Raw genomic sequence first — 121,896 nt, forward strand, 5'->3', positions numbered from 1 at the left:
ACACAATTTTACTCCAAGCAGAGCCTCCCGCAGACCAGCAGTCCACATTGAGCTACCAAATAGCCAATCAAAACCCTTATTTTGCATCCTCAAGGAAATTTTTTATGCTTATGTGGCTCATAAGTAAAAAAGGTTGGGATTCCCTGATGCAGCATCTTCTTCCAAATGTTTTGCAGTAGGCACAATGAGCAAACTGGTGCCAGGAGCTTACTATATACAGTATTTACATATATATATAGATAGATGATAGATAGATAGATAGATAGATAGATAGATAGATAGATAGATAGATAAAATCAAAATACAGATGCACACCAGGTATTTTTACTGAGAAAAAACATAACTTTTAATCAGCATCATTAAAAAGCTTTCTCAAGATGGGGACCAAAACGTTGCCCTGTTTTTTAATGATTCTGATTAAAAGTTATGTTTTTTCTTAGTAAAAATACCTGGTGTGCATCTGTATTTTGATTTTGTGTACTACTGGCTTGGATATAGCACCCAGGTTTAGTGATTAGTTTGTTTTTTGTTTGGTGTGCTTGAACCTTCAGACTAAATATATATGAGTGCGTAGGTGCAAGTGCTGTGTATGTAGTTTTTTAATGGATGCAGTCCTGCTCCCAACATGACTGCTTGGACTGTTAAAAATGGAATTATGTCCCCCCATTGAAAAACATGCATATGAGAAGTTCCGTGAGGAGTTCCGTGACCTCTATAAAAGCACTTGGCCTATAGCAGAGGTGACTTCTAATATACTCATATTTTATAGAGAGAACATTATTTCATCTCATGGAAAGAGAGAGAGAGAGAGAGAGGTGAATTTAACTAAGGAAACAGATTATACGACTACATGAAGTGCACAGAGCCGACAGAGATGGTGGACTCTGTTGCTGAAGATACCTTTTCATTGACAGCAGGGTGCAAGGGCCTAAGGAAGGTCTTCCAATATGCTCATGTTTTATAATGGATATGAGGAGACACCTCGGAGCTCTGTGACCTCTATAAAAGCACTTGGCCTACATTATAGGTGACTTCTAATATGCTCATATTTTATAGAGAGAACATTATTTCATCTCGTGGAAAGAGAGAGAGGTGAATTTACCTAAGGAAACAGATCATACGACTACATGAAGTGCACAGAGCCGACAGAGGTGGTGGACTCTGTTGCTGAAGATACCTTCTCATTGACAGCAGGGTGCAAGGGCCCTTGGAAGGTCTCGTCAGTGAGTGCACCTGTCAGCAGAATTTAGAGTTCCTTCTCAAGCGAGAGGCATTTACAGTGAAGCCGAGTGTGATTACATAACCACATCTATAAAAAGTGGGTTAATGAATACAGAGCTGCATGTATAAACAAAGGCTGAAATGAAGCAATTGTTCCCATTCCCTAGAAATGTTTTTGAATTAAAGATGTTATGGTGACATACAAAATGTTAAGGATAGAGTATGAACAGACACTAGAGATGGTAATAAATATTCAGACATTTTCACTTCCGGGCATGGTTAGACCAACTATAACATCTTGCAGTGCTGTGCAGAGATCCAGGGCAGCCATTCATATGGGTATTAAGGGTGCATCTAAAATGTATAGATTAAGGGTCTCAGAGTTGTCCATATGTGTACCAATACAGAGTCATACATGTATGTTTCAGACCTGGCTTCAAATTGTTTGTGCTCAGTGTTGGGGTAAACAGGGCTCTGGGGAGGCAGCAATCTGGCCTACACTTGATCTATATATTATTTTAAAAAGTGGAGATGGCCCTGCCAACTAAGTAGAATGGGAGCCCAGATTTTAAAAAAATGGTCAGCCATGGTCAACTGTATGTGGCTACTTCTTACAATCATCTTCAGTTGTCATGAATGGTTATCAGGGTACCATGAACTAATATTAATTCTTACACATTGACCAATTTCTTTCCTTCATGGATGATCATTTAATTCCTCTATTAATTGCAGAATAAAACACTAATATGTGTACCATTATATTACATAAGATGCCGGAAAAAGAACCAGGTTTTGCCAGATTAAAATTCTCCCCACTCAGCAGACTACGTGAAAGGTTTTCCATATGTTCATATGGTACAATTATGTATTGTATAACAATAGGTTCTAAGCTCTCTTAGCCATGGAACCACAGGTACTGAGAACTGGTGCAGTTTGATTCAGGGTTGCAATACCAACACTTCAAGGCCGATAGAGAAGACTGGCACTTAAAACACATTGCTTCCTGTCTATCTAGCGTCTTCAACAGCAGCAAATATCAGACCAATGCTTTAGACAAAATCCTAGTCCCTTTCGGATCTTTCCAAGTAAGATAGGGAGGAATATTTAATGACAACTTCAGACAAGAAGTCTCCTGTTTCCATGGGTTCTCACCACTGTTGGGTCTTCTGGAGAACAGTAGTGATGAGTGGGTTGACCCGAAACCCATGGACCAACTGGTTGGGTGGGGTCAGGTCAAGAGGATGAGCTCCAGGTTCAGGTTCTTGTGGGTCAAACTTCAAGCAATGTGGATCCCTCTCCTATGATGGCTGATCCCACCCATATGTGTTTGCAAAAAGGACAAAGCTGGGTCAGTGTGGATAATTAAGTAGAACATATACTTTTTTGTTGGGTGCAGGTTGAAAAGCGGCAGATTGAAGTCGGGTTTGGGTTGAAAAACTTCTGACCTTTCTCATAACTAAACAACAGCCTTGTCCCACACTATGGTACCCAACATTCAACTGTAGCTTTTCATTAGTAAAGATTGTAATGAAGAGCTAGCCCAGTCTCTGCCATTTATAGTGTCCATACTATCTACTCACAACTCTAAGCGCTGCTATGCCCAGAAGTACAACTGTAAGTCTATCTTTTCTATACAACATCTTGGCCCAGGGTCGGACTGGGGGGCGCAGGGCACACCGGGGCTGCCGACCCAGGGGCCCTGGAGGTGCCCCACCGGCCACATCCCCTGCACCCCCTAGGAGCCCCCACTGCACCCCCTAACCCCCCCAGGGGCCCCCAACTGACGTCCTCCCCTAAACACGCCTAAGTTTAATGCATCAGGGTAGGAACACCATAGGCCGGGGGAGCACCGGCAAGGGTTGGGTCTGGGCCGGGACCCTCTGGGTTTTTTCCTGGTGTCCCGGCGGCCCAGTCCGACCCTGTCTGGGCCAGAAAGGTCAGAAAGTTTCTAACTCTAACATACTACTTCCCAACTCAGCCCAAAGTCTTCTCCTACTTTATGACCTAAACCTGACCCAACTCCCCACTGATAACTCATATATGGGTGGCAATAGCTATCATAGGGGCGGGGTCAGCACAACTGCATCACCAAATGGGGGCTCTGCTTTAAAGTTTCATTCATCACCCACCAAACCTGCACCTTTAGATCACTTTCTTGACCCCAACCAGCCCAACCCATGGATCTCACAGATTTTGGTTCAACCCGCTGTATAGGTTAACCAGTGGACTTTTCCACCATCTTAACTTCCCTCAGGTCCAAGATGACTGTCTTTGTGTGACTCTCTACCCTGTCTTTACACCTGGCTCCTAATCAGAAAAGAGACGTAAAATGGGTTCTATAAAGGGGGAATCTGACACTGTAAACATCAAGGGGTACTCATAAAAAGAAATGTAAAGGCTGTTAATCTGGGAACTCGTACAGATGCATTTTTAGGCTTCTATCACCTGACAAGTGCTGAGCCAAGCGCTTTGGGTGTAGCGTTTGTGGGCTACTCAGAATTGCACAGTGTGTGCTCCTGTAAGGAAGCCCTATAGGGTTTGCCGGCCCAGTGGGACACTGACTGTTGTACAGATTCCATGTCAAATAGTCGGGACTGGTTGGAACAGACTGCCAAGTCTGATTATACGATTTGTATCCTGTAGATTGTTCCCTTTTGAAATAAAAAATAACAAAAGTGGTATAAAGGTGATACCTTTATTGGCTAAGAAAACCATAGCAAGCTTTCAGAACATTTTAGTTTCCTTTACCTTTGACTGGCTAGCACAGTACATCACCTTTTCCTGTATCCTGTAGATTGTAAGCTCTTGTGAGCAGGGCCCTCTGATCCTATTGTTACTCTGAATATCATTGTTTGTTAAACTTTTTAAGATCCCTGTTTGTTTAAATGTATTGTGAAGCGCTGCGTAATAAAATGATGATGATGATCCAACTCATTCCAATGCGCAATTCTGCCCTGCCCTCCGTGCGCTAGGACCCCGCAGCTCTCCCTGCCCGTCCGCAGCCCCAAGCCCCGCCCATTAGGCAGTGCAGACTGAGGAGCTGTCAGGATCGGGAGTTGCGCTGAGCCCCGGGATTCCCAATTGTACAGCTTGTGCTGCTGGCGCTCCGCTCAGCGCCTTCCAGGAGGGAAATAGAGCAAAGCGGCAGGGCAAGTCGGCTGGGTGCACCCCTCACCTGCGAGCCTGATCCCCGGTTCCGCCAGCACAGAGCCCAGCTGCGGCTTGTTCCATTGTGTCCGAATAGGTGAATCCGCGCAGCGCTAAACTGTAAGTGCCACTTGTGCTGTACGGTGAGTGTATGGGGAGATGTACATAGTGCTGCGGGGAGGGCGGGTGCCTATATGTCTATGGTACATATGGCAGCGTTCCCTGGGGGTGGGCTATGCGATTTGATGGGGGGGCTGCATTGCATTGTGTGTGCCAAATGGATAGGTTGGGGGTTCTGTGACCAATCTCAGTTTATTCAGGTGCAGCAAGATTAAAGCTGGAGCACACTGCCTGCTGCTCTCAGGCTTCTGTGTGATTGACAGGCTGGGGGGGTTTGTGTGTGAGGGTCCCTCACTTATCAAGGTGGGTTTGTTTGGGGGGTATTTGGTGCTCACAGAGCTCATTACTGTTATTGGGGATTTTGGGGGGTATAGGATGTTGGTTTACTAATGTGGTGCACTTTGGTGTTTATGGGGGGGCATGTAGGATGCTCACAGAGGCTAGTGTATTAGTGTATGCCTGTGTATCAGTCTTCAGTTCTGTGTCACCCCCAGTATTTTTAACATGTACATACAGAACTATCAGATCCTGGTTAAAGTGTCACAGAAAGTAAGGAAATTACCCAGGGAGACCATGTACTGATCCCATGTACTGAGTCTGTGTACTGATCCCATGTACTGATCCCATGTACTGATCCAGTGTAATGATCCTATGTACTGAGCCCATGTACTGAGCCCATGTACTGAGTCTGTGTACCGATCCCATGTACTGATCCCATGTACTGAGCCCATGTACTGAGCCCATGTACTGAGCCCATGTACTGAGCCCATGTACTGCGGCCATGTACTGAGCCCATGTACTGAGTCTGTGTACCGATCCCATGTACTGATCCCATGTACTGAGCCCATGTACTGAGCCCATGTACCGATCCCATGTACTGATCCCATGTACTGAGCCCATGTACTGAGCCCATGTACTGAGCCCATGTACTGAGCCCATGTACTGAGCCCATGTACTGAGCCCATGTACTGAGCCCATGTACTGCGGCCATGTACTGAGCCCATGTACTGATCCCATGTACTGAGCCCATGTACTGAGCCCATGCACTGATCCCATGTACTGAGCCCATGTATTAATCCTATGTACTGATCCCATGTACTGATCCCGTGTACTGATCCCGTGTACTGATCCCATGTACTGATCCCATGTACTGAGCCCATGTATTAATCCTGTGTACTGATCCTATGTACAGAGCCCATGTATTAATCCTGTGTACTGATCCTATGTACTGATCCCATGTACTGAGCCCATGTATTAATCCTGTGTACTGATCCTGTGTACTGTTACTGTGTACTGAGCCCATGTACTGAGCCCATGTATTAATCGTGTGTACTAATCCCGTGTACTGATACTGTGTACTGGGCCCATGTACTTAGCCTATGTACTAAGTCCATGTACTGAGCCTGTCTGGCTGCAGCAGACCATGCACTTTCTGGGTTGATAACTGATAGTAACAGAAACACTGCTGGATGATATATACATGAATCAGACACTCATTGTATTCACAGACACCCCTAAATCACAGCTACAAGGAGCCCATTTATTCTAATGACAATGAGCCCCAGTTACAGTGGAGCGGTTGCTATTTTTCATCTTTGATCTGCATTGTGTTGCCTTTGGCATAAGGTGTTGCTTCGCCGGTTGCCTTGTCCTTTAAAATCCATTGATGTGGGCTATTGATTGGAGCTGTCAATGCAATCTGCACACGATGGACAGACAATTATCTGCATCAACCTTGTGCCCTTCTCATTCCCGCTGCCGTTCTCCCACAAACGCAGGGGCACTGATTGGAAGGGGCACGGGGTACTGCTACCTGTTCTGTGTATTTACACTAAACCAAGGTCAAATTGGTTTCAACCCTAAAATTGCCAGAAGGGACGGCAATATATGTGGGTTACATATGGTTAACTGTTACACAGCCAGAGTTCAGCCATATATGTGCACTTATTACTATTAGCCTGGAGGTTGCACCCGTCCTCCTTCTGTGGCTCATCCTTCAGCTCTGGCCAGTAACAGAATAAAAATATAAAAAGAATGAAGTATGGAAATACTAACCTGGGCACAACTTGAGGGGAGGGGGCAAGCAGGGTGACTACTTTAGGCCCCCCAGTTTAATGGGGTCTGCAGAGTAGTGCCGCAAAAGGAAGCAGTTGTGCAAAGCAGAGCTATAACTTGGGCCATCCAATCTGCAGATCTAGGGTGGCAGGGGATCATGGGAGTTTTGATTTAGAGCTGCTGTTGATAATTTTAAGTCATAGCAATACCATGCACAGCACCATAGGTAGGAATGTGTGGGTGCACTTGTACCATGCAAGAAAGTGATATCAGTGCCATTGTATTGCTTGTGCAAGGATTCATATGCAGCAGTGTATCACTAGTTCAAGGATCTGTATGCAGTAGTTTATTACTTATGCAAGGATTTTTATGCAGCAGTTATCACTTGTGCAAGGATCTGTATGCAGCAGTTTATTATTTGTGCAAGGATTTTTATGCAGCAGTTTATCACTTGTGCAAGGATCTGTATGCAGCAGTTTATTATTTGTGCAAGGATTTTTATGCAGCAGTTATCACTTGTGCAAGGATCTGTATGCAGCAGTTATCGCTTGTGCAAGGATCTGCATGCAGCAGTTTATCACTTGTGCAAGGATCTGTATGCAAGGATCACAGTTTATTACTTGTGTAAGGATCTGTATGCAGCCGTTTATAACTTGTGCAAGGATCTGTATGCAGCAGTTTATCACTTGTGCAAAGGTTTTTTATGCAGCAGTTATCACTTGTGCAAGGATCTGCATGCAGCAGTTTATCACTTGTGCAAGGATCTGTATGCAGCAGTTTATCACTTGTGCAAGGATTTTTTATGCAGCGGTTTATCACTTGTGCAAGAATTTGTATGTAGCAGTTTATTACTTGTGCAAGGATCTATATGCAGCAGTTTATTACTTGTGCAAGGATTTTTTATGCAGCGGTTTATCACTTGTGCAAGGATTTGTATGTAGCAGTTTATCACTTGTGCAAGGATCTGTATGCAGCAGTTTATCACTTGTGCAAGCATTTGTATGTAGCAGTTTATTACTTGTGCAAGGATCTATATGCAGCAGTTTATTACTTGTGCAAGGATCTATATGCAGCAGTTTATTACTTGTGCAAGGGTTGTTATGCAGCCGTTATCACTTGTGCAAGGACCTGTATGCAGCAGTTTATCACTTGTGCAAGGATCTGTATGCAGCAGTTTATCACTTGTGCAAGGATCTGTATGTAGCAGTTTATTACTTGTGTAAGGACCTATATGCAGCAGTTTATCACTTGTGCAAGGACCTGTATGCAGCAGTTTATTACTTGTGCAAGGACTGTATGCAGCAGTTTATTACTTGTGCAAGGACCTGTATGCAGCAGTTTATTACTTGTGCAAGGACCTGTATGCAGCAGTTTATCACTTGTGCAAGGATCTGTATGCAGCAGTTTATCACTTGTGCAAGAATCTGTATGCAGCAGTTTATCACTTGTGCAAGAACCTGTATGCAGCAGTTTATCACTTGTGCAAGGATCTGTATGCAGCAGTTTATCACTTGTGCAAGGATCTATATGCAGCAGTTTATCACTTGTGCAAGGATCTGTATGCAGCAGTTTATCACTTGTGCAAGGATCTGTATGCAGCAGTTTATCACTTGTGCAAGGATCTGTATGCAGCAGTTTATCACTTGTGCAAGGATCTGTATGCAGCAGTTTATCACTTGTGCAAGGATCTGTATGCAGCAGTTTATCACTTGTGCAAGGATCTGTATGCAGCAGTTTATCACTTGTGCAAGAACCTGTATGCAGCAGTTTATCACTTGTGCAAGGATCTGTATGCAGAAGTTTATCACTTTTGCAAGGATCTGTATGCAGCAGTTTATCACTTGTGCAAGAACCTGTATGCAGCAGTTTATCACTTGTGCAAGGATCTGTATGCAGCAGTTTATCACTTTTGCAAGGATCTGTATGCAGCAGTTTATCACTTGTGCGAGGATCTGTTTGCAGCAGTTTATCCCTTGTGCGAGGATCTGTATGCAGCAGTTTATCACTTGTGGAAGGATCTGTATGCAGCAGTTTATTACTTGTGCAAATATTTGTATGCAGCAGTTTATCATTTGTTCAAGGATTTGTATGCAGCAGTTATAACTTGTGCGAGGATCTGTTTGCAGCAGTTTATCCCTTGTGCAAGGATCTATATGCAGCAGTTTATCACTTGTGGAAGGATCTGTATGCAGCAGTTTATTACTTGTGCAAATATTTGTATGCAGTAGTTTATCATTTGTTCAAGGATTTGTATGCAGCAGTTATAACTTGTGCAAGGATTTGTATGCAGCAGTTTATCACTTGTGCAAGGATCTGTATGCAGCAGTTTATTATTTGTGCAAGGATCTGTATGCAGCAGTTTATCACTTGTGCAAGGATCTATATGCAGCATTTTATCACTTGTGCAAGGATCTGTATGCAGCAGTTTATCACTTGTGCAAGGATCTAAATGCAGCAGTTTATCACTTGTGCAAGGATCTGTATGGAGCAGTTTATCACTTGTGCAAGGATCTGTATGCAGCAGTTTATCACATGGTACCAAACACGATTGTGGACTCTTGGGGTTTCCACTCTCTCTCTCTGTAGAAATTGCTCTGTTTCCTATCCCCCTCTCTCCTCCTCTGCCTTCCTCCGTATCCCACTTACTTCATTCATTCCACTGATTTTTCCCTCATCCCCACGCAATCTGTAAAAAGCTGAGAAAATCTCATTAGCGTGCGCGTTATAGATGCCTAAATAATGTCACACGTCCGACTGCATTAGCCCGGTGCTGTGCTGATCCGAGCCCAGCAGAGAGCAGTGATAGTGATCCGAGGTGGGTTGGGGAGAAAATCGGAAGTGACCTCTGCCCATTGCTAAGGTTATTTGTTAAAAAAAAGAACGATCTTTCTGCGGCTTTAGGCTGATACATATAGAAGCTAATTGTATAAGCTCAGTGGTGCTCCCCTTTTCTTCACCGCAGAGCCCCCCTTGACTGCAGATGGAAATATTATCCCTATGGGCATCCAAATCCGCAAGTCATTTTCATGTTTAACCTTCCTGGAAACGCTACGGGTGTGTGCCGCCTTGCCAGTGCTATATGTATATACAATTATTGTGTAAATTAAATATACTGCCATTGTGTCAATCTAATAGAGCTTATGGCTCCCTTCTCCCTGCTCGGTCACTAATCCACTTTCCCACTGCAGTACCGCTGTTATTACCATTGGGCTTTTGTGCTCACCCTCGGACAAAGGAGACAGGCAGGGGTGCAGTAGGATCCCCCATACGTGGCGGAGAGTTAAAGCCGCTCATGCTATAGACCTGGAGGAGGGGACTGTGTTCATGGTAAGTCACATTATCTGACTGCAGTAGGCTGTGGAACCCTCTCCCCGCAATAATGGGTGTTAATGCAGCAGTCACGGGAGTCGAAGGCAGGAAAGCAATGAGGTGCAGGATTTGCATTGGGATTTCCATGTGTCTACTTTACACCCAATGCACAATAAGATGTTTAGAAATATTCAGTATAATGGGGGTTGAAGTGTGGCGCTCCTGTTGCAGTGCAGCACAGCCAAGCCATAAGTGTACGGGGGGGGGGGGGACTGATTTACTAGATGCACTTGCTATAATCTCATAGAGAATGGAAATAAAGATCCCTGATACAGAGAAAGGGTTCTAGGCGCCAACTACTATCATTATTAGTAAAATTGCGGGCACTTGTAGTATAGCATTGCTGAATTACAACTCCCTGCAACTCCCGACATTTGGGAGATGCAGTAGGCTGGTATCCTGAGGCCAACCGTAAGGAAATCGTTGCCTCCGTTAAAGCAATATTCCCCCGAGATGGGCAGATACTGCATTTTTAATTCGAGACTCCCAGTTCGGTGTTTTGGCACTGCAGGGGTCATTTGCACAGACGCAGCTTGGCTGAAACCCTGCCAAGTCTGCTATTTTGTAGCCAACCAGTTTGAATCTGAGCGCCCTTTATTTTTTTATTGAAGAGACATAACGGTAATAGGACATTATGGATATAAATGACGCTGCCACAGAGCAAGCAGAGATGTATTGGTAAAGTGCAGCCATAATATCTCTTACAGATGGAGGTGAGAGCGAGAGGGCAGCCCTTATGCTTATTGAGCTCTTGCACTTAAATCTTAGAGTGGTCAAGAGTGGTAGAGGTTATTGCTGCAAGTAAATGAAAACCTAACGACCAGGTACCTTTATATATATGTCTGTATAGTTCAGTGACTCTCTGTACCCTGTGGTGTTACTGGATTACATGGTGACACATTACATGACTCCTGCACAATCATACTGTGCACAGTTATCTTGCACTCTAATGTTTTCCCTTCTCACTGAGTTACAATAACAAACTAACTGCCGACCTGCTGTATATCTGTATGTATGATGCTATCTGTCAAGGACCAGATTTGTAGTTTTTACTTTCATGGTTGCACTTATCTGTTTCACATGACTATAGTCTGGTGACATGTGACTTTGCAATATAAAAGACACAGTAATGATATAGGTTAACATACAGTGACATACAAAAAATAAAGACCAAAATCAAAATATGTATTTCCCAGAATGCATGGGGTCCTCCATAATAGTTAGTTTTTCACCAATAAGTGACATGGCCCTTTCCAATTATATCTGCTGTACATTTTTATAAAATCAGTTATTTGAAATGGAATTGCCATTTTTTGTTTATCTGGAGACCAACACCCACCCATTCTATCTTTGTTCATTGTTGAGCTTTACTCTGGCAGTTAAATGATTTGCTCTTCTCGCCAGTCAGGCAGATGAGCAGAGCCCAGATTTCCCACTCACATGGTAGTGGTGTGGGATTTCCAGTAATGCGGATGAGTGAATATTATATATAAATGCATAGAGGCAATTTTAATTAGTTTGATTTTACAGTTTAGCCTGTAAAAAACAGGATCCCCAATTTGTTGTCCAGTGGAGGTACTCAGTGGAGCAGAAGGCATGACTTACTGAGTAAGTGGCTTAATGGTTGAGAAGGAGTACCACAGTGGAGGAGAAGGCATGACTAAATGGTTGAGATGGAGTAATTTAGGGGTGAAGTGTAAACTTAATGTCTCAGTGGAGAAGTAGGTATAGTTTAGAAACTGAAAAGGAGTTACTCAGTAGAGAAGAAGGTGTAGTTTAGAGATTGCAACTTAATTACTCATTGTAGGACAAGGTGTAGGTTAATGTTTCAGAATTAATAACTCATTGGGTGAGACGGCATGGCTTATTGGTTGAGAAGTTGTAACTCAGTGGAGAACGAGTTAAAACTTAATGTTTTGTAAGGAGCAGTTTAGTGTTTCAGGAGTCACTTAGTAGAAAGGTAGGTGTGTGAGAGGTGTAGCCCAGTGTTTGAGAAGGAGTAACTTGGTGGAGAAGGAGATGTAGTTTAGTGTTTGAGAAGGAGTAACTTGGTGGAGAAGGAGGTGTAGCTTAGTGTTTAAGAAGGAGTTACTTGGTGGAGAAGAAGGTGTAACTTAGTGTTTAAGGAGTAACTTGTTAAAGACAGATGTGTAGCTTAGTGTTTGAGAAGGAGTAACTTGGTGGAGAAGGAGGTGTAGCTTGGTGTTTTAGAAGGAGTAACTTGGTGGAGAAGGAGGTGTAGCTTAGTGTTTGAGAAGCAGTAACGTGGTGGAGAAGGAGGTGTAGCTTAGTGTTTGAGAAGGAGTAACTTGGTGGAGAAGAAAGTGTAGCTTAGTGTTTGAGAAGGAGTAACTTGGTGGAGAAGAAGGTGTAGCTTAGTGTATGAGAAGGAGTAACTTGGTGGAGAAGAAAGTGTAGCTTAGTGTATGAGAAGGAGTAACTTGGTGGAGAAGAAAGTGTAGCTTAGTGTTTGAGGAGGAGTAACTTGGTGGAGAAGAAAGTGTAGCTTAGTGTTTGAGGAGGAGTAACTTGGTGGAGAAGAAAGTGTAGCTTAGTGTTTGAGGAGGAGTAACTTGGTGGAGAAGAAAGTGTAGCTTAGTGTTTGAGAAGGAGTAACTTGGTGGAGAAGAAGGTGTGTTTTAATATTTGGGTTTAATTCAGCTAAAGTTATTTGGTGCCAGCACTGAACAATTGAATGTGCCTACTTTGTCACTGGCCACAAATGCCCGTATTTGGTAATGTGAGAAATTGGACTGTTAGGTTGACTTTGTAAATTGTAAGCTCCTTGTAGCAGGTGCTCGATGTGCCTACAAACGTCTGTTTAAAGCTGATGATAGCTTTGGGTCTATATCTAAGTGTGTGCCGTTTTCTTTGCTTTAGGGAAACCCATTCCTTGTTGTATTTAGCCAAGCTGTGCGTCTGTGCATGAATCACTCTGCACCCTGTGCTTTATCTTCCTGTATCCTTTACAGCTCCCATCCTTCAAATGGTGATGCGTGGTAGAAAACACCAGAATTAGCGATATTTTCCCTTTTATTGGCACAGAATCACATGACAGGGACCTACATTTCATCCCTGTTTGCTGTATCTTAATGCACCCAGTAGATTAGGTGGGTGGGGGGCTGGGCCGGCGATGTCAGCCACAATATAGATTTTTTTATTCAGATTTTTTCCCTGTGAAGCTTAGTAATCAATATCAATCCTGTTGTGTTCTCTTATCCGTCTTTCTGTCATTGCCGAACACATGGAAGGATAGGGAGGCTACAAACCCAGAGTCAGTAGGTTGGGAAACGGCCCTTATTGTATTTTATTTAGTTATCTTTGGCCCCATGGGTGCTCACGTTATTTTTATGTTAATAGCAATTAAATAAAGGTGCATGAATTAATGAAAATGAATTATTGGGTCAAGAAGCGGATTCATTGAATTAATATGGGTCCCCTAAAGCCAAGGTTGAGAAACACTGGTTGAAGGAAAAGCTAAAGTGCTTGTTTCTCATATGCGGAAGAGCAGCGTCAATTATGATCTTCAGTTCTTCAGATTTCCCAGTAACTGAGGGGGGGGGGATTCACTGTTAGCCATTCAGCTTCAGCCTGACCTCCCCCCACCCAGGCTCCTCCATTACAGTAAATACCAACCCCATACAAGCGCGGCATTCGCTAGTCACTTTGCATCCATCCCTAACCTGTCAGCGTTCCTATCATTTACGTGCATATGAATAGAGCGGGATACACTTAATTACCCCTTAAAAGAGATTTTTTCCCATTCTTAACAGCTAATGAATAATTTACCCCACAGTAAATATGCATGTTCTTTATACTTAATAGCCTTCATGGTGTTTAATCATCACAGGCATGTGGATTGCATTGCCATGCCATAAAATACCCACACAAATATTTATTAGCAAAGAAATAAATGGATAAAGCAGACATATTATTTTGCCCATATTTTTCCAGCTTGTAGTTCTTTCTTTGATAAATATGCCTGATTTTATGAATATGTATGGGCCTCATTTTCATTTGTTTTGGGCACAATTACTCCTACAGTAACCTCTCCTACAGTACAGGGATCCTTTGCTTATTGCGCTACACGTGAGGGGTAGGCACGCATGGTGCGTTTAGAATGTTCCTAGTGCAACTTGCCGTATAGCGGCGCTTCAATTTAGCAAAATTCACTTGGAATTCTTTGGAAAAATACTCTGGACTGACGAAAACATTGTAACATTGACTATTTTTTGCACTTTGTCAATAATAAGGAAAATGGTAGTAATGAGGCTAAGGCCTGTTGGGTGGGCACCATAGTCATCCCTTCAATGATTGGGATGAAAAGGGATAATAGGAACAGATATTGCTGATCAGCTGATCAGATCCTTACGCCTATGGATCAATGATTGCACCATGATACAGAAATGCTGACCCTTTGGGAGAAAACCAAATCCATGGGTCGATTTGGTCCATGCCTGATGAGGTTTTCTTACCTGACAGGGGACATTTTAGTCACTCAGACTCAGTAGTGTATGCTATAACCATTAACCTTCATTATTATTTTTCCAATTGTCTTTATAGTGTATGTATACTATGTACAGCATACCTCACAATGGTCTCCGTTTTTGTGGCACAGGGCTGACCATGGTTCCATAGAAAAGTAGGTGGGGTTTGGACATACCTGAGGCGTATCTGAGCGTAACTGGACTTGATCCTTCATTTGAGAATTCAAAGGTTTTGACGTTTGGCTCTATCGCTGTTTCAGTATAATTTTTATCACACTTTCCTCGTATTCCTATTATTATTAATAATAAAACTATTTATTATGGTCATTTTTAACTAAGCCCCGTATGCCTCCTTTTATTGTTTCATACATCCCCGACTTTGTTTCCCACTTGTTGCTATATTGGATGTAATTCAATACTGACTATAGCCATAGAAATCTTATTGAAAAATCCTGGTAGAGGAGAGCTAAACCAATAAGCAAGTTGTCAGTAACACTGTTACCAACAACAACAGATGTGATCACAAAACTTTTATTACAACTCAGTTATTTAGTGCTCATTTCTGATTGTAGCAATAAAACAAGTGGGAATATGTGAAAGTGCGGCTGCCAATCAGATCAGGATCTGAAGGCTGCGCCTCGGGCCATAAAACATACTTTGGGGTACAGTGGAGACAAATATGTTGTCCATAGCAACCAATCAGCAATTAGATTTAACCCTTTAAGTGCCAGCCGAATTCGTCATTTCGGTTCCCCCCAGTGCCAGACGTTTTTTAAGCATTTTGTACTCATTCACTTTAACAATGTTTTTTGGTAGGAAAACCTCCATGAAACTAGGGAAATTATATATCGTTTTTTTCGTCACTAATTGGGCTTCGACATACATACCAAATTTTATAACTTTTCTGGAGATATGATGTGTATTTTGGGTGAATTATGTAAAAAAAAAATAAAATTATGAAAAATTTCTGTATATTTTGAGTTTTTTTTCCATAGAAAAGTTAATTTTACAAACTTTTTTTTGTTGTTTGTAAAAGCCCTGATACTCCCAAGTCCAACGATACCAAATATGTGGTGGTACCCCACAGTTCCTGTCCAGAAGTAACCCCCAAACTAAAGCAATACTTAGTACAATATCACACCAGAACAAAGCGGAAAAGCGCTTGTAACAGTTGATGCAGCATAACTTATATGTAAATCTAAAATATCCCCTCATGTTTGGTATCTTTAGAAACTACAGACCTTCAGGTTTCTAGGTGCAATGTAGTTTTCACTAAAAAGCCAAATACCTTTTGTCAGTGCATTGTGAAATTTGGAAGTTTTTTTGACATTTTTTTTTTTTTCTAAAACGTAAACTTGGACGCATGATCAAATGTGGATTTGACAAAAAAAAATCTCATAAAAATTTTCTAACAAAGGCAAATTTGAAAGACAAATTTCTACTGAATAAAATGATGCCCCATATGTATGGGTGCACATAAAGACATGGGCACCAAACACTCCAAAGCAGGGGCAATGCACAAGGGCAATTACAGCTAAAAATGTGGGTGCTGTGCTCTATGTGCACTACCTGCAGTTTTTCAGTGTTAACCCCCCCTACTTGTGAAATAACCCCCACAAACTATATATTTCTGAAAAGTGCACACCTTCAGCTATTCAGAGACACCACTCTTCTCTTTCTACATAGAAAATTGTGGCCGCAGTCCCTTGCAGAAGTCAGCGCTTTGGTCAGAAATCGAGGAAAAAACTGATAAAAAACCTAGATTTCTCCCCAAAATCTCCATGGCAACTACCAAAAACTTACTAAACATCAATCTGCAAGTTCCCCTGAATAAAACAATACCCCATATGTATGGGTGCACATAAAGACGTGGCCACCAAATGCCCCAAAACAGGGGCAATGCATAAGGGCAATTTCAGTTGATATTTTGGGGGCTGCGCTCTATGTGCACTTCCTGCAGTTTTTCAGTGTTAACCCCCCCTACCTGTAAAATAACCCCCACAAACTATATATTTCTGAAAAGTGTACACCTTCAGCTATTCAGAGACACCACTCTCCTCTTTCTACATGGAAAATTGTGGCCGCAGTCCCTTGCAGAAGTCAGCGCATTGGTCAGAAATCAAGGAAAAACCAGATACAAACCTAGATTTCTCCCCAAAATCTCCATGGCAACTACCAAAAACTTACTAAACATCAATCTGCAAGTTCCCCTGAATAAAACGATACCCCATATGTATGGGTACACATAAAGACGTGGCCACCAAATGCCCCAAAACAGGGGCAATGCATAAGGGCAATTTCAGTTGAAATTTTGGGGGCTGCGCTCTATGTGCACTTCCTGCAGTTTTTCAGTGTTAACCCCCCCTACCTGTAAAATAACCCCCACAAACTATATATTTCTGAAAAGTGCACACCTTCAGCTATTCAGAGACACCACTCTCCTCTTTCTACATGGAAAATTGTGGCCGCAGTCCCTTGCAGAAGTCAGCGCATTGGTCAGAAATCAAGGAAAAAACAGACACAAACCTAGATTTCTCCCCAAAATCTCCATGGCAACTACCAAAAACTTACTAAACATCAATCTGCAAGTTCCCCTGAATAAAACGATACCCCATATGTATGGGTACACATAAAGACGTGGCCACCAAATGCCCCAAAACAGGGGCAATGCATAAGGGCAATTTCAGTTGAAATTTTGGGGGCTGCGCTCTATGTGCACTTCCTGCAGTTTTTCAGTGTTAACCCCCCCTACCTGTAAAATAACCCCCGCAAACTATATATTTCCAAAAAGTGCACACCTTCAGCTATTCAGAGACACCATTCTTCTCTTTCTACATGGAAAATTGTGGCCACAGTCCCTTGCAGAAGTCAGCGCATTGGTCAGAAATCAAGGAAAAACCAGATACAAACCTAGATTTCTCCCCAAAATCTCCATGGCAACTACCAAAAACTTACTAAACATCAATCTGCAAGTTCCCCTGAATAAAACGATACCCCATATGTATGGGTACACATAAAGACGTGGCCACCAAATGCCCCAAAACAGGGGCAATGCATAAGGGCAATTTCAGTTGAAATTTTGGGGGCTGTGCTCTATGTGCACTTCCTGCAGTTTTTCAGTGTTAACCCCCCCTACCTGTAAAATAACCCCCACAAACTATATATTTCTGAAAAGTGCACACCTTCAGCTATTCAGAGACACCACTCTCCCCTTTCTACATGGAAAATTGTGGCCGCAGTCCCTTGCAGAAGTAAGCGCATCGTTCAGAAATCAAGGAAAAACCAGATACAAACCTAGATTTCTCCCCAAAATCTCCATGGCAACTACCAAAAACTTACTAAACATCAATCTGCAAGTTCCCCTGAATAAAACGATACCCCATATGTATGGGTACACATAAAGACGTGTCCACCAAATGCCCCCAAACAGGGGCAATGCATAAGGGGGGGGCTGTGCTCTACCTGCAGTTATTTAGTCTAAACACCCCCATACCTGTGAAATAACCCCCACAAACTATATATTTCCAAAAAGTGCACACCTTCAGCTATTCAGAGACACCACTCTTCTCTTTCTACATGGAAAATTGTGGCCACAGTCCCTTGCAGAAGTCAGCGCTTTGGTCAGAAATCAAGAAAAAACCAGATACAAACCTAGATTTCTCCCCAAAATCTCCATGGCAACTACCAAAAACTTACTAACCATTAATCTGCAAGTTCCCCTGAATAAAACGATACCCCATATGTATGGGTGCACATAAAGACGTGGCCACCAAATGCCCCAAAACAGGGGCAATGCATAAGGGCAATTTCAGTTGAAATTTTGGGGGTTGCGCTCTATGTGCACTACCTGCAGTTTTTCAGTGTTAACCCCCCCTACCTGTGAAATAACCCCCACAATCTATATATTTACGAAAAGTGCACACCTTCAGCTATTCAGAGACACCACTCTTCTCTTTCTACATGGAAAATTGTGGCCGCAGTCCCTTGCAGAAATCAGCGCTTTGGTCAGAAATCAAGGAAAAACCAGATACAAACCTAGATTTTGGTCAGAAATCAAGGAAAAACCAGATAAAAAAACCTAGATTTCTCCCCAAAATCTCCATGGCAACTACCAAAAACTTACTAAACCTCAATTTGCAAGTTCCCCTGAATAAAACGATACCCCATATGTATGGGTGCACATAAAGACGTGGCCACCAAATGCCCCCTAACAGGGGCAATGCATAACGGGGGGCTTTGCTCTACCTGCAGTTATTTAGTCTAAACACCCCCATACCTGTGAAATAACCCCCGCAAACTATATATTTCCAAAAAGTGCACACCTTCAGCTATTCAGAGACACCACTCTTCTCTTTCTACATGGAAAATTGTGGCCGCAGTCCCTTGCAGAAGTCAGCGCTTTGGTCAGAAATCAAGGAAAAACCAGATACAAACCTAGATTTTGGTCAGAAATCAAGGAAAAACCAGATAAAAAAACCTAGATTTCTCCCCAAAATCTCCATGGCAACTACCAAAAACTTACTAAACCTCAATTTGCAAGTTCCCCTGAATAAAACGATACCCCATATGTATGGGTGCACATAAAGACGTGGCCACCAAATGCCCCCAAACAGGGGCAATGCATAAGGGGGGGCTTTGCTCTACCTGCAGTTTTTCAGTGTTAACCCCCCCTACCTGTGAAATAACCCCCACAATCATATATTTACGAAAAGTGCACACCTTCAGCTATTCAGAGACACCACTCTTCTCTTTCTACATGGAAAATTGTGGCCGCAGTCCCTTGCAGAAGTCAGCGCATTGGTCAGAAATCAAGGAAAAACCAGATAAAAAACCTAGATTTCTCCCCAAAATCTCCATGGCAACTACCAAAAACTTACTAAACCTCAATTTGCAAGTTCCCCTGAATAAAACGATACCCCATATGTATGGGTGCACATAAAGACGTGGCCACCAAATGCCCCAAAACAGGGGCAATGCATAAGGGCAATTTCAGTTGAAATTTTGGGGGCTGTGCTCTATGTGCACTACCTGCAGTTTTTCAGTGTTAACCCCCCCTACCTGTGAAATAACCCCCACAATCTATATATTTACGAAAAGTGCACACCTTCAGCTATTCAGAGACACCACTCTTCTCTTTCTACATGGAAAATTGTGGCCGCAGTCCCTTGCAGAAGTCAGCGCTTTGGTCAGAAATCAAGGAAAAACCAGATACAAACCTAGATTTTGGTCAGAAATCAAGGAAAAACCAGATAAAAAACCTAGATTTCTCCCCAAAATCTCCATGGCAACTACCAAAAACTTACTAAACCTCAATTTGCAAGTTCCCCTGAATAAAACGATACCCCATATGTATGGGTGCACATAAAGACGTGGCCACCAAATGCCCCCTAACAGGGGCAATGCATAACGGGGGGCTTTGCTCTACCTGCAGTTATTTAGTCTAAACACCCCCATACCTGTGAAATAACCCCCGCAAACTATATATTTCCAAAAAGTGCACACCTTCAGCTATTCAGAGACACCACTCTTCTCTTTCTACATGGAAAATTGTGGCCGCAGTCCCTTGCAGAAGTCACGCTTTGGTCAGAAATCAAGGAAAAACCAGATACAAACCTAGATTTCTCCCCAAAATCTCCATGGCAACTACCAAAAACTTACTAACCATAAATCTGCAAGTTCCCCTGAATAAAACGATACCCCATATGCACATAAGTACATGGCCGCCAAACCTGAAAATGCATAATATTGGGGCTGCACTCTATGCACCCCTTTTTTTTTTGCCTGCACCCGAATGAATGGAATACGCTCGGGTGCAGGCACATGTAGCCGATATACGCATGAAAACGCGTGAGAATGCAAAGTCTCGCGTTTTCATGCGTATATCGGCTACATGTGCCTGCACCCGAGCGTATTCCATTGATTCGGGTGCAGGCACAAGTAGCAGGCGTAGGGCTGAATTTTCGGCAAGCGTTTTTCCACTTGCTGAAAAAATCAGCCCTACGCCATGTGTGGCATCAGCCTAACCCTTGGCAATAGAAACTACCAGAACAATCTTAGCACCTCTGGACCTTTCTAGAACAACTGAAATCAAATGAAGTTAAAATGGAATAAAACCACTAAAAGCAATCAAAGAACAATAATTGCAATGAAATCGGTGATCAGAGCCCTGGATCCACCAATGTCACTGCAAAAGCAACCTTTTTAGGGCACTAAATACACAATAAAGAACAATGCAAAGATAAAACACCATAAAATCAGTAAATTCAAATAAAAACCGCTCAAACCAACAGAAGAACAATTATTGCAATGAAATCGGTGGTCAGAGCCCTGGATCCACCAACGTCACTGCAAATTCAGCACCCAATAGCAATACAAAAGTTATAGTGCAATAGAATAATTCAAAAACAGAAATCAATTATGAAAATGCAAAAAAAACACTAAAATGCAACCAAATAAATCAGATAATTATAGAGCAAGATCAGAAATAAAGTTTTAGTAAAAAAAAAGACTGCCAGAGAAAGCAAAGAAAGAAAGAAAAGAAAAGAAAGAAAGAAAAAAAAAAAAGTGTAAGTGTAAGTGTGTGTGTAAGTGTCTGTGTGTGCTTGGGAAAGTTGTAAATAAGTGTGTATGTGTACAAAAGTGTAATAATGACAAAGATAGAAGAAGAAATAGAAAAAAAAAAAAAAAAAAAATTTTAGACAGTTGAGATAGAAATAAGCAAAATAAACAGTGGTTAGAGAGTTGTAGTTCAGCTTACACAATGCAGGCAGGCGATCAGGGCGACCAATCTGGCAGGAAGGCAGCAGGAAGGCAGCAGGGGGGCTCCAGCAGTCTCACGTGGCAGCAGAGTGAAGAGGCGACGGCGGGGGCGGCGACAATTAAAGGGACAGCAGTGGACACGTCATCAATGCGTGTCCACTGCTGTCATTGGCTGAGGACCCGGATCGGCGGCGCTGGGGGACCCGGATCGGTGAGTATGACCTCTTATGCTCGTTGCCTAGGGGGTTGTGCAGGCTTTACAAGCGCTGCGCTGCTTTAAAAGCGAGCGCAGCGCTTGTAAACCCGTTAGTGCTGTAGGACGTAGATTCTACGTTCTATGGCACTTTGGTCCCTTGGTACCTAGGACGTAGAATCTACGTCCTATGGCACTAAAAAGGTTAAATGGTCACCTACAAGTTAGAAAACAAAAACAAATATCTAATTGGTTGCTATGAGTAACATCACCTGTGATGTTTGTCTTCAGTATTAATAAATACACCCCATTTGTGTAGTGTTAGAAACTCCCCCGGCAGCTCCCCGACTCAGTACAAGTTGCTCATCATCATTATTGAACTGGTAATTAACTCATCTGTGATTAAATGGGAAGATCCCCAAAAAATTGACTTTCACTTGGAATCGGGCTCCCAAGGCGGCTAGGCATGGAACAGAGTAAATTGCTGTAATTGCTTTGGGACTTTCATCAGGGAACCAGAATATTACATTAAACACTGTTCATTTGGCAGTTTGCTCATTTTATTTTATACAGATTTCTGTTAAATTTCCCAGCTTTGTGATTCAGCTTTTGGTGTATTGGACAAGGACTCCTTTACTGATGACCAGATTATAGGTGTTTGGACAGTCACTCTGCTATACTTAGGGTTGTCTTTGGGCTTGGGTGGCAGTCAGTGATGTCATGGGGTGGGGAATTGGGTGGACTAGGCAGGGCAATGGGCATATGGGGCGGGAAATGGGCAGGGCAGACCCTGTCTCTATTTAAAAAGGGGCTGATTTGCCACAGAGGGAGTCAGGGAAATTTACTGTAATAACTGCCACTGCCCTAGCTGACAGCTAGACTGGTCAAATACCGGCTGGCTGGCAACCCTAGCTATACTCAGATAGCCATTCAACATTTAACCCCAAAACTAACCTTTATTGGCCTCAGGCTGGGTTCCCCTATCCTATAGCTTGGGACGCCAGGGTATTTATTATTTAATCCCAATGAGTCCTGTTCTTTTTGCCACTGTATAAATATATCCCTCTATTTTTTTGCCTGGTCATATAATGACACATATAAGGTCCAGTGTATAAGTGCTATTTTACTGATAATACAATCTCCCTGACAATGCCAGTCTACATACCCAACAGGCTGGAGAACCCAGAATGTACCCCCACAGTTCCACAGGGGGCAGGAAAAGGCTTCTGTGACAACCATATCCTACACATACTCAGTCATCTTTTTACATTTCCTGGTGACTTGGGATATTTTCTCTGTTATTGCTCTGTCAAGTCCACCATGTACTAGCCAACCAATGATTGAAAGCCATGGAACAGGAGTTTATGGAAATCATGGCCTACTGAGGACCATTAACATCTCTTAGAAGACCACATCCAACCAGAGGCCCTTCAGATGTACAGGCCTGACATTAAGCACGGGGCACCCCTGTTTAATACACAATATCCCTTATATAAGATTCTCCCATGCATCATATTGTCAGTGGGTATCTATGGGCATTACAGCAGCCATATAGCAAGAGCAAATTCTGCTGCTGACCTGTTACTCTCGAAATCACCCACAAATGTCATTTATTCTGTTCTTAAACATCTAATGAGAGGATAACAGCCGCCTGCATCATACTGAATATGTGAAGATGGTTGCCATGTGATGCCTTGCACGTAGGGGGCGGGGTTTAGTGGATACGCGAGCCTGTGCGAAGCTGTACATTTATAGATTGCTCGGCACTGCATACAGCATAGGTTATTATTGTCAAAGGGAACTTTTCAGTATAGATGACATTATTCAATCTGTCACTTACTGAAGGCCATTGCCAGTGTTTGTCAGCTTTTTTTTTCACTTTCGGGGGTTGCATAACTTGCCTATTAAAAGAAAATGCCATTACAAGGGGGGCAGTTTCATTGTATTTCATGGAAATACAGGGCACCACATTGTAGTGGCATCTCTGTGGCATCTCTGTGGGTGAGCCAAGAGTTAAGTAGACAATTTGCAGTTGATCTTCATTTTTTTATTATTTGTGTTTTGTTTGCTTTTTTTTTTTTTTTAATTATTTCACTTTTTGTTCAGCAGCTCTTCAGTTTGGAATTTCAGCAGTGATCTGGTTGCTAGGGTTCAAATTACCTTAGCAACCAGGAAGTGGTTTGAATGAGAGTTTGGAATATGAATAAGAGAGGGTCTGAATAGAAAAATGAGTAATAAAAAGTAACAATAACATTAAAACTGTAGCCTCATACAGCAATAGTTCTTTGGCTGCCGGGGTCAGTGACCCAGGTTTGAAGGTTGAAAAGAGTTAAAAGAAGGAAGCACATCATTAAAAAACTACAGGAATAGGATGCATTATCCAGAATGCTTGGGGTCTTTCCGTAATTTGGATGTCCATACCTTAAGTCTGCTAAAAGTAAAAAAAATAATGTTTCAACTTCAATAAGGATTAATTATATCTTAGTTGGGATCAAGTACAGGTACTGTTTTATTATTACAGAGAAAAGGGAATCATTTAACCATGAAATAAACCCAATAGGGCTGTTCTGCCCCCAATAAGGGGTAATTATATCTTAGTTGGGATCAAGTACAGGTACTGTTTTATTATTACAGAGAAAAGGGAATCATTTAACCATTAAATAAACCCAATAGGGCTGTTCTGCCCCCAATAAGGGGTAATTATATCTTAGTTGGGATCAAGTACAGGTACTGTTTTATTATTACAGAGAAAAGGGAATCATTTAACCATGAAATAAACCCAACAGGAATGTTCTGCCCCCAATAAGGGGTAATTATATCTTAGTTGGGATCAAGTACAGGTACTGTTTTATTATTACAGAGAAAAGGGAATCATTTAACCATGAAATAAACCCAACAGGAATGTTCTGCCCCCAATAATGGGTAATTATATCTTAGTTGGGATCAAGTACAGGTACTGTTTTATTATTACAGAGAAAAGGGAATCATTTAACCATGAAATAAACCCAATAGAGCTGTTCTGCCCCCAATAAGGGGTAATTATATCTTAGTTGGGATCAAGTACAGGTACTGTTTTATTATTACAGAGAAAAGGGAATCATTTAACCATGAAATAAACCCAATAGAGCTGTTCTGCCCCCAATAAGGGGTAATTATATCTTAGTTGGGATCAAGTACAAGGTCCTGATGGAGGAAATCAAATTTAAATATCTGAATTATTTGATTAAAATGGAGTCTATGGGAGACAGCCTTTCCGTAATTTGGAACTTTCTGGATAATGGGTTTTCCGGGTAATGGATCCCATACCTGTATATAAAATAAATAAGACAAATTAATTATAACATACTATAACATAGGAATTAATTATAACATACTATATCAGTATTACATTATAAAAGTTAACTGAAAGGTGAAGCACCCCTTTAAGTCACTGATAAATATCATGGGTGGGGGTTAGTACATTATTGTCTGTGAATGTCATTGCTTATGCTGCCACTGTGCTGCCTTTCATATTCTGCACTGGTGTAACTATAGGGGAAGCAGGGGAGGAGCCGCAATGAGCCTGGCCCCTCAGTATTTTTTTTTAATTGGGGGGGGGCCCAGAGCCAGCTAGTTACCCCACTGATATTCTGCATAGGAGCATTGGCCATTGAGTGCATCTCGCTAGCAAAGCGCCTTCTGGATTGTGAAACAAAAGTACAACATTTCCCCAATGCCTCTAAAAACAGATGAATATGTCCCCAGCAATGCTATACAAGTGATCTGACAGCTGTGAAACTGCCCTCTGGCGAACTGCGTCGGGCTCAGCATTCACCCATTGACAAAATTGCCCCTTAGTGACCCAATCTGAGCTGCGGAACGGGTTATACATAAGGCTGCCTTGTGCGAAAGGAAACCTCTGAATCCTCCACAACAAACATGGCAGGTAACTGTTGCACAATGTTTTTATTTATTATTAATAGCATATCCGACTTATTCTGTGCCGCTCTGCCTTCTGTCAGATAACCAGGGCCACGAGAATTACTGGGCAATGGCTGGACTTTAACCACTGCCGGTAGCCTGTCCCTGCTATAGACTGTAAGGCATATTTATAAAGGTGTGTAAAATATTTTATGCTAAATAAAAGTGTAAAAACTGAGTGTAATAAATAGCATTATATATAAAGGGTATGTGTGATTTTACAAGGCTTCCCATGGTGCTAAACTTGCTGTAAAGAGAATTTGTGTATATGTATTGTTAAATAAAAGAGTCATTTTGTGACGTCTTCAGTACAGCTGAGAAAAGCCTAAGCCTCTACAACAGGTATTAGTGTCATAGGGAGAACTGTAGGGGCAGATGGAGCAAACCTTATCTATTTGACTGCTTGGGGGGCTTGATGTGTCCCACCCCATTTCAGTGGATCATTACCACTGCTTTTTTATATATTTATACAGGGCCGGACTGGGCACCAAGAAACAACTAGTGGGTCCTGCTGATCCAGGCCCACTTCCTAGGTCCACCCCAACCCCCTATCTCAGCTGCAATTAAAGGGAATGTCACATTTGCCCAGTCTTGATAAGCCCTTAATTGTATGTAGTTTATATGGAGACCTGAATTTTGGGATCCTCATGTAACTGGCCAATATGTTATAGGCACCCCACAGTGATTACAGCCACTAACTTTCAAGCCCAGTCGGTGTTACTCTTTACTCATTCACTCTTTACGATATTGGTAACGAGTCCTGCAAATGAGATGGGTCATTAGCAGCGGGCCACTTGAAGCCTGCGCTTATTCAGCTGTAACTCATCCTGGATAAGTATGAACTGAACCTGAGGAGCTTATTATTGTGGCTATAGGTATAGGAAAAACGCTTGTATGGCTCAGCTGTGTTGGAATGGGCACCCTAGGGGCCACCGGAGAACTTAATATAAAGGTCCCACTCTCCCAAATGTTAAGTATAGTCAGTACTTAATTATATAGGAACTATTTAGGTCTATGGTAGAAATAAAAAGTACCTATGGGAACTGACTCGCTTTGGAGCCCACTAGGAGAAGCCTGACTAAATCTACTGATAAATATAACCACCTGTTTCTCTATCTATATACAGTAAGTGCCGGCTGGATATCATCATAGTTGCTTGGTTTTCCCTTGTTTTTCTCTTTCCCTCCCATGCACACACTAGAAAAGCAGGTGGATTAATGATTCTTGCTTATTCTGTTCCCAGAAGTATTACGCGCTATTATTAATTATTTACCTGATTTGCTGGGGATGATTAATGCATTCACATTACACACATCATTCCTCGCTAAGTGATTTCTTGGGTTTGTTGGTTAAACAGCCTTCTAGTCTGTAATGCCGGGATGGAAAACTCAAATCATTCCAGTGTGTGGGACGTGGACCCTCCGAGGATGAGGTTTGCTCCTAGTACTGCGCCTAATCACCCATGTAATGCCCCCCCCCCACTGCAGCCATGATGTAAGCGAATGATATGTGCCTATTAGAGCCACATTAGAGCCTATAGTGCTTGCATCAGGGCTCATTTACTTAAATGCGTGCTATTATAGTGCCATACATAACACCTTTGTGCCTGTTTGCCCATTGGTGTATTAGGTGCAAGATGTAGTGGGCTCTGGTCCAAGGGAACCCTGTACCTATTGTTGGCCCTGACCAGGTATAAACTACTAGAAACTCTTTGCATGTGGTGCCTGTTACATCACATTAAATTAAAGTGCATGTAAGTGCCACCCACACCCAGCTACTGTGCCTGTTTGTTATCCTACAACTCCAGAGCAATTACAGGGATACCCTAAAGGTGGCCATACACGGGCAGATTTAAGTTTTCGATTCAAGTACTTAAGACTGATTCAGCTTATCTACCTCCCGATGGGCATCCCTGACGAAAATTGCCCAGGTGTCAATCACGCAGGTTTGATTTTTCCTGTTGAATCAGGGGCCACATGATGCGGTCTTTGCTCTGGCGGCTCCTATATCCGTTGATGTAATTCGATCAGTTGAATGAACGAATTAGCCCAGTAGTTTCTCCCTTAGGTGGGCATATTGGGAGAAAGATCCAACCTCACCAAACAAGTGGCCACCTAAATATTCTACAAGTTGCACGTGATGCACCCACAAGGGGGTCGCTTTTGATGGCCATTGTTAATAAGGGCATGGACGCACAATACACTCGGCACAAATAAGTAGTGCCTATTTATGCAGCCCACTAGTGCAACTACTGCCTTGTCCAAGCTGGTGGTAATTGCAAGGTTCTCTTTTGTGCTCTTGAGTGTAATTCATCAAAACGGTTGGGACAGGTATGTCAGCACTGCCGCAAGGTGTTAGGAGCGCTCATAATGGCTTTAATGCAGCTTTATTTTCCATGTTGCACTTAGGATAGTAAATGGGGCTCTCTTGCTTAGATTCTTGCACCGGGTCAGGTCCTAGCAGGGGACCCATGGTGCAGACTGGGTACTCTGGGTGGGTTCTCTGCTTATCTCAAAAACCACCAACATTAAAGGAGAAGGAAAGGTAAAAACTAAGTAAGCTTTATCAGAAAGGTCTATGTAAATACAGCAATAAGCACTCACAGCAGTGATCCCCAACTCGGGGGAAACATGTTGCTCACCGACCCCTGGGATGTTGCTCCCAGTGTCCCCAAACCAGGGAGTTATTTTTGAATTCCTGACTTGGGGCAAGTTTTGGTTGAATAAAAACAAGATTTACTACCAAATAAAGCCCCTGTAAGCTGATAGGGTGCATAGAGGCTGCCTAATAGCCAATCACAGCCCTTATTTGGCACCTCCATGAACTTTTATGGTGCTTGTGTTGCTCTCCAAGTCTTTTTATATTTGACTGTGGCTCACAAGTACGAAAGGTTGGGGGCCCCTGGCTTACTGCATCCCACAGACCCAAAGGGAAGGATAAGGTAGGTGTGTATCCACCTCCATAGAGTCCAGGTTGCTGCAGTACGGGGTCTGTGAGATTTCCATCGAGCATGTGCGTGCAATAGAAAGGTCGTTATGGATAAATAGAGATTAGAGCCCCAGGGAAGGAGCTGGTGTGTCTATATAAATAGGGCATCACACTGTATTGTACTGTGATTAGGGTGCCCCCTGTCCCCCCAATAGTGACACAACTTCAATTTACAAAAATCTTTTTCTTCTTTCCATCAATATAATTACCTACGATCAGGCTGATTTCTTTCCATGGATATTGTAGACAGTTGCATTATGGGAAGCAGGTTCCCCACAGAAGCCTTGGAATCACTGTAGCTAAAAATAACCCATTTCTGGGACACCCGCTTGCCCCATGGGGTGGGGGGGGGGAACATTTTTTTTTATTTCAAAGAAAAGCAAAGCAAAAACCTCAAGCCGTCAGGTTTCCTGCATGGAGAATAGTTCTAAAATGATCCGTTCAGGCTGTGGCCCCGTGTGTTGCTAAGCAACAAGGCATTTGCTTTGGAAACAAAAGGGATGGGATTTATCATGCCCCCATGCACAGCGTTATGGGAAAGCAAGAAACGTTGTGCCCCTGCGCCGCGCGGAACAGGAGATTTAACACTTCACTTGCGATACGGGAAATAGGTCACCTATTATTAATGCAGTGTATTCCCAAGGATAGGGGGGAATAATATTAATTAACTATAAATAATAACTAAGATTATAAGGTTTTCATTTTTTTAATTGGAACAATCTGTTGAGTATTGTGGGATATATATATGCTGTATATACCTGGGACCTGTATCCTTGGACCATTATGGGACCTATTATCCATAATGCATGGGACCTGGGGTATTCTGGATAAGGGTTCTTTCCGTTATTCGGATCTCCTAACTTAAGTCTACTTTAAAAAAATATTTAAACAGTAATTAAACCCAATAGGATTGTTTTGGCTCCAATAAGGATTAATTATATCTTAGTTGGGATCAATTACTTTTACAGAGAAAAGGAAATCATTTAACCATTAAATAAACCCAATAGGGCTGTTCTGCCCCAATAAGGGGTAATTATATCTTAGTTGGGATCAAGTACAGGTACTGTTTTATTATTACAGAGAAAAGGGAATCATTTAACCATTAAATAAACCCAATAGGGCTGTTCTGCCCCCAATAAGGGGTAATTATATCTTAGTTGGGATCAAGTACAGGTACTGTTTTATTATTACAGAGAAAAGGGAATCATTTAACCATTAAATAAACCCAATAGGGCTGTTCTGCCCCAATAAGGGGTAATTATATCTTAGTTGGGATCAAGTACAGGTACTGTTTTATTATTACAGAGAAAGGGAATCATTTAACCATTAAATAAACCCAATAGGGCTGTTCTGCCCCAATAAGGGGTAATTATATCTTAGTTGGGATCAAGTACAGGTACTGTTTTATTATTACAGAGACAAGGAAATCATTTAACCATGAAATAAACCCAATAGGGCTGTTCTGCCCCCAATAAGGGGTAATTATATCTTAGTTGGGATCAAGTACAGGTACTGTTTTATTATTACAGAGAAAAGGGAATCATTTAACCATTAAATAAACCCAATAGGGCTGTTCTGCCCCCAATAAGGGGTAATTATATCTTAGTTGGGATCAAGTACAGGTACTGTTTTATTATTACAGAGAAAAAGGAAACCATTTTTAAAAATGTCAATTATTTGATTAATATTGAGTCTATGGGAGATGGCCTTTCCGTAATTCAGAACTTTCTGGATAATAGGTTTTCGGATAAGGGGTCCGATACCTGTATATACATTTTTTGAGGTTGGGGAAACATTGGTATGTTGGTATACATTTGCTATGTTTTTAAATGTACTGTATCACTAGGATGTTTGGGGACACATAAAATAGAAGAAGCAAAGATTTCTTTCTCTTTGGTTTGACAATTTTTGCTCTAAATTTGCTTCAAATTTGCGAAATCGTTTCAGGAGATTTATGCTCATAATTATATGGAGATTCTTTCTTTGCCCGGTGGAAAGAAAATGTGACAGAATTGTTACAATCAACATTTTGATGCAAAAAAAAAAAATAGCCTCCTGAAAGAGAATAGGCAGGGGTTATGGTGATTATACCGAGGTTGGTCGATAAAATCAGAGGTTTCACTTTAATTAACCATCAGTACAATGCAATGGGTTTCCATAAATGGCTTGTGTGCTGATTGGTCAGGGGCTGCTGCATGACTCTGCCCCATAACCTCTGATTTTAATCACATTACAGAAGTTACAGAAGCGTTTTTTTTAGCATATAAATATATAAATTTGCATTTGTCCTATTTATCTATCATCTATCTGTCTGTCTGTCTGTCTATCTATCTATCTATCTATCTATCTATCTATCTATCTATATATCTATCTATCTATATATCTATCTATCAATCTATCTCTATCTATCATCTATCTATCTATCTATCTATCTATCTCTATCTATCATCTATCTACCTATCTATCTATCTATCTATCTATCTATCTATCATCTATCTATCTATCTATCTATCTATCTATCTATCTATCTATCTATCTATATATCTATCAATCTATCTATCATCTATCTATCATCTATCTATCATCTATCTATCTATCAATCTATCTATCTATCTCTATCATCTATCTATCATCTATCTATCTATCTATCTATCTATCTATATATCTATCAATCTATCTATCTCTAGCTATCATCTATCTATCTATCATCTATCTATCTATCTGTCTATCTATCTATCAATCTATCTATCTCTATCTATCATCTATCTATCTATCATCATCTATCTATCTATCATCTATCTATCTATCATCTATCTATCTATCTATCTATCATCTATCTATCTATCTATCTATCTATCTATCTATCAATCTATCTATCTCAATCTATCATCTATCTATCTATCTATCTATCTATCATCTATCTATCATCTATCTATCTATCTATCTATCTATCTATCTATCTATCAATCTATCTATCTCAATCTATCTATCATCTATCTATCTATCTATCTATCTATCTATCTATCTATCTATCAATCTATCTATCTATCTATCTATCTATCTATCTATCTATCTATCTATCTATCTATCTATCTATCTATCTTCTATCTATCTATCTATCTATCTATCTCTGTTCAGCAACTCTCCAATTTGGATTTATAACAGATATCTAGTTGCTAGGGCCAAAATTACCTTAGCAATCAGGGAGTGGTTTGAATGAGAGGCTGATATATGACTAGGAGAGGGACAGAATAGAAAAAAAGCCTTTTTTTTTTTTACTTTATTTCCTTTTTTCTGTTAAACAAGTTGGTAGAGGTAACTAAGGCCATGGTGGCCCTCACTGGTTTCCTCTGGCCATCTATCTGCTAGCGATCTTCTAACCTCGTTTTATATTATTATTAATTGCTGAAAAATGTACCTTATTACAAGGGAGAATAATTATGACATTTCGCCAAGATTCAGCCTTTTTTGGCAGGAATCAGCCAAATCCATGTGCCTGGCCAAACTGAATCTGAATTCTTAAAATCACAGGACTCTTTGTCTCATAAGCACAGAAGTTGAAAATTCACCCTTCCATAGCCTTTTTTGCTTATGCAAATTAGATTAAGGGTTCGGTTAAGTATTCACCCAAATCATTCATGAAAGGATTTGGGGTTTGGCCGAATCCCAAAATAATGGATTCGGTGCATTTCTAGAAATAATGAAAATGATAAAGCTTATTAGGAATTGTATGTAACCTCTAAATCAGCCTGTGGCTTTGTGTGTTTATATGGTCATTGAACTTCATGGTGACGGATAATATCCTTGAATATTTTACAGTAGGGAATGAATTATCCATAGAAAGTTACAGTGTGTGTCTGATTTACTCGTATGGAAAAATCTAAACAAAATAAAGTGGCAAAATAGAAAATATAGAGCCCATATAGGCAAAATGTATGGATTGTCTCACTGCCTGTGGGTTAGAGGTAATTACCAACACAATGATTTGCATTGGTTGTTGTATCTTGTGTCATTATTGGTTATATTCCCTATAAAAGGCTTGTATAGGGGGGTGACCATTATCCCTACAGGCACAAAATGCGTTAAGTTTTATATGTCCTAATACAACATTTTAATTTGAAATATTACTCTACTACTGCTTGGACTTTGATTGTCCGCACACTTGAATCATTGTGTTGGTAACAAATTGTCCATATTTGAACATTTGAAACAAATAAACATATATATATATAAGACTTTGTGTTTTAGTTTAGATCCCTTAGGGTCCCACGGGGGCGGGAATGGGGCATTAGCCTTAACTCCTTAAGGTTCTTATGGTCAATATAGTCATTATGTGTGCAGAGGCAGCTCACAAAAGGTTATTGTGCCATCCAAAATGATAAAGAAATCTTTCTAGAATTATAGAACCTCAAAAGAATCTTATGCAGAAGACGGCAACATACCAAATCATTTGCGGTGTTTCAAACTCTTTTCTTTTCTATTTAATCATTCTGAGAGGCTTCCAGCATTTTTTTTGCATTTTCCTGAACTGTATTGATGGCCTGTATCGCGGGGAAGTTGTTCCAAACCTACAGATATCGTGCAAATTATTCTTGGCTTTACAAAAACAAAATCATTCTTCTTCTACCGGATTGTTAAGTTGATGAATAAGAAATGAACACCGGCATTTGCTCTTCTCAGAGGTTGTTTATGTGCTGATCCCATGGGAAATGAAAGAACAGAGGCAGAGCCATGCCGGTTATCTTGTGGCATTTCATACTAATAACCTATTGCAGGGATCCCCAACCTTTTATACCTGAGCCAGAGTCAAATGGAAAAAGTGTTGGGGAGCAACACAAGCATGGAAAAAGTTCCTGGGGTTGCAAATAAGAGCTATAATTGGCCATTTGGTAGCTCCTATGTGGACTGGCAGCCTATAGAAGGCTCTGTTTGGCTTTACATTGGGTTTTATGCAACCAAAACTTGCCTCCAAGCCAGAAATTAAAAAATAAGCCCCTGCTTTGAGGCCACTGGGAGCAACATCCAAGGGGTTGGGGAGCAACATGTTGCTCATGAACCACTGGTTGGGGATCACTGACCTATTGTAAGAGACCTATGAAGGTGGCTTCAGGCATTGCCAATGAGATAGCCTGGGAAATAGATTCCTCTGGCTTTATCTCTAGTGTAAGTACCTGGCAATGGTTTCTCCCACATTGTTACCTGTTCAACACAATTATGGGCTGCATTGAACTAATTACAGTGGTGATCAGGGATATTGATCAGAGCTTTTTCCAGGGATGGATTTTTCTAATCCAGAAGGAGGAGGTTACATTTATCCTAAAGAGCAGGGGTCCCCAACTTTTTTAACTGTGAGCCATGAAAAATGTTCCTAGGGATGCCAAATGAGGACTATTACTGGCTATGTGGTAACCTCTATGTGGACTGGCAGCCTACAGGAGGCTCTGTTTGGCAGTACCCCTGGTTTTTGTGCAACCAAACTTGCCTCCAACCCAGGAATTCAAAAATAAGCCCCTGCTGTGGGGGCACTGGGAGCAACATCCAATGGGGTGAGGAGCAACATGTTACTTTTTATTACTTGTCCTTTTATTCACACCCATTCCTAATGATATTCCAGTTTCTCATTCAAACCACTGCCTGGTTGCTAGGTTAATTTGGACCTTAGCAACCATATAGCTGCAGAAATTCCAAACTAAATAGTTAATGAATAAAAAGCTAAGTAATTTAAAAACAGCAAAAAAATAAAAAAATTAAGAACAATTGCAAATTGTTTTCATCTGCCCGCCAAGAGATTATTCTATAAAAATCCCAGCTGTCAATCATATATTGATTGACAAACCCCATAGAAAGTAATTTGATTTTTTTTTTTTTTTAGGGTGACAGGTCCCCTTTACGTCCAATAAAAAGAGCTTGGACCTGCCCAGGGCTGCTCTCCAGGGGCCACTTTGTTCTCCCTAGAACCTGCAATGATTTAAATGCATATTATTGCCTGTGTGCACTGATATTGATTACTTGTCTTTCTGTTCAGGCCCTCTTCTATATATCTTCTAGTCTCTCATTTAAGACACTAACAGGTTGCTTAGGTTAACTGAACCCTAGCAACCAGGTAGCTGCTGAAATTCTAAACTGGAAGGCTTCTGAACAAAAAACGGAATAATTAAAAAAAACATAGAATATGAATACCAATTGCAAATAGTTTAGAATAACAATGTTTACATTTAACTAAAGATAAATTAAAAGGTTAACCACCCCTTTAAAATATAGTTTTGTTCCAGGCTGGCATTTTATTGCTCGTGATCAATATTCCAGCAGAGGTTAGGCCAGTGATCCCCAACCAGTGACTCAGGGGCAACATGTTGCTCCCCAAACCCTTGGATGTTGCTCTCAGTGCCCCCAAACCAGGCAGTTATTTTTGAATTCCTGGGTTGGGGGCAAGTTTTGGTTGCATAAAAGCCAGGGGTACTGCCAAACAGAACTTTCTTTAGGCTGCCAGTCCAAATAGGGGCAATTAAGTAGCCAATTATTGCTCTTATTGGCACCTCTATGAACATTTTTGCTATTTAAATGTGACTTACGGATATAAAAGGTTGGGGATCCCTGGGTTAGGCCAAGGTTTTCTTTGTGTGTTGCCTAATAAATATAGTAAGGATCAAGCAAATGACCTCAAGGCTCATGTTATTTGGGCTCGTATCTGATATTTACAAAACAACCCTAACATTGTTGTTCCCATATTATGACCGTTGCACACACTAACCCTTACAATTCTTTCATCTTAGTTGGACTTCGCACTTTTAGGGGAGCATTTAATAACGTGTGATTTTTTTTTCATGATTCATAATTTTTTGCACAAAAATTCTATTTTGTTGTGGAAAAAAACATGATTTTTGTTTATTATTAGTGATGAGTGAATCTGTCCTGTTTCGCTTCACTAAACTGCTGAAAAATTCACGTAATTCGGCTGCTGCACAACTACTGCGCAACTTTGTTGACACGACTGTGACTTGTTTGACGCGACCATGACTTATTTGATGCGGCCACATCAAATTTTTTTATGTGATCTTTTTGATGTGCACGCAACTTTTTCCTCACTCAGCAAACTTTTGGGTCCTTTAGAACAATTTGCCAGTTTATTCGCATAGGCCCCCCGACAGGCCTACCCATCCAACATCTGCCCTTAAATTGGCCAGCTCTCAATCAGATAGGTTTGATTTTCCCATTGGATGGGGTACCATCACATTGTCTCGTTGATTCAGTCCGACAGCACCTATGCAGCCTGCCATTTTCATTTGGTAATTTGGCCCTAGGGCCAAACGATCAAATTAGCCCAATATCACCGACCTTAGGAGGACATATCAGGAGAAGATCTGCTTGTTTGGGACCTTGGCAAGCAAAAGGATCGGATTGTGTATGGCCACCTTTCAACGGGAGCACCAAGTGTCTGTGATCTGTGTTCTCACCTCCCCAGTTAGATTATGGAGCTCACTGGGGAACACTTAGAAGTAATTACACGTACAGGGATGGAGATGATCAAAAGTTAATTTAAACATCTCGGCAGAAGGATAACTTTAATTCAAGGGACCCTAATGAGATGGGCGGTTAAGCAGAACGGAGAGGAAAGTGAGACAAGGGCAGTTAATTAGAGTCGCAGTGGGTAATAGAATGGTCTGCGGGAGAACGATACATGGAGCCTTCTAGCCATTGTGACTAATCTCTTCATTTTATACTCTGATATTAACTAAAGCAAAAGAGCAGGTCACATTTTATTGTTTCATATCGGGAGAATATTGATTTCATAATATCATTTATTAATGTATTCTTTCATTATTTACTTAACATTATTAAGGGGTTATGTAATAAAAGGCACCAAGTTTGCCCAAGAGCAGTAACCCATAGCAACCAATCAGCAGGTTGAGTTTACTGGTCACCTGTTTAAAGTAGAAGGAAAGGTAAAAACTAAGTAAGCTTTATCAGAAAGGTCTATGTAAATACAGCCATAAGCACTCACAGAAACACTGCACTCTATCAAAAGAAACACAGGATTTCTTGTCTTTCTATTGTAAACATGATGTTCCAGTGTCTGACTTCCTCTCTCAGAAACATCTGTAATTCCTGTGGCCAGAGTCTGGGCAGTTCTCTCCTCTCTCCCTTCCCATAAAAATGCTAAGAACTCCCTCCCCCCGCCTTAGGAATGCGTGATCTCAGCTATAACGGCTAGATTGCAGGAAGGAAGCTACTTAAAATGGCAGCTGCTATCTTAAGCAAATGGAGAAAGCTTCTTAAAGGAACAGTAACACCAAAAAATGAAAGTGTATAAAAGTAACTAAAATGTAATGTGCTGCTGCCCTGCACTGGTAAAAGTTGTGTGTTTACTTCAGAAAGTCTACTATAATTTATATAAATAAGCTGCTATGTAGCCATGGAGGCAGCCATTCAAAGGAGAAAAGGCACAGGCACATAGCAGATAACAGATAAAACACTATTGTATTCTACAGCAGTGCTGTCCAACTTCTACGGTGCCGAGGGCCGGAATTTCTCTAGCATACATGGTGGAGGGCCGCTAATGGAAGCCAGTTTTGACCACTCCCCTTTTTGAAACCACACCCACTTCAAACCACACCTATTTTATCACAATGGTGGGAGCACAGCAAAATCCCAAATGCTTGGTCCTTACTGTGGGGGTATCAACCATCATTCATATGTGAAAGAATTATGTCATATTAAGATATACCCTTAAATTCCATATGCCTCCTCCTCCCCTGTGGATAGCACAGCAACCCCCAGTACATAATTACACACCTTAGGGACCATTTAATGGCTATTTCCAACAGCTAACAAACTCCCACAACAAACCCCTGCCAGGTTCACCTCCCACAAGCAGCATAGGGCAAGCAGAGTATGGCACACACAGGCAGCACTCTGCCTGTCCTATGCTGTCTGTGTGTGCCATACTCTGCCTGTCCTACCCTTCCTGTGTGTGCCATACTCTGCCTGTCCTATGCTGCCTCTGTGTGCCATACTCTGCCTGCCCTACCCTGCCTCTGTGTGCCATACTCTGCCTGCCCTACCCTTCCTGTGTGTGCCATACTCTACCTGCCCTACCCTTCCTGTGTGTGCCATACTCTGCCTGCCCTACCCTGCCTCTGTGTGCCATACTCTGCCTGCCCTACCCTTCCTGTGTGTGCCATACTCTACCTGCCCTATGCTGGCTGTATGTGCCATACTCTGCCTACAGTACCTATGTCTGAGGTGTGAAGAAGTGAACAATGGGAGTGATTACAGTCTGAGCCTGAGGTGTGAACACTGCAGGGGGTGAACAATGCAGGTATTAAAAGGTGTGAAAAACACAGGGGATTACATATTTAAACAATACAGAGGGATTACAGCCTGAATCTGAGGTGAGAACCATGCAGGGGGCCAGTTAATCTCAGTACTGATACCATTTAATGCTTACTCAAAGGTAAGCCATCAAAGCAGCCAGACAGGTGGGGGGCCACACAGAGGGGGGTTGCGGGCCGCATGCGGCCCGCGGGCCGCCAGTTGGACAGCACTGTTCTACAGAACTGTTATCTGCTATGTAACCTGTGCCTTTTCTCCTTTTTTCCAGCTTGAATGGCTGCCCCCGTGGCTACACAGCAGCTTATTATATAAATTATAGTAGTGTTACTGTAGCAAACACACCAGTTTTACCAGTGCAGGGCAACAGTGCATTATATTGTTATTACTTTAAAGCTCTTTCATTTTTTGGAGTTACTGTCCCTTTAAGCTGTTTACTCAGGTTCTAGGTGGCACTAATGTGGCAAATCTATTTGCTATTAAAAGCAAACATCTGATTGGTTGCAATGGGTTACTGCTACTGGGCAAACTCAGGGGCATATTTATTATGCAGTGTAAAACAAATTTGCTGAAAAAACAGCATAAAAAGCTGTGTAAAATAAACGGAGAAGATCGCCTTCCGACTGCCAGATTTTACGCCGTTCTTTTACATAAGTTCCAGCGGAAGAAAAAACACGTAAAAAAATTACACTGATTTTACGCCACTTTTTACACAGCGAAGCCTGGCAATGTGTGCCAAATTTTCTCGCCGCTTTTTTTACACCACATAATAAATATGCCCCTCGGTGTCTTTTCTTACATATGGGGGTCAGTCTGCTGCTCCTAATTCATGGCAGGGTGATAAAGGTGCTTCGTAATCTACTTTTAAATGATATACACACTTTTTTAATAGTAGCAATGTTTATAGATGTGTCCGATGTGCTTTAAACAGGAGATCCTTATGAAATCACATACGTCCCAACTGTCCCTATTTAGGAGGCAGAGCCATCAGAAAGTGGGTGGGGTTTGAGGCTGCTTAAGAGCATGCTTGAGAATTATTAGTAATGGATAAATTGTGTAAGGCGTGGTCTAAATGGTCCTACTTTTCCATCCAGGAACATTGGGAGGTGAGGAAGGTGATACAAATGGCTTTACTGTGACTTGACACGCACATGCAAGTAGCTCTTTTGGGCAGGGCTCTCTTCACCTCTTGTATCGGTTATTGATTTCTTTATATGTTACTCTGTATGTCTCCTTGTAGAGTGTAAGCTCTTTTGGGCAGGGCTCTCTTCACCTCTTGTATCGGTTATTGATTTCTTTATATGTTACTCTGTATGTCTCCTTGTAGATTGTAAGCTCTTTTGGGCAGGGCCCTCTTCACCTCTTGTATCGGTTATTGATTGCTTTATATGTTACTCTGTATGTCTCCTTGTAGAGTGTAAGCTCTTTTGGGCAGGGCTCTCTTCACCTCTTGTATCGGTTATTGATTGCTTTATATGTTACTCTGTATGTCTCCTTGTAGATTGTAAGCTCTTTTGGGCAGGGCTCTCTTCACCTCTTGTATCGGTTATTGGTTGCTTTATATGTTACTCTGTATGTCTCCTTGTAGATTGTAAGCTCTTTTGGGCAGGGCTCTCTTCACCTCTTGTATCAGTTATTGATTGCTTTATATGTTACTCTGTATGTCTCCTTGTAGATTGTAAGCTCTTTTGGGCAGGGCTCTCTTCCCCTCTTGTATCGGTTATTGGTTGCTTTATATGTTACTCTGTATGTCTCCTTGTAGATTGTAAGCTCTTTTGGGCAGGGCCCTCTTCCCCTCTTGTATCGGTTATTGGTTGCTTTATATGTTACTCTGTATGTCTCCTTGTAGATTGTAAGCTCTTTTGGGCAGGGCTCTCTTCCCCTCTTGTATCGGTTATTGGTTGCTTTATATGTTACTCTGTATGTCTTCTTGTAGAGTGTAAGCTCTTTTGGGCAGGGCTCTCTTCCCCTCTTGTATCGGTTATTGGTTGCTTTATATGTTACTCTGTATGTCTCCTTGTAGATTGTAAGCTCTTTTGGGCAGGGCTCTCTTCCCCTCTTGTATCGGTTATTGGTTGCTTTATATGTTACTCTGTATGTCTCCTTGTAGAGTGTAAGCTCTTTTGGGCAGGGCTCTCTTCACCTCTTGTATCGGTTACTGATTGCTTTATATGTTACTCTGTATGTCCAATGTATGAAACCCACTTATTGTACAGCGCTGCGGGATATGTTGGCGCTTTATAAATAAATGTTAATAATAATAATAATAATAATAAGTGAGTGAGCCCGGAGCAGGTACTGGGTTTAGGGTGCAACTTTGGCCTGACCACCGTCTGTCCCTTATTTCATAAATAGGGCTCCATGTTCTCTTAAGTCTTAGTGATGCATGGCATCAAGAAATATATTGCACTAAGAATGTATGTTATAAGCCTGTGTACTGCTGCCCTTATTGTAATCTCCAGAGCCAGGCAAAACAATGAATCATCTAGCAGACTATAAATGTAAGTGTTAAGTAAATGGTTATATATCAAAAACAAGGGCAGCGATGGTAAAGGGTAAGTTCATCTAAGCGGCTTTTCAATGGTTTTCTTTATATTATATGTTGTTTGAATTATTAGCCTTCCTCTTCTGGCTTTTTTTCAGGCTGCCACTGAAATTGCTTTCCAGTTGTTTGGGTCACTGACCCCGGCAACCAAACAACAAATTGACTGTGAGACTTCAGTGTTAGTTTTATTCCTATTTTCTTTATATATATATATTTCAGGTTCTCTGCTTTTAATCCTCTGTTTTGCTTCCACAACTGATCCCTGGTTTCTAGGGCAATTATCCTGTTTATATTCAAATCCTGAAAGCTACAGAACAAAAAATGGAAGTTAATAGAAAAAAAAAACACACAAAATTAAGAAATGCCAAAAAAGGGCCAAACATGCTTATATATAGCTTTTTAGAAGGAGACATTTGAAGGCCTTTGTTAAGCCCCAGACTTTATTGTTCTAGGTCTCAAATTTGCCGGAACCCAATGTGACCAATTTTAAAGCAGACCAATTGTTGCTCAGGCATACTCAACTGAATGAGTGTGTATCCTACATACAGTACATAAGTCAAGGCCTACTAATTGAGTCGTAGAAAAGTAACTGCAGGTACTTGGTACACCAAGGGGCACATTTACTAACCCACGAACGTCCGAAAAGCGTCCGAATGCGTTTTTTTCGTAATGATCGGTATTTTGCGACTTTTTTGAGCGTTCAATATGAAAAAGTCGCGACAATTCGCAAAAGTTGTAATGGCTATGAAAAAGTCGCGACAATTCACTAAAGTCATAATGCTATGAAAAAGTCGCGACAATTCACGAAATTTGTAATGGCTATGAAAAAGTCGTGACAATTCACTTAAGTTATAATGCTATGAAAAAGTCGCGACAATTCACGGAATTTGTAATGGCTATGAAAAAGTCGTAACGGGTACGAAAAAATCGCAAAAAATATGAAAAAGGCGCAAAATGTTTGTTTTCCAATCCGAATTTTTCCCATTCGGATTAGGATTCATGGATTAGTAAATCAGCCCCCAAGTGTCTTATTTTGCTGCTGCTAACAAAGAGTCTAGCAATTTAATTTGGGCTATGGGTTAGATATTGTTATAAAAATGGTATAAATAAAGAATACATTATGTAAACTACTTTGTGGGACTTGATTATGAGCAGAGCAGGTAGCACCCCAACAAAGAATTGTCAACTATGGACATTTTACTTCTTGGCCAGTCAAGTCATTTATCCAGGTTGCTGGGCAAAGCTCTAGTTCAGTGTTTGTCAACCTTCCTAATGCCGCGACCCTTTAATACAGTTCCTCATGTTGTGGTGACCCCCAACCATCAAATTATTCCTAAGACCATCGGAAATATGTGTTTTGCGATGGTCTAAGGCGACCCCTGTGAAAGGGTTGTTCGACCCCCAAAGGGGTCCCGACCCACAGGTTGAGAACCGCTGCTCTAGTTAGTAGCCAAACACTCAAATATGCGCTTTTTGCATCACCTAATTCTGTTTTGGGAGCTCTGGAGGCCACATAGTGTGGTCTTGTACCAAAGTAATAACTGTTGTAGTTATTAAATGTCATATAATGTTGAGCACAAGTAAAGCCAAAGCAGTGTCAGACTGGAGTAAGCGGCACCCTACGAAGAACCTGACCTCTATGCCTGCCCACTAGGCAAAGGGCCTGCCAGGATTTTTACCGGTGCCCAGAAGGGCCAGTCTGATCCGGAACCAAACTGCTGTAGTTAATAAACATGAACCAATGTTGAACACATGTACAGATACTCCCATTGCCAGCTCTGCACCCCACTAATGCATAAACCCACATAAATTATAGTGTTTGTCCCAGAAGTCCGATGACTCAACATTTCTCCCTCTGATATTTTCTCTTTTAAAAAAAAAAAAAAAAAAAAATAGAAATCGGATGCAATGTAAATACTTGCTGTAAAGTCTCCAGCTTTATAATTCATTTGGCTTCCCATTTGAATACGCCCATCGGAGGCAATGATTGTTCATGACAAGTGCTTTCCCCCTGCTGCTTTCCAACTGCGATACATTTTTCTGCTTTCCTCTGTCTGCAAGGGTATATTTTGTAAATAATGGATCCGCTGTGGTATTTTTACAGTCTGCATGAAAGAATCAAATGTAGGCTCTATATATAGCTGAGCAGCAATATCCAGGGAAGAGAGCTATTATCGACCCAATCTGCTAAGTCTATAATTTGACTCGGAGAGGCCGAGATGCTCGCCCACTTACCATAATTTTGTCAATAGATGTGTCGTGCTCTATAGCGATTAGTAACCTAAAGAAAGAAATGGCCTCAAATCCGCCTTTCAACTTTTCATTTTCTTCAAGCGGCTCATGTTGTTTGGGACACGTCCATTTGACGTCAGTCAGCGAAAGCTGCGTGTTTGTATTGGTTAGATGCTGCCCTGAGGGATAAATCACATCAGCGCGCAACTCCTATAGTTCTGCTGCACACAGATTGCTGCCACACAGCGGTTTTAATTTAATTTTGAAGCTTGAGGCAAAGGGAACTCAAGAACAGTTGCCCTGCTGTAGAGTTTGGTGCTTTGACCTAATGTATCGATGACCCTCTGTTGTCCATATGTCCAAAGACTAAAATGTCACTAGCATATTTGTGAATTATGTATATAGTGTAATTGTATAATGTTTTCATGGTAATATCAAAGGTGGAATGACATTTACCTGGATCCTTGTGTCCATGACCAGCTGTATTGCGCCTATTTGGGGAAATGGTTATGATTTGCTGCCTCTGCTTCTCTTGATTAGGTGGCCATGTTATTATTAGGCACATAAAGCAGGCCAACTGTTGGATCCACAGTTTGGGCCAAGAGCTGGTGTTTGGACAAGACCCACAAGGGTCATAGATTCAGCTGGTAACATCCAGGCCAGAGTCCTTATGAAGACATGGATGGGTTTTAATGTAGAGCCGAATGGACATTTGCCTTGGGAACAGCCTCAGGACTGTCTCTTTGTTAGATATATTTGTGTTTTAACAGGGACAGGGTACCACAGGGACAGCATGGGATCTAGACACACTAAAGGCCAAAGTATTAAGCACTTAGGGCCAGATTTAGTTTGGTGAAAAAAATGTATCTCTTGGTTTATTTCATTAAAACTCAATAGAAGTGTTTGGGGAAATCTGGAATTGAGTTAGGAAATTGAATCTGGCCTTTTTGGTTTCACAGTTTATCACATGAAAACTCCTTAAAGTCTATGGAAAAATCTGGACTTGAATAAAGGTGGCCATACACATAGCAATTACGATCTCTGCAGGAAAGATTGTTTGTTTTCCCCACTGATGATTCAGCCCTTAATGTAGATTTTGCTCAGGCGCCTTCAATGGCGCCCAATCAAAATCTTTTAACCCACCCGATTGACGAGACAATTGATATCCGCAGCCTTTGCGATGCGCCATACACGCACTGAATATTGTACAAAACAAGGTTTTGTATGTTACCATTGGTGCATGTATGCCTTAGTTGGAACATGAAGTCTTCCTGAAATAACCCTTATCTGGTCACTGTTATATACTATGGGCCAGATTCAAATCAATAAGAACTTAATTTTATGGTTTATCCCATGAAAACTTATGGGTGAGATGCAATTTGTGGAGAGAATCAGGTCCCATAAACTTCAATAGAGTTTAAGTGACATAAGTTTTTCTCATTGAATTGCATCTGGCTGTATGGGAAAATTTGGAATTTAATTAGAATCTAGAATTTGATTGAAATAACCCAAATCCTGATCTGGGCACTGTTATATACTATAGGCCAGATTCAAATCAATGGGAAAATGTTATTTTATGGCTTATCCCGTGAAAAGTGAGATGCAATTTGAGGAGAGAATCCTTTTCTCCTAATTCAAGTTCTGCTTTTCCCATAAAGTTTTCATGTGATAAACAGTAAGATAAGTTTTTCTCATCAAATCAAATCTGGCCCTATGTCTACTAAATCAAGTATGTTTGCATCGTAATTGTTCCTTCCTGACTTTCTACATTGATTGCACTGCCTCAGAGAAGTAACATTTGTAGCACCAACATATATTATTACCGTATTGTGGGCAGCTCCTCATTTTAGGGCTGTGGCACATGGGGAGACAAATCCGTGACAAATCTCCCTTGTCGCGGACGACTAATCTCCCCGAAATACGGCGCCACGTTTGCCATCCCACCAGTGATTTACATTATCGCCGGTGGGATGGTATATCGAGTAGATTAGTCGCCCGCGACAAGGGAGATTTGTCGCAGGCGACTAGTCTCCCCATCTGCCACAGCCCTACAGCGGATGCATATTTTTTAATTGCTTGGAGGCAAGTTTGGTTGCATAAAAACCAGTTGTACTGCCAAACCGAACATCCTGTAGGCTGTCAGTCCATATAGGGAATACCAAATAGCCAATAACAGTGCTTATTTGGCACCTCCAGGAACATGTTTCCTATTTTTTTTTATATTTGAATGTGGCTCAGGGGTAAAAAAAAGTTGGGGATCCCTGTCATAAACAGTCACGATTTATTGGGCATATTTTGCCCACTGTGTACCTACTGCAAACACCAGATTGGTTAATATATGTGGGTAAATCCTCACTACCTAGGTTATTAGTGTATAATTAGCAGTGCCATAAAAAATGAAATCCTAACACTGCCATATAAATACCCCAGTATGTGTTTGTATATCCCCGGGGTTGGGTAGCCCATATATTGTTCTGATGCCAGATAAATAACCCAGATATAGTATTTAGACGCAGGCAACTGGAAACCCTGTACAAAACACAGCATTGTTGCAGCTATAAATAGTCCGGAGTCGTTTGCTCATATGCAAATGGCATCTGTTTATTTAGCATCTTATCAACATTGTGCTAGCAGCCCAGTTGCCTAGATGCCGCACTGTTTATATTGACAGCATACTATTTACTTTGAGATCAGCTTTGTCTGTGAGCATTTGCATTATATGGAAAGAGTGGCCTTGTACATAGTTCAGGCATTGGAAATTGTAAGTTCATTTCCAGCCTTGACCTTGTGCAATCACAGTAGGTTTGGGGAGGGCTGTCACACTGCCGATTTGGTCACAGTTTATATAAGAGCAATATGGAAAGCACTGTGCGCCCCTGTATCACGGTTTGAAGGGGATCATTTATTATTAAGTGTATTTGATGGTCTGCAGTCAACTCCATTTTGGCCCAGTTTATTATTTACTGTCATTCCTTAAACTCCCTCTGGGAACCCCCTGTCTATCCACCATCTGGCGCGAGCTCAGAATAATTGTAGCGACTAATTTTTACATTAATAATTAGCTGTCATGTTTATGTAACTTTATATTTAGAGGCAATGCAACAAGACATGCAATGTTTGCTACTGGGGTTGTTACCCACCTCAGCCAAGTGCTTGGTTTCATTATTTCAAATACTGCCTGCTGTAGGTTGCATTGGGTTGCTAGACCTGGAGCCTTTTCTGTACAGGTATGGGATCCCTTATCCAGAAACCCATTACCCAGAAAGTTCTGAATTACAGAAAGGCCATAATTATGAGCAAATAATTCTAATTTTTAAAAATGATTTTCTTTTTCTCTGTAATAATAAAACAGTTGTACTTGATCCCAACTAAGATATAATTACCCCTTATTGGGGGCAGAACAGTCCTATTGGGTTTATTTCATGGTTAAATGATTCCCTTTTCTCTGTAATAATAAAACAGTACCTGTACTTGATCCCAACTAAGATATAATTACCCCTTATTGGGGCAGAACAGCCCTATTGGGTTTATTTAATGGTTAAATGATTCCCTTTTCTCTGTAATAATAAAACAATACCTGTACTTGATCCCAACTAAGATATAATTACCCCTTATTGGGGGCAGAACAGCCCTATTGGGTTTATTTAGTGGTTAAATGATTCCCTTTTCTCTGTAATAATAAAACAGTACCTGTACTTGATCCCAACTAAGATAATTACCCCTTATTGGGGGCAGAACAGCCCTATTGGGTTTATTTCATGGTTAAATGATTCCCTTTTCTCTGTAATAATAAAACAGTACCTGTACTTGATCCCAACTAAGATAATTACCCCTTATTGGGGGCAGAACAGCCCTATTGGGTTTATTTCATGGTTAAATGATTCCCTTTTCTCTGTAATAATAAAACAGTACCTGTACTTGATCCCAACTAAGATATAATTACCCCTTATTGGGGGCAGAACAGTCCTATTGAGTTTATTTAATGGTTAAATGATTCCCTTTTCTCTGTAATAATAAAACAGTACCTGTACTTGATCCCAACTAAGATATAATTAATTCTTATTGGGGAAAAACAGTCCTACTGGGTTTATTCAATATTTAAATGATTTTTAGCAGACTTAAGTTATGGAGATCCAAATTACGGAAAGATCCCTTATCCGGAAAACCCCAGGTCCCAAGCATTCTGTATAATAGATCCCATGCCTGTATTCCCTTCTTTGGGTAATAACAGACTGGGCAATCTCTGGCGATTGTTTTCTCGCTCTGTTGGAGGGGAACAAAATGATAGAAACTGACCCAAAGTCAATAGGAATAGCCATCAAGACTGGGTCCTGTCTAGTTGTCTTCAGAAAGACTCCATGATGGAGCATGTAGGGTTTCAACCTGTCCGGTTTTGAACTGGACAATCCATTTTTTTTGGAGTGCTGTCTACTTCAAACCATCCAGCTGGCATTCCCCCAAAGTCACAGCTCCACCGTTTGACATCACCGGTCTACCCCTCTGACATCATCGACCTGCCCCGTTGCCCAGATTTTCATGTTGGCAAAGGTGGCAACCCTAGGAGCAAGGGAAGTGTAAGGCACTCTGATGTGGAACGGAGATGGAATTGTTTTCATTAAAAATATATTTGTAGGAACGCAGGTGTCATAAATTGCAACATTGTACTGCAGAAGATGACTGGATTTCCCATTGGCCATGTATTTGTATTGCACAAGACTTACTGCTGCAAGTTGGAAAGAGGAGTACAGGTATGGGATTCGTTATCCGGAAACCTGATATCCAGAAAGCTCCGAATTACAGAAAGCCCGTCTCCTATAGACTACATTTTAATCAAACAATTCAGATTTTTAAAATTGATTTCCTTTTTCTCTGTAAAAATTAAACAATGCTTTGCATTGATCCCAACTAAGATATAATTCTTAATTATTCCTTACTGGATGCAAATTAATCGTATTGGGTTTAATTAATATTTTATTGATTTTTTAGGAGACTTAAGGTATGAAGATCCACATTATGGAAAGACCCCTTATTCGGAATACCCTTGGTCCCGAGCATTTTGGATAACGGGTCTTATACTTGTATTTGGTATAAAATAGTACTAGTGTGGAGAGGCTTGGAGAGGTATGTACGTTGACTGTTGTTTTGCTTCTCCTTGTTGTTCGTTGACACAAAAGAAATAGAAGTCAGCCTTGTTGGGTCAGATTTTTTCCTGCAGAACATGGATAGTTAGCCTTGGGGGGGGCAGCAGTTTAGAACTAAGACACAGAGTAGGTCACTGGTGCGCCACCAAAGTTCAGTGAAGCAATGTTTAAAAAGTAGAAAAGGGATGTACCAGTAGATGTTGGGTCAGCAGAACACTACGGTAGAGTGTTCAGGCCCCAGATGGACTGTCAAATTCGGCACAAATGTTGCTTAAATGATGGATACTGTTCATTTCAATACAGCAGATCTGGTGTAGTCTAAGATCAGTAGTAGAATTCTGAACTGCCCCAAAGCTGGTAATGTCTAGACTCCAGTAAACAGTTCAGATGGGCAGATGTTGGCTTAATTTCAACCAAACTGTCCAACGTCTTCCTAAGTGAGCTGGTGAATCTATTCAGGTGAGGATTTTATTGATGTATTTGTACTATCACTGAAGATCAAATATGTGTGTACCGTCATCCACCAAATGGACTGTCACATTGAAGGAAAGTTCAACATGTGTTTACCCATCTTTAGATAGTACGCCTAATTTTAGTTAAAGAATGGAGCTTGCAGAACTTAGGCCCATGGCACTTCTGGGGACTTCAGTGGTCAAACGTCCTTCAATGCAGATATGTTAGGGCATTTGCTACCTATGGCAGACACTAGTATCTTACTGGGATCACTAAAGTTATGCCAAAGCATGTGTTTCTCAGTCAAGTATGTCTAAAAGGAGGCCAGCTGCACTCTTGGAAATGGTATGACCCCAATTATACCTATTAAGAATGGGGTTAAAATCATTTGAACCTTCTATATGAAAGAAGGTCTCCTATGCTCTGATCTTTGTATTTCTGGAGGACACGTGGTGTAAACACAAAGCACCAAAAGGGTATTTCAAGTGTATTCACTAGGATGTAATTCATTTTAACCAAATTTGAGGAGAAAGAGATAGCCACCAGGTCAAAAAAAGTATATTCCTTTTTTTTCAAAAACAGTGATTGGTGATCGTATTCTTCTGCTTTAATTCAAAATGTGTAGTAAGGGATTTCACACTCCCCATTACATATGATTTCCCTATGTTCTGTATTACTTTGGGCCCTAATCATGTGGGAGCGATCAGCCACCGCTGCATCTTAATCCGGTGTGTGGCCCTGCAGCTGTGTAGAGAGATAAGACCAATAGTCATTTAGTCATTTGCATCCTATCCGGGTTACAATATGTGGCACATTGCTCTTATGACACACTTAGCAATGTCGCTTCTTTTATCAGCCGCAGCAGATGATCCGGGCCACTAACAGATTACACGCGGATGAGAAGCTGCAAAAAGCTGCTTGTAGGGTTAACGGGGGCGCTGGGGATAAAGACATTGTAATGATTCAGTAACTGTCCGGGGACATAATGCATCTGTCATTGTGGATTGAACTGCAATGTGTAATCCTAGCACCAAATATTAAACAATTAACACACAGGGGTAATTTATTATGTTCAAGGCAAGGGTGCAAAAAACAGGGTCAGTCTACCATATTTTTTGCACTTTGGAAAAACCTTACACATAAATGGATTTTCACAAGCCTATTAAAAATGCAGAGCAGAGACCTGTATGACCCCCACTGAGTACAGTGCTGTCTTTGTTTGGCAGCACTGTATTCATGATGGGTGGGCATATCCCCATCCCTTACTTGCTCGTCATTCAGGCTATAGCCTAAGCTCTTCAACTGTAGTATATTTAATAATATTACATTAGAAAAGACTTTCTCAGACCCTAATAGTCCTTTAATCAGATTACCATTGATTCTGATCATATGAAAGACAAGTATAAGCTGCCTAAAAACCAAAACTGTATTTGTAGACTTGCCAAGTCTCTCCACAAATGGCAATTCCAGTATATACAAAAATCTTTGGTGGAACCCAGCGGTGTGCTGAATTATTCCCTGCAGCATTAATGTTGGTAGCTGCCATATTTTTCTCCCTAGAACCTTGTACTCTTTCTTGTCTTTACCATGCATGCAACTCCTCAACGTCCCTATGGTCACTATGTCCCTGCAATATTGCACTGGGCACCCTTACTAGGGCCACCAAGGATACACAGGCCTTCCACCTATCCCTCACCTCATCAGAGAAGGTTGTGGTGCTGAGTAAGATGAGTTGAGGTTATTCATTTTGTAACTCTAACTTTTTGTCTGAGAATCACTGAATGGCTTCAGTTTTTTGGCCCCCCAAGCAAACGTTTGTTTATTGTTTCTGCTCGCTCATCTGCCCTCAAGAGTGGACTTAATGTAATGCGATAATTGCCTTTCAAATCAAAACGCTCCTCTCATGATAACTAGTTTGTAGGGCATTTTCCACTAGAATTCCACCATGAGGGAACTGCTACCAGCAGAACAAGCGTTAGACTCATTAATCTTCTGCTTGAGGGGTTTGTGCTACAAAGTCCTGTTAATGATACGATCAATATGGTGCCAGGGAGCATTTATAATAATGTGCAGAGCTGTATTTATAGGAGCATCCAAGTACATAAAGTCATATCTTGCAGTACATGGATTGGCCAGTTGCCTTGAGGGGATGCATTAAATTAAGGTTCTTGCAGAAGCACCTATTGAGTGCTCTGTCCTTACTGTACTGTTTTTGGGTATTGGAAGCCTATTACATTTTTCCATAGCTTGCAACCCTCCCCCAATCCCTTTCCCACTGGTCTCCCTTTTACAAAACAGCACTACAGATAGATGCCAAGCATTCTGAATCTCCTGAAGACACCTACATTATTGTTAATGACTGCTTATGTAAATATAAATAAAAAATCACACACTTAAGTTATTTAGGTCAGTTTTAATTGAACACAGTAAGTGCTTTATCAAGTCACTAAAGAAATGTGTTACATCACTATATACCTCTGTATGGCTCTTGAAGGGGATATAAACACTTAAAAATCAAGAACATTTGCTCCAAGTGGTCATTTTTTCTGAGCAGTTTATTTTTTTAAAGAATTTTACATTTTATTCTGGAGTTACTTTGGTGCTTTGGAAGATCACATTCAACCTGTCCAAATGAACCCCAGCACATACATATATCTCAAGATCACTGTAGCCTTGGATATTATGCTTTTCCAAAAAGTCATCTAAACTGCCATCACTAGGAAGGGCATTCCCCAACCTCACTGCCCTCACTGTGAAGAACCCCCTACGCTGCTTCAAATGAAAATTCTGTTCCTAAATGGGGTAAAAAAATATGTCTATAATGTCCTGATATGCATGAAAAAAGTAATCATGTCCCCTCGCTAGAGCTTTTTCTCTACGGGAAAACAACCCCAAACTTGACAGTCTTTGCTTATATTTTAACGATTCCATCCCTTTTACAAGTTAAGCTGCAGTCTCAGCGCTCTCTCCAGCTCATTTATATCCTTCTCGAGGATGTAAAGCCTGTTCTTGAGCAGAGACCGAGTTAACTGAATATGTAGGTGGCATCTCTAGTGAGAAGCTACTATGAATATCACTCAGTGCCCCTTGGGCACACATTTCTGGAGCTTGTGTGGCAAAAATAAAGAAAATGTTAAACAAAATTTCTTTAATTATCCTTTGTGTCCCCATTAATTGTCTCTTATTACTACTGTACAGATGAAGTTACAGGGCTGGATATGAGGAAATAAGAATAATACAACCAATCAGTGCACATTTATCTACTATAAAAAGTGGCTATGTTATCGTTAATATTCTTTTATGTTTCCCATAATCCTATATAAACTGTATTGGTGGGGCATCTGCAGTTTTCTGTTGGATGCTGGAGAATGCATGGAAGTCTTAATTTTTTAAGAAGAAAATAATGAAAATTACAGAATTTGTTAGCATATCTGCCATGCCATCATTGCCAATAAGATTTTTATTATTTCATGCCTCCTGTTAACTCCTTGCCAAGGTCACGATGATCCATTTCTCTGGTTCTCTAGTGCAACTGAAGAATCAGGTTGGTTGATTGGATAATACTTATCTCTAATAGGTGCTCTATCCCTAATAGGTGCTCTATTCCTAATAGGTGCTCTGTCCCTGATAGGTGCTTTCTCCCTAATAGGTGCTCTGTCCCTAATAGGTGCTCTATCCCTAATAGGTGCTATGTCCTTAATAGGTGCTCTAGTTGACAGCAAAAGCCTTTTATGTGTAGATGCCTGTGGTGGACGCTGCTGTTTTCTTCTATAATCAGTTCTACTTTGAGGAAATGTGTCTATATATAGCAAGAAGAAGGAGAAAAATTCTAGATTACTAAATGTCCCCTTATGGGTCATTGACAAACAGAGAAAATGTTCATTCATAAAAGGAACTTGCATCCAATAACGCTTCTTGCACTTGTGTATATTTGTGACTAGGCTCCATTGTGTCACTGCTGCCTGTTCTGCTAAATTGGAACCCTGAAGCAACCGGTTCCACAGCAAGTTGCCTCAGTAGGTAGATTTGCCCCAGAAGAACCAAGCGCCAATGGAATGTTTACACCAAGTGCAGGAAGTGACACAACTTGCATCCAGTTTATTTGGGAGTACCTGGCGCGATTGCAGTAGGCGCAGCTACCCAGTGGCACTGGAATTGTTGGGCAAGTGCTGCATTGTGGGTAAAAAAAAATAGCAGAAAACGGAAACTTTGTACTTTGCTGCTGTGTGGTGTAAATGTGCCTTATTGTTGTGCAGCTTTGGAACCACCCTGCTTTAGGTTGGTGACTAATGGCACATACACTGCCTTTTTTCTTGCAGTTTTTACAGACTGTTTTGATGAGTCTTCTCCAACATGGATCTGAAGACCCAAAAAAAAAAAAAAAAAAACACTACAAAAATATAAACAAATATGTTTCTCTCAACCTGAAATATCTTGTTAAGTCTGAGCACCTTCTGTTTGTAGCCAAGAGCCATACATATTTATTAGCACCATCATTTACACTCTTACACATGCACATATTCTCTGCATTGCGGGGGAAGCAATTACACTTTCCTGCTCATAGATGAGCTATTTTCATCCGTGACACTTGGCCCCTTCCACATGTTAGAATAGGGAAAGCATTTTGCATAGAATTATAGTGCATGACCCGGTGTATCTCTTACATTCCCCGAGGCAAGGAATGTACCAATGTGGGCTCAGTTCACTTGATTCTTTTAGCTAATACGCACCTAAATTTGCACCTTTTGTGGCCCAAAATGTGCAAATCATAATTGTGCCATCTTTTTTCTTCCTGACAGCATCACGTGATCCACAACTCACACTAACACTCATTTTCATATGTGTATACTCAATAGATATGCAATGTATGAACATTTTCTTTTGTTAAAATCAAATAAAATGTAAGTTACAAAAAATAGATATTTATTAACAGAAAATTATTAGAAAAATCAATGAGAAAAACAGAAATATTTAATCGAAAAGGGGACATTTTGTCATGTTACTACAGGTATGGGACCTGTTATCCTGGGGTCTTTCCATAATTTGGATCTCCATACTTTAAATCTGATAAAAATCATTTAAACATGAAATAAACCCAATAGGGCTGTTCTGCCCCCAATAAGGGGTAATTATATCTTAGTTGGGATCAAGTACAGGTACTGTTTTATTATTACAGAGAAAAGGGAATCATTTAAACATGAAATAAACCCAATAGGGCTGTTCTGCCCCCAATAAGGGGTAATTATATCTTAGTTGGGATCAAGTACAGGTACTGTTTTATTATTACAGACAAAAGGGAATCATTGAACCAATAAATAAACCCAATAGGGCTGTTCTGCCCCCAATAAGGGGTATTTATATCTTAGTTGGGATCAAGTATAGGTACTGTTTTATTATTACAGAGAAAAGGGAATCATTTAACCATTAAATAAACCCAATAGGACTGTTCTGCCCCCAATAAGGGGTAATTATATCTTAGTTGGGATCAAGTACAGGTACTGTTTTATTATTACAGAGAAAAGGGAATCATTTAACCATTAAATAAACCCAATAGGACTGTTCTGCCCCCAATAAGGGGTAATTATATCTTAGTTGGGATCAAGTACAGGTACTGTTTTATAATTACAGAGAAAAGGAAATAATTTTTTAAAATGTGAATTATTTGATTAAAAGTCTATGGGAGATGGCCTTCCTATAATTCAGTACTTTATGGATAATCAGTTTCCGGATAAAGGACCCCATAACTGTACAGCTGTTGTTATATCTGTAATATAAAAATTAGGGGGTAAGCAGTAGTTACTGTATAATTTTTATTGGAATTGATATGAATTTTATTGTGATACCTATTCAGCTGCTGTTGGGAACCCAAAAACATCTCGGCCTCCATTCACACTTCATTCCAAGAATTTCAGTGACGGCTTCAAAATGAGAAGTTGATGCCTTTGGCCGTTATCTTCCATCTGCTTTCAGGGTTAGTCCCTCCTGGCATATCCATCTCTTGCTCATCATAGCTGTATTGATTGTTTCTTATGTAAGTTCCTATCAGTTTCATTCTGCAGTACTGCAAAGACCTTGTAAGGTCAGAGTGACTGTGTGCCGCCTGTGTGCCAACGAGCCCACATAAAGCACAAGTCTTCGCCAAATCTCTGGGCTTTTGTTTTGACAATAGCAGGGGCATAATGGTGCAGTCACAATTGCATCTTAAGAAAACATGGTACTGCCACTGTCCAAGTTTTATGTGGCTCCTAGTACAGGTATCGGACCCCAGGTATCGGAAACCCGTTATCCAGAAAGTCCCGAATTACGGAAAGCCCATCTCCCATAGACTCCATTATAAGCAAATATTTCTAATTTTATAAAAGTATTTCCTTTTTTTCTGCAGAACAGTCCTATTGGGTTTATTTAATGGTTAAATGATTCCCTTTTCTCTGTAATAATAAAACAGTACCTGTACTTGATCCCAATTAAGATATAATTACCCCTTATTGGGGCAGAACAGCCCTATTGGGTTTATTTAATGGTTAAATGATTCCCTTTTCTCTGTAATAATAAAACAGTACCTGTACTTGATCCCAACTAAGATATAATTACCCCTTATTGGGGGCAGAACAGCCCTATTGGGTTTATTTAATGGTTAAATGATTCCCTTTTCTCTGTAATAATAAAACAGTACCTGTACTTGATCCCAACTAAGATATAATTACCCCTTATTGGGGGCAGAACAGCCCTATTGGGTTTATTTCATGTTTAAATGATTTTTAGCAGGCTTAAGTTATGGAGGTCCAAATTACAGAAAGACCCCTTATCTGGAAAAACCCCAGGTCCCGAGCATTCTGGATAACAGGTCCCATACCTGTACATCACTTTTCCTTCGCCACTTTTGCCTCTATCCAGCAGCCCCATAATGGTAAGAGTAGGGTGTTTGCCTTATAGATTATATAGTATCTTGATAATGATGTCTACATGATACCTTACACAAGGTCTGACCACTATACTGTGCCCAAACTGATACCCTGGTTTTATTTGTGTTAGGTACCACCATAAACATGGAGAGAACCTTTAAATTGTTTGAACCTTTTCAATAAGAAATTCTGGAGGTGCTGTCTATGTTTATGGAGAAATTGTCTTGACCCTTAGTAGATGGCTGCTACCTATCACTGTAATCTGTTCCTTCAAAAAGTAGGAATAAATACCATTTTATATGCTGAAATCCAGCTGCAAAACAGTTCTACTCTTTCTGCATCATTTGAAATCCTGGCAGGGGAGGAGGGACTAAAACACTGATGTTACAAATTGTGACAACGTCTCTGCAGCTTACAGACAGCATGCAGGAACTACAGAACCCACAATGCATTGCACTGTGATGTTCCTTTCCTTATTGACATCACGTGCAGGGAATTATGGGATTGGGAGGATGCAGGCTGAGGACAGGCGACTACTGTTACATTTTATTTGAGGCTCAAAGTAGTAGGATAGGATTGTTTGGGATTGTTTTGCCTCTAATAAGGATTCATTATACCTTAGTTGGGATCAAGTTTTATTATTACAGAGAAAAAGGAAATCATTTTTAAAAATGTGAATGATTGGTTTAAATACAGTCCATGACCCAGAATTCAGAAATCTCTGGATAACAGGTTTCGGGATAACGGTACCTGCCACTGTAAGGGGCAAATCTTTACTTACCCTTTTCAAAATGCATCTGGAGTCCCATATTAAATGCCTGCTTAACCCAAGCCTTGAGACTGTGGCCTCCTTGCACTGGTCTCCGCTCCTTGCACCCAATATACAAACACCAGAACCAGAACAGGAACACCAGAACCACATTGTACTATGTAGTACAACAAGGTACAATGGCAATGAGTAGTCAAAAATGCTGAATGGTGCTTTCAGGGACCCCTGAGTGCACTAACACATCTGAAATTAGGCAGCATAGATCCTAACCAGCTAGATAGTCCTCCCATTTCAGGGAGTAGATGACAATGATGAAGTCATGTAATGGGCAGATGAGACAATGAAATCCCTACAGGGAGAAGAGAACATTAGCATCTCTCTTGCCCTGATCCTACTGTACGAGTGGGGTTCTGCCCGGCCACTATTTCCATTTCACGCTTCACACAGACTTTCCTCCAGAGGATTCCAACATGTCTATTAATTAGATTCCTAATACCACCGAGGACATTCCCCTTTGTTCAGCGTTCCGTTTCCATCTCAGTGCATTTCAGTCTGTTGGAAAGTACCGCAGATGGTTTTCCCTAAGATTGTGTAGCTTCTTGTAAATGGGTTTCAATAAATTGTACTTTCTCTAGTGCTTATAGACACTCTTATCAGCATTCATTTTCCACCAATTCATTCACAACGAAGTGTTTGCAGTCATGGTGGATGGGTGGAAATGGACACAAACCCTTGGAAAGCACCAAGTCTTCCTTAGGACTTGACTTTTATTGCCACTTTGAAGGAGCTTGGTTTGGTTTGGGAGCCAGGAACAAGTCACAAGGTTTATGCTTTCTGGAATACACAGGAAAAAGATAAAATCTTCTCAAAATGATTGACAGTTTTTCTATCATGGATATTGGATCCTGAGGCATTATTCCAGGCAGCGTTAATAAGAATTATTGGAAGGAGGAGGGTCGGAAAACTCCTGCATTCAATAAAAGCCCCTCATTAAGGTCATATAATAGATTTCCTTAGGGGGCACTTTTGTAGACGGGAAACAAATGTAAGTATAATATAAGGACTTCAAGCATTGATTCCCCCCATTGTGTTTATGACTGGAGAAAAATCAGGTGTGAAGATGGGAAGATAGAGAGTTGCTGGCACAAAAGGGGTTGACAACTGGTTTTAATGAATGGGCAGATGTTAGTGAGAAATTGGTTTATTTGTTCATCCAGGATTAGTTTGTCTTCCATAACAAAGCAATATACTAAAAGGGGTCGAATGAACTCTTTGTAATGGTAATGGCCACACACTCTTGTCAATATAGCAGCCTATACAGTCGTTTGCATATATTTTACCTAACTGCTTCTGTCTATCTGTAAATCCTTTGAATCCGACTCCAGCCCCTCAGCTTATGTTACCTCCAACTCCTACTCCAGGTACCCAAATTGCTTCCAACTCCTGCTCCGGGAATCCCAGGGCTGTGGAGTATGTTTGTATGTATATCTTTATTTATAAAGCGCTACTTATGTATGCAGCGCTGTACAGTAGAATACATTAATACAAACAGGGGGTTATTAAGATAATAATAGATAAATACACAGTATAACAATAAATACAAGATACAGTTGCAATAAGTTAAGAGTCAAAGACACAAGAGGATGGAGGTCCCTGCCCCGTAGAGCTTACAATCTATATGTACATAAATCGTTCAACTCCGACTTCTCAGTTTATGGTACCTCCAACTCCAGGTACCAAAATTGCTTCTGACTCCACAGCCCTGTTTACATTGCTGGTGTTTTGATCACAGAAGATAGAAGTATTAGTATACAGTACAGTATATATTAGTATTAGTATGCATTAATAGGGGCTGGATAAGATCTTGTGTCAGACTTACTGTTTGTGTGAGCTGAGGAACCTATCAACATGTTCTTCCCACGGTGTGAGATTTATGAGCCAACACCAGGGAAGACTCTAATTAGGCCTGTCTGATTTATAACATCTGGGAAGTTCGTCATTGCATTATTCAGATGTTACTTCTGTTTATCTAAATGAATTTGCTTTTTTCAAAATGGAAACTGAACAGAAGAGTTGGATACTCTTTAGTAGAAATATGGGTGGCCAGTAATATTGCTGTATGTATATCTTAGCACTGTGACCGGGGGGGGGGGGGGATACAGGGGTACAGATTTTAGAAACCACATCACAAAAAGGGGCCTACAAGATGTAAAAGCATAAATCTCTTTTTACAAAATGGAAAGGGCTTGTAGGGGAGTGGGTGGAGCAGGTTTTGGCATAATTGGGGAGTGTCTGGGGCGAATCAGGGGAGCATTTTGTTTTCCTTGAGGCCAAGTTTAATTTGTTGGTAATGCCCACCACCCACGGTGCCCAAGAGACCAGTTGGACAATTTTTATTGCTCACTTAGGCGGTATAGCTGTATGGGACCCCATGATTACTGATGGAAGCTCTGTCTCTGACCTTAGATGAGTTGGTCTTCAGCCGTATCCTCTCATTCCCATAGTCTTCTCATTTGCCCCAATTCCATCTCCATTTAAGCCTTTTCTGTCCCAACCATTCAAAATTTACCCAGGTACCTACATCACCAGCCTTCCCCATTATATCATAGGCCCTTCCGCCAATCATCCTCCAGCATTCCCTGCCTGGTATTCTTGTTTTTAAAAGGGGCAAACCTACCCAGCAGCTTATAGAGCTATTCTACTAGGGTGCAAAAGTGGAAGAAAATATTTAGGATTATTTAAACATTTCCATGGGGCGGAGATATTGGAAAGATAAATCCATTCTGTTTCTATCTATATGTTTGAGATCGGTATAAAGATGTATTTCGATAGTTGAAGATATTATTTATACCATTCAATGATATATGAAGGTGGGCGGCTTAAATAAAGTTGTTTCATCTCATTACATATTACCCAAACCATTCTAATACATATGCGCTTCAGTTTTAATCTATTTAAGTGTATATTTGCTTTAACTAAAACAGGACCTCCATTCATTAAATATAATTACCCTACTGGATGTTTCGCTGTTTTCTTACATGGTTCATTTTTCCCTGATTAAATCAGAAGGAAAAGTAGGTTAGTATTCCGAGAGGGAAAAGCCTGCCCTTCAGTAAATAGGCTGAATTCCCGCTCTGGCTGGAAGTAGGGTGTTCCATCTGAGTTTTATCATTAATTACCGGAACATGGAACTCTTGACAATGCTGTTAACTCTTCGGTTAGTTCCAGGGGGATCTGACTGCTGTGTAATTTAAATCTTCTTGGTAATTTGTTTCTTCTTTAAAGCAACCTAAGTAATAAAATTCTATTTTGGAGTACAGTGAAGAGGTTTGTACTATAATAATTGATAACAATTCCATCATACACTTTTTATACTTTTCCCCACTCTCTAACTGTCCAGAGGGTAATATGAGATAACCAAGAAAATGGCAGAAATATCTAGCTTGCTGGCTATAGTTATTACAAGAAATGTAAGAGTATTTTCTATGGCAGTGATCCCCAATCAGTGGCTCGGGGGCAACCCCTTTGATGATGCACCCAGTGGCCTCAAAGTAGGTGTCCATATTTGAATTTCTGACTTGAAGGTATAAAGACCATGTGTACTGCTAAACCGAGTCTCTAGTAGTCTGCCAGTCCACATTGGGCTACTAATTAACCAATCTGAGTTCTTATTGGTCACCCACTAGGAATGTTTTTGTGCTCATGTTGCTCCCCGGCTTTTTTTTCATTGAAATGTTGCTCACAGGTAAAAAAAGGTTCCCTGTTCTATGGGGTAGGACAAAAAAGCAGCATTAATGGCAAGTCAAAGGCAACTAGACTTGTTGAATAATTATAAAGTCACTGAGCAGTTCCATGGCCCTCTAGGACCTAATGCTAAGTGCCATTATACAGGCCATTGAACTCTTAATTCCGTTAATAAACCATATATACAAAAAAGGGGGAGTTTGCTAAATTTAGGGCAGGGAGCAAAGTGCATATAAAAGGTACGAGCCCCAATGTTTTTTGCACATTTGTCCCCATGTCCTGCACTCTTCTAGGTTGCACAGGGACCTGTGTGTTCTTCATACACACATATGTGCCCTATTTATGCTGCCTACATTAATAAGTGCTGTGTTCATAAGGGAAAGTATCTGCTCTCTGGAGAGAATAGCCAGATGCCTGACACAAAGGCTCTGAATGAGCACTAAGGGGCACAATTCTGATGTAGCATTTGCATCCAGGGTCATAGTAAATGTAGTAAATGACCCATAACGTGTTCACCAAGGTACATCAGGCCAAAGTGGCTACATATGTTATCACTTCAGTTGTTTGGCGCTTTCATTTTGGATGGGGAGCATTATTTTGGGTCAACACATAGAGCATGTTAGTTTGATAAACCAAATGACAAAGTTGGGGTATTTAATTGCTCATGTGTCTATATCTGACCAATTTTTTGGCCAACCCATTCAATATGAGTTTGTGGTTGATGGCTTCCATCAGTGTATGTATGGGTTAATTGCTGGAAAGTCACATTAATGCAAGTTTGTGGCCCAATGGCACAAACTACAATTAATCAGCAAGTGCAATAAACTGTTTGATATTATGATTATCAAACCCACCGGCAGCCACCTTGAGTCTGAATCAAACATCTGCTGATGAATCAACTTGGCTTGAAAGGGAAAGTAATATCTCCTGCTAATAAAATAACAGATTAGCTTAATTAAAGAACAGCCAAGTGTAAATCATTAGGAAGGTGTGATCTGATAAATGCTGTTTGTCGTTGTTTAAATGCCAGAGTCATAGAGGGCTGAGTGCCAACCTTGAAAGAAATTGTGTTTAATGCAAGGTTCTTAGCAACCAAAATGTTGACATAATGATCTCAGATGGTCTGTAGATTGTAGAACAGTGAGTTGTACTGTAGGTGCCTCTGTCTCAGTTTAGTGCCAATATTTATGTTTTGTGAAAAATGTGTGTTGGGTGGGTAATATTTGAATGTGGTGTTTACAAGTATAAATGGAGTAAAATGATTAAGGCACATGTTACTTAGGTAATGTAGTTGCCTACACAACTGGTAACCTTGAAGCTACTTCATGCATAGAAATCCAAGCTTCCCTTTCCTGAGCATCCATTTAACTCTTGCCCTATGCAAGAGAGGCAGGTTTCCTACCTACCTTCACTCTGGTGTCCTTATGAATTGGCTCCCTATATTTTCCACATAGGTTGACCTCCACGTTTGGCTCTGGTGTCCCTATGAATTGACTCCCTATATTTTCCACATAGGTTGACCTCCATGTTTGGCTCTGGTGTCCCTATGAATTGGCTCCCTATATTTTCCACATAGGTTGACCTCCATGTTTGGCTCTGGTGTCCCTATGAATTGGCTCCCTATATTTTCCACATAGGTTGACCTCCATTCTTGGCTCTGGTGTCCCTATGAATTCACTCCCTATATTTTCCACATAGGTTGACCTTCATGCTTGGCTCTTGTGTCCCAATGATTTGGCTCCCTATATTTTCCACATAGGTTGACCTCCATGCTTGGCTCTGGTGTCCCTATGATTTGGCTCCCTATATTTTCCACATAGGTTGACCTCCATTCTTGGCTCTGGTGTCAATATGAATTCACTCCCTATATTTTCCACATAGGTTGACCTTCATGCTTGGCTCTGGTGTCCCTATGAATTGGCTCCCTATATTTTCCACATAGGTTGACCTCCATTCTTGGCTCTGGTGTCCATATGAATTCACTCCCTATATTTTCCACATAGGTTGACCTTCATGTTTGGCTCTGGTGTCCCTATGAATTGGCTCCCTATATTTTCCACCTAGGTTGAGTGGTGCCAGGTTGCAAGAAACATACACAGTTTTCCCAAATATGTCAACAATGTGTATATTACAAGAAATTTAAGAACACCTCTCTCTTTTTCTAGAAACAAAATGGGGAAACAGAACAGCAAACTTGCTCCTGAAGTAATGGAGGATCTTGTGAAGAGCACAGAGTTTAATGAGCACGAGCTGAAACAGTGGTACAAAGGGTTCTTGAAGGACTGTCCAAGTGGCCGGCTGAACCTGGATGAATTCCAGCAGCTCTATGTAAAGGTAAGGCCATCTTCTGCTTGTTCATGGGACGTTTTACTGCAGGTTACTTTTTTCACTACTAAGTGGGCTGTTACCATTGCTAACTGCATTATTTTCACTGTACAATATATTATATTTTATGTTACTCAATATTTATGTTTATTTTCCTTTATGGTAAAGGCGCATTGGCTGGTTTGGCACCGCCTTCTGAGCTACACCATGCCCTGTGTGCCATAGCCTCTATTTTGGTTTACAGGGAATGGTGGATGTTTATACACCAATCGCATGTGTAAATCATGTGAACATCCTTGTTGTTTTCATTAAACCCCAATATGTCTATATATTAACAGCCAATCCAAGCACTCCAAGGGGTTCTCTGTGCATCAAGCAAGGTTGGGGAGCAGATCTAGCTCCTGAGTCCTGACCTTCCCACCCTGTGCTGTGAAACACATTGCCAAGTAGTGCACAGAGACAAATGATGAAGGCAGGAAAATTAATAAACTTGTCCGTGAGCGGTAAATTGAATCCACTCTTCTGCAGCTCAATCCATATAATCTGAAGTGATTTAGGCCACTGACCCTCTTCTTTTTTGTTGCTCCTTATTTAAGTTCTTCATGACTAGCCTTTTATAAAGTCAAGTAAGGTCAGGCAGAAGAAGGTTATTCTTAATTTTTGTCTCTAGAATAGTGTGAATTTGTCGGCTGCCTTTGTGCCGCCTAAACAGTTGCATTACTTCAATAGCCGCCATGTCTGAGAGCAGTTGTCTTTCTATTGACAGAACATGAGTGCTATGGTATATTGGAAGCGTTTGTGTTCCCAGGAAATGTGTTCTACATGTGTTATTGGAACAGTTGTTTTAGAATAGTACCGGTACCAGTTGTCTTATAAGAACTGTTGTTGTCAATTGGCAACCGTTGTATTATCAAATCATGTGGTAGCCTTAGTCTTATCAGAACTGCTGTTCTTTATAGGCTCCCCTGTGACATCAGTTGTACCACATTGGTAGCACTTGTGTTATCTGAAGGCTGCTACATTGTGTTGATTGGTTGCATTGGTATTATTATAACACTATTTTTCAGATATGGCTCGGAGTCTCCAGTGCTTGACTCTTGAAAAAGCTCCACTTACTCTTTTAAATTGGAGCTGGCTTCTTAACACCTATTTTATCAGAGATGCCTATAAAAGTCTGCTTGCTCACCTCATCTTCTGTATCAGACTTCCTACTCTCAAAAAAATCCTACGGGGCATGGCACAAGCCTGCTTAGTTTGCTCCTCTCTCCCCCTCCCTTCTCTGCTATGTAATCTGAGTTTAGAGGCTCAGTGTGCAGGAACAGAAGTGAAATCAGACCAAGCTAAAATGGCAGCTGCTATCTTAAACAGAGGGGGCTTCTATGTCTGTTTTTTCAGGTAATGTTTTCTGCAGAATAAATATATCATTCTAGGTAGCATTAATGTGGTGAATCTATTGGCAATAAAATGCCAAAATGCCTTTCCTTCTTCTTTAAGGAAATGAAGCACAATGCTGGGGTGTTGGATTTTTGCCATTCTAGTTGTACACTTTATGAATGTATCCTTCTCCACATTAACATGCAGACAGAAGATATTAAAGGCCATTATAACAACCTCTATAGTGTAGGGACTGGATATGACTTCTCATGGTAGTGGCCATTATAATCTTCATGGCCACTCACAGGGTGTTCTGCTAACAGTGGTGGGTTTCTCTTACACTAGTTTTAGGTTGGAGAGGAACCTACCATTTACTGCACCCTTAGGTCCCAGGCTGAGGTTCCCACCTTGCTCTGTACAAAAAAATCTCCTGGCAGACACTTGTCTGAATGACGCTCAGTCTAGGGGGGCTTGGAAGACTGTAGTCTTTGTATTATTTTGGTAGTTGTTCTACATTAACCGCCTTTTGTATTATCTGAACAGCTGTTCTATTTTGATAGCCCTTGTGTCATCAGAAAAGTTGTACTAAATTGTTACTCTTTGTGTCACTGTAGCAGTTATGCTATAATGGTAGACATTCCATTATTATAGTGGTTCTTCTACATTCACTGCCATTGTGTTATCTGAGTGGTTGTTTGTGGTCTTTGTGTTACCAGAACAATAGCTCTATATCTGTGGTCTTTGTGTTACCAGAACATTTGTTCTACTTTTGGAGCCTCTGGATCAGCATTCAGGACAATAGTTCTAGGTTTGTAGCCTTTCATTATTAGAACCTTTATAACACTGTTGTAGTCTTTTCCAGAACAGAAGAACATTATTTCCCATAATTCCCTAATGTGCCATCATACGGTTGTACCGTGTATAATACTGTGCCGCAAATCACCGACGATTATGTCATCTTTGCCAGAAATCTCAGGCAAAGACAAGTTTTAATTATTTGCTACTGTCTGCGGCATCCAATGATAATGAAATGTGCTCTGAGTGTTGAATAATATATGTGCAGCCCATTAACTTCTTCCTCTGTTATTCTTATCTCTTAATTAATAAAACTTATTCCATATGCATACTTTGTTTCACATTTCAAAACACATTTTCTCTTTATTTCACGCTTATTAATGTGCCCAAATTGTTATGTGAAATTGCCATTGCAGCTGCTGCCTTAGATTTAGTTATCAACACTGAGCAGTAGATTTGATTCAGTTGTTTATGCTAAGGGTATTACCTAGAGCCTAATTTCCCATTTCAGTCTGTTGGAATAGGATTTCCTAATAGCTTTCAGTGGTGCTGTTGGTTTCAGCAGCCATGGGCTGACCTCTTACAACCAAACCCATACTCTCCTAACCACCAAAGCCTATCACTCCAAAAACCAGACTTTGCTTGGTAGCAATGTATTGGTTGGGATGTAAAAGATCATTTTGCTTGGGTTTTGGAGTGTCAGGTTTTGGTGGGTAGCAGTGTATTGGTTTGGTTATAAGAGATCATTTTGCTTGGGTTTTGGCATTCCAGACTCTGGTGGGTAACAGGGTATTGGTTTGGTTATAAGAGATCATTTTGCATGGGTCTTGGCATTCCAGACTTTGGTGGGTAGCAGGGTATTGGTTTGGTTATAAGAGATCATTTTGCTTGGATTTTGGCGTTCCAGACTCTGGTGGGTAACAGTTTATTTGTTTGGTTATAAGAGATCATTTTGCTTGGGTTTTGGCATTCCAGAATCTGGTGGGTAACAGGGTATTGGTTTGGTTATAAGAGATCATTTTGCTTGGGTTTTGGCGTTCCAGACTCTGGTGGGTAGTAGGGTATTGGTTTGGTTATAAGAGATCATTTTGCTTGGGTTTTGGCGTTCCAGACTCTGGTGGGTAACAGTTTATTGGTTTGGTTATAAGAGATCATTTCGCTTGGGTTTTGGCATTCCAGAATTTGGTGGGTAACTGGGTATTGGTTTGGTTATAAGAGATCATTTTGCTTGGGTTTTGGGTTCCAGACTCTGGTGGGTAGCAAGGGTATTGGTTTGGTTATAAGAGATCATTTTGCTTGGGTTTTGGGTTCCAGACTCTGGTGGGTAACAGGGTATTGGTTTGGTTATAAGAGATCATTTTGCTTGGGTTTTGGGTTCCAGACTCTGGTGGGTAACAGGGTATTGGTTTGGTTATAAGAGATCATTTTGCTTGGGTTTTGGGTTCCAGACTCTGGTGGGTAACAGGGTATTGGTTTGGTTATAAGAGATCATTTTGCTTGGGTTTTGGGTTCCAGACTCTGGTGGGTAGCAAGGGTATTGGTTACAAGAGATCATTTTGCATGGGTTTTGGCGTTCCAGACTCTGGTGGGTTTTGGCGTTCCAGACTCTGGTTATAAGAGATCATTTTGCTTGGGTTTTGGCGTTCCAAACTCTGGTGGGTAGCAGGGTATTGGTTTGGTTATAAAAGTTCATTTTGCTTGAGTTTTGGCGTTCCAGACAAAGGTTTTCCAGTGTAGATCTTAATATTCTTTAGATATTTCCAATACATTCTTATTTCACAAACAAGTTCTGCTTACCCTTTTTACACTTTACTTTACAGCATTATGCAAAAATGATTCCCTGCCCAGCCCCTAAACATGTTGCATTTTAGAGAGCAGAATGGAAGCCTGTACATCCAATAATTTAGTATGGGACCTGCTATCCAGGATAACCAGGTTTTCAGGAATAATTTGATTTGGTTTTATCTGCACATGTACAGCACCCTGGCTTAAGTGCCGTATGAAGTCCAGTTCCCCGACAGACTGCAGTGGGCAGTGGGAGAATGGTGGTTCTACTTCCAACAGTATCTGGGGGGCATCTGGTTGCCTGCGCTGTAATGGGAAACATTCTGCAGGGGGTAATTTAGGCAGTGGGGGCTACTTTTTGGTGACAGAGTCTATTTTTGTATTGCAAACCTTGTTCTATTTTTATAACATGATCCAGGAATAGCATAAGCTCCAAGTGCCAACCGCCTATTTTTACCTTTTTTCAGTGCAAAACCGCAAACGAGTCAGTTTCAGGGACATCCCAGCATTGTGCTGGCGCAACATCAACCGCCGCCTCCCCTCTCTGTGGCTAATAAATAAGATAAATGTTAGTGGGTTAAGGGCACTAAGGATTCAGGATTTCAGTGCAGACTTTTGATCATTTCAAATAGTTGGGTAGTCTTTTCTCCTATAAATTCTCACTGGAGTTTTTCATTATATAAGATATTTGATGTAAATTGACATTTTGACATGAGCAAGGCAGCGCTATTGTAAGACATTTTGCAGTTGGTCCTATTTTTTTATTCTTTTCTGTTTTGTAATAAATAACGGTTTTCCTGCACCTTTCCAGTGTGAAATTTAAACCAATCCATGTTTCATAGGGGCCCCACATGTGGAAATGTGCTTATGACATGGGAATAAGAGTAAATGTATAAGAGACGCATGTCGCTCTGACTCTGCTGGGAGTGAGTTTCCCATGGATTTCAGGCCCATTCACACAGAGCCTCTCCGGCTGACAGTTATTTCACAGCTTGTGCATTTGCAGAAAGCCAGGAGTCTCTTTGACGGACGGCATTACAGAGATTATCTGAGGAAGGTACAGTCGGCTTTGATACACATATCTGTCATTGCTACTAACAACAAGAGATATGTTCCACCACTTGGGCCTGACCCCAGAGCCGAGGAGAAGAAGAGCCTTCAAAGTTTGAAGTTTGGCAGCGTGTCAGAGAATTGCAAACAACAGCGAGATAAAACCGCTTGTTAAACTGCCACTAATGGCTAATTATTTCTGTGTTCTGTAGGATCAGAGTAGTATAGCTTTAAGGGAATGGAAAGCCTCAGATACCCATTGCTGCCAGAATTCCTTTCTGTAATATTTGAGGCATGTTGGTTTGGAAGTAGGGTTGCCACCCAGCCAGTATTTCACCTGCCTAGCCACACAATACCAGCCCGTGCCAGGGCCAGAATTACAAATTAGTACATTGCCAGTAAATAGCTGGTAAATTTGTAGTCCCTATAGTTCTGTTACCAGTCCACCCCAATGCCTCCCCAACTCCCCCTCCATCCCGTCTGTTACCTCTTTCACCCTGCAGCTCCCTCAGGTTTTCCCAATAGTTTAGATGCTCTGCCTCACCCTCCTCGTCATAGCCCCACCCATTATTCGGTCCCTCCCTGCCTCACATCATCGACCGTTAAAGGTCCACGAAAAAGGTGGAAAGCATTTTGGGAAGCTATAAAGGATCATTTACCATCATGGGGATTTGCAAGTAATATATAAAAATGAATGCAATTTCAGGTATTTGCAACTTGGATTGAGTTTATCATTTTTCCTCCCTTTTAACACAGACTGCTATGGGGACCCAGGGGTTACCACTACTTTCAGGGTCGCGGCAGCTCTAGGGCTCCCCCAGCGTCAGTAGGGTGACTTGTGTGGATTCATGTACCCTTTATATGTGGTGTCGATAGGCATAACATTTGCACTTTCAATCAGTGTCGGACCTGCTCACCCAACCATTTGCCTTGTATGCCTATACCATAGCCATTACTTAATTCTATATGAGAACAAACAGAAGCAATGGAGGAAAGCATAGATAATAGTATGTAAAAATAAGTCATTAAGACTAAAGAAAGTAAGTGAAAAGAGAAGGGACAGTGGGTCTAAGGTTTTCTGGTGGGCCCCTCTTCAGCCGCCAACCTGTTAGCTTCCCAGAAAGACTCCGCCTCCCTTGAATTGCCAGAGACGTTGGCCATATGCATTATGCACTTCCCATAGGGTAACAGGCTGGTTAACTGTATTAGTAATGTACTGTCGACTCAAGTACCATTGGTAATACCATGGGTGCCCACCCCAACCCTAGCCATGGCCATGCAGGACACAAGTGCCCAAAGTCTGGAGACCCCCCCATCAACCAATTCTGTATCTTATGGGCATTATGTTGACCTATGTTGGAACAAGGGATGTACAGACTGAGTTGCTATGAATGTGTTGGGAGGAGGGATATATTTTTTGATATACGATTTAACATTTTTGCAGCTCCATCAATTCCAGTTAATATACGGTATTGCTAGGAACCTGAGCATTGCGCTGCATTTACACAGCTGGGCTCAGCTCACTATCCCATTCTCCTGCACGTGTTTCCTCTCATAATATGTCTCCTTCGGTTCCGAGTTCTGTATAAGAGGACAGAGCTTCCTCTGTGCGTAAAGCTTTCCTGCTTTCCATACGGCCATTCATACGTATAGGATTCCGGGCTGATGTTTGCCTTCAGTAATTAAGGGGAAATAAATGGAACTCAAACATTTGTGTGAAAACATTTTAATGTAAATACTGAGTGTTACTAAGGCATAGTAAGTGTCTCCTAAATCACATCTCAGATTGTCGTTAGTATTTTCTAGATTTTTATTTTTGTTGAGATATTTAATGTTTGATATCTGTGCTCCCCATGACGTATTTCTGCTTCAAAATAGTTCAGCAGGATTCGGGCAGCCTCACCGGGGAAATAGTCATAGGAAAAAGGGGGCACAGTCATAAAATAATAAAGCATTTAGATTGATTATATCCCCTCTGTTTGCCAGCACCGTCACAATTTCTTAAGAGCAGCTTTCACCCGGGGGCCATTTTCCCTCTCACAAATCTTCAGCAACGTTTACATCTGCAAACAGCACACCTGTGTTGTAATGAAGAATGCAGGCTTACACAGGCAGAACTTACTTTGTTAAAAAGTCCTGCTTGGATTGTGCCCTAAACTGAGATTAGGGGAGGGGTTTAGGAGAAAAAACATGTTTCTCCAGAAGATTGCACGGCTAAGGCAGAGTCTCTATAGAAATTAGCAGTGCTATCTCTCCACCCTTGACTGGAGGGTGTGTTTGGTAACCTGAGTTGAGAAGAACTGAGCATGCTCAGTAGTCAAAAGCCAAAGTAAGGGAGGGGCTGAGGGAGTTACAGGAGGAGAATGAATCCCAAGTGATTAAGGAGATGCTGCAGCCTTGCTATTAACCTTTGAACAACCTGAAAGATTTCAAAATGGCTGTTCACTGCTTACATTTTTGTTTGGGGGGTTTACATGCCCTTTATCAATCTGTAAATAAGATTTCTGTACTAAAAAACGACAGTTCATAAAAGGTCATTTTTTTTTTGCTTGATTTCAACTGAGCATTGTATTTTTCCAATGGGTTGAAATTTTGGTTCATAAAATGATTGTTACAAATACTTGGGCCAAATATTTTTAATGAACATTACTTAATTATCCAATTTTTTCCCCTGATGATGATAATTGAATAAAGAAGGTGAGAGGCTTTAGGGACTTTTAGTGAATATGCAGCTATTATTGATATGTATATTTATGTTTTATACAACCAACCCCTGTTTAGGGAGTCAGTTTAGGTGAAGCAAAGCCGAGTTCTTTCGGCCCATAGCGTAAGGCAAACCCTGGCAGGGGGGCTTTTGTGTTTTTCAAGCTGACACTTCCAGACTAAACCCTGTTTATATTTTGCGCTCGAAACCGCTGACGAGCAATAAAGTCTGGCGACGCCGAACATAACGACTGTACACAAATAACATAAAGCATAACAAAAGGTCAGGCACCGCAGGGAGCGAAAGGCAAAGATAGCCCAAAGCAAATATGTACGACACTGACCTTTCCAAAAACCATGTTCTTGTTTCTCCCTGTATCTGTCGGTAGAAAATGAAAAGAAATAAAAAAGTAATGAAAGATGAATGCGTGCCCTTTGGATCTGCCTCCATGTTGGTCTATTTGCTTGGCCAATGTCTGATTAGGAAATGAAATTTTATGATGGCCAATAGATCTCTTACCATTTGGCACTTTCTTTGCCTATCGCTCACTTTCCCATTTCTCTTGTGCCATTTTTATTCTGTTTCAAGTCTCCGCAGTGTGAATGTCAGGCACTAAAAATGGAACTGTTATTTCCTAGCTATGACTTGAGGGGTGCGGGACAAAAAATCCCTGAGATTGTTGGGAAATTAGTATTATTCCCTCCCCCCCCCTTCTGTTGACATTTAGTATTCAGAGCTGTAGGACAGAACAAAGTAAATAACAGGACTGGGTGTCATGACTGTGTTACTCAGGTTTGGACTGGCTCACCGGGATACCGGGAAAAATCCTGGTTGACCCCAGTCCTGTTGAGCCCTGTTTTTTGCCCAAAGGTAGCCAAGTATCCCAGTTCAACACTGGTGTATCTTTACTTTTCTTCTCAAATGATTTCTAGCTCAGTGGGTGGGAAGATCTGGAATCTCTCCTCCATTGACTGAATGGTAATCACCTGAACCCCACCTGGTTATTAGGCAACTAGCGCTCAGAAAAGCTCGGTGCCATATTGCTAAGCGACAGTCTTCCAACCAGCAAATATATCTGGAGGATTCAGGGGATTATCATTCAGGTGAATATATAGGGGCAGTGCCTGGCACGTTACTACCTGCTTAGCTGAAAATCACTCAGGCTGCAAAACATTGGCAATTGCCATGTAACTTTGCCACTTATTCTATCGACAAACCCACATTTCATGTTAATGTTTTGAAAAAATAAAATATTTGCATGGTCTGTTAATAAAAAATTGTCCATTTCAGTTGTCCTAAGTTATAAATGTGATAGAATTTGTGGCATCTTTACTATTTGCCATTGTTTTGGGACTGACTGACCACAGCCATCCTCATCTCATCCCATAACCCTCCTCTTAAGTGTTAATCCCCTATACAAAAAGGTTTTTGGCATGGCCATTCACAGTTACCTTAGTTGAGTATTTTGATTGGGCTGGGAAATCAGTAGGTAAAGATGATCCACTGTCTATACTGGGCTATACTGACTGCCCAGATATTTGCATGTTAGCCAGTTTAGCAGATAGTTCTAGAACATTTGGAACTTGAATCTATCGGTAACAATAACATTGCAGTAACGTTTGTGGCTTAAACCTGCTGATAAGGTTATAAGATTACATTATCTTCTTTTCAGTATAAATGAAATGGTGTACTCATACTGACTTGACCCCATTCTATTTTATACACCTGAACACTGGGCTTTACATTTATTGGCCGGCAGTTTGATGGAAACGTGTGGCGTATTTGATGGCCGTTTTACACAGCTTTATAAATACGCCCCCTGAGTATACACGGCTGTTATGGTCATCATTTCAAAGTCAGGATATTATCGATGGGGGGAAAGTGCAGAGCTGGGAATGAATAAAGGAAATGGATAGATTAGACGAGGAGAAATCTTGCTCAATCTAAGGTGTTTGCCCTCTGGAGAGAAGTTCCCGGCAAGGTGATACGATAACACTTGTATTATGAAGGGCAATACAGTGAAGTTTCTGGAGATCACTGTACTGACAGGAAGGTACAAAGTTGCCTCTTATGATCAGAGGAAAGGTGATTTCGCCTCCAGCAGTGTAATCTGCCCTTCTCTGTTAGACCAAGGCACATGGAATTCTCTGGAATAAAGGCCAAGCTGTCTTTTTACATTGCACAAGGTGATGTTAGCAGATAACTTGGGCTTTCCAGTTATTTGGTGATACATTCCCATCACAGGTTTGCTTGGCTTCTGTGTTAGTAATGCCTACAAAAGAACCAAAAGGAATATATGTCTGTCCAGCTGTTTCCCTAAAGTAAAAGAGCAAAGTTATCCCCACTGGTTGAGTAGGAACCCAGTGCAGGGCTGGGCCATGCTTATTTTAACTGGCAAGTAAACCAGTTAGAAGCGAATTCAGTGCCGTAGCCATGATAACCAATCTGAAAAATACTTTGGCTGTAGTAGGCTGATCAGAGCTCATATCTAATGCTATCGTAGAGCAAGGAGCGCATAGGGTCATGGATGCGGCCCTTGTCTCGGTGGCCTGTATCCCGTCAGTGTGATCCGATCAGATACCCTCAAGATGGGCATATTGGGTAAATATCTTTTTGCCAGCTTAATATAGTGCACTCTTTTGTCTAGCATGTATTCGTAACTATTGAAGAAGCCTAGGGCTAAGATAATGGCGTTTAGCTAAATACCATCGCCCTAAAAGTGTAACATCCAGAGTATCATGAAGGAACAAAAAGCCTACTCTTGTTTGGCTCTGTTCATCTCCATAAATGTGATGGCTCAGACTGCTTGGGAATTATTTACTGCAGTGCTGTACAACTTCTGCGGTGCCGAGGGCCAGAATTTCTCTAGCATACATGGTGGAGGGCCGCTAATGGAAGCCGGTTTTGACCACTCCCCTTTTTGAAACCACACCCACTTCAAACCACACCTAGTTTATCACAATGGTGGTAGCACAGCAAAATCTCAAATGCTTAGTCCTTACTGTGGGGATATCAACCATCATTCATATGTGAAAGAATTATGTCATATTAAGATATACCCTTAAATTCCATATGCCTCCTCCTCCCCTGTGGATAGCAGAGCAACCCCCAGTACATAATTACACACCTTAGGGACCATTTACTATGGACTATTTCCAACTGCTAACAAACTCCCACAACAAACCCCTGCCAGGTTCACCTCCCACAAGCAGCATAGGGCAAGCAGAGTATGGCACACACAGGCAGCACTCTGTCCTATGCTGTCTGTGTGTGCCATACTCTGCCTGTCCTATGCTGTCTGTGTGTGCCATACTCTGCCTGCCCTACCCTGCCTGTGTGTGCCATACTCTGCCTGCCCTACCCTGCCTGTGTGTACCATACCCTTCCTTCCCTATGCTGCCTGTGTGCCATACTCTGCCTACCCTATGCTCCCTGTGTGTGCCATACACACAGGTAGCATAGTCCAGGCAGTACCTGCATAGGTACCTACAGTACTGTGTAAGGTGTCTGAGGTGTCTGAGGTGTGAACAGGTAAACAATGGGGGTGATTACAGCCTGAGCCTAAGGTGTGAACACTGCAGGGGGTGAACAATGCAGGTATTAAAAGGTGTGAACAACACAGGGGATTGAATTTTTAAACAATACAGGAGGATTACAGCCTGAATCTGAGGTGAGAACCATGCAGGGGGCTCAGTACTGATACCATTTAAAGCTTACACAAAGGTAAGCCATCAAAGCAGCCAGACAGGTGGGGGGGCCACACAGAGGGGGGTCGCGGGCCGCATGCCGCCAGTTGGACAGCACTGATTTACTGCATCAAGACCTGACATATCAAAGGTACTTCTGATGCTGCTAAGCATTTACAATTACCCAATGAAATCTGTTCTCGGAGTTGGCCTCCAGTGAAGCCTTTGATTGGTGTTTAGTTATTTAAATGGAATTTCAATTATATCCCTCAACTTATTCACATGCAGTTGTTCTAAGTAGCATTAGTGGCGTGACCTGTATCAACCATTCATACATTTTCTGTGACAAATGTATCCCATCTTCAGTTAGGCTTCTCTAAGCTAATTCCTGATTGGTTGCAATGGGTAAGTGCTGTTACAGTTCAGCGCCTATGTAAATAACCATGTGTGAAAACCCTCTTAAAAGTCTTTTGCTTATGCTTTCTGGGATACTTATTTGTACAGTTTGTTTCTCGAATAAGTGCTTTCATTTGTAGCCTTGACAGATATTTATTGCTTAATAAACTCCAATAAATTACTGTGCTTTGTGGTTAGCATTGGGCTGAAAAGCGAATGTTTGCTGCTCTGTTCTTCCGTGCATATTATGGTGTTGATACAGCTGCACTACAAACCCAGGCACCTATCCCATCAAAACTTGACTCTTGTCATCACAAGGGAGGACATTTTAATGAAAGAACATTACTGCCTGTGTGTAGGCAGTACATTGGCGCTACCTGGTTAAGGAATGTATTCAAGCTCAGTAGACGAGAGGCCGTCGAAAAGAACCAGAACCGAAAAATTGCGAAATGTAAGGGTCCTAGGTGCCATTAGGGTTGGTTAAGCTACACTTGCAGCTGCTTAAGTACAAGTATCAGCTGATAATATATCTTTATACACAGACGTACCTGATTCCACACAATGAAAGGAAACCATGATAGTTGAAGTCAGACTCTTAGGAACCTAACCCAATACCCCTTAGGCTCACAGAATCAAGCAATCCCTATACGGAATAGTGTCCTGAGGACTGCACACACAGTAGTGCAATCAACCAATGAGAAGATCAAAAACATCCAAAATGTCCAAAGGAGTAGCTTTATATTCCGTATATTGTGATGCAAGCTACTGATGTTAAAGGTGCAGGGAGGATATTCCATCGTCTTCCAGCAAACCCTATGGTAAGTAAATACTTTTTTTTTTTTTGCCATCTGTGGAAGTATGCATTTCAGAAGGAATGGTCATCAGAATGTTCTGCTCACCCTAGATTTTGTGTGAAGCTCCATTCGCCTCAACTCCAGAATGGTCAATTAAGTTTCCTTGTGTGATTTAAGCCAAAGATAACTGGTTGAGTTGGCTTTCATCTTGCTGAAGCACTGGGACCTTTTTCATATAAATGTTACCCTTGTTTATGTGTTTACTTGGGGAAGAATGGTGGGTGACACTGAGGGGAACTACAGAAAGGTATAGGGATGCACCAAATCAAGGATTCGGTTCGGGTCTTGGCCAAGATTCTGCCTTTTACAGCAGGATTCCGATTCGGCCGAATCCATGACTTTTCACTTCCGGTATACTTTAAAAATACATGATTTAAGTCAAGTTTGTTGTTAAATATAACAGGAAAGGTTGTACCTAAATAGTTTAATTATACATTGTTATTTTGTAACAGAACCCAACTAAAGGGGAAATTAGACCATATTTAGAAATAGTGTTTATCTTCTGCCTACTTTCTGAGGGCGAGATACAGCTGTGACAGCGCTGGTCTCCAATGGCTAATGGTACGATCAGTCATCCTTTGTGAGGCTAATGCTTCCCAGTTTTCACATTTACCCCACTGTGTTATGGAAGGGCGTAAATGGAATTAAGTAGAGGAGTGGGAGATATAAGGTAATTTGATAGATTGTTGCTGTCACACATACTGTCCTCTGACCTCTCGCCTTGGATTATTTCTGGCTGATGCATTGTCTGCCTTCCCCCCAGTGTGCATCTCTGCAGAAATAGTCGGTGCTTCAAAAACAAAATATGAATAAACAGTTACATGATACAGAGCAAACAAAATTAACCTCTAGATCAGTAAGGTAGGGCGGGTATAAGCCCAGGTCAGGGGTGATTCGGGGGCCACAAGGCTAGTGCAGAGAGCTCAGTTGCGTTCTTTGCACTAGAAGAGCCGAATATCTGGTTTAATAATGGGAAATTCAGCTCTTAAAGTTATCAGTAGCAATGTTTTGCTGCCATTGGCAACTTACTGGGCACCGTGCCTGAGGCAAGGTTCTAATAACAAGGTTCCCACATTGCCTCAGGGCAGGAGCGCCCATGGCCTAGGTCATGTCAATAACAAATAGAATTACACCAGATATATTTATATATACACACCTTATATATACACACCTTTAGGCAATAGCACTACCATTCACCTACCTGTTGCATTTTTCCCACAGCTCCATCTTCTGTCCCCCTCTTAACCCCATTTTCATTGTCTGCCTATCTTCCATTTCTCATGTGCCCTATTGTCTACCCCACTTTCACTGACCCCTTCCCCTTTATCCACTCCCTTTCCCTCTTATGCCTTATGTGCATTCTCTTCCCCTCTACTCCCTGTGCCTCTACTGGTTTCTCTCCCTCCTTGATGATTGTTCTCTCTCCATCTGATTAGTTTGCCTGTGTGGCCTCTCTCCATCTCTGTGACCTCTCTCCTTCTGCTCCTTGCACCCCCAGACACACTCTCTCCCTCAGTGTTTGCTCTCTACTTTGTTTACCCCTGTGGTCTCTTTCTCTGACCTTCTTACACATCCACACTCTCTCCCTTCCTACTAGGCACTTCTCCTTTGCCCACTCTTTGGACCCTGCTTTAGACACATGAATAGAGAAGTGCTTTTGCTCCCAAGATGACAGATCTCTTGGTTCATGTCTTCATAGCGGCTGTTTCAATTCCAAGGTGCTCCAGAGTGCAAACAATCCAACCACGCTGTGTATCAGTCTTTGATTGCAAATTGTTAACTTATACTGGAATCAGCCAATCAGAGCAAGTGAAAGCCGTCGGTGACTCACAGCATGAGTGTGTTGGTTGCCTCTGAAAAAAGTTGAAAAACTAAGTGTTACATTTCTAAACACCATTAAGAATAATACAAATAATTTAGGCAACAGATTTATGAAATATCCGCTACAGTTTAGTGGATTTGTATAATAACACTGGTTCCCGTTTAAGTGATATGGCTAAAAAGTAATGCACATATTTCTCTGTGTGTTTCGAGGCTTTGCTTCTCTTGGCACTGGATATATTGTCCCTGCTCGCACCTTATTCTGTGCTTGGCCCTATTTGTGTGCCAATGCCAAACAAGCACCTTTTCACTTCTGTCCCCATTTAATCGTTCTGGGCGTGGGACGAGGGGGCGATTTTTTTTCCGTGCTGCCAACAAACAAAAAAATTGGCAGGATATACATCTTGTTTCAAAACAACGAACAACGCGAAACTTTTGGCAAGTTTGCGTCTTCTGTGGCAGCTTGGCCAAACACGAGCTTGTTTGTTCCTCGGACAATGGTTCTCTGTACGAATAACCAACAGTTTGACTGAGTTAGTTTTGTTATTATTGAAGAATAAAAGACTCCGGGCCGTGTGTGAGTTAGTCGTGCCTGCCTTGTGTTCTTTGGCTGAGATTTTAACTTGTTCTTCTGATTGAGAAGATGCAGAACTTGGTTGAAAGGAGATCACATTTCAGGTCTATATTTAGATGTACGGGAATCACAACATAAGTGTCGATAACATCGGCATGTGCTCTTCTTCAGGGAGCTGATTAGCAAAGTGAAGCATTTTCTTATCTGTCACTATTAAGAGTACTTACTACTACTAATGGTCCTGGTGATACCACGATGAGCCTTTTGACACTTTCTCTGCCACATCTAGATAGGCACACGTTGGGCAGGGTTCATACTGCTTTTAGTTTAGTGTCTCACACGGGTCACGGCCCCAGTTGCTCTTCCTCAACAATTTGTTGGCATCAATATGTCTTCCATTATGGGAAGGGGTGTGATAATGGCACTTGGCCGTTGTGTTGACAAGGCAGGCAATCAATAATAAATGATGTACTTAACTAGCAACTAGAAATATTCAAATGTAATGTATATTGGATTGAAAAATATTTGGTGTGTAGCTGTTTAAGGGCACAGGGCACATTCCACCCGGCCCAAGGAAAGTCTCCCATAGGACTCAATGGCACTCTGCAGCTCCAACCCGGCCCAAGGAAAGTCTCCCATAGGGCTCAATGGCACTCTGCAGCTCCAACCCGGCCCAAGGAAAGTCTCCCATAGGGCTCAATGGCACTCTGCAGCTCCAACCCGGCCCAAGGAAAGTCTCCCATAGGGCTCAATGGCACTCTGCAGCTCCAACCCGGCCCAAGGAAAGTCTCCCATAGGGCTCAATGGCACTCTGCAGCTCCAACCCGGCCCAAGGAAAGCCTCCCATAGGGCTCAATGGCACTCTGCAGCTCCAACCCGGCCCAAGGAAAGTCTCCCATAGGGCTCAATGGCACTCTGCAGCTCCAACCTGGCCCAAGGAAAGTCTCCCATAGGGCTCAATAGCACTCTGCAGCTCCAACCCGGCCCAAGGAAAGTCTCCCATAGGGCTCAATGGCACTCTGCAGCTCCAACCCGGCCCAAGGAAAGTCTCCCATAGGGCTCAATGGCACTCTGCAGCTCCAACCCGGCCCAAGGAAAGTCACCCATAGGGCTCAATGGCACTCTGCAGCTCCAACCCGGCCCAAGGAAAGTCTCCTATAGGGCTCAATGGCACTCTGCAGCTCCAACCCGGCCCAAGGAAAGTCTCCCATAGGGCTCAATGGCACTCTGCAGCTCCAACCTGGCCCAAGGAAAGTCTCCCATAGGGCTCAATGGCACTCTGCAGCTCCAACCCGGCCCAAGGAAAGTCTCCCATAGGGCTCAATGGCACTCTGCAGCTCTAACCCGGCCCAAGGAAAGTCTCCCATAGGGCTCAATGGCACTCTGCAGCTCCAACCCGGCCCAAGGAAAGTCTCCCATAGGGCTAAATGGCATTCTGCAGCTCCAACCCGGCCCAAGGAAAGTCTCCCATAGGGCTCAATGGCACTCTGCAGCTCCAACCCGGCCCAAGGAAAGTCACAATACCGAAGCTTGAATGAATCCAAAACTTTCGTACTCAGCGCAACAATACGATTTTGTCGCACAAATTTTGCCGCAAAGTACGAAAAAGTTGCAGAAAATACGCACAGTACGAACAAATACAAATCTTTTGTATTTCGTACCTGTTTATTATTAATTTATTTATTAATAAATAGGCCCCTAGGAATTGCCCCATGTGTCCTGACATGTCTTGCTTCTCCTTATTCCATATAAAGTAAACTAATGATCTGGGAGGTAAGGTTTTTGGCTTCTGTTATGATTAACCTCCCCCCTAAAACTCTGGTTTTCTCATAATGTAGAAATAAATTAATTTCAAGATGTAGATGTACAGTAGGTGCAGCTTCTGGTTCAACTCTCCAGGGGAACTATGCCATTTGCTGGTCAATGATCAAGGCGACTGGGTGGCAACAAAGCCAACATATTCCAGTTTTCCCTGTCTGTGCTTGAAAGTGCTCTTCATGCATTGGAGCAGGGACCTCCTTCCATCTACAGAGGGGTGAAACTAGGATGTTGTGTGGGGCTCTTTAACAAGTTTTGGTTCGGAAGCCAGAATTCCCTTTAGTTTATGATCATATAACATACTGGTATGTTGAAATTGAACCTTAAATTTGCATTGTGTGTCCCTTTTCTCCCAATATGAACCTTATCCAATCTCTAATTAACACAGAGATCCATATAAAAGCCAACATATTACAGATTTTCAAGCCCAAAGTCTTTTTCCCCTAGTGTTAATTGAATATGGAAGAAAAGCACCTTCAAAAATAATGAGTGGTTTCAAACAAAGGGGAACTTGGACAAATACCTGAGCTTGAATTGAATATATAGAGAGAAAGGCATAACTATCGGCAAGATCGGGATTACGGGTTTGGGATCAATGATGGGTTGCTAGTTACGTATTAGCGCCAGAATATATCCTTTGTTTGCTCCGAGTGTAATTAGCGCTCCTTTATGGAACTCATGAATGGGCCTTTGATTACATGATGGGAAAGTTCCATTTAATGAATACATCGCGCGGCAGTGAAAGGATCATTGTACCTACCTTGTTCATCGCAGATATATATATAATTTGGAGGCAATTTAATTCTAGACAGGAAAATTGGAGCTTACAAAATCCTTTGTAGAGATTACCTGGGAGGAGGAAGGGAACAATATAAGAACACAGGAGGTTGTGCTTATCCAAACGTGAAACAAGAAGGAACGTACTACGGACGCCTTTTATTAAAGATACTGCCTGTGCGTGCCAGTGTGTTTGGGCAGATGCCTCTTTCCTACATGCCTTTATCAGCTTTTGGTATGTAAACTTATTGGAATGTCTAAAGGGCAAGTAACAACTGCAGGTATAGCTATGCATATCTATTCTAAAGGGCAACATTTCCCTCGGGCGCAAGTGCTAGAGAACCATGGGGCACAAGAACAAACTCCTTAGTGCTCATCTAACTTCTAACTTGCACCCTGGGGAATTCTGCACTCTGCTCCTTGTTAAATGACAAAAGTTTGTGGCCCTTAGAGTATTTGTTAAAGAGCCCCACACAACACAGAAACCCCTAATATACCTATCACTGTAATCAGTTCCTTCAAAAAGTAGGAATAAATACCATTTTTATATGCTGAAATCCAGCTGCAAAACAGTTCTACTCTTTCTGTATCATTTGATATACTGGCAGGGGAGGAGGGACTAAAACACTGATGTTACAGATTGTACCAACTTCTCTAAAGCTTGCACACAGCATGCAGCAACTACATAACAATGCATTGCACTATGATGTTCCTTTCCTTATTGACATCACATGTGCAGGGAATTGTGGGATTGGGAGGATGCAGGCTGAAGGCAGGCTGAGGACAGGCGATTACTGTTCCATTTTATTTGAGTCTCAAAGTAGCCAGCCAGATCAGCAGGGGAACAGGGGGCGGGGCTGTTCCAAACCATATTATTACATTAAACATCATGAAACGGCTGCATGTTTTTTAATTGATGTATATTGCAAAGTTGCTTGAAATTATGTTTCCTTTTCAAGACGCTTAAGCTTTGCCTGGGTGGAGTTTCTTTTTAACTTTTAGTATGATATAGACCAGCGTTTTTCAACCACTGTTCCGCGGCACACTAGTGTGCCGCGAGATGTTGCCTGGTGTGCCGTAGGCAGGGCACCAATGTACTAGGGGGGCACTGCTCTTGGCACCAATGTACTAGGGGGGCACTGCTGCTGGGCACCAATGTACTAGGGGGGCACTGCTGCTGGGCACCAATGTACTAGGGGGGCACTGCTCTTGGCACCAATGTACTAGGGGGGCACTGCTGCTGGGCACCAATGTACTAGGGGGGCACTGCTCTTGGCACCAATGTACTAGGGGGGCACTGCTCTTGGCACCAATGTACTAGGGGGGCACTGCTGCTGGGCACCAATGTACTAGGGGGGCACTGCTCTTGGCACCAATGTACTAGGGGGCACTGCTGCTGGGCACCAATGTACTAGGGGGGCACTGCTGCTGGGCACCAATGTACTAGGGGGGCACTGCTGCTGGGCACCAATGTACTAGGGGGGCACTGCTGCTGGGCACAGAGTTAAATTTTTTAACATTTTCTAATGGTGGTGTGCCTCGTGATTTTTTTCATGAAACAAGTGTGCCTTTGCCCAAAAAAGGTTGAAAAACACTGATATAGACAATGATATTCTAAAACAATTTGCAAATAGTTTTAATTCTTTTGGTTTTTTGAATTATTTAGCTTTTTGTTCAGCAGTTCTCCAGTTTGGAATTTCAGCAGCTTTTTGGTTGCTGGGGGTCTTGTTTTCCTTAGCAACCAGGCAGTGGTTTGAACGAGAGACTGGAATAGGAATAGGACAGATCCTGAAGAGAAACATAAGGAATAAAAAGTAACAATAATAATAAATAATAGGTTTTTAGCTGCTGGAGTCAGTGACCCCCATTGGAAAGCTGAAAAGATGTAGAAGAGGAAGGCAAATAATTAAAAAAAAAAAAACTATAAAAAGGTAATGAAGACCAATTGCAAAGTTGCTAGGCATAGGGCATTCTACAGTGTATTAAACGTTACCTTAAGGTAAACCACCCCGTTAATATCCCCCTGTTGTCTTTGAGACATCCAACCAGTAAGTGCTCCCCCAAACAGGGGCAGGCACCAAGTGTGCCCAATGGAAGCCAGGAACAGAAGCTCTTGTCTGACAGGCAGGAACAGGAAGTGATGTGGCAGACATGGCCGCTGCCAACCTCATTTTGCAACTCTACTTTTACTGGAGCAAGGCCATAAAGAGGGTCTGGTTGGGGAGGAGCCAAAGGCTTACTAGAAGTTGTTACTTCTCCTTTAAGAACCAGAAATCTTCTTTGACAATGAAAACACAGACACAAATATATGTGGGGGTTTTGGCAACAACACATTAACGGTGTCTCACAACAGCCTGTTGTTGTCTTTTTGTGTGTGTGTTAAATCTCCGAGCGATTCAACGTAACAGGAACAGAGTCATCCGTTTGTTGCTATTTAAAGCCCCGCTTTCCTCTGGTGTAACTAAATATATAATTCAACAGAACAGGGATTCGACTCCCAACACTTGACAAGGGACTCTGTTGCTAGGCAGCAGGCCCCACGTGTACCAGCATTAAGGGAAATGATCACACTTGCAAAAAAAAAAGGGAAGACGGCAAAATAAGCTGCTAAATGAGTCGGAGACGCCGTTATTCTCACTCGCCGACTGCACTTCAGCATTCACTCATCCTCTGTTAGATATGAGAAATGGGCTTGGAAGTGTCTCATTGTATCACGGGAATAGCCATATTGATGTAGCTATCGTTAATCATTCCAACAGTGCAGTTAAGAGAGAAGCCACCATATTGAATAAAAGGCACAACGTTTCCCTAGGTGCAGTAACCCACAAAAACAAAACAAAAACAAATGTTGCACCCAGGCCCCCTACTCCCACACCCATACCTTCACCAGCTGTCATCCTCGCTGTTGTTTACAGCTCATACATGGTATCCCCAGGGGACCCAGGTCCAGTTCCCCCCCTATAATTAATATAGTCCAATAGGTTAAAAAAATCAGATCTGCACAAACCCTCAAGTTTATAAGGAGTTTTGCTCCATACAGCTCCTTAGACACTAAAAACACCCTTAATCTTCAGTCAGTTACACAAGTGAATAAAGGAAGGGAAGGATCTAGGCTATGAATAAAAGATGGCCAGATTAATATTGTTTATGCTGGAGAAGAGGTGCTTTATGGGAAACATGATCTCTATAAATACCAAAAAGAACGTTAAGAAAGGGTTTTTTCTCTGTAATAAAGTATACATTGATTGGAACATTCTAGAATGGGTTAGATTTTTTGTTGCTGATCGATTGGTGATCTAGTGACAGGTACAACCGCCACATTGCAGTCAAACGACCCTCGAAACATACTGTATCTGAGGTAGCTGCAGATATTGGGTTTCATCCTAATTTGGATCTGCCGAATCAGGTGACAATCTTTAGTAAAGTGAAATATTCTGCTACAATAATACTCAGCAATAATTCAATAAGGTGCATAATTCTAAACCAGCTCTTTAAAATGATGAAGTTAATCCAGAACTTACTTTGAGAAAGAGGTTAAGGGCCCCTAAGCTAGACGGATGGAAATTGTAAGGGTGAGGATTTACGTTGGGCCTGCAGGGTAAGATCCACTCATTTAGCCAGGTCACCAAATGAGCAAAATTTTCTCCAAAAACCTCTGTTTGGAAACAACGTTATCGCTGTAATTGTTTCCATGTTTTTGATAAAAAGAACTCCCTTGGGAATAAAGCGACTGCTAATTGTAATAAAGACTTTGCCTCGACAATAAGGGGTTTCGTGATTCTCTGATGCCGACTTTTTTCCTGTCAGCTTAATTTTAGGTTTGGTCCATGTTGACTAAGAGATTTCATGCTGATTTGGAAATGAAACAGAAGGAAAGGTTTCTGATCTCAGTCATGGATCAATTTGATTCTCCACAGGATGTCAAGCAGCCTGAAAACATGGAGTGATATTTGGAATAATTACTTTAAGGGTTTTGTTCAAATTGTGACAGAAATGATTTGGGAAAAAAAAGGTGAAAAAAGTGTATAATGCATTTTGGCAGTAAGCAGCCCATCCGATTGGTTTAGATCTGTTTAAACCAACATAAATAAAAGTGTAACCATCCTACGCCAGTTTCAATTCAAGGTAAAACTACTGAGCCAGATTCTACTTATCTCATAATGAATCTCATGAAGTCTCAGGGCCGTGCCACAAATCTCTCCGAAATGCCATCCCACTGGCTAGAATGTAAATTGCCGGTGGGATGGCATACACAGCGCCGCGATTTGAAGTTGCCTAGAGAGGAAACTTCCGCGATTTCGGGAAATCGCAGTGCCACGTATGCCTTCCCACCGGCGATTTACATTCTAGCCAGTGGGATGGCATTTCGGGGAGATTAGACGCCCGTGACAAGGGAGATTTGTCGCACAGTGACTTATCTCCCCGTCTGTCACAGCCCTCAACAGAAGTCTATGGAGAAATTTTAAATTGAATTAGGAGATACATTTCTCAGAAGTGAAGTGACAACTCTAAAACTTTAATAACCTCCTCTTAATTAGCAGGCTAATTCCCTCTGTTCTGGTCTAATGTAAGAGAGGAACAATCCTTGTGCTTTAATAGGGTGCCATCCTGATAAGAGCGCCAGAGGTGCTGGGCTATGCCTGCCTGATCCTTGCCACCAACTAATATGTATATGTATGGATGGCAGCGGTGGGGACACGGGAAGAGCCACACACCACTGGTCAGTCTGTTCCTGGCGCTCCAGTGATTCATAGAGATATTTGCAAAGTACTGATTGGCACGGTTGGCTGAACAACTGCACAGGGCAGAAAGAACCAGAGAAATTCTATCATAAAACATCTTCACATGGGCACCATGTAGCCTAAGGCCAACTATTCCTTCTTTAAAATAAAACCCTAAATTTGACTTTATTATAGAGAGTTGTGTGTCGATCCTTTTTTCATTTTATACTAATATACCTAAATGAAAACATTAAAAGTTCTTTTTTTTACATCATTTTCCCAAATATCTTACTAACTAAAAATATAGCCTTGCCTACAGTTCTACTGTCTGTGGAATGGTTGGCCATATGCTTCCTTATCACTGTCCCTATTTTGTTAAATTCAATTACAAAAAGCTGGAAAGGGGACATGGTCTCAAAGTCTAGGGGTGCAGTTTGAGATCATTAAAGGTTATTTTTGATCACACCCACAAGAGCAGGTGCCCTAAAATGGACACAATTGACACAATTCATGAAGGTACTTGTGTCCAGACAGGCTCCTGCACTTCCACATGGTTGCCATTGTACCTATGCTACCTCTCCTGATTAATGGGGCATATCAGAGACAATGCCCTAGGTTACCCCAGTGCCTATAGAAAGAGAGTTTGTTTCTCTGTGCTTTCTATGGCCCTACTGTAGAAAGCACCGTTCTGCAGGGAAAAACAAGAATAAAATACTCTAATTTGTTATATTAGCCATTTCCTGAGTATTGGACTGTACCTGTGATTGAGAGTGTTTTATTTGATTATTGTGAGGGATATAGAGGGAGCATCGCTTGTCATTGTGATATAATCTCCCATACAGAGAAGTAACAGCTTCCCAACTGTCCTTCCGTATCAAAGTATCTCGCAGCCTCCATAACTCGCCGTTATCACTGTCCCCTGTGGGAATGCCTTCTGATGCTTTCAGCGCACAATGAATTATAAGAGCCAGAACCTTGTTTCCCATCTGTCAGGGGCCTGATGAGGACGATTTTCTTCACTGTGTTTTTTTGACTCGATTAAGGCAGAAAACACTTGTGCGTCTCGCAGAGGCTTTGTGTCCTGGGGTGTCAGCTGTCATGCCATGTGCAAAGCGCAGATATCAAGATGGACGGATATGGCAGAGATGCTTTGTGCTTGGGATGCTCATCGTATTCTGTGGTTGCGTTTTCAGCTTTGGCATGAGGAGAGGGACCTGACTAAGCTTTCCCTCTGGTATCTGATCATTATGTTGTGTGCCAGCTGATAGATTGTTTTTGCTTTCATTGCAATATTATTTCTCTACATCCTCGGTACAGATGAATTTAGAGCTTCCACGGTGTCTAGGTCATCTTGAGAAATCCATAGAAGGCATATTTATGAACACACGTGCTAAAAGGCATATAGAATCTTCATTTCACACCCCTTTGGGTGCCATATCTGGCTACTTGGTTTTCTGTTCCTGGTTCTCTGGAGTGGTGGCCAATCAGGAGCATAAGCAGCTGAACTTATGATCAAATAACTTCAACTCTTTGTGTTTCTGGTTGGCCAGAGAGCTAGGGTTGGGAAGTCAAGCAACAAGAAGTGGCATCGGCCAACCTCAAATCAAAGGGATCTCTGCGGGTCTGCAATGATTTATATTTCATTTATACTTCATTTTCTGCATAAATTCAGAGGCTCGGTGGGAAAGCAACAATATAGCAACTGTGATATAGTTCTGGTGTTCTTAACTTTGCCTTTGCTCCACTGCCTTCACTGGAGGACACAGAAGACTATTGGTGCCACACTCCATTTGCTTTGTGTTAATGCATAATGTAATAAGTGTAATGTAATGAAAGCCACAGCCAATCAGATGTTTACTTTCATGGAAGAGACCAGTAAATGCCACTTATTGATTGGTTTCTATGGGTTTTTAGAGATGGGAAAAATGTAACCAGTTATTACATTATCTTCGTTCTGACCTTTCATCCAAGTAAAAAAATCACAGTCTTTTTGCTACGTGTTTATCGTTTATTAAATTCCCTTTGAAATTCTGCCAATAAATCTTGTCTGGCAGTGGCTAGTATAGAATATTTACTTACTGTCGGAATTAGGGGATAACAGTAAGTGAAGATGCCAGTTTTCAGCCAAGTTCAGGCCTCCTGGTAGGGGATGCAAGAAGCAGACACATATCCCATAAATTCTAAAAAGAACATCAGTACTAAATGATTGAAAACACCCCAGAATAGATCCCCACGCGTTTCACTGAGATCATAATGACCTGAACAGCATGAGCCTCGTATTTTCAGCACTACACAGACTGCAGATAAGCAGGACCATAAACTGTGATGTTTCTTTCCCGTGAACTTCTCATTTGTCATTGGCAGCTCATTGCGTTGGGCCTCCTGATGATTTCCTTCTGCAATATATGGTGCCAGTCTTTTTCCTTATTCCTAGAGAGTATTAATGGCCCCAGGGCAGGTTTCTTTATGTCATGCCATTATTACATATTACATATACATATTAGGCCAAGATGGCGCCACATCAAAGATATGAGTAGCTTTATGGAACACGCCCATAAGTCAATTGTAGTACATGTGATAGTGCATCCATAAACCCTCAAATTGTCCTTAACAATTCTCCCTGCTACAGCCTGTTTGGGTACCCATGGAATATCCACAGATGGACCAGGTTCTAAGTGTAAAACCCCTGATTTCCTAACTGTGATGGAGGTCTATGGGCACCATATTTGGGCTCTTGGGCGCGGTGCAGGCCTCCTTCCAAAGCAGTGCATTTCATAGTTAATGTCATTGGACTTGTGTTATACAGGGCTTGGAAATGAGCTGTAACTGATGTATCGTAGGATACTGTATTGGGTCATGAATGGTGCATTGTAGGGTGATGTATTGGGTTGTAGTTGGTGTATTATAGGATGATTTAATGGGTCGTACATGGTGGTGCCACATGATTCTGTACTGGGTTTTATTTAAACTTGATGCCTCGATGCATTTTAACCTGAAAAGGGTCTTTATTATAAAAAGCAGGTACCACTACTAAAGCAAATTCCCTGACATTGACCCTTTTAGGGTATAAAATGAGTTGGGCTATCATGCTTCTTCTTTTTGCTTTTGAATCTAGATTGCCAGTGCTCAGATAATCCCTCAACCTAATATACTCCTGCTAACAAAACAGTCACAACAAAGGGGAAAAAAAGGAGGTTGTAGTGTGGTAGCCTAATTAACTACTTACTTACTAACCTACTTGAAAGGGCCAAGCATGGAATAGCATTAGTCTCCCTGTTTGCCCTGTTTAGCTAAAAAAATAAATAAAAACCATAGATTATCACGATTAAAATAATGGGCAAAAAAATATATTCAGCACAAGCCCTATTTATTGCACTCATGTTGATCAAGGGCTTGTACTGTCCCTTTAAATGGCACCTGTCATCCACACATACAAAGCTGTATAAAAGAAGTCCAAATTAAATCATCATTCCTGTAATAAGTCTATTTTAAAATGTGAGCTGTCTATCTTATATTGCCTGCCCCACCTCTATGCCTGATTGGCAGCTCAGATGTTTACTTACAATTACTATCACTTTCCATTGAGTTTTTCCTAGATGTCACCTAGGTGGTACAATCACAAGCTTTTGGGGGTGATACAAAGCTTGCCTCAATAACGGTGTCAACAAAATGGCACCCACCTGCTTGCTGTGATTGGGCAATTCCAAGACTGAAGGAAACAAGATTTCAATAATTTATATAGTTACATAGGGTTGAAAAAAGACCAGAGTCCATCAAGCTCAACCCTTCCAAGTAAATCCAGCACACACAACCCACACCTACCAATCTATACACTCACATACATAAACTATATATACAACCACTAATACTAACTGTAGATATTAGTATCACAATAGCCTTGGATATTCTGCTTGTTCAACAACTCATCCAGGCCCCTCTTATAGGCATTAACAGAATCTGCCATTACCACATCACTAGGAAGGGCATTCCCCAACCTCACTGCCCTCACCGTGAGGAACCCCCTACCCAACATCCCCCGGCAGGGCATTCCCCAACCTCACTGCCCTCACGGTGAGGAACCCCCTACCCAACATCCCCCGGCATGGCATTCCCCAACCTCACTGCCCTCACGGTGAGGAACCCCCTACCCAACATCCCCCGGCAGGGCATTCCCCAACCTCACTGCCCTCACCGTGAGGAACCCCCTACCCAACATCCCCCGGCAAGGCATTCCCCAACCTCACTGCCCTCACGGTGAGGAACCCCCTACCCAACATCCCCCGGCATGGCATTCCCCAACCTCACTGCCCTCACCGTGAGGAACCCCCTACCCAACATCCCCCGGCAGGGCATTCCCCAACCTCACTGCCCTCACCGTGAGGAACCCCCTACCCAACATCCCCCGGCAGGGCATTCCCCAACCTCACTGCCCTCACCGTGAGGAACCCCCTACCCAACATCCCCCGGCAGGGCATTCCCCAACCTCACTGCCCTCACCGTGAGGAACCCCCTACCCAACATCCCCCGGCAGGGCATTCCCCAACCCCCTCACTGCCCTCACCGTGAGGAACCCCCTACCCAACATCCCCCGGCAGGGCATTCTCCAACCTCACTGCCCTCACCGTGAGGAACCCCCTACCCAACATCCCCCGGCAGGGCATTCCCCAACCCCCTCACTGCCCTCACCGTGAGGAACCCCCTACCCAACATCCCCCGGCAGGGCATTCTCCAACCTCACTGCCCTCACCGTGAGGAACCCCCTACCCAACATCCCCCGGCAGGGCATTCCCCAACCCCCTCACTGCCCTCACTGTGAGGAACCCCCTACCCAACCCCCTCACTGCCCTCACCGTGAGGAACCCCCTACCCAACATCCCCCGGCAGGGCATTCCCCAACCTCACTGTGAGGAACCCCCTACCCAACATCCCCCGGCAGGGCATTCCCCAACCTCACTGTGAGGAACCCCCTACCCAACATCCCCCAGCAGGGCATTCCCCAACCTCACTGCCCTAACCGTGAGGAACCCCCTACCCAACATCCCCCGGCAGGGCATTCCCCAACCTCACTGCCCTCACCGTGAGGAACCCCCTACCCAACATCCCCCGGCAGGGCATTCCCCAACCTCACTGTGAGGAACCCCCTACCCAACATCCCCCGGCAGGGCATTCCCCAACCTCACTGCCCTCACCGTGAGGAACCCCCTACCCAACATCCCCCGGCAGGGCATTCCCCAACCTCACTGCCCTCACCGTGAGGAACCCCCTACCCAACATCCCCCGGCAGGGCATTCCCCAACCTCACTGCCCTCACCGTGAGGAACCCCCTACCCAACATCCCCCGGCAGGGCATTCCCCAACCTCACTGCCCTCACCGTGAGGAACCCCCTACCCAACATCCCCCGGCAGGGCATTCCCCAACCCCCTCACTGCCCTCACCGTGAGGAACCCCCTACCCAACATCCCCCGGCAGGGCATTCTCCAACCTCACTGCCCTCACCGTGAGGAACCCCCTACCCAACATCCCCCGGCAGGGCATTCCCCAACCCCCTCACTGCCCTCACCGTGAGGAACCCCCTACCCAACATCCCCCGGCAGGGCATTCTCCAACCTCACTGCCCTCACCGTGAGGAACCCCCTACCCAACATCCCCCGGCAGGGCATTCCCCAACCCCCTCACTGCCCTCACTGTGAGGAACCCCCTACCCAACCCCCTCACTGCCCTCACCGTGAGGAACCCCCTACCCAACATCCCCCGGCAGGGCATTCCCCAACCTCACTGTGAGGAACCCCCTACCCAACATCCCCCGGCAGGGCATTCCCCAACCTCACTGTGAGGAACCCCCTACCCAACATCCCCCAGCAGGGCATTCCCCAACCTCACTGCCCTAACCGTGAGGAACCCCCTACCCAACATCCCCCGGCAGGGCATTCCCCAACCTCACTGCCCTCACCGTGAGGAACCCCCTACCCAACATCCCCCGGCAGGGCATTCCCCAACCTCACTGTGAGGAACCCCCTACCCAACATCCCCCGGCAGGGCATTCCCCAACCTCACTGTGAGGAACCCCCTACCCAACATCCCCCAGCAGGGCATTCCCCAACCTCACTGCCCTAACCGTGAGGAACCCCCTACCCAACATCCCCCGGCAGGGCATTCCCCAACCTTACTGCCCTCACGGTGAGGAACCCCCTACCCAACATCCCCCGGCAGGGCATTCCCCAACCTCACTGCCCTCACCGTGAGGAACCCCCTACCCAACATCCCCCGGCAGGGCATTCCCCAACCTCACTGCCCTCACCGTGAGGAACCACCTACCCAACATCCCCCGGCAGGGCATTCCCCAACCTCACTGCCCTCACCATGAGGAACCCCCTACGCTGCTTCAAATGGAAGCTCCGTTCCTCTAATCTAAAGGGGGGGCCTCTGGTGCGTTGATCGTTTTTTATGGGAAAAAAGAACCCCCCCATCTGCCTATAATCCCCTCTAATGTACTTGTTTAGTTTAAGTAATGTTTATTTTGCTCAACTAACGTGAGGATTTGGAATTATTTCTGATGACAGGTGCCCTTTAAAATCCTATTTAGTGTATTTGCCATGTATTTGCTTCCCCCCCTGTACAAGGCATGAGAGTTTAGTGCACGCTCTTTCTGCCCCAGTTGGGCTTACAGCGGGCCAGTTATGTTACTAAATGAGACAGATGCAGCCAGGCTGGTACAGTGCCACCGGGCATAAGCAGCACGTGCGCTTGGAAGCTCAGCCATCATATTTCCCAAACTCCCGTTCCAGCATTTTCTTTATTATCCATCAAACTGCAGTGAATCAATTAAAGACAATGCAGTCTGTGAGCCGGAGGAGCCTTCGCCCACCATCCGACCCATAATGCTTTCATATAAAAGCTTTTCTTCTTTTGCTATAGGCTTTCCCTTCATTCCCTCTCTCAACCTTTTATCTTCTATGCAATTTGCTCCAAAACCTTCCTCATGTTAATGTACATTCTGTCTCTCTTAAAACCCATTAGACATTGCTTTATTGTTCCAGCGCAGGCCCATATCAGGTCAGACAATATGGACCCAGGCTCAAAAGGCTTTCAGGTACTCAGTGAAGGGCGTATTTATAGGTCCATGCATTTGACCGTCAAAGGGTTTGCTGGTAAAGGTTTTATCTGCCGTGGTCTTGTATAAAAGGGGTACTGTCCATTGAAATTTTGTTTCATAAACATAGGCTAATTTAATAAAACAGTGCAGTAACCCAGAGCAACCAATCAGCAATGATCCGTCTACTGTCTAAAAAGTAAAAGTTATCAAATGATCAAATATCAGCCCCCAGCCACTCACTAGACTAGAGCAGTGGCAAGGAGGCTTTAGCCTGAAGGCCTACCTGAAAGCCCAGCGTGAAGGCCATTTAAGAATGAGGTCTGGGGTGAAAGCACATTGTTCCCCTAGATATTGTTGGAACTGTGGCTCCGTGAGTTAAGGGAGTCCCTGACCACAGTTGGGCCTGAGCTGAAGGAGTCTGACAACATTGTATTTGAGTATAATAGCAGTAGACATTGAGGGCCAAGAATAGCTACTGAAATCTGAGACTGTGGGATGAATTTCTGTTGGACTTTGGTCAGCAGGTAGCAGGTACTGGTCCTTAGCATCAAGAATAGGCAAAGGAAAAATATCATTGGTTGCTATGGGTTACTAGACCTATTGTACCTGTTTCTGTAAAACTAAATTATTTCCAGGTATTTGTACCAATAGGGTCCCAGTCCCAATAAAGAGAATAAATACCCTCTAGCTATAAACCACAGAGGTATTGGGTCATTAATATTCTTTTTCTTGCGGGTTCATTTGCTTTCTGCTCATAATATTAACCATCTGCAAACACTCCCTTCATCTTGCCGGTCGCCACCTGAAACAGTCTCAGCGCATTAGTATCAGACTGACTTCCTACTGACAGCGCGGTTCCTCGTACCCCTACCCGCTGCTTTGTTGGTTAGAAAGAAACCTTCCTAATATATTTAATATAAACTCAGTGTAGGAAGGAGGTGTTTCCAAATGACTACGGTTCACATACTACAATCTGTCTCAAATTCCCTTTCAAAGGGGCAGTAATGTCCAAAGAAATCAGTATTCATTATTGTAACTTGATTTAAAGTTATATGTAACAGCAGTGTCTGTCTGGCATTTACCCCTGCACTGCTGGCCCTGACTACATGCACCATGGGGACAATTAGTCAGTTCTAAGTGACTTATATTACAGGTATAGGATCCCTTATCCGGAAACCCGTTATCCAGAAAGTTCCAAATTATGGAAAGGCCATGTCCCATATTATGAGCAAATAATTCTAAGTTTTAAAAATGATTCCTTTTTCTCTGTAATAATAAAACAGTACCTGTACTTGATCCCAACTAAGATATAATTACCCCTTATTGGGGGCAGAACAGCCCTATTGGGTTTATTTCATGGTTAAATGATTCCCTTTTCTCTGTAATAATAAAACAGTACCTGTACTTGATCCCAACTAAGATATAATTACCCCTTATTGGGGCAGAACAGTCCTATTGGGTTTATTTCATGGTTAAATGATTCCCTTTTCTCTGTAATAATAAAACAGTACCTGTACTTGATCCCAACTAAGATATAATTACCCCTTATTGGGGCAGAACAGTCCTATTGGGTTTATTTCATGTTTTAATGATTCCCTTTTCTCTGTAATAATAAAACAGTACCTCGTACTTGATCCCAACTAAGATATAATTACCCCTTATTGGGGGCAGAACAGCCCTATTGGGTTTATTTAATGGTTAAATGATTCCCTTTTCTCTGTAATAATAAAACAGTACCTGTACTTGATCCCAACTAAGATATAATTACCCCTTATTGGGGGCAGAACAGCCCTATTGGGTTTATTTAATGGTTAAATGATTCCCTTTTCTCTGTAATAATAAAACAGTACCTGTACTTGATCCCAACTAAGATATAATTACCCCTTATTGGGGGCAGAACAGCCCTATTGGGTTTAAATTATGTTTAAATGATTTTTTAGTAGACTTAGGGTATGGAGATCCAAATTACGGAAAGATCCCATATCCGGACAGCCCCAGGTCCCAAGCATTCTGGATAACAGGTCCTATACCTGTACTTTAATTCAGTGGTTTTGAAGTAAACATCAGCTGAAACTGCTATTTGTCAGCCCCTACCTGTATCCCTGGTTGTGACTCTTGTGCAGTGTAGCAGAAGTCAGTTCTCCTCCAGGTCTAATAACTTTCCAGTCATCTTTGTCTCTCATTTTGCCAACAAAAAAAAAGCTGGAAAGGAAATAATTGAGGTGGGAAAAAAGGGAGTCCAACATGAAAACTATAAAACTGGTGCTGGTCCAAATGCTGTTGGCAGAATTCTGTAATTCTGCTGCATTCTGGGTAAAAAGACAAGGCAGGTTTAAGTCTTGGAGCTACAGGGAGACCCTGAGCCAAGGGGGGGCGTTCATTGGCCCACCAATGGTTATAGGTATGCAGGGGAGTAACTGTAGAGGAAGCAGACCCTGCGTTTGCAGGGAGGGCGTGGAGTGTAGGGGGCCCAGAAGAACCCAAATAAATGAGCAATTTCAATATATCTTGGTAGAACAGGTCAATTCTAATGTTTACCAATGTTTTAGGGCTCTAAACTGAATTTGCTGTGGGGCCCAGTGACATCTAGTTACGCCACTGTAGGTATAGTTATAGTTGCATTACAGCAGGGTGGTGGCCACGTTGCGGCCCTTCGTCCGTTGCTGAATGACACTTCCCAGCACTGCGGCAGCTGAAGGTTGGAATTCCTTTATGACATTCTTCTCATTGCAACTTCATGGCGGTGCCCCATGTGAGCATCCCGCACTGATTCCATAATGTAATTCCTGCTGTAAATCCCCTGTAAGCCGGTGTTACATTCCGTGGCTTATTCACATGGCTGAAATACATACGGTGGCAGTGGGAGGAGAGGGGGGTGTAAGTGGCGGCCCAGCACATATCTGCTTCTGACTGTCGCTCCGAGCCATGTGTGTGACTGGATACACAGACCAGATGGGCCCGGCCGGGAGGAAGCGCGCTGCACAGAAATAACATTTCCTTAGAGGGGATCATTTGTATTATCTCACGTACAGACTTACAATGTCAGCAAGGGGATTTGCTCTGCTTGTTTCAGTTGGAAACGGCATGGATATTTCTTTAAAGGGGCAACAACACTTTGATGCAATTTGTTCAGCAATAACAATTGATGTGCCGATGTTTTTTTCTATTAAAAATCAGAAGTTTAGGCCACACCCCCATCTACCGCAACCTCCACCCACCTTTTAGTAATTCTTCTCCCTTTGTGTAGGGGCTAAAGGTGCCCATACACGTGAAGATCCGCTCGGTTGGCGAGGTCGCCAAGCGAGTGGATCTTCTCCTGATATCCCCACCTACGGGTGGGCGATATCGGGGAACATGAAGGATAATTCGATCATTTGGCCCTTGGGCCAAACTATTGCATTAAAATGGCGACAATGGGGCAGTCGGTTCGGGGACCGCATCAACGAGCCGATGCGGTCCCCGATCCGACTAAATCTTTTAACTTGCCGATCGATATCTGGGCAATTTCAGGCCAGATAGCGGTCGGGCAGGCCCCTTGTTCCTGCCCCTACACGGGCCGATAAGCTGCCGAATCGGTCCAAAGGACTGATGTCGGCAGCTACAATCGGCCCATGTATGGCCATCTTTATTTTGTCCCTGCTATAGGTTCCTGGCTGCGCAACAAGGCCGGCCTAGTGCGCTGCTCCTTCCACGCCAGACAATACAAGGAAACCAGGCTGCCCCCAGTGAATAGAATCACTTGGTTTGTTCCCCAGGCCAGTGTTCCTATTAGGAGAATCATGGGAATTCGCACTACTGTGCATGCACAAAGCTAAATCTCAAGAAAAACTGGCTGGAATCAGGTGAGGTAAGATGGTGCCACTGTGGCCAATTAAGCCTTGCTATTCTGGTCACTGGGTGGGTGCCTAACATCTTGCTTCCCCTTGGTGAATAGGGCTTTCCTTTAAGACCCAGCCAAATGATCTCATACAAGAGAGCTGGGAATGATGGGGGGTATAACGGGGCAGAGTTGGAGAGTACAAAGGCTTCTGAGCTCTGATGCCCCTCTCAATCACTAACTGCTTCTGCTTATATCAAGTAGGCATCTCGGATCCAAACAATTCCAAGAGGATAATAGAACAGTGTCTGATTGTACTTTAACGGATATTCAACACAGAGGCCATATAAAAATATATTGGACTTTTAATAGCTGCTATTAATTATAACAGCAGAGCAGCCCCGCGATGGAGACTGGCACAAACCGTACATATTGGAGCGCGGTGCTGACCGCAGCGGATCACTTGCGGCTTGGATCTAATTAAAGAACAGCTGCAATTTAAAATCAATTAATGTGCCGCTAGCTCAGGGCTTCCCACAGTCTCGCTTAAAGGAACATTAACAGGGTGGGGTAACTGGCAGGATTACTTGTCCTTTCCAAGTACTTTTTTTTACAGAACAGTCCAGGGGAGAAGGATAGAGTGCTTTTGATGGCTGCCTAACATATTGTTACCCCTCTGTGATTTTAAGTTCCATTGGAGTTTTGATCCATCAGCAAGTAGCTTTAAATGGTATAATTCAGTTCAAATAATGAAAGGAAAGTGATGATTGGTTACTGTTTGTTACCAAACCAAAGTTCACAGCTGCCTACCTCCAGGCGGGTTCTGTTGTTTTAAAGGAGAAGGAAAGTCATTTTGGCATTTTATTGCCAATAGATTCGCCACATTAGTGCCACCTAGAACGCTATATTTATTCTGCAGAAAGCTTTACCATACCTGAGTAAAGAGCCATAGAAGCTCCCTCTGATAGCGGTTGCCATTTTAGCTTGGTCTTGGTAGCTTCCTGCTGCAGTTATAGCCACTGGAAGCTCAGATCACACATTCCTAAGGGTGGGGGAAGTGAGTTCTTATGCACATTCTTATGGGAGGGGGGAGCAGGAGAGAGGAGAGAACTGAGCAGACTCAAGCCCCAAACTCGACGGAGCCCTAAAAGAGAGGAAGTCTGATACTGAAGAACATGTTTCCAAAAAAGGAGACAAGAAATCCCGTGTTTCTTTTGATAGAGGACTCCCTGTGAGCGCTTATGGCTGTATTTACATAGTCTGATAAAGCTTACTTAGTTTTTACCTTTCTGTCTCCTTTAAGATAGTCCCTCCTTGCAGGCACAAGGAGGGGGCAGAAGGATACTTTCTATAAAACTATAGAGAAGCACGCCTGGTCAAATGTTGGGTTTTGTGGCCCCGAACCTTTAGAATCAGAACATTGTATTACATATAAATTGGACTGGCACTCACAAGCCAAAGTTTAAACGAGTAAAACAAGGAGAAGATCAGCAATTTTGTGGATCCCTGGATTTAAGTCATCTCAATAGTGGGACATGGGGCTCAGCCTTCAGTACTATAACTGTTATGAAAACTGTGACTTTTTCAAACTGTCACACAAAAAGACTGTCAAAGCAATGGAAGGATTCTCCAGGGCAGGGACATCTGCCATGGCTTCTACATGATCTCGGCAAGTTTTAGCTGGTAAATTGTCAGATTCGGATTTTAAGCCATTTTGACACACAGTAAATCTGGGGAAAGTCTTGGAACTTGAGCGCTAAAAATCCTGAATCGGAAAAAAAATCCCTTGGTGTCGGTTCTAGTATGAAATGGGTAAGGTGGTGGCTCTTCACACCAAGCAGCAGCGTATATGGTGTCTAACATGGCCATGATTAGCATTCCGCTCCTTCTGTCTCCCTACGTGCGGCCGATCCCAGGAACCACACACTGTTTGACATCTGAAAAGCAGTTGAAAGAAGGAGCCATCAAGGCGGGTTGGTAGCCGGCGCCATTGCATGCTATTAAATACTGTCAGCTCTGTAGGAGATGAAAGACAAAGAGATGCTCAGAAGTGGTTTCTGTGCGATTTAACCTGAGCCGGGTGCCAGCAGGACGCATTTCCAGCAAAGTGTTCGGGAGGCAACAGCAGAGAAAATGAGCATCGGCTGCAAATTGAAATGCGATGAGGGCCGAGCGTGAATGTGAAAAGGTTCATCTCCCCTGTGCAAGTGCGGCTCAGCCAACACTATTTACAGATTTGTTTCATATCGGAGATAAACCCCATGTTCCTCTGCTATCTGCAGCATCCACCCCTCTCCCTTTCTGTTAAATGGCTTCCTCCAAACTCTGTTGCACCTCTGTCCGGCCAACCCCGGCCCTGTAGCTTGGAAATTGGAAGACTGACCTTGCTTGTTTGGAGGGCGACCCAACATGATGATCTTGGCCTTTTTGTTTTTTGCACAATATTTGTCCTCTTTAAATTGAAGCAACTTTTTTTATGCTTGTCATTCATTCAAAAGTTCATAAAATAAGAAAATCAGCATACAAACACCCCTAAAGAAATGTACACAAATGCAATATATGTCTTTTTCTAGGGATGCAAAGAATCCAGGATTTGGTTCAGGATTCGGCCTTTTACAGCAGGATTTGGATTCGCCCAAATCCATGCCTCTGGTCGAATCTGAATTAAAATCATGTGACTTTTTGTCATATAAGCATGCTCACTTGTGTTTCTCTTATGGATTCGGTTCAGTGTTGGACCAATCTTTCACCAAGGATTCGGAGTTCAGCCGAACCCCAAAATAGTAGATTTGTTGGTCCCTAGTATTTTTGCACTCCGCATGAAAAAAAAAGCAAGTGCATAAGGCTCCTGTGAATAAACGGGGGCAGAGAATCCACCCCTAGTCTTAAAAAAATATATTGATGAGTGGATTTTGGCACAGGAATTCATATGTGAGCAGTTACACGCCAAAATTTGCTCCGTGTGCCTCCACCAGGGCCAACACAGTGGCTCCAGATGAAAACACATCAAAAACCTTTTTAAACCTTATTGGTAGATTCTCAGCCTGCATTTATCCACAGTCTGAGAATCCGCTCCATGTGGCAGAAGCCTAAGGGCCCTTGGGTGGCGAGTCTTTTTTTTTTAATCTTCTCCATTGTCAATATTGAGCCAGGGGTGTGGATCCACAGGTGAATCAACAGGGTTGAGGAGACCACCTTAAACGTATGCAAATAAATATCTTCAATCTTCAAGTTTACAAACCCGAATAAAACTCAAAAAACTTGAATATCTTGAATTGAAAATATGGCTTCACTTTGCCTAGGGCAACTCCCATTGACTTCCATATAAACTCTGGAGCTTTTAGCTGCTACAGTTGAGTTTTGGGGGGTTTTTTTGCACTTACTAAATAACAAGCATTCAAGTTTTTGAACCATAACTCAAATTTTAGTGCATATAGTAGCACCTACCCCACCCCATCCAGTAACATTAGCAGGTCAGGTGGGGTGATAAAAAATGATGACTGCACAGTGGATCAGCTTGGATCTTCTTATATACATTGGGGGTCCCAGGCGAAGAGAAGGCAAATGTTAAGACATTATTGGCACTGCAAATTCTCTGTTGCCCCATACCTATAGGCTAAGATGCAAAACTGTATATAGAGTCGGTGTGTCAGTATGGATTCAAGCTGTGGAGCTTGCTAATTTCACTTCTGTAGGTGTCTACAGGCACCCTTCATAGGGCCTTCCACCCATGGCTTCCTAACGGTATCACTGTACTGCTGAATTAAACTCAAATGCAGAGCTGCTCATTGGGGTTTAGTAGCCACCATGTTCTACCACATCCAGTATCACTCTCCCTGGAGAGCATATACCCTTAAAGCCAATCTGGTCTTGGTTTCCAGTACATGTGTGTATGGTCAGAGCCAAGGAGCCTGAACCCAGTTGTAATGGAGCCAGACGTGGCTGCGCCATTGCAGACTAGGCCAGTGGAGGCAGTGTTCAGTGGCAGTGATGTGGTTAGGAACAGACATGGAGGCGCTGTTCAGGGAGAGGGTTTAGTTCACTAATCAAACCAAACAACGGTGAGAATTGCATTTTCATCTCTGGTTTTTCTTGGGTTTTGTTTAGCAATAATCTTAGAATCATGTACCTAATATCATTTATCTGCATCATACTAATGGTTAAAGGCAATAACAGATAAAATGCATTTCGGCAAGATTATGCCACCTTCAGATTTACCTCTCATAACGTCCTTTATTACTCCGAATAGAACAGACAGTCCTTCACTGACATTTAACATTCCCGTCCAACCAAACTGTGGCACTTTCAGCTCAGCCCTCCAACGAACAGCCAGAAAATAACATCTCCTGTCATTGGGACAGACTCATAACCTTGCAGGCGAAATGCGTGGCGCTTACAGTGTAATAAATGAGAGGGCTCTGACAGAGTCTGCTTTCTAAATAAGCCTGTACAAGGACACAGCGGGTCTCGGGCTCAGGATTTCTGCTTTTGCGCAACAGGAATAAGAAGGAAAACATTCGGACACTGGGTCCTATTGAATAAAACCGAGTTAATATACAGTAAAGTGTGAAGGTGCCGCTCGCCCTGGGCAGAGAACATTATGTTTGTCTGGGCTTACATGTGTGCTGCCTTATTGCTTACCTCAGTTGAGATGTTCTTCATTTCGTATTCTGTACAGTTACACACCATTTGATTTGGTCTTTACAGAATTAAAAGTTGAACCTATAATCCAAAAAGAAATTAATTCTGTCATTTTATATTACTATATATACATTGCTCGGGGACCTTTCTTATCCAACATCAGCCCTGCTTTGTCCATCCCTCCATCAATAACTATTCAGTTTCTTTAATAGCTCACAGGGATACTATTCTACTCTTCTACTCAACTGTACTTTACTATTTTATTCTAATATGCTACTCAACAACTCTACTCTGCTACTCTACTGTACTCTACTGCTCTACCTACTTTACACTTCAAACCTACATTCTGCCCAATGGACTCCCATCCCTCCTTGGCAAAACTTTTATTCTCATACCATTGTGCTAGTAGACCCAACAACCACCCTTATTTTCCCCCCTGAATCCAACTATCACCCTAAAGTTTCCCCTAGTCTCAGTTGCCAGTAATGTCCTGAAATCTGGTGTTGGTCCCCTATATCCCCTGGCTATTCTGGGCAATGATCGATGACTCTGACCTTTCCATACATACTTTCACTTGCAGTAGATACTGTGGACATCATGGTTGTTTATGTTTTTCTTGCTGCGGCTTTTTAGTATCACATTCTGACATGCTGGAGGTGTCTGTTGGAGCTCCACTGTCCTTAGATGAACAACTCACATACCCATAAGGCTTATGCTGAAATATACCAAAGCCCTTGTTGTCTTAACCTGACAATTTCTACCCATTTGGCTCAACACAGTCTAAAACTTTGTGTCAGAACATGGATAATATTTACTCCCTCATCCTATTCCAACACCAAATCATACCTAGCCCCAGCAGATCAACTAGAGGTTGTTGGGGAGTTCCTGTTGATTTGTTCTTTCCTTTACTGTATATGCTCTTGAATATTTGTGATCTATGTCGTGTTTATTATTTATTGTTTGCAGTGATCTTACTGTTATGTCTGGAGTTAATATGCTCATAATCCATTTCTACTGTGATCTTACTGGCATGTCTGGAGTTAACATGCAGCGGCAGATGAAGGGGGTGGGGCTCAATGGTGGTGGCCCTAGGGGAGAGGTTCTCCTATGGGCTTCAGGTACCTCAGTTTAACAATGGACCTGTTAAGGTGTAAAATTTATCAAGCTAAATCATTTGCCGACCCCTATGACAGAGCTACATCCCCATGATATAGTGTAAGTGAGCATTATATGGGACAGGAAAGCATATAATGGAGCACTTCACTTCAAAATTTGCAAGTACTGATATAAATAGTACCCTCAGACATGACATGCATGGTTTCCTGATATTAAATTGTGTGCCTTCCTATACTTGGGAGCTGTAATGACCAGTGGCTAAATTGTACTGACATGATCACCAGGGGGCCACAGATGGAGCATAGGGGCCACTGGTCTTAGTATTTTGGGTAGAGACTTAGAATGAGGCTGGCTGGGAAAGAGGCAGGAGTTAACAACACAGAGTCTTTATTCAGCAGAACAAATATAATGGTGGACACAGGAAGGGATAGGTCAGGCAAGCAAGGGTCAATAATATTGCACCAACTAGGTGTGCTGACATATTGCCCAGAATGCCCTGGCATCTAGTAGGCATGTGCTGGCACTCTGCATATCGGTGGCTCCGTGGCCTATATTCCAGAACATTATAGCTCCTATAACGTATCTATAATGTACCAGTAGTTGAGTGAGTCGGGGACTATGGAAGCCTCGCTTGTTTCACTACAGCAATTTCTGTTTATTTTTGCCACAAGTAAATAATGAGTTGGAGCGCGTTTCTCCCCTTCCCCACTGCAAACACTTTTGTTCCACTAAATGCTGTTTTGCAGAAAAGGTTAATGTGGAACAAAGTGCATGGTTTGTGTTTATCATAAAGAAGGTAGAACGGAGAGGAGTCATTTAATAATAATAATTATAGATTTCCATGGGTACGTAACAATGCCATCGCTGATTAAACATCGGAACAGGGGTTCACACACAAAGGAAGGTAATTAGAGAATAGCGCATTGCAGGGGCAAAACGGGAAAGTGTTTCAGCATCGCCATGTGTTTCAAATAAAACAAGTAATTGCCAATTATTCTCTGTGCCACACACATTTACGTAGCTGTTCTGGATGTGCAGTAGGAGTCACTAGAGGGAATGCTGGGAGTTGAAGGAAGGGTGCAGGTTTGCCCCATAGGTAGGCACATAGGGCGAGCGGCACACAATGCAAGGCTCTTGTTGCACATATGCCCTTGGGGATAAACAGGAATGAGCAGACTGAAGCCATGTATGCTGTGATAATCCCCTGGCTGGCATCCCGGCAGCTCCGTGTAATGCAGCAGCTACAGTGCTGAGACCCAGTGGATTAGGTGTGCCAGAACCATACAATGGAACCTTATTCAGCAAAGCAACAGGCCTCTCCATAGCAGTCATTTTAAAGGGGCAACAGCATGCATTTAATCAGGAATATGTTCTTCTAAATATATATATTAGCCTTGCCCCAGTTTTCCTCTACGTGATGCAAGTGCCTTTATCAAAATCAGGCCAGAGCCTGAAATGACTTACGTGGTATTTGAACTCAGGCTTCCCCCAATCGGCAAGTCAGGGAAGACAGGTGACGACTGAGAGAGTAAGGCATCATTGCTTGCTGCAGGCCATCACATAATAATAATAAAGAGTCAAAAACCGTGCCCATGGGTGGGGGACACTGCTCAAGGACTATATAGAGGAGCCCTACATCCTAGTAGGAATACATAAAAGTCCGGAAATCTTTAGGTCCAGGAAATGTCCATGTTGCCACATAAGGAGATCATAGACCCAGTCGATCGAATACAATAATTTGGTCAGCGATTGAATGATAATGTGGCCCACTGTAGACCTGTCAGCAAAGGCCAATCCTTCTCTATAATGGATATTCCAACTTGCACACTGGTTTTAAGAAAGATAAGGGTCCAGCAGGACATTGAACAGACCCTACAAGGGCCAGTAAGCTCCTGGCTTGAAGGAACTGAGTAAGCAGCTTATACTGACCCATGTATGGGCAGCTAAAGAATGTCAGCTTGACTGGAAGACTGATCTGAATTAGATACTTCATTGAACTCAACATTCCAGAATCAGAACCAAATGTTACAGAGCTGAGGTAGAGACCAGCATTATAGATGGAAGTTGAACCCAGACCTCCCTGAATAACAGCATTTGTTACAGAGCCAAAGAGGGAGTTAGGCCAGAATGATGAACAGAGAATAGAGATGGGAGCAGAATCGGACTGTTCTGCATCACAGCCCAGTGCTAGAGAGCCACCATGGCCGAATAACAAAGCCATCCCCACAGCTCTACAGCTGGCATGGAAACTGAACCAAGGCTGCCGATTCTTAAATAAAATGAATGGAATATTGTGGGCCAAGAATCCATCAGCAAATTGATAAGAAATCTCATTTTGTTCTATTTCTGACAGTCATCCAATCAATATATGAGATTGAGCCCAGCACTGATTGACAGGTGTGCATTTGCTCTGCTGTCTCTCCTGCGGTAAAACAATTATTGTGGTATCAAAGCCTGATGGCATCTCCTGCTTCCAGGGCGGCATTGTTCTTGGATGTCTCTCTGTAGATTCATATGTTCATGTTAATCATGTTTGGATGAACAATATCCCTAGTCTAAATGATCCGTATTAGCTGCGCATAGTGTCGCTTCCAATGTACATGTCTCGCAGGGAATGGCTGAGAAAAGAAATCATCATTTTACTGATTATGAAAGAAATGAGGTGAGCTATGCGCTTGCATGTTGGGCTTTTTATATATCATGCAGATATGTATATATACATTTATATGGATTATTATGTTTACGCAATGGGTGGGGAGATGCACCGGCCTACAAGGAATCATGTTAGATTGTCTGGGTTTGAGTGTCTCCCGATCCATCTCTGCTCAGTTATATTGCTCATTTTTAGCTTTTTTTATTGCCTTAACAGTGAGAGTTAATCGAAGGTACAGTTTATTTGAATTCTGCCCCAGGGACGGAGCGACATAGTTTGGCCTGAGTACAGTCAGAGAAAAAGGAAAGATTTGGAATATTTAGCATCTTCTTATAGACGCGTTTGTCATAACACTTCCTTATCTCACATATTTGTACTGAACGTTTATCTTTTTCAGTAATTTATGGAGATGCTGTCCAGCTCTCCCAGCTCCCCTCTGATGTTGGCCTCAGCTTTGATACTCAGAGCCTTGAGAGCCTTCCAAGTTTCCCAACTACACAGTCTTTTTCTTTTCTCCTTCCCCCTTTTTATCTGGAGGTAATTGGGCCTATAAATAAAAATCTGTTGGACTGGCAGCTTCTTAATTGGGTGGCAGATGCGGTCTAATGGCACAGCCCCTTGTCCCTATTTGTACAACCACATTTTATTCTCAGTGAACCGATAGATCTGTAACGAGGAGGCTCCAGCCGAATCCGTGTAGCTGCAGAGTTGTCAGGCATTATTGTGCGTTATACATCATTGATATGAGCAATAGCCCTGCACATCCCATCACTATCAGCACAATGGCATTCTTCAGCCAGGGGCAAGTAGAGCAGTGAAAGATAAAAAGTGAATGGTTGTCGTGGGTTATTGCCCAGTTGCAGATTTTACCAAGTGTTAATAAGTTGAGTATAAACTACTGTCTACAAACAACACTACACGAGGGAGGCTTCCATATCCCAGGCGATGCAACCAAGCGCTCTAGATAAGGGAAACTCTTCTGAAACAATGAGCCAGATTCAGTTTAGTGAGAAAAAGTTAACTCATGGTCTGTCATGTGAAAACCTATGGATGAGATTCAATTTGATTCAGTTTGATAATTCAGTTCCAGTTTTTCGCCATAGAGTTTCACGTGATAAACCATGAGATAAGTTTGTCAGAATTGAATTGCATCTCAAATTGAATCTCATCCATAAATTTTCACGTGATAAGTCTTTTTCTCGCGAAGTTGAATCTGGCCCATTGTGCTTTCTAAATCAGTGGTTCTCAACCTTGCTAATGCCGCGACCCTTCAATAGAGTTCCTCATGTTGCGGTGACCCCCAACCATAAAATTATTCCTAAGGCCATCGGAAATATGTGTTTTCCGATAGTCTTGGGCGACCCCTGTGAAAGGGATGTTCGACCCCCAATGGGGTCCCGACCCACAGGTTGAGAACCGCTGTTTCTAAATAGAGCAGTTCTGGTGGTTTTTAACAGTTAATGCTTGTGCATGTTGGTCTTCTTTGCCCTACTTGCTTCTAATCTGTTTTCCACATCTCTGTACGTTTTTAAGGTTCTCAGATAAAAAGTTATGTTTTAGTAATGCATCTGGGGCACCATGGCTCATCATGCCACACCTTCTTTTGTACTGTAGTGTATGGCTTCCCTCTATAATAAATTGCGTCTTTATCCTTTCTATGTAATCCATAATACCCAAAATGACCAATCTGAACTTGGCTACAGATTCATTTACACAGTTTGGAATCTTGTTGCTTTAATCAATGTTGGTGGTTCCCAAACATTTGGATGTGGGGTTGAGCCATATAATTATAATGGATAGGACATACTGCTAGAATTTGTGCTAAGAATTTTTTCAGAAATACACCGTCAGTGTTTTAGTGGAGGTTCTTGGAACATTTTCAACCATTTTATGAGCTAAGGTGGTCCCTGATCAAATATATGACTAAAGAGAGGGTAAACCCAAAAAGTCTAAAGAACCTTATTGTTATACTTCAAGACCCCACCACCACCTAATAATTCCCATCAAAATCTGATTATTTCTGTACAACAAATAATTTTTATGAACATTGCAGGTGCAGCTCTTTCCATCTCAAATAACTATTTTTCAATAATATCGAAAGGGGCAAGGAGAAATAAGCCAAATATACTCTCTATACTCTCCAGTATTAATTGTTGGGGTTCTTTTGTGTTTCTTTCTATAGTTTTTCCCATATGGAGATGCATCGAAGTTTGCCCAGCACGCATTCAGAACCTTTGATAAAAATGGCGACGGGACGATCGATTTCAGAGAGTTTATCTGTGCACTTTCCATCACCTCCAGGGGAAGCTTTGAACAGAAACTTAACTGGGCTTTCAACATGTATGATCTCGATGGTGACGGGAAAATTACAAGAGTGGAAATGTTGGAAATCATAGAGGTAAGTCTTATACCAGTGATACCCAACCAGTGGCTCGGGGGCAACATGTTGCTCACCAACCCCTTGGATGTTGCTCTCAGTGCCCCCAAACCAGGGAGTTATTTTAGAATTCCTGACTTGGGGGCAAGTTTTGGTTGAATAAAAACAAGATTTCCTACCAAATAAAGCCCCTGTAAGCTGATAGGGTGCATAGAGGCTGCCTAATAGCCAATCACAGCCCTTATTTGGCTCCTCCATGAACTTTTATGGTGCTTGTGTTGCTCCCCAAGTCTTTTTACATTTGACTGTGGCTCACGAGTAAGAAAGGTTGGGGACCCCTGTTCTATACTAAGCCTGCCACTTGTTTTCTCTTTTGTTCTAAACTCACAAAAAGTCGTTAGAAGCTAAGACTTCTAGTTTAATGAACTGCAAATAGCTCTAAGAAAGTGCTATATACCTCAAATGGACATTGTCACAGACAGTTATGGGTTTAGAAAACTCTGAACCAACTAGAATTTAAGTAGGAATCACCCATCTCTCAACATTCATAGCTGGTAAATCTGGGTATTTTAAGCCATGGCCCCGATCTGCCACAACCAAAAAAGTTCAGAGGGACATCAAGGAATTTGATAACAAGAACAGAAGTTGTGTATGAAACAGGGGTACTTACATTAACCTATTTTGGTTTAGATTAAGCTATTTGAGAAGCACTCTATAAAACATATCACTTCTTAGTGGATGCTGTTTGGGGATTTCCTTACATTTGCAGCTATTGGCTTTTCTGATGAACTGAAGCTTGACGAACGAAATTATCACTCAGTTTGTCAGATTGCACCAACAGCTGGTATGGGGGCAATTACATCATAGTCAGGCAGTCAAAATAAGAAGGTTTATATATTGGATATACAGGTAAGGGATCCCTTATGCAGAAACCCGATATCCAGAAAGCTCCGAATTACAGAAAGCTTGTCTCCCATAGACTCATAGACTTATTTTAATCAAATAATTCAGATTTTTAAAGTTGATTTCCTTTTCCTCTGTAAAAATAAAACAGTACCTGTACTTGATCCCAACTAAGATATAATTACCCCTTATTGGGGGCAGAACAGCCCTATTGGGTTTATTTAATGGTTAAATGATTCCCTTTTCTCTGTAATAATAAAACAGTACCTGTACTTGATCCCAACTAAGATATAATTACCCCTTATTGGGGCAGAACAGCCCTATTGGGTTTATTTAATGGTTAAATGATTCCCTTTTCTCTGTAATAATAAAGCAGTACCTGTACTTGATCCCAACTAAGATATAATTACCCCTTATTGGGGCAGAACAGCCCTATTGGGTTTATTTAATGGTTAAATGATTCCCTTTTCTCTGTAATAATAAAACAGTACCTGTACTTGATCCCAACTAAGATATAATTACCCCTTATTGGGGCAGAACAGCCCTATTGGGTTTATTTAATGGTTAAATGATTCCCTTTTCTCTGTAATAATAAAACAGTACCTGTACTTGATCCCAACTAAGATATAATTAATCCTTATTGGGGGCAGAACAGCCCTATTGGGTTTAATTAATGTTTTATTGATTTTTTTAGTAGACAAGGTATGAAGATCCAAATTACGGAAAGACCCCTTATCCAAAATACCCATGGTCCCGAGCATTCTGGATAACGGGTCCTATACCTGTGTCAGGTGACCCACAAGCACTGCTTAATTGGACTAGTTACATTCGGCCATCCTACATGTGTGACTGAATTGTACAGATATCCAACCCAGTGGGCCAGAAACCCAACTGATGGATAACGCTACAGTCGGCCAACATGTACATTATTCAAAAGATCCAATGAATGTGTTTTTCTGTAGGTACAGAATGTTATGTAACATAGATAGTGTTATATAACCTTCTGTTATGAACACCGGGACTCAAATCACAGATTTAGAAGCTTGTATGGATATTCTTGTACAACACATGAAGTATCTGGGTTCTGGGCTAAGATTGACCCATTGAGCACATACAAACCCTAACTAATTCACAGTGACAGAGTTAATTACTTTGTTCTGCGAAAGAATTCTAAAATGCAGGCACGGATTAAACGTTCTTAGAACTAAATTTAGCCCATTGATTTATATTCAATATTTTGCCAGAAATTCCAGTCAAGGACATTCTTGCTGGAGAAGAGGTTTCAAGAAATTTCCTGCCAGAGAACATGTACTGAATCGATAATTAAGTGTCAAATAAGAGATTTCGTTTGTGCTTCGATATTAATATGGTTAAAATAAGAATACCCTTTATGCTCGCGAGACTATAGGCTTATTATTCTCCCAAAATATTTTTGAATTCACTACTTACACGAGCCAGGCACTGCTTATAAGACTTTACAGATAACGTGTTGACTCAGAGATCAGACTGCCCATTGAATTGACGTTGACATAATGGCTTTGAGATCAGACATTAAAGGTTAAAATTGACTTGTTGACTTTGAGATTTTATTGTAAGGCTTTGCTTAGAAATTAGATGACGGACAAGTTGACTTTGAGAGACACTCCAAACTATAGGATCTTAGACCAGATATAGAACGTATTGACCTTGCTTTCAGACTTGATTTGGTAGTCATAGTAGCAGGCTTGATGGCTTGAAGATCTGGAACTGAATAGCTAGTATAGGACAATGACCTGCCATTTTAGAGGATTGCCATAGGCCAGATAAAGACTTAAACTTTCCTTCAGACTTGATTTGGTGAGCCTAAAGGTGCCCATACACCTTCAGATCCGCTCGTTTGGCAATGTCAACGCCAACGGGTAGGCGATATCGGGAGAATCCAGGCTAAAGGTGGCCATACACCTTCAGATCGCCAAGCGAGCGGAGCAGTTCTTCTCCCGATATCCCCCACCTATGGGTGGGCGATATCGGGAGAATCCAGGCTAATTCGATTGTTTGGCCCTGGGGCCCTCGAATTATAACGAAGGGTATAGGCAAAGAATATGCAGACTAGATTTTTTAACCTGCCCGATCGATATCTGGCCGATTTCAGGCCAGATCTAAGGGACCTGTATTGGCAGCTAGAATTGGTCCGTGTATGGGCACCTTAATTCGGTCATGTGGCCCTGGGGCCAAACGATCGAATTAACACGACGGGTATAGGCAAAGTCGGGGACCGCATCGGCTCATTGATGCGGTCCCCGATCTGACTAGATTTTTTAACCTGCCCGATCGATATCTGGCCAATTTCAGGCCAGATATCGGTCGGGCAGGCCGTTGGTAGTGCCCATACATGGGCTGATTAGCTGCTGAATCTGTCTAAGGGACCCATATCGGCAGCTAGAATTGGCTCGTGTATGGGCACCTTTAGTAGGAGGTTGACTTATCTTATAGGACAATAATTTACCATGTCAGAGGTTAGCCACAGTCTAGATATGAATGTATTAATCTTGCCTTCAGAACAGCCTTGATTTGGTAAAAATTGACTTGTTGACTTTGAGATTTGATTAAAATCAGGCTTTGCCTTATTTGCTCAGAAATAAGATGGACAATTTGACTTTGAAAGAAACTCCAAATTACAGAATTTTAGGTCAGATATGGACCTTTCGACCTTGCCTTCAGCCTAGAATTGGTGGCCTTTAGTTATGAAGTTGATTTGAAGAATTGCAGGACTGAAACTGAATTGCTGATATAGGACAATGACTAACCATGTTAAGGTCCCCATACATGGGTCGATTCTAGCTGCTGATATGGGTCCCTTAGACCGATGGGCACTACGGACGGGCCTGCCCGACCGATATCTCACCTGAAATCAGCCAGATCTCAATCAGGCAGGTTAAAAAATCTAGTCGGATCGGGGACTGCATTGGCTCGTTTATGTGGTCCCCGGACCGACTTTACCTATACCCATCGTTATAATTTGATTGTTTGGCCCCAGGGCCAAACAATTGAATTAGCCTGGATTCTCCCGATATCGCCCACCCGTAGGTGGGGATATCGGGAGAAGATCCGCTCGCTTGCTGAAGGTGTATGGGCACCTTTAGAGATTATCCATAACATAAATAAGCGAGATAAGGATGTGGATGGCTAAGTTCTCTTCTAACACCCAAGAGCATAGCTTTGGCATAATAATTTGCTCATTTGGGCATTTTCTTTTTTAATTTAATTGTTTGAAATGTATTCTCTCTCATGACTAAACATAGAAATGCAAATGTTTGTTGATAAACCAAGTTATGAATAAAGTATTTTTGCATGACCCAATTTAATATTTCCCAGATGTATGTGAAGAGAGCGGCTGCCCCAATTCAGTGAGTACAGCTAAAGAGATACATTTAGATGAACAAAGTCTTGATTAGGTCTTTGCCTTTGCAGGAAGTTTCTACGTACGAAACCCTACAGGATGTAATTAGAAGCGCCCAGGAGCCGTGACTACAGTTCACTCTCATGTGGGCTCATTGAACATGATCATAATAATGGCAAAGTTACCATGAGCGTCACATTCGTTATATTGGGCTTCGGTTCAGTGAACCAAGGGCTGTACTCTAGTCCAATGAACTAAAGTGATTGTGCTGTAATTAGGCTTAACAGTGCCACGAGAAACCCTTCAAACGCTTCCGACTTCATTAACTCACTATGAGCCGCAAAGTTTTGTTTGTTATGGGCTGAGGGCTTCTCTTGCACCCCTGAAGGGTTTCTTATGGGCTCTACATCAGATTCAGCTGTTTGTGGCCTGATTAATGATCAATTAATCATACAATTAGGTAATAGAATAAAGGCCTGGACAGCATCACATTGCAAAAAACATTTTGAATGAGTATCATCTCCTTCAGTCCATCTTTATGGTTTTACAAACAGGAACTTTGAGTAAACTTTTGAGTTTACTTTAAAACTAACCTTGGGCATGAAATCCACAGCAGGACTCTAAGATTGATCAGTTGGAATTTAATACAGGTATAGGACCCGTTATCCAGAATGCTCTGGACCAACGGTATTCCGGATAAGGGGTCTTTCCTTTATTTGGATCTCCATATCTTAAGTCTACTAAAAACATCAATAAAACATTAATTAAACCCAATGGGATTGTTTTGCATCCAATAAGGGGTAATTATATCTTAGTTGGGATCAAGTACAGGTACTGTTTTATTATTACAGAGAAAAGGGAATCATTTAACCATTAAATAAACCCAATAGGGCTGTTCTGCCCCCAATAAGGGGTAATTATATCTTAGTTGGGATCAAGTACAGGTACTGTTTTATTATTACAGAGAAAAGGGAATCATTTAACCATTAAATAAACCCAATAGGGCTGTTCTGCCCCCAATAAGGGGTAATTATATCTTAGTTGGGATCAAGTACAGGTACTGTTTTATTATTACAGAGAAAAGGGAATCATTTAACCATGAAATAAACCCAATAGGGCTGTTCTGCCCCCAATAAGGGGTAATTATATCTTAGTTGGGATCAAGTACAGGTACTGTTTTATTATTACAGAGAAAAGGGAATCATTTAACCATTAAATAAACCCAATAGGGCTGTTCTGCCCCCAATAAGGGGTAATTATATCTTAGTTGGGATCAGTTACAAGGTACTGTTTTATTATTACAGAGAAAAAGGAATCAGTTTTAAAATTCTGAATTATTTGATTAAAATGGAGTCTATGGGAGACGGGCTTTCCACAATTTGGAGCTTTCTGGATAACGGGTTTCCGGATAAGGGATCCCATACCTGTAGTAGTAATTGTGTCTGTGCATATTATTTATGCAACCAAATGACTATGGGCCCACTATTAGGACATGAATTTGCCCATCCACATAGATGGCCAGATAGGGTTGGGTTGTTTGTTCAGGCAGATATAGGAGGTTAAAGTTGCTCCTCTAGCATCTGTTGACGCTCCATAAACATGCTGAGTGCAATAGCAGATTCATTTTGTATATGGACAGAATGCTGGCAGGTTTATGGATTGGATCAAAACTGCCTCCTTGACGAGCACAGACAGTTCATAGGCTCATTTATGTCCACAAGTGCAGTGAGCAAATTTGAGTTCATTTGCCATGTTTTTTTTCCCCAGAATTCCAGGACTTTGCAGTCACAAGGAAATGTTCATTTTGATTCAAATGCCTTTAATGAAAGTGGTTTTACATTCAAAAGAAAATACAACCTGTGTGCCACAAAGTGTTAACCACAGTGAAGGGCCTCAATCAGACAGTGGTGTAGGTTTCGCCAGGTCCAATTCACTAATACCCTGTTTCCCCGAAAATAGGACATCCTCCGAAAGTAAGGCACCCCCCTGATTTTTCACCCCCTCGGAAAATAAGGCACCCCCTGAAAATAAGACACCCACCTAGGGCTGGGGGATAAATCTCGCCCAAACGATGGAATAAATGTGTACTGTATTCTTCTTCATGGAAAAATAAGACATCCCCTGAAAATAAGACCTAGTGCATATTTTGGAGCTTAAAAAATATAAGACAGTGTCTTATTTTCGGGGAAACACGGTATGTATTTTTGGTGTTTTGTGGAAAGACACTACGGTAATTTCCCTGAATTTGCTCTGTATATGTAATTGGTGTACCTGGCCTGGTAGCTGGTAACCTTATCACATGACTTAATTGATGGATTATGGGTTTAAAGGGTTGTTCACTTAGTGTTCTTTGTACTGCACCAGATGAAGGACCCCAGAGGTCGAACATGTAGTGCTATGCATCTCTAAACCAATAAACTACACAGAACGCATTTGGCTCTCCAGTGGATTTTTATATTTTTACATGGTTTTACATTCAACTGACTGCAGGGAATTTTGGGGAGGCTGCAACTGCATTTGTGCTCGTAGATGATCCCTATATAACATGTAGCTGGCCAGCCAAATCTTGCCACGTTCGATCATTTTTACTATCTGCAGCATACTAAAGTCAGCAGTGTTTGTCAGTCTATAGAAATAAACAGGGTGGGACCGGGGGTGCAGGGCACAGCCTTGTGTTTTACCTTCACTCTGCCTCCGCTCATGGACATGAAGAGAAACTGCCAGTCGCACATGTGAGCACTGAGTGGTGACAGATGGCTCCCATTTATGTCAGTGACAAGAGGCATGCAGGTACCAGGCATTTCTCATACTGGCAGACCCTGAATGCATCTCCTATGCCTATACAGTATGTATTATCATCATAGTACAAAATGCAGTCATTGCATATAGGTCCATAAGTAGCATAGATCTTGGATAGATATAGATCTATAATCTAAGAGCCGGTCAAGTAGTAATGACTCCCAAGGCAATACTACTTGGACCTGTGCTCCCCTCCCATTCTGTTTGGTCTGCAAGCTACAACACCAATCCCACAATCCTCCCCGACTCAGCCCACACATGCTGCAAAACCCTTCTTCAGTCTGTACAAGCTCCTCACCACCCTTGCTAGATAGATCCTTCTCCTGACAATCACTCCCTTATTAGGCCTGAGGCAGGTAACTTCTGCTGTTGACCCTTAGTTCCAGCCCTGATTTATTTATTTGCCTTAGATACTGGACAAATCCACATGTATTTAACAGTAAGATTCGCTATAAGAAATAGTGGCCTCTCATTGGCCCTCTGAATTCACATAATAGTAAAAAAACAATCCCTAATCTGCAGCTACAGGGAGTCATTTCCTTACCAAGATGCTTATGGCCATTAGCAGCTTCTCCCCCACCAAGGTCCCATCATTTTCCTTTATTGTGAATGTGCTAAAGCAAACCGTAATGATGGAGAAGACCATATTATTGCCTTGGTACACATTATGCATTGTGCAAGATGAGTCTGTATTATCTGTTCCTTCTGGAAGGTTCTCTGATGCATCTATAGTATCCAAGGCTATTGTGATACTAATATCTACAGTTAGTATTAGTGGTTGTATATATAGTTTATGTATGTGAGTGTATAGGTTGGTAAGTATAGGTTGTGTGTGCTGGGTTTACTTGGAAGGGTTGAACTTGATGGACTCTGGTCTTTTTTCAACCCTATGTAACTATGTGTATAAGGGAGGGAAAGGTGGGTAGGGATAGATGGATATGGATACATGTATTTATAAAGGTCATGCATGCATATATATATATATATATATATATATATATATATAGATATATATATGTACACCAAAACACACACACACTAAGCTATGAGAAATTGATGTGATTGATCTCTTTCCCCCCACCCTCTCCCTTTGTCTCCCCCCAGGCTATTTATAAAATGGTGGGCACGGTGATTATGATGAAAATGAATGAAGACGGCCTGACACCCGAGCAAAGGGTAGACAAGATCTTCAGCAAGATGGATAAGAACAAAGACGACCAGATCACGCTGGACGAATTCAAAGAAGCGGCAAAGAGCGACCCTTCCATTGTATTACTGCTTCAGTGTGACATTCAGAAATGAGCCGGCCCGCGGGGGCGCCTACGGACTGCACACAAGTTTCAATGTTCCATTCAGTTTGCAGCTATTTCCACGACGAAAACAAAATAAAAATCGACAAAACCCCGAAAAATAACAAAACGAAAAAAAAAAAAAATTTTAATTGCTTGGACTACCTATAAATGGACTTGCTTCTTGTGTTTGAAACACTCGTGTGCATGAGAATGTCATTTGCTAAAGAATTTTACGAAGTATATAATATATATATATATATATATAAAAACAAAAAAAATTGACTGCCACAATGTGAAGTGTGCAATGTAATTTCATACCAGTCCCATTCCCGGAAGCCTGTGCATCAGTCTGTACTGCATTTAACTATTTATTGTCCTACTGATGCTCGCTCTGTCTCCTATACTGTTATTGGTAGTGACACTGAATTCCATGGCAATGTAACTGTTTTAATAGCCCATCTCACCCGCTGTTAAGTAGTACGTGGGTGGACAGCGGGGGCCGTTTCTCCGCCCCCCTAGTGCTCTGCCCCTCCCCCCTGTGTGCTTGTGACGTCAGTGACTATTAATGTTTCCCATCTTGCATGCCCTTTAGGTTTGCCTTAATTCTTACCTCATTTTTGCATCCTTTCGATATGGAAAAAAAGAGCCGTGTCCAAGGGAGCGATTGGTGCATCTGGCGCCGGCAGAATAAAAGGGTGTGGCTGTGTAGACCGGTCGGCTCCATCTGTATGCAGTATGAACAAACTCCCCCTAGGAAGAAAAACCCAATAAGGTCCAGATGAAGATATATATATCGCTATGTATATTTCACAGATACCTATATGAGAATATATACAGATAAACTATTGTTATATTGGGAGAGGAAACAGTATTGTTTTTTGGGTCTTTTTTTTTGTGTAATGATAATTTCTGCCTGGATTTTCAAAAGAGGTTGCAATATACTGTATGTCCCAGAATAAATACTTTCTAACAACTGACTCTCTCCATCCACCCCCCCCCCCCCTTCCCTGCTCCGTGTTTCTCCATCAAAGATGGCGAACGCATATATATATATATAACGTTTACTGGCCGAGCTTGCTTTATGGCTATAAATGATGACGCTTGTCTTACTGAAACATACCTGTTTGTATATTTAAGGGGAATGCAATATAGGCGACTTTGTTGTTGCGTCTGTGTCGTTTGTGACAACACACAATTTGTTTTTTTAATGTAACGGTGTCAACTACAGATGGAGCTTAGTCACCAACAGAAGACGGGGCAGTGAATTGCATTCTATACGAGTTGCTGCTTCTGTTGGGACAGATTTATAAGCACTAGATTCATGTAGATGGAGCAGACCACAGTGCTAAAGAATGCCTACTGGGGTCAGCTCCATCTGTACACAGAGAATTAGTTGTTCTACACTTGGCTTTAGGCACAACTGCCTCTATTATATTGTAACAAAATTGTGTTCTAATTCATATTAGGGAAATCTTCTTTGTAAATCAAGCTTTTTTTTTTTTTTTTACATTAGAAGCAGAACAGTGGGATTATGGGAAATAAATCTGCAACAAAAATACAACTCTGACTTTGTCCAAGTTTAGCTCCACGCACAGCTCAGTGTCACCCTGCAATAGCATTTGTGGTTCTACAGGGCGGGTTCTGCCCAATATCTCCTGGTTTTCTATTTTCTTTAATCTTCTATTGGGATTTCTGTTTTTTTATTTTATCCCCAGCTCATCAAAATAGTGCATTTTAGCACCTCCCTCTTTTAGGGGAACTCCACCCAAACACAACTTAAGCTTTTTGAAAAGTAAACATAATTTCAAGCAACATTGCAATATACATTAAAAAATATGCAGCCTTTTCATGATTTTGAATGTAATAATATGGTTTGGACCAGTTCCCTAAGCCCCGCCCCCTGTTCCCCTGTTGATCTGGCTGACTACTTTGTGACTCAAATAAAATGTAGCATTAACTGACTGCCCTCAGCCTGCCTTCAGCCGGCATCCTCCCAATCCCACAATTCCCTGCACACGTGATGTCAATAGGGAAATGAACAGAGCAATGCATTGTGGGTTATGTAGTTCCTGCATGCTGCCTGTAAGCAGTGGAGAAGTTGTTACAATTTGTAACATCAATGTTTTAGTCCCTCCTCCCCTGCCAGGATTTCAAATGATGCAGAAAGAGAAGAACTGTTTGCAGTTGCATTTTAGCACATAAACATGGTACTTATTCATACTTTTTGAAGGATCAGATTACAGTGATAGGGATATTAGGGGCAAGGGCTTAACTAGGGATCCTAGGGCTCCTTTACTGTCCCCACCACCATCACCCACATTTCTAAGGGGCCCCTCTACCTGCTTCCTCTATAGATCACCACTGCAAAGGGCGTGTTGTCTTTTTTTAGCTTTTCAATGTAACCAGGCCTTCAGTGTACGACTGCCGGCAGAAACAGAACAACCATCAAACCATGGGTTTCTGTCCCTACTGCAATAATAATTACTGCCTTGGTTAACGCTGTTCCACTTGAAGCCCACTGAGCCCTCCAAGAGTCTAATGGGCCTTAGACTGACAATATGCTATCGTACAAAGGAACGTATGCAGTTAAACACTGGATTTATTGTATATTGCAAACTATGAAAAGACGTTCTCCAGGGAATCAAGGAGGGAAAAAATAGAGATGGGGCCTGGGGGTGTAGACATCAAGTAGGGGGTGGCATGGTCTTATTGATGGGAAATAAAATATGTCATTCTATCTGCAGTACGTGGATTTTAAAGGCAGGTAGTGGCCTAAAACTTTTTAGCTTACTGTACTGTATACTGTGTATTCCCAAAAAGGATGCGAATGGAAGTCACTTAAATAGCAAGATCTTCTGAAGCATTAGCCCACCTGTATTTATATTTATAGATATCAATTGCTGCCGGTCGATACAACCGTTATACTTGTCTAATGAGGTTTTTCATTTTCAAAGCAATAATATGTTGACTGGGAATTTCTTTGAGTTCATGGTCGGGCCTGCACTCACAGTAAGGCCTATCTTTATAGCAGAGCAGCAAATCTGGCCACACACACCCAGCGATGTTTCAGAAATGGTTTGCCAGCATTCGATCAAAGATACAAGATTACTGGTATTTATATTCACAATAGATTGTTGATCCAGGCAATGTTTAGAACATTACATTCTTACCATTCCTGAGACAGCTTCACATTTTTTTAAAACTGCCCTAAATAAAAGGTGATCCAGCCAAAGTCTGTTGCTAAAACTGGTTGTACATATACCTATAAAATCAGATAAAACAAAGCTTTGTACATTAAAGTTTGGTATTCACACCCTGAATCTTGCGCACATAGGGAGAGTAAAGTTTGGTATTCGCACCCTGAATCTTGCACACATAGGGAGAGTAAAGTTTGGTATTCGCACCCTGAATCTTGCACACATAGGGAGAGTAAAGTTTGGTATTCGAACCCTGAATCTTGCACACATAGGGAGAATAAAGTTTGGTATTCGCACCCTGAATCTTGCACACATAGGGAGAGTAAAGTTTGGTATCCGGACCCTGAATCTTGCACACATAGGGAGAGTAAAGTTTGGTATTCGAACCCTGAATCTTGCACACATAGGGAGAGTAAAGTTTGGTATTCGAACCCTGAATCTTGCACACATAGGGAGAATAAAGTTTGGTATTCGCACCCTGAATCTTGCACACATAGGGAGAGTAAAGTTTGGTATCCGGACCCTGAATCTTGCACACATAGGGAGAGTAAAGTTTGGTATTCGCACCCTGAATCTTGCACACATAGGGAGAATAAAGTTTGGTATTCGCACCCTGAATCTTGCACACATAGGGAGAGTAAAGTTTGGTATTCGCACCCTGAATCTTACACACATAGGGAGAGTAAAGTTTGGTATTCGCACCCTGAATATTGCACACATAGGGAGAGCAAAGTTTGGTATCCGGACCCTGAATCTTGGACACATAGGGAGAGTAAAGTTTGGTATTTGCACCCTGAATCTTGCACACATAGGGAGAGTAAAGTTTGGTATTCGCACCCTGAATATTGCACACATAGGGAGAGTAAAGTTTGGTATCCGGACCCTAAATATTGCACACATAGGGAGAGTAAAGTTTGGTATTCGCACCCTGAATATTGCACACATAGGGAGAGTAAAGTTGGTTTTCGGACCCTAAATATTGCACACATAGGGAGAGTAAAGTTGGTTTTCGGACCCTAAATATTGCACACTTAGAGAGACTAAAACAGGATATCCATATGTAAATCTCGCTTTCATACAGTAGGGAGAGTAGAATTAAATATCCACATGTATATCTTACTCACATAGGGAGAATAAAGCTTATTATTACTAATTCTGATATTTGTGACTACAAACTATGTATATGGCCTTTCTAGCAGCTGGGAAAGAAAAAGAGAATTATATATATGTGAATAGAACCAACGTAGCTGTAGAGCTGGGCAGCCTACAGCAGAGGAGAGTGTAAAGCGGTGGAGAATCCTATATGCATAATAAATAAGCAGCCATGGAGAGCATAGAAGCTAACTGAATCCTAAGGTAAAAAAAAAAAAAAAAAGAATATTTTCAGCCAAATCCAATATTATTAAAGTACGTGACAGAACTGCTAATGCCAGTCCTTGGAAAACACAAAAGCTTGAAAACTTTTCTCTTGTTACTTTTATTCCCCATTAATAACAGCATTTATGTATCATTGTTACCAGCCATGGAAACCATACAGAGACTGCACGTGAGCAGTGAAACCCTGAATGTGCCACAGCCATAAGACAAAACAAAAATATTCTTTAAACCAGGCCAAATCCCTGTAAGAAAATGTGTTTGTCAGTTTCCCATGCAGAATAATAAGGAGTTTAATCCCCGGGGCTCGGCTTGCAGAGGTTGCCATTAATATCAATATCTGGATATTGCTCCGCCGCCTGTTTCACTCATTCAGAGAATTGCTATTTTTTTTTTTTTTTTGCTATAGAACACAAGCCAATCCTTCAGCGGTGATAAATGATTGGGCCAATTACGTTGCTTGCTGAACTCTTGGCCAGCTGGTTACATTTATCAGTGGGGCTACATTTTATGTGTTTTATTATGCCGCTATCTGTCTATGCAGGGCATCATCAGTATTCCATTCCATTCTTGTCTCACAGCTTCCAGGAACCCTGCGACAAGTTTCTCTTTCCCAGAAAACAATGGGGAGCATTGTGATGTATGTGCTAAGGTTAGCTCCATGACAGTGAGGGATTCTACCCCCGCCGTCTGGCAGTTGCCCTATAACCTACATGTATGGAGAGCCATTTTCTATCAAATATAAGTCATAAAGCAGATACACCTACACTACCACATACCTTGCTGAAACCACCTACAAAGAGCTGGCCCATCGAGTAAAGCCAATAGGTTACTTATACTGGAAACTAATAAAGGTATGTGATCCAGTATCTGGAATATTTGGGACCTGGCGTTTTCTGGAGAACAGATCCCATATCTGTATATGATAAATATAGTTAGAATAGACATAGTTCTGTATAAACTGTAGCAAACATCCAGCAGAGGGCACTAGACTGAATAAATTCAGAACAATCATGGCTGCTCCCATTAATATGAATACAAATATGCCGACCAATAAGACTGTTTGGGCACAGTGGCCCATACTATTTGTTATTTTTTGCATAATATGAAAAAAAAGTGATTGTAAAGCCTATGATTAATAATAATGTTTACCTTTAAAGTACACAGGTGCTGTTTGGTTTGAAATAGGTAGTAGGGTCAGTAGGCAATTAAAATCACTTAAAGCTGTATAAGAAATAAATAAATGATAAATTAGTATAATTAACCCCAGAGTGGCCTATAGCTTGAGCCACCTAAGGTGGGCCCAGCCCCAGAACCTATAGGAAATAATTCAACCAAAACCACAAATAACCAATTTCTACCTGTATTACTTAGCATCACAGATATACTACATCCACTGGTGTTTTAATCCGGACCCCTAAAACCCTAACTCGCTCACCCTAACTCCACGCACTCCTCCTGGGATGCAATTTCCAATACCACCATACTAAAGATTCAACCCCCCACCAACTATGCTTACCACCCCACAGAAAGCTTGGACATTAGTTCTCAAACTCTTTGGGTACTTACTACCAATTTTATCTTCACACCTCCCTTTCGGGGGGATTCATACTTGCCACACCTTAGACATTTACAAGATTTATCTACTGTACCCAGCTTGTGCAACTCCATCTTTCCTGTGTACCCCCAAATTCCCTGTTTTTTTTTTTACCTCCAGCTCAGGCACACTACACTTTCCCCCAATTCTACCAGACTGTAGAAGAGACCATTATCCCAATCCCATTATCTCTTAAGTTAATATCTAGATTTTATCAGAATCTACTTTCTCCAGCCCCAAACCCTTCCAAGCAGCCTGAGAGTGGATGGTCTGGAAAGATCCCGGACCTTGAGCAAGATGACTGGGACGAGGAAATAGAAAACACACCTGCCTCATCTCACTAAAGGATAGGCTAATACAATACAAAACCCTGCACCATCTTTATGTAACTACCATTCAACCCAAGCAAATGGGCCGATTTTCTGAGGACATTGTTGGGTACCAGCAGCTGATTTCTTCCATTGGATGTGGGAGTGCCCACAAGTACTTAATGACTTGGGTCCAAAATTTAACTAACTGGTGAATAATCTAGAATTTCCTAGGGTTACAACCCCAGCCATCTGCCTTCTGGGGGTTGTCGATGATAAGGTTAAGAGCTCACAGCTCTATTTTATGCAAAGAAAACAGTTACTATGCACTGGATGGGTAACTCCCCTCTCTCACTCAGAGTCTAGATACAGCTGGTTAATAATGCAACCCCACTCTTTAAACTTATATATGAAACCAGAAGATCACCTGCCATATTGGACAAGTTTGGGGCCCATGATGTGACACAGACCCAGTTCCTATACACTCTGATGAGGCCTAAATTGGGCAAACCTCCCCACACCTATACAAGAGGCAGCCACAAATCCCTATGACCCCCACCGGGGGCAATCCATGCCTATAGACCCTAATATATGAGGACTGTTCTTTTGGTGTGTCCTACCATTCTATGTGTCGACTTGTACTCAGCTTTAATATTCTGTAAAAACTTTTGTTTGTTTGGTGATATCTTGTTTAAGACAATAAACATTTAGCCACAAATAAGGAGAAAGCAGGATTTTAGTTTAGTCATGGTTTGAGGGTAGTAGCTGAAATGTTACCCTACTAAAAAGGAGTAGTCAGTGTAGTGGCTGGCAGGGCGCAAGAGACTAGAACAGTGCAGAAATCTTATTCCTTTAGAGTAGGATTGCCACCTTCCCGGTATTTCACTGGCCGAGCTGGTAAAATACTAGCCAGGGCAAGTATTATAAATATTTTTATTAGTAGAACTGCAATTATGTTCTTGCCACCAGTTTGTCCTGTTTCCCCCTTACCACTCTATTACCCCACCCTACCCACCTAAATCACCCCTTCTACATCACCACTCTCATGGTTCTGCATAGCTGGACTTTTTTTTTTTTTTCAATTCCATTGGTTAAAGTAAAAGGGACTGGCCTGTGATGTGATAGGACAAAACTGGAAAGATTTGCAGTATTGCAATGGCTAACTCTGCCCCTAGGTGTAAATGCATTAATGGCATTATGTTCCCAGGTGTTTCTGGCCCTTCCCACCAGTCTACTGCCTTAACATTTCTTTTG

General features: G+C 42.0%; 1 protein-coding gene across 3 annotated transcripts; it reads left to right on the forward strand.

Annotated features, from left to right (window-relative positions):
- Positions 1 to 4,263: 4,263 nt before the first annotated feature.
- On the forward strand, positions 4,264 to 115,333 carry vsnl1 (visinin like 1). 3 transcript variants are annotated; one of them, NM_001078858.1, is given in 4 exon segments: positions 4,264 to 4,488; positions 61,581 to 61,749; positions 105,599 to 105,814; positions 113,979 to 115,139. In NM_001078858.1, coding segments are annotated over 3 exon segments (576 nt in total). In that variant the 5' UTR covers positions 4,264 to 4,488; positions 61,581 to 61,587; the 3' UTR covers positions 114,177 to 115,139.
- Positions 115,334 to 121,896: the final 6,563 nt, after the last annotated feature.

This window comes from Xenopus tropicalis, chromosome 5 (assembly GCF_000004195.4).
Source record: "Xenopus tropicalis strain Nigerian chromosome 5, UCB_Xtro_10.0, whole genome shotgun sequence".
In the NCBI taxonomy this organism is placed as follows: domain Eukaryota; kingdom Metazoa; phylum Chordata; class Amphibia; order Anura; family Pipidae; genus Xenopus; species Xenopus tropicalis.

Excerpts from the sequence above, each read along its gene's own strand:
- vsnl1 (XM_031901783.1), top strand. The coding sequence starts at position 53,937 with ATGCCTTTGGCCGTTATCTTCCATCTGCTTTCAGG. Across the intron at positions 53,972-61,580 it reads ATCTTCCATCTGCTTTCAGG|AAACAAAATGGGGAAACAGA; the intron begins GTTAGTCCCTCC and ends CTCTTTTTCTAG. Across the intron at positions 61,750-105,598 it reads TCCAGCAGCTCTATGTAAAG|TTTTTCCCATATGGAGATGC; the intron begins GTAAGGCCATCT and ends TTCTTTCTATAG.